The 118,186-nt window shown below is 42.3% G+C and overlaps 7 protein-coding genes across 9 annotated transcripts; 2 read left to right on the plus strand and 5 right to left on the minus strand.

The window, feature by feature from the left end:
• Window positions 1-24,389: 24,389 nt before the first annotated feature.
• Window positions 24,390-38,790, plus strand: hook2 (hook microtubule-tethering protein 2). The gene is made up of 22 exons (XM_084370700.1): window positions 24,390-24,609; window positions 25,394-25,476; window positions 26,620-26,692; window positions 26,772-26,822; window positions 26,924-27,056; window positions 27,400-27,467; window positions 27,784-27,849; window positions 28,011-28,091; window positions 30,482-30,648; window positions 30,823-30,963; window positions 32,619-32,820; window positions 32,972-33,082; window positions 34,221-34,308; window positions 35,104-35,170; window positions 35,520-35,657; window positions 36,333-36,420; window positions 37,128-37,162; window positions 37,248-37,330; window positions 37,414-37,517; window positions 38,049-38,153; window positions 38,245-38,316; window positions 38,526-38,790. Exons 1-22 carry the CDS (start codon window positions 24,565-24,567, stop codon window positions 38,652-38,654), a joined length of 2,130 nt encoding a protein of 709 aa, XP_084226826.1. The 5' UTR covers window positions 24,390-24,564; the 3' UTR covers window positions 38,655-38,790.
• Window positions 38,791-41,292: 2,502 nt separating this feature from the next.
• Window positions 41,293-43,089, plus strand: trir (telomerase RNA component interacting RNase). Its single transcript, XM_084372594.1, has 3 exons — window positions 41,293-42,128; window positions 42,490-42,561; window positions 42,641-43,089. The coding sequence occupies exons 1-3, from the start codon at window positions 41,838-41,840 to the stop codon at window positions 42,746-42,748; spliced, it is 471 nt and encodes a 156-aa protein (XP_084228720.1). The 5' UTR covers window positions 41,293-41,837; the 3' UTR covers window positions 42,749-43,089.
• Window positions 43,090-43,198: 109 nt separating this feature from the next.
• On the minus strand, window positions 43,199-54,243 carry ubn2b (ubinuclein 2b). Of its 2 annotated transcripts, XM_084372591.1 has the most exons (17): window positions 53,320-54,243; window positions 51,899-52,027; window positions 51,683-51,784; window positions 50,718-50,849; window positions 50,488-50,594; window positions 49,780-50,278; window positions 49,216-49,286; window positions 48,988-49,117; window positions 48,496-48,602; window positions 48,304-48,414; window positions 48,058-48,201; window positions 47,881-47,931; window positions 47,738-47,780; window positions 46,140-47,423; window positions 44,722-44,929; window positions 44,133-44,201; window positions 43,199-43,875 (listed from the first exon to the last, which is right to left on the minus strand). In XM_084372591.1, exons 1-17 carry the CDS (start codon window positions 53,632-53,634, stop codon window positions 43,829-43,831), a joined length of 3,549 nt encoding a protein of 1,182 aa, XP_084228717.1. In that variant the 5' UTR covers window positions 53,635-54,243; the 3' UTR covers window positions 43,199-43,828. The 2 variants fall into 2 exon arrangements, with proteins under 2 accessions (XP_084228717.1, XP_084228718.1); XM_084372592.1 differs by lacking the exon at window positions 44,133-44,201.
• Window positions 54,244-56,467: 2,224 nt separating this feature from the next.
• rpsa (ribosomal protein SA) lies at window positions 56,468-59,169 on the minus strand. Its single transcript, XM_084372593.1, has 8 exons — window positions 59,062-59,169; window positions 58,290-58,461; window positions 58,038-58,156; window positions 57,496-57,741; window positions 57,066-57,194; window positions 56,806-56,977; window positions 56,698-56,718; window positions 56,468-56,606 (listed from the first exon to the last, which is right to left on the minus strand). Exons 2-8 carry the CDS (start codon window positions 58,420-58,422, stop codon window positions 56,512-56,514), a joined length of 915 nt encoding a protein of 304 aa, XP_084228719.1. The 5' UTR covers window positions 58,423-58,461; window positions 59,062-59,169; the 3' UTR covers window positions 56,468-56,511.
• A 1,540-nt stretch (window positions 59,170-60,709) lies between these two features.
• LOC311267941 (mitochondrial glycine transporter A-like) lies at window positions 60,710-66,292 on the minus strand. Its single transcript, XM_084371211.1, has 8 exons — window positions 65,870-66,292; window positions 65,049-65,129; window positions 63,858-63,982; window positions 63,551-63,635; window positions 63,244-63,423; window positions 62,106-62,274; window positions 61,726-61,886; window positions 60,710-61,589 (listed from the first exon to the last, which is right to left on the minus strand). The coding sequence occupies exons 2-8, from the start codon at window positions 65,061-65,063 to the stop codon at window positions 61,467-61,469; spliced, it is 858 nt and encodes a 285-aa protein (XP_084227337.1). The 5' UTR covers window positions 65,064-65,129; window positions 65,870-66,292; the 3' UTR covers window positions 60,710-61,466.
• Window positions 66,293-67,346: 1,054 nt separating this feature from the next.
• LOC311268206 (myosin-9-like) lies at window positions 67,347-100,863 on the minus strand. 2 transcript variants are annotated; one of them, XM_084371678.1, is made up of 41 exons: window positions 100,592-100,863; window positions 87,992-88,323; window positions 85,947-86,103; window positions 84,701-84,728; window positions 84,468-84,561; window positions 83,753-83,773; window positions 82,277-82,369; window positions 82,100-82,163; window positions 80,729-80,827; window positions 80,453-80,596; window positions 80,255-80,350; window positions 79,843-80,114; window positions 79,539-79,712; window positions 79,220-79,393; window positions 78,961-79,075; window positions 77,641-77,828; window positions 76,867-76,988; window positions 76,709-76,778; window positions 76,460-76,620; window positions 76,039-76,147; window positions 75,797-75,928; window positions 75,390-75,596; window positions 75,129-75,266; window positions 74,841-74,964; window positions 74,516-74,687; window positions 74,139-74,351; window positions 73,889-74,033; window positions 73,549-73,755; window positions 73,205-73,309; window positions 72,094-72,246; window positions 71,742-71,990; window positions 71,384-71,596; window positions 71,081-71,293; window positions 70,544-70,705; window positions 70,334-70,462; window positions 70,155-70,243; window positions 69,940-70,063; window positions 69,639-69,847; window positions 69,434-69,542; window positions 69,113-69,285; window positions 67,347-68,952 (listed from the first exon to the last, which is right to left on the minus strand). In XM_084371678.1, the coding sequence occupies exons 2-41, from the start codon at window positions 88,316-88,318 to the stop codon at window positions 68,844-68,846; spliced, it is 5,883 nt and encodes a 1,960-aa protein (XP_084227804.1). In that variant the 5' UTR covers window positions 88,319-88,323; window positions 100,592-100,863; the 3' UTR covers window positions 67,347-68,843. The 2 variants fall into 2 exon arrangements, with proteins under 2 accessions (XP_084227804.1, XP_084227805.1); XM_084371679.1 differs by lacking the exon at window positions 83,753-83,773.
• Window positions 100,864-108,382: 7,519 nt separating this feature from the next.
• On the minus strand, window positions 108,383-113,581 carry txn2 (thioredoxin 2). The gene is made up of 4 exons (XM_084372244.1): window positions 113,494-113,581; window positions 111,911-112,188; window positions 109,462-109,585; window positions 108,383-109,272 (listed from the first exon to the last, which is right to left on the minus strand). Exons 2-4 carry the CDS (start codon window positions 112,186-112,188, stop codon window positions 109,156-109,158), a joined length of 519 nt encoding a protein of 172 aa, XP_084228370.1. The 5' UTR covers window positions 113,494-113,581; the 3' UTR covers window positions 108,383-109,155.
• Window positions 113,582-118,186: the final 4,605 nt, after the last annotated feature.

A 118,186-nucleotide genomic window follows, 5' to 3' on the forward strand; every position in this document is an offset into this window, starting at 1 on the left:
TGCGTGTTTTTGCAACAAAACAAACATGGATGGCAAACAGAAGCTTGGACTGTTTATTTGCAGTGACATTTGCACTGAAAAGGCCAAAAAAAATAGGAAGTTAACAGCACAGCGTTTGGCTGGGATCCTGGATGGACTGCTGTGGTCAACATGGACTGATTAGCCTACAGAGGAGACTGAAATCACCAATGTAACAGGTCACATAAGACTGAACAAAAGATGATCATGCTTTATTTCACAGCCACTTCCCCCAGACTAACGCTGTATCAAAAGAACTTTCTCCCAAATTTCAATCCTTTCTTTCCTGGTATTGAAACACTGCCCTTCACTACCTCAGCTGAATCACACAAGCATGCTTTAAAAGAAGTTGTTTTTGGTCGATGTCATGTCTGTGTCAAGGTCACAGAAGGTGCAATAAGGAGGATGGCGCTCAAGAAATCTCCCCCGAGCACCCACCTGTTTCAATTTAAACTGGTGTTTTTCGAGTTAGTTTAAATGGCAGTCCCTAAATAACGTGTTAGTTTTTTTGTTTTTTTCTCTGAATGTTTTGCCTGTAACTCCTCCACCGTCCCCTCCATCTCCTGATATTGAAGTCAGGTCGTAAACATGTAATGTGAACATGATGTACACATATTGTAAAGATGTCAGAATGACACACAGCCTATTACACATACAACTGTGAGCGTATCATTTGCAGTAACATTAACTGTGAACATTTATTCTGGCAATTGGGCTGCACCGACTCTCAATCTTGTTAAAAACTGAAATACACTTAAGCCGATCATAAGCCCATTCCCAAACACCAAAGGAGCTCAGTTGTTTAATTTAAACAGGGAGGGTAACACCACCATAGTTACTTACCAAGAGCAAGAAGAAACAAACACAGACAGACAGACGGGCAGAGATTCAGACAGACGGGCAGACGGACAGGCAGGCAGAGACCCAATGAGAGGAGGCCGACAGGAAGGATACAGGCCCACAATGGCTCGTCTTCCAGAGTGCCAGAATATCAGAGAAATAGGAAGAACTCCATGAAAAGAAAGGAAGAACAGGAGCCACAGGGTCAGACAGAACACAAACCTCAGACTGGAATACTTCACACAGTTTCCATTTATCCAGCCTTTATTTTTTTCCACTAGTGCCATTGTTACGGAGCGAGGCCTGAAACGCTGCAGACAGCCTCGGTCAAAACAGGACAAAGGTCACGTTTTTGTTTCTCACAGTGGTCCATTGAGTCAGAGGTGATTGTGTGGTGTTGCCCTCGGATGATACCAGAGGGTTTTACAGGAATGTCAAAAATGTCTGTTTTAATGTATCGCCATTTGTTTGTGCATTTTTCTGTATGTGTGTGTGTCTGCGTGTGTGAGTGTGCGTTCGTATTGCTTGTTTGTGTCATGGGGGAAAACGTGTGTGGGTGTACTCCAAGCCCTAGGAATAGCATTTGCGTCGTAAATGCTCTGTTTAAAACAATCAATATCCACTCTGGTTGATACACTATAAAAGAGCATGAAGTGTGTGGTTTGATGTGTGTGCGTGTGTGTGCGGCTGTGCACTTTCATGATGGGAGCCCTGATGCGGCAGGGTGAGTATGCGTGAGCGTGTGTGTGGGCTGCAGGGCCACCCTCTGATCGTCTCCTTGGCAGCCGCTGTGCTGAAGTGCTCTCTGGGTGCTGAAGAGGCCTCCCAGAACGAGAAGAAACACACACACACACACACACACACACACACACACACAGACACACACACACACACACACAGTCCAAACTCTTTATCAGAGCTGACAGCCTCTCTTTCTTCACTACACTTGGACGGGAGCAGCATCGCCTAGATACATCTCTGCAACTTTGTGCCATGTTATGATGCACACACACACACACACACACACACGCGGCCGCACGCACCCATGTTCGTGCACACAAATCCACACATGAACCCAGCCCAGCTCCCTCCCTCCCTCATTCGCCTCCCCTCGTGTTTGATGTGGTCTTTGGAGAGCCATGTTTAAAGAAATTCTTCTTCAGCTTTGAAGTCGCTCTGTGTTTCCCACTCTCTTTTCTGCTGTGTTTCCTCTTTTATCTTCTGACAGTTTGCGAGTTGGGAGGGAAACAAGCCGGTGTGGAACAAGATACTCGCCCCACATACGCTTGTTTGCCATGTGTTGTACCTGTGAACTTGAGAAGTTTCTCCAGTAGAAGCTATTGTTTCCTGTGAGATACGGGCATACCCCCACCCACCCACCCCCCCAACTCCTGCCAAAACACTGCGGTCGCTCTCGTCGAAGAGCTCCTCTTTAAACAAATGCCTCGGGAGCAAAGTTTTGATGTCATTCCAGGCATTTATCAAACACCTTTTGTGAGGGAAGCGGCGCTCAGCTACGTCTGGTATGCTTCGACAAATATGCCGAGTCTCATTATGGCTTCTTGCTCTACAAAGACACAGTTACTTCAAAGCATTCATCCGTAGCAAAAGACTCTAAGCCGCACTCGCTCACAGGAGCCGTTCACAGGTGGGGATGACAACACGAAACATGCAAGAACAAACGATCCACCGCTGCTGACGTGCCTTTTCAGAAATGAAAATTACGACACATGCATTGCGGGAATAGGTTAATGAGAAATTAAGTAAATCATGCGATGCAGATGTTGCAACACTGGGATGACTGTTTCCATTGAATTGGGTTGTTGTGCAAAATCCCAGCTGGCTAAAGACAACACAGCTGCAATTACGGTTTAAACTGTTCAACTCTCAGGCCGACTTCAAGTTGGGAAACGTGTGCTGAGTTGTTCTTTTTCAACGAACTGTGAACTTCCAATAAAATCAAATACTCGTGCAGGGTATTAAGCAACGTGCCGTTTTCATACATCATGCTTCATTATGCAAGTCTATATTATTAAATCCTGCACTCTGGTCCAGAGCACAGTAGTGCACATAGTAATTACAGGAAAGGCCTGTGCACTTACAGGGACTCTGGGGTTTAATTTGCTCCGGCTGACTTGCACTGACCTTCCTCACCACGATGAGCTAGTTCATCCCACAGGTCAGCAGCGCCCACAGCACCGTTTGCAGAGAATGAAGGCAGGCAAATGATTAATTGTGTTTTGAGAGGCTACATGAAACAATGACTACACTATTTGTACAACTCATTGCTCGTGGAATAATATTTACAGCGCATGCGGCAGGCTGGAAAACTGCACGGCAGTGATCCTGTTCTTTTTAATGAAAGGATGAATCTCAAATCCCTGTCCTGTAATTAGTCATCAGTTACAGAACGTTTTACAACCATAGGGTCAGGTGGGGCCGGCTGGATATATGTATGCTTAAAAAACATTACAGGGGATAAAAACAGCATCCTTTAACTGGGCCGTAGGAGCAGCTTTCAGGTTTGTGGAAACAAAAGTTAGCATGCACGGCTAGCTAGCTTCATATCTCCAGTAGTGGGCGATGGGGCATGTCATTAGCTATCTACAGTATACTGTTGTGTGAGGTTACAGCTTATGTTGGAAATATACCTGTTGAAGCACGACAGTAAGAGGCTTAGAAAATGTAAGTCGGACAGTAATTAACAGATAGTTACCCGAACAGCGAGGTCCCTGTCAGACTTTGCAGTAAAAGCAAAGACGAATCAGCTGAAAACATTCGAAGGTCAGCATGAGACGACGTTTTGAACCGACTCACTGACTTTTACCGTTGGCATGAACTTAACCACAGCTGATGAAACCTACAAGCGAGGCACACACACACCTGCTGCCCACTTCATGGCCACTTTATTATCATTAGTGAGCTGCCGCCGCTGCTGACACCACCAGCACCATCACCCCTACCCATGCTTCCTCAGTGACAAACAGGAAGCAGCTGTTGCCAGGGAAACAGCCAGAAGGTCTGCAGAGTGTGGCAGAGAGTGTGAGCGAGGTAAGAAAAAAGAGAGAAATGTGGAAGGAATAGGATTGCTGTGGTGGTGGAATCTAATTAGACTGTGACAGAGGATAAATAGGGATATTTCCAGCATCCAGCTTGCGTTGATGGAGTGAGAAAAATGTGTGTTTTGTGCGTGTGTGCGTGTGTGTGTGTGTATATATATATACTCTCATTTGCGCAAATACTGTACCTGCGTGTGAGCCTGGGAATAGGCTGACTGACGCACGGAATGACAGACAAGCTTTGGAGTCCTGGCAACCCGGCTATTTCTCTCTCCCATCGCCCTCCTCTCCCTCTCTATCTCCCCCCTCCTCCTCCTCCTCACACCCCCACACCTCCTCCTCATCTCTAATCCCTCTGTCTCCTCTCTGCCATCTCTCCTCCACGTCTGTCTTCTCCCTTGGCATAAAAAGTGATTGCATATGGATCGTCACATAATCCGATTCTGTCACTGAGAATAGCTTTGCCTCTTTGGATCACTTATAAATTAGCCGGTTGGACCCAGAATCATTACCTCAGTGTTCGCCCCTGCTATGCTGCAAAGGCTCACTGTGGGAATTAGTTTCATGGAGGCTGACACGGTTCTCACCTGTGAAATGGTGTTACGAAGTGGATAGTCTGGTTTTTGGATCAACATTAAAGAGCTCGCTCGCTCCTCCAGGTCTTTACTCAGCGGTGACATACAATGAAAATCCCTGCAAGCTAATTTTAAGGCCACCTGACTTTGATCTTGTGCCGTGAAAACAAAATGAATCTCTCAAGAGGCTTTAAAGTGGGCACACACACACACACGCACGCACGTGCACACACACACATTCCAGGAGAACAAACGATAGATGTGTGGAATCCGATAGCGCCAAAGACAATGTAGAAGTTTTTAATCTGATCTTCATATCGCCATGTCATGTTTAACTATCTGTCACTAACTCTATGAAATATTGTTACATGAAAGACTAACGGTTTGTTTTTTTGCCCTCAGGAGGCGAACACAATGCAGTGTTTCCAACTAAAACTGGACCTCAGCTGTTGGATTTTCCCCTTGTTGGCAAACAGCCTTTTCCTGTCTCTGTATTTTTCCATGTTTCCCTGAAACTGCAGCCGTCCATACTCTCACTTTTGCTCTGCGCCCCAAAGCTTTCACAATGGATTTATGAGAAAGGCCCTGCAAGCAGCTGCTCTTGTGGCAGGAAGCCGAGTCCAATACACTTTCTCTGCGCCTTCAGCAAAGGTAGTTGGAGTGTGCTCCGAGGCACAAGCAGCTCTGATGTGCATGAGTTGGGCAAAATAAATGAAGGAAGGTGCCAGTACAGTCTATACAGTATACTAGTGCTTGTCAGATGGTCAAACAGCTTCAGAAACCCACTCATCCCACACCCTTCCAATGTACGATGGAGGAGGCTGTATCCAACCATTTCTGTAAATTTCCATGATTGGCCAGCTGAGAAAGAAAGCTAGGTTTGAGCTCCTCTATTTGCTTTTGGGACACAACTATCTTTTGTCTTTTTTCAAGTTAACAACCGATTGCAGCATGTCTTCCTGCCTTCCTTCCTGAGACTGTCTGAAAATGTGATCCCTCATCCCATACTTAAAGAGTACTGCTTCACGTTGTTGTCAAAATGTAACCTGAGGAGGAAATTACAAATCAAAGGCGGAGGCATTACCCGCCCTACTCTTCTTCTGATTGACTTTGAGTTGCCTTCATTGGTTGGCTTGGGGAACACGAACGTCTTTACAAAAATTCACAGCAATTTCTCCAACAGTTGTTGAGTTATTTCAGTCTGGAAGAAAGGGGTGGACCGACTGACTGAATGCCATCACCACAGTGACCATTTTCCTCTGATGTCATCGTCAGGGTGGGAAGCTCAAATACTAGTTGTACTGTTTCTTTCCAGGTTTCAAGTCCAATAAACTTTGGGAATCTGACAAGTTGTTATAATTTGGCGTCTTTCTGATTGATCAGCAGCTGAAAAGTGAATGGGTCATGAAAATCTGGAGGGACATTGGGCCATATTTCAAGGTAAATAACATGTTTGATAACCAATTAGTTAACAGTAGCATTCAACCACTTCTAGCTACTGTTACAAATAACAATTAGTTACAGTTATTGCAGATCATTATACCGCGAAGGAGGTCACATTATCTCTTCCACCCTTTCTTCGTTTCATTTGCTGTGCATTTATCTGTTAGAGGTGTTTATCTGATGCCACACAGGCTACAGCAGTGTTGCGATTATCTGGAGTCAATTTACTTTCTAAGACACACGTATCACCAGGAGTTTTCAGAAGTCGAGTCATCAAGTTTGAGTTGTGTACGTCAATGAGCGATGTTGCTCAATCATCTAAGAAACCACAAATCAAGGAAGCTGTGATCTCACCAGCATTGAACTTTGTGCAAATTATCGCAGGATAAGAGCTGGTAGAGAAGAACGTAACCATTTTCCATGTAGAAATAGATGAATAAGAATAGCCTCCTAATGTGAGTCATAAGTCACTGATGTCTTTTTTTCCATTGGAAGAAGGCGGTGTTGAACATGTAGTTTTTATGCCCCAGTTCTTGACCAGACACTTATCAAATTTGTTGACTGACCTTAAAACCTAAGGACCCAAGAAATGACTCCAGTTTGTTTGTGTTTACTAGATACATGACGTGTGAGCTACCACATACTGTGTCATCATTTCTTCATCGGAATTCATTCATTCATACATTGTGTTTGTGTATAGCTTGATAAAGTCTGTTTACCAACCGGAGCCTTATGTCACCCTTAACCTAACCAGAGCGCAGAGGTCTGTCTGTGCCCAGTTGAGATGTGGTATCTTGCCTCTGGCGGTTGAAACGGGACGTTTCCATTCAATCCCAGAGGAGAATAGAAAGTGTCACCTGTGTGACCTGAGAGAGGTGGAAAATGAAATTCATTGTTTGTTTTACTGTCCTTTTTACCATAAATGTAGACATAAGCTCTTTCTTAAAATGACCCCGGAATGTCCTGATTTGTTTTCTGTGTCTGATGACTGTAGACTAACATACCTGTTTAGTAAAAAAGTGTTTTATTTAGCTCAATATGTGTTGAATGCTTACCAACAGGGCATGGGTGCGCTTTATGTTTGATTGTGGATTGTGCTTTCTGATGACTGTAGATCCCTGATTAATGTATGTGGTGATGTTCTTTTGTTTATTGTTCTTTATTTCTTATGGTGTGTCTTGTAAGCCCATGAGGGCTGGGCACCTCTTTGGTGTATGACACCGTGAAAATAAAATACATACATACATACATTCATTCATTCATTCATGCATTTAATCTCAACCAATCTTGATTTAAAAAAATAAACACGCAATGATGACATGAAATGATGATAAATCACTCACCATAGCGCTCCGCCTCTGTTTTACACACACTGTGTGTTACACCTCTTCAGCACGCAAACATCATGGGTGGATCTGACATAACTACGTTATTTTTGGCAAAATTTCATAACTAAGTCTAAAAATAAAGCTGAAAGGAAGTGATATTTTTCTGTTTTGAGCTCAGACGTCAAGTTCAGCTGTGACACGAGATCAGTGTCACGTACTAACCCCCCCCCCCCCTTTTTTAGGCGCAGTAATGTTCAGTACACACAAGTACTTGCATCTATAGTACCACCATACCTCTTTAAATTATCACTGTTTTCAATCTGCAGGGGTCTTTTAAGCAGGGCTTTTCCTCTCCACCATCAAAGTGACTCACACCAGGTGAAAACCCCTTTCTCTTTCTCTTTCTGTGTGTTCTCTGACCCGCTTAATGTCTGCGTTCCCTGTGTTGACCTGGAGGACCACACGGGTGTCAGACCACCTCAGTGATGATGTCGGACCACCACAGATGTGGAGAACAACAACATGAAGAAAAAGAGGTTAGAAGAAGAGCAAAGAGGTGAGGAGGGAGCTGCTCTTGGCGCGAACAACTGAAACTCGGCCATGCGGAAAGTGCAATTTTGGAGTGAGCATATGAAATCTAGATGCTGGCACAGGGACGGACCCAACTTTTCATATTGTACTTCACTGAACAATGCTGCTCACTTGGCCCCTCAACCACAAAGCAGTGGAGATTCTATCAGGTTCCTTATTCCTCTTCTGACCGCAGAACATGTTTCATTTAGAGTGATAATTATTCATATCACTACCCATGGTTAACCGTAAACATGAAGTGGTTTTAACCAAGCTACACCAGGAAGCTGAGTTAGCCGTGGAGCTAAGTGGTCCTATTAGCTGACAGGAGACCTTGACATCATGTCAACACTGATCCTTTACTCTCTGTTGAATAGCTGACAAATTTCCCCTCAAACTTTAAATGTTGACATTGAAAATGAAATTTGGCCGATCTAAAGCTGAAATGAAAAAAGAAATGTTGGCAGTCTACCACTGTTATTGGAAAAAAGTTTTATTGGCACTTTAAAAGTTCCACGGTTAATCACAGACCTTAAAAAAAACAAAGTTCTAGCGTGGTAAAGAGGAGCTTGAGGGTACAGAGTGTGATTAATGTATCTGCTTCTTAATGATGGCTGTTAGCCTCATCGAGAAATCTCCTATGAAGCATCAGAGGAAGTAATGTTTTCTCCCTCGCATGGTTGGAAATCACTCAACTACACTGCCCTGGCTTCCAAATACTGCCTATTAGTATTTACATCCATGTTTGATGTTTATATGTGTATATCTGGCTATCACATGCATCAGTACACACTATTTGCATATGTCAGAGTATGTGTTTGAGCCTTGGATGAGTCGCATGATGTGTATTCTTGTGAACCCAGTGGATGAGTCACGGGTGAAAACCCAGAGGCCCACTGTAGTCCACGTCTCATGTGAGAGGCCTCTCCATGGACATTCTGAACAGGATATAGGAGAGCTGGATCACTTCTGTGGAATCTGACTTCTTTCTGTTTATGGCAATCCGGTCTCACTTCCTCTGCATGACCCCAACCTGAAACTTGACTCATATGGATGCACCAGAAGATAGAGTTGCAACTGTACTGTAGACCAATCTCTCACTAGAATACAAGTGACTGAAAACAAAAGATGTCAATGTAACAGTGGATTTTGTCAACTAAGCTAATGCTAATGCTAAAAACCCCATGAGAATGAGTCATCCACCGACTTTTTTGGTTTCAAATGAACAATATGTATAGAGACTAAAGTATGCACTAATTTGGATCCAATTAGAAGACATGGAAATAAAGTAGCAGTGTTGGTCATGTATTGGAGGGTAGAGCCAGTTGGCCCACGACAGTACAGTGGCATAGGGAGCTGGCGTACCACCAGTGGTACTCGTTCCCCAGGGGTTCTACATTATTATTTATTTGTATTTTTAATCTTCAAGAGAAAAGGATTTGAGGATGACGGTTAAGTTTGGCAAATATAACGTGCATGTAAGTTTGGCTGGAGATGCTGTAGCCGCTCTTATTACTCTGAACTCTGATGTACTAGCACCTTAGCACCAGCAGGCGATGTTCCAGTCCTGAACAGGTATTTTTCTTCACCTCTAACTCCACATAATAAAGTAAGATGGGCCTACTTAAGTTAGCAAATGGGACGTCCCCTGCCTTTATTACTACTGTTGGCAATAAGGCCAGTTAGCCACACATGCTAACATTTTCAGCTTACTTTACAGCAGATAAATACATTGTTTATCCATTCCTCACATATGCTCTCCAACTTATTTATATGCCGAGTACCACTCTTATAAAAGCCCCATGCACAGGAGAGAGAGAAAGCTTGACAGGCCTGCTGTGCGATCGCCAAGCTATGATTGGACAATTGCTGTTTGGGGAGGGTTTATCTAACGGTCAGGTGTGTGAACCCAGCTGATTTTCCCAATTTCTCTCTTTAGAATCATCCTATAAGTAGTCACAGCACAGACTTGGCGAGTGTGTGTGTGTGTGTGTGTGTGTGTGTGTGTGTGTGTGTGTGTGTGTGGTATAAGCGCACTCACCAAGACAGGAAGGAAGCATGAAACAAACAGATAACAGATTAGACGGGACGGATAAACAGCCTGATAAGACTTTATTACTCTCTAGGGGAAATGCGGGCATCGAAGTTGTAAAGAGGAACGACGGCTTTTCAAAAAGGACTTCTTTTTTTTTACATTCTTCATGTTCCCTGCTGCTAAATCACAAGGCTCTGCATTAATGTCCTACACATGCACAGATATTAAATTCATTATGGCAATCATGTGTCGCATCCTCCCTCTCTCTTTCTTCCTCTCTCTGCTTCTCTGAATCAGCCACTCCAGGCAGCAGCTGCCAGCTTCTAATGGCTTCCAGATCTCCATCTCTTCCTCCCTCCGTTCCCCTTTCCCGTCTTGCTGTTTTTCTCTAGCGTTTTCAGATGAACAGGCCAAAGTGGAAGTGGAAATCCGCTGTACTTCAGCCAGTGAGTCAGCTAGCAAAGCACCCGTTTGAAGGAAAACCACAAGCAGGGGTTTGGAGAAGTAATGGATTTTGTTTTTCATAAATCACGGTGGAGGTTGTTGGGGGTTTTTTATATTTCAAACGGAAGGTCTTTGATGAGTGTATTAGTTAAATATGTGTGTTTATGCACAGGGGAAGACATTCAGAGAAATGTTGTTGAAGTTATTTACCTTTACTGGAAACTGAAAGAAGCTTGTGTGTAATTGCTGTGGGACAGGATTTAGGCTTTTAACTTAATACAGGCTTATAAATGTTAGCGTGTGAACAGGCCTGTGGACTGGCTGACACACTTAGAGAGCGAAAGAAAGTTATTTTAAGAATTTTCCACTGAAATATAAAAAATGTAATTTTTCACTTTCAGTGCTCAGAAAACTGATGTGTTTTAGATTCGATTAATCTTAAAAGGGGATTTTTTTTATGTCTGTTTATCATAAAATCAATGAGGCACACACGTTGTAGGAAGGAGGGGGGGTGAGCAGGGGCACCATGCAAGCTGTTGTTATGAATACAATGTATGTTTATGACTGATGATGGACAAACGCCTCCCGACAACAACTGGCACGTCTACAAATGGAGCCTGACAGGTGACGCAAAGCCAATAAGGCCTATATGTCACATCTGAAGTAGCCAGCGTGGAGCACACACATGCACACACGCACATTTCAAAGCCTATATTTTGACATGTATTGCTTTTAACTAACTGTGCGCAGACACAACACAAACAGGCTGACCGTCTACCACAGCTGACAAAAGCGAGAGACGCTTGTCCACAAGAGCAAACACTGCCTTATATCAAGTGCTCGATGACATTTTAATGGTAACAACCATCTTTGTGAAGCAGGCCTGTTTCTGCGACTGTTTTGATTACTCACTCTTACTCATCATCAGCAGCAGCAGCAGCAGCAGCAGCAGCGTCGAGCCCTCATGTGCCACATACCACGACGGCCGCACGGGCACAAAGAGCCCAGTAAGACTGAGGCCTATCAATCAAGTGAGGTCACCGCGGTCGGACTGAGAGGAGAGTGGGACGGCTGCCCTTTTGTTGTACGTTGTTGTGTTGCGGCCTGTGACATCACCCTTTGTAGAGCCTGTCATTAAGGAGTGATAAATATCCTGTGTGTTTTTGCGTGTGTGTAGCAACGGACAGTGGAGAGAGAGGCTCGACCCCCGGAGCTACACGGCCCCTAATAGACGGGTTGAGGGTGTTATTGTGCGGCGTGCAGGGGGCCCTCTGGGGAGAGTCCCTAACCACAAAATGATGTCGATCATCAGTTAGTAGGAACAGAGTGCTTTGGGATGAATGAGTGGTCACACAAAAGAGCTGACATAAAAATAGGAGAAGAAAGTACAGCAATAAAATCTGTGGTTTTCTCCAAGAGATTTTAAGCACTTTCCATTATGGGCTGCTCCTAAAACTGCTGTAAAAGCTCCTATATTTGAGCCCTGTCATCATTTTACAAGCATTCGTCAGCATGTTATTGTCACACAAGATGAAGTTAGCAAGTAATAAATTCTCAGCATTGGTAGCAGATATCCAGTGAGTCATCTCACCCACTGTATTTGACCTGATCGCAAAAACTGTTTAACACATGCACGCTCACAAGAACAAACCTGAGTGACAAACCGAGGCTCGGAGCCAGCAGCACTTCAAGTCATTGCATGCTTATTTTTTATTCATGCTGTAAGTCTTAACTTGTTATCTCCTCAGGTTTCAAAGTGTGCGCCAACAAAGAGAGCTTATGACGCTGACAGCCGCGCAGACAGCTGCGACTCTGGCAGCGGCGCTCAATGTGAGACACTTGTCAAGACTCAAGAGGGCCTTTTGAAAGCATGACGGGGCAATCTGCCGTGGAGGTATTCAAGCTCGGCGCTGCGATGCCAAAGGGGGGAGCGCCGGTAGAAAAGAAAAGTGATGACTCACCAAACTTCCCAAAAACCCCCTCCCTCCCCCTTACTGGTTTACGGGAAGTGGAATGCTGTTTTTTTTTTTCCCTCCAGTCTCAGACGTTCATCTTCTTGACAGGCTGCAGGGTCAGGCCCTGGGTTAATGTTTGTCTGTGGGATTGTTTCATCCCTCTCTGTGGGGGCCAATCCGGAGAACCGGTTTAATTATGCGAGGCGGACATTTGAAAGTTTGTTCGCAGCGTGGGGGAGGGCACGGACGGATGGAGCGCTCACTTGTGAAACAGATAAGCCTTTGTTCTGCATCATAATCAGACCTTTTATACCAGTGATTTACACTGGTGAGGCTGGGATTTACTAACTGCCAAATTAATTCACTGTTGATTTAAAAGGGATTAGAGGATCAATTCATATGAGCTGCTTAGTTGTATGTTTCCTGAAGAGATATTAATAGACCACACTGTTTTAAGCCACTTAAAGAATATCATAAGCTGTTTTCTTTGCTATTTCATGATATGTAAAGGAGTCCCCTGAGCCCTCAAGGCACAAACATGCCACTTACAAAGTAGTTCAATTCTGATTTCATGGCATTTAACCTACATGCAAACCAGTGTGTATGTTGCATCCAAATGTGGGACACAATATATGTGTTATAATAGGTCTGAGTGCATCTTGTTTTTTCATATAGTATGTGACAAATTAAGGTTTTTTCAGAGCTTTGAACCTCATCTGATGCTTTTAATAAGACAATGAAGCCGTGGTTGGATAAAGACGGTCTCTGGTGTCAGATGAAGATGGCTTTCTTGACCTTCCTCTAACTGTCCACTGACTCCTGATGACCTTTGACACCTCCATGTCTGGTGTTCATTCAGTCTCTTGTCGAGGCTCCTTGCTGTTTCACTGATGTTTTGTTTCCCACAGCTGATTCATGTGATGCCATAATGATGTCATACACACATTCAGTCTACCTCGGGCAGGGTGGGTCACGTCTTAATGTGAGCCAGCGGATCTTAAGGTGCTCAATGGTTTGTGGTCTGTATCTGTAGCTATTTGATAATGGCTTTTTTGACAATCACACCTTTATTTCATATCATTTTTTGTTTTGATGTCACTTTTCATGACAATGTCATCGCCCTTTCACCTTTCAGCCAATCACATGCTCCTTACATCTTATGCTAGCAAGCTCAGCAACTGTCACCAGATTTGGTCAGGTAGCTCTGTTAGCTAGAGCATCAGCGCTTCACTTTGATGCTGATAATCTGAGCTCACAACCTAGCCTGACTAGTTAGCTGGCTATGTAATCACCACGTATAACCACGTTTGCATTATTATATCAAAAGGGTAGAGGGAAAAAAGTGCAATTTTAAAATGAAAAACAATGTTATAAGAAGGGCATTAAGAAATAAAAGATTTACACCAATAGTCTAAAATTCTATTATTATAATAAGGAATGATGAAATAACATTAAATGATAAGGTTATTTTGCATTGAACTCTGTAATAAGTCTTTAGCTTTTACATTGAACTTTTGAACTTCTCTGAATTTCTCATGTCTGTAGCAAATTAAATTTTCAATACAGAAGAAATCCGGGATGATTACAGGCCTGTTATCACAAATAACAGTAACTGTGGCGTAACTGGGAGTGGGAGTGAGGTCAGCTCTCTGTGGTTAAGGAGAGCAGGGCTGCAGGCGCTGTGCATGGGGGGAATTCAGGCTGACCCTGCAGCGCGAGTTGAAAGGTCGTGGGAGTTATTGCTTCAACAAGGCTCTAATCCTCCATGACAACTCCCTTTCCCAACACCTTTCAAACTGAACCTTTATCCACTCTCCTGTAATTATCTCCCAGACCACAGGTGCTATCACTGCTTCTTTGTGTATACATCTCTTTGTAGTAGCAGTATGTGACAACTGTATACCTTTTAATGTGTGTTGACCTTGAGATAGCAATCAGCACTTCAAAGAGGCTTTGAATTGGTGCTCGGCGTCCAGCTCAGCTTCTCAGTCACCACTACACACAGATCAGAGACCTGACAGGCTCGGCGCGTGTTTACACTAGATGACGGATTCTTAAGAAATGAGACAACACGCGGGGTCAGCAGCTTTCACTCTCTCGGGTCATCAGCCGGCTGTGTCTCATGGCGTGTCAGTCAGCGGAGCAGCCCTTCCATCACTTGTGTGTGTGAGCCGAGGGGACAGTTAGTTCACCTGTGTCCACATCACTATTGGTGGTTGTCCAAATGGATCAGCCTCGGTTGGGCAGTCCACACTAGCTTTGTGCTGACAGTGCTAAAGACAGGTGGGCGAGCAACAAGTGTGCACGGTGTATGTGCATGCAGACAACACAACATTGGCCTATATGAGATATAATAACTTATGCATGGATATTTGATTTACATTTTTGTCCTAAATCGTGAGATCACAAAAAAATATATAAATGCAAATGAGCATTCAGTTTTATTTTTCTGCAGGGTTCAAGCTTTTCAGTGCAGTAAATTACATGCAGACCTAAATACATCTTTAATTTTTTTGTTTTAGCTCTGTCTGTATTTGTAATATTGAATTTTAATTTGGTTTGCTGTGCATTGTGTGCAGCCAGTAAAATGAAATGCAATTCAATTCAACATTCCCCGCAGGATAATATATGCAGCTCTGCAGAACTGTGTGTTTGCAGGATGAAGTGTTTCCACTGTGCGTGTGAGCCTAATCTGTTCCCCTGCGTGGACGACACTCTGATGTGAATGAGGAAGGACAAAGGAGGGAGGGAGATCAGCCTCCCCCCCTTCCCCCCGGTCTCCCCTCTCCCGGCAGCGATGAGGTTAACGGCGGAGTTACAGTCAGGCCAGATGCAGCCGTGTTGATTGCGGTGGACAGGTCCAGTAAACAGTGCCTGCGTGCTGCTGAGTCAGGTGGAGTGTCATTCTGGGTGAAGGGCCGCGGCTTCACTCAGGCCACACTTGTTGACAACCCGCTCTCTGCCCTCAAAGCCGGGCTGTGTAATTTAGGCTGTTAGGGAAGGGCATCAATTAAGCTAGGCTGGCTGCAGGAGGCTGAGCGAGGGATTGAAGGGTGAACATTGTTTGGGTGTGTTCGAGAGTGTGCGGACCGAAAGAATAGGGAAGTTGTGCAAGGTTGAAGGTGTGGTTGATTTTTTCTGGCACGTGTTTTGACAATTCTGGTTTCACACCCAGCCAACGGTCAAGAGTGGTGGAGTCTGAGGTCACTGCTATGAGTGGATATTAAAGAATCAGGCCACTTTTTTTCATGTTTTTTTTTTTTAATACAATACTCACATGCAAATATTTTCATTTAAAGAGTTATTGGTTGCTGTAGTCAGTGGTGGATTTTAACTAAAAACATTTACTCAGGTTCTGTACTTCAGTACAGATTTGTGGTACTTGTACTTTACTTGAGTATTTCCATTTTATGCAACTTTATACTTCTCATATATTGTACTTTTTACTCAACTTCATTTGTCGGACAGCTTAAGCTACTAGTTACTTTTCATTCCCTTCCTGTCCAGTGAAAATCATGTATCTCCTAATTTGGTGAAATTGATTTTGGCTAATGATGATGGATGAAGTGATTTAGGATGTTCCTCTATGGGTCAAGCTTGAAGCTCTACAGCAGTAAAATGCAACATACACATTAATGCGGCAGTAAGATGAATCCAGAAACATCGTCTGTAATAGTAAAACAATGACAGGGAGCATTTTACTCCATGAAACGAGGGTTTCCAGGCTGCCAGCCTGGGTGGCGATCTGGTCAGGCTGGCAGCCTGGCACCATTTCCATCAGTTTTCATGTCTCCATTGTCGACTAAATAAGCGAATTAACTCACGTTTTGTCCTTTGTTGTTGGTAGCTGCAACTCTGAGGAAAACATAACGTGAGCCGGTTGTCTTTGCAACAGCTGCACCAACATTAGTAACGATTGAAAAGTTTCCAGTTTAAGTAAGGTTTTGAATGCAAGACTTTTACTTGTAGTGAAGTATATTCACAGGGTAGTATAAGTACTTTAACTTCAGTAAAGGGTCTGAATACTTCTTCCCCCAGTGCCAATGACTCTTTCAGTGTATGTTTAGGGAAGTTCTGTTTTTAGACGGAACTTGAAGAAATGTGAACTGCTATCCTTTAATTCTGACCTCACATCAACAGACCAATACACAAACACACATAGGCAGAGAAACCTCACTGCTACCTTAACAATAACTTTCCTCATTCTCTGCAGTATTTACATCAGTGTAAATGGCCTATTTTACTGGGAAAACCAGCCTTCCAGCAGGCCCAGTCTTGTTTACCACACACCCCGTCAGCGTCAATCCAGCCAGCCACCACTAGCATGACCACGCCACCATGTCCTGTTGCACATGCAGCACCCCCATAGGTCATAATGTTCTGGTGAAGGGTGTGTGGAGTTATCTGAAATGGCAAACAGGGTGGAGGAAAGACGCACCTGGCTTGTGTCCGAGAGGTGGAGCGCACTGCACGCTCAGCTATTGTTACAGTTGATCGTGGGTGTATGAGGTGTGTTTGCTGGCTTGTGAACATGTGCTGGGAGGAGCAGGCTTAAGTACCGTGCCACAAACCTGTTATTAGTTCAGCGCAGTAATCATTGCATTCATGACCACTAAATAATAGCATATTCAAACACCTTTAAGTCACACTTCAAGAGGTGATATTTGTGGTTATTGTATAGTACTTGCCACCGATGACAGCGATATGAACTGCTTCCATTATATTGGAATAAAATAAACAAACACATATTAGCAGGGATTAACATGCTTGTACAATATAAACACTACAAGAGTGAGTAAAACAGCAGTCCCTGAGGTGAAAAATGCATGTTAATTTTGTAAATTCAATATGCACCAAACTGTACCCTTCTGTGTAATGTTTCATTAGACTATGTGACGCCGTAAATAACATTGTCATATCATTAATTTTTAGCCATGCTAGATCTGTGGATAGTAATGTCTTGGCACAAAAGTTGGCACAAGATTCATAGTTCATAGAGGATGAAGTCTAATGACTTCGGCCATCCCCTCATTTCTTTAAGCACCATCATGAGTTTCACACTTGTAATTTCAAGTCGATTATCTCAACAACTATTTGATGGATGAGCATAAAATTTGATACAGATATTTATGCATCCTGCAGAGTAAATTGTAATCAGTGTCCAGTACTTTGATTTATGTGTGACAAGTTACCTGCTAAACTAATCACATTCCCCTCAGCTAATTAGCTAATATTAGCATGCTAACACGCTGAACACAAGCTTAAGAGATTTTCACGTTTTGTACAATAACATAAAATATGGCAGTAAATACCCCACATTTGAATTTTAAAGAAGTTACATGTCTCCATAAAAGGTGATTGCTAACAAGTGGCTAAATGAGACCACAGAAGTTAAACACAATGAGACTCATCTACTCGCTATTCTGTCTTTTTCTGCAATAATCCAAAATCATATTGAAAAATCCCACAGGCCTTTTGTGAAGCACTCTATACCTGTCCAACTTTATCATGTTAGCATGCTAATGTCAGCATCTAGCTGAAAAAATCACTGTGCCCCAGCAGCCTAGGCCTCAGAGAACTGCTAGCATGGCTGTAGTCTGTTATTTTCACACTATGAATGACAGAGTTAGAAAGCGGCCAAGCGCGTTACATTGTTGCCGAAACACTGCTGAAAGTTGAGAATGGCTCAACTCTGATCTGTGATGCATCACGTCTGTCACATACAGACAAGTTTCAGGTGTTTTCACACTTTATATTACAGGTTTCCATTGAAAACGACTTATAGCCTGTTGTTTTCTCACTTAAAGTGTGAACACACCATTTGTCTTGTTGTAAAACAGCTACAACCAATTAAGTGTATTTTATGCATTAAGTATATCCTATAATAATTAGTAATCTGTGTAGGAATCTACCCTGGCTTTTTTGATAGTTTCTCTGTCTATCTCTTCATATTATATTGTGTGTAGCAGGCATAGCGCTCATTGCTTCTGGACAGGTTGATCCTCTCCGCTTAGGCCTACTGCGTGTGAAATATCCAAGTGATTGCATCCTCCAGAGACCTGGCGTCTCATAGAATACACTTCAATATTACTATTTTTAGACGCATGAGTGTCACACCGAAACTGTGCCAAGGCAACAAAAAGTAATGAAACAGTTTAAGATGATTGATAATCTCTGAAGGAGATTGTATCATCTGGCACAAGCTAACATTTACTGTGAACCTGGAGACAATGGAGGGAGTCTCACGTTGCCCAGAGGAGTGGTGCACCTGATACACTCGAGGGGATTGGCCCTAATCACACGGACGCATGGAGGGACTCTCCCTGAGAAGAGCCACTTGTTGCCAGACCACTGTGACTCACTTGCGCTGACCATGTGCTGCCTGTTTGTATGTTTGTGAGAGAGAGAGAGAGAAAGAGAGGGTGAGGCATCGAAACAGAAAGCGAGACTTGAGCGAGAGAGAGAGAGATTGAGGCTTATCAAAAACACAAACAAGTGCTGTGAGAGTAAAAGCAAGCAGATCACACCTGTTTTGACACTATTACAATGATGGATTGTGTTGGGGGGGCCTGCTCCCACATCACAGCTGATTCCTCCTCCTCCTCCTCTTCCGCCTCCTCGTCGTGGGCCTCTGGTGTGATGTTACAGTGGGTCGAGCCTGAAAAGACCAGAGCGGTGTTTGACTGTGACTCATGTTTAGATTTGGATCGATAAGTACGAGGGTCATATAGTTAGATACTGTCACGTAACACGAGTGAAACTTTGCTGTTCCTAAGTACCACAGACCCAACAATCACTGAGTCATCAGAGAAGGGCTGAACTCGCGGCTGTATATTCTGCTGGCTGTTCAACACGTGCTATAACTATACAGGGATTTCAGAACTGGTTTTTGGAGGCAAACACCCTTTCTGTAGGTCAACATGCTGTCTGCTTTCACATGTTCAAGTAGTTCAAAATGATCACTCCCTGTCAGGCACCAGGTGAGGTTATTGACTACTCGCCCTTACAAAAGACATAAATCCACGGTTTGAGAGCGAGGGAGGAGACGAGGTCATGAATCTCACTTTTTTTTCCTCGCCTCTGGTTTGCATGTCTTGACAGCACGTAGCTGTGTGTATGGGTGACCTCATGTCTAGAAAGGGGCTTTCTGATCAGACTCCTGGTGTTTGTCACCTACAGCCACACGCCCTCTTTTTTATTCTTGGCCTGTCCGTCTCTGCTCTGTGGTTTGGTTGTTTTCCTTTCCCTGTAACACCTGGGAAAGCTGTCGAGGGGAAGGAAAAAAAAAAAAAAACGCTGCCAGCTTCCCAACACATTCCAGCTCCAAATGCCTGGGCACAGCCGCACATTGTTGGCATTCTTTCATTTAAAGGTGCAGCAGTCCTTTGTCCCTCCACACCACATCATTCATTTATTTGCAGGCATGTGTGGAAATATTTAGGAATCATGTTTTCACACACTGTTGGTGAATTATATGGCTGAAATATCACCTGAAAATGAGGATATAGGGCACAGAAGTACTTCCTCTTCCAGACATAGGCCATAAAAAAGTACTCATAATAATTTGTCTCTGATATGATTTTTCCACAATTTAAAATCTGCACAGGTCCTGGAAACTTATTTTCCTCATCAGACCTCACTATAAGTGATGGGACTTGACATGATTATTTGTTATTTTCTGCCAACATTAGAGCAGTTTTTGTTCTTTTACACAGGAAAATGATTGTATTTGTTTTTCTCTGTGCTCACAGAGTCCTGAGCTCCGATCAGGATTTTAATTCAACATTTGAATTTGTTGTCATGAATCATATCCAATCGAACCACACCCACATCTTCCTTATGAAGCAGGTGATTTCATTTTTTTTTTTTTTATTTACATTTTTTAGTTTTAAAATCTTAAAAAAATATGGCTAATAATAAGCAACATTATTTGTGTCTTCTTTAGTCGTGAATATAAATATTACATATTTATATTGAATATTAATTTTCAGCAGTGCTGTACCCAAAGGTTATACTTTTAAAATATCACTGAGGTAAAAGTGAAGGTCACCTCAGTACCAAAAGTACGAGTAAAAGTAAATTATAGATATACGTATTGACATGATTACCAGAATCAGTGTCTTTTTATCCAACTGCCGATAAAATAAATCAATATAATGGGACAATATGCAAGAGTTGTAGTTAAAAATGTTTAAAAATAACTACAATAATCAACAGAATGTGAATAAATAGGATTTTTAACATTATGATGTCTATGTATGGTAGTGCAGTGATATCTTTTGAAGTTAGCGTGCTAACCAGCTAGCCCTGGCCCAGCACTCCCCCGAACTCCCAGTCTGGACCTTTAGCACAGCTAACTGAGCTAACTAGCTAAGTGCAGCTACAGTTAGCAGCAGTTAGCGGTTGCTCTGGTGATATCCTGCTCCTGATTTGTTTGGGGATATGTACTGATACTGATCTGCATATTGTACTCCTGTTTGTCGTCTGCTGCTCGTTGTTATGCCATGGTTGTTGTTTGTGTTTTGTCTTTTTTTTTACGCCAGAACTGCTTGAACTGAATTGCCCCCCGGGGACTAATAAAGTTGTCTGAATCTGAATCTGAATCTGTTTTGTGTATGAATTTGACAGGTGGCCAGTTCCTACATATTGCACCTTTAATAATGTGCTATCTTTGCTCTGATGCAGCAGAAAATCTGCAAAGTAATAAGTGACTAAACTTATCAAATTCATTTAGTGGAATAAAAAGTATAATATTTGCCTCCAAAATGTGATAAAGTGGCTCTGAAGACTCTGAAACGACATCCCTCATTGAAAAATCTATGAACATGCAGATTTTCATTTTATGCATTTTAACAGGTTGTCTTCTACTCTCACTTAGAAGCCCATTCTGTGCAAATGAGGCTCTGAGTTTCAACATCAACCTTGATTAATTTGCTTATTGGACCGTTATTGGCTTCCAAACTCGTTTTGATGCCATAAAACCCTGCTGATACATGCACATATTAAACTGTGGTTTGATGTGAGCACAGAGAAACATTCCCCCTCCAGCAGATAAATGTAAAAAAAAACTCAAGTCTTCTCATATTAAACTGCACATACGTCATTCTGCAGAGTCAAGCACATCATGCAGGTGAGGTAACAATAAGCAAAATGCAAAACTGCATGTTTGAGTGAAGTGGGGCTTTAATAAATCAAAGTAAAAATGTGAAACATGCAGTTTTCTACTATTCAGAAGAATTTCGCAATACTACATGTCCTTGTAGAGTGCAAAACACTAGATAGTTTGCACTTTGTACCAAAAGAATTTAAAAAAAAGGAACTATCCCCTTTTTTTTCCAAACAAGAAAACCACAAGCTTCAAAAAAAGGAATAATTACTCAATCTTAGCTGCTGGCCCTCCCACCTCCACCCTTCTAGTTCCCCCCAGAGGGATGCAAGTGCGTCAGTGTGGGGTTGGAAAAGAGGAGAAGTAAAGTCTTTTGACTTTCAGGAAGGAAACACATCTGGGGAATAAGGAAAGAGCGAACGGGTGAAAAGAGGAATTAGCGTGGAGGAAGAGGAGCTGGCCAAAAATAGTCAGCCTCCGCTCGAGCCCTGCCTCGCCAGAGCCCCTACACCACACCTCCTTCCACTCAAGCATTAGTCAGCCCTGACCGATCCCTCAGTGGGTGACTAACTTCTCTGCCCCCCGCCCCAATCATGAACCTCACTTCCTCCCAGGTGTCTTCATCCAGTCTGGGGTTACTCAACTTGAGACCCCCACTTCAGCTTTATCTTTAGTTAACTCATTTAAAAACAGTGTTTCCACTTGTATGCTGTGGCCCTTAACAGAGCAAGTCAGCCACACACAAACTCGCTAAATGGAATAAAAAACACATAAAGTTTGACTATGAACAACTGAGAGACAACAGGAGTTGTTAGTAAGTCAGGGGCCTGAACTATAATAACAGGCAGTAGAGGGTAATTGGTAAACATGTTCATTCCTCTGGCTAGGAAACCATCTAGAAAAACAGGAACTCTGACCAGACAAATATGGTAAAGCCAGATGTAAGGAGGTGTTGTGACCAAACTGGTTTTGAATGGGAAGGACCGGAAGAATAACAAATATGCCACCTAATGCAGGTGTTCAACCAGCACAGCGGACAGTGCTGCACAGCTAGTTGGGCTTGCCAAAGCAAACAGGAAGCAGTGGGCAGTGTTTTGTGATTGGCCGCCGCAGTTTGATTTGTGAGAGTGAGTGACAAAGAATGCAGGAAGGAGACGTGAGGACAGGGAGATATGCAGATTACTGAAGAAAGGGTGTACGTGTGTGACGGCATGTTAATAATATGAGAGAGAGGCTTCTGACAGAAATGTGTGAAAGTTTTTCTCAGACCAGTGTGAACTGGTGACCGCGTTTCCACTCTTGAGGCTTTTGGATCATACACGAGACAGGTAGTTCTTATGAGGAGACAAAAGACTAACTTTGGAGTATTATATCACAGAGGGTCACACATTAAATTACAAAGTGCCAACTGTAAACTATTATCCCTGCTGTTTTAAAACTCACACTTTGGCCTATCAGAGTCTTATTAGAAAGTCTGGACAAAACACCTGTCACGGGAAGTGTGGCTCACACTGGGGCAGCCAGTTGTGCATCAAGCTGTTTGTTAACTAGAGCCATCCAGTGGTGCTTTCAGGAACTTTGAGTAAAACAAAAGGGAAACAATAGGGCCTTCACTGATTCTATTGACCACCATTCGTTACTGGGATTGTAAAAATACAGCAATAATAACTGAATAGCAGCATACAGCTTCTTTTCTTTCTTTCTGCTTAGGTGAGAAAGTGACAGATTTTCTTAGAAACAATCACAGATATTAATCAAAATATATTCCTTTATAAAGTAGGATTTCCAGGTTTTTTCCTATTAATTCTGGTACAAGCAGGTCAGCAGCTAGACCAGCAGAACTTATCTGCCCCTGCCACCACCCAAACCTACCTCACCATACAGGAAGCTTCACTTTTGGTGACACTGCATATTGCACTAATAATGTATACTGCAGTGATATTGTACATTTGTATTCATACTGTATGATACTGTATATCTTCTGATACTTTATATTTACATATTACATTGCTCATCTTCTTCTGTAGGCCTTTACTTTTTTTATCTGACGGCTTTTTATCTTATCACTTATGTCTTATGTTCTTATATTTTTTTATCTTTAACCTTGTATTATGCTGAAAAATGGCAGAAGGCAAAGCGAGAATTGGTAACATTTTATAATAACATAATTAATTAATGGTAAATGTATAGTTACAGTTATGTAACTATGTAACAGTTATGTATGATTACTTTATAAACCATTTATCCAGCAGTTTATCCTAAAGATGCAGCTGATATTTATATTAGTTATGGTTAATAAATACTGTGTAGGTCATCTATAAATGTTATTTAGATAGTCATGTTGCAAATGATGTTCATGCATCTTTACAATTGTGTATTAAATGGTTTATAAAACATTTAATTGTTTGTTAACCAGGAAATTACTATTTAGCCTACTTAAAATAAACACTTTGACTTTCTACTTGTATTTCCACTTAGTGTTAGAAATTGATGCCCTGTCTGCTCACTGTTGATGTTTTGGGGGTATTTTCGATGCATTAGTCTAAATAAGATATATTGGTTTGGATTGGTCTCCAATATTTTAATGATTTTAGATAATCTTGGTTTGTTTTAAGGTATCATTTAGGAGGAAATTGTGTATTATTGTTATTATTATTGTTCTAAAAAATATTAGCCTATTTTCTGATTTTACTGTCGTATTTCTCTTTAATTCTGTTTTCGGGATTATTTGTGTTAGTAATTTTATGTTTGTCAATAATTGTTATTGCTGCCCTACTATTGTCATCTCAATCATGTTTTTTCTGTCCGCCAAATGAATTAAATAAAATGTATGAAATTCTTTTTAAGGCTTAAGTCGCCAGCGTTTAGGCAAACATGATTGTGGGAGCTTAAAAAGACAGCAGGCTATTATTATGACTATCATTACTGTGTTATTATTATTCACCATGACAGACGGGTTGACCCGCAGCTTAATCCGTTTCCATGGGAACGCTCTTAATACGGAAGCTCGCTTGGATAACAGGAGCTGAAACGCAAAGGGGGAAGGAGCAGCAGGAGGGCGGCCATGGCTGGACAATGACTGACGTGGAAAGTGTCAGGAGTGAGTAAAAAACTTCGGGAGAAAAAAAGTCTGGAGCGCAAAATCAATCTCCTCTCTGCACGCTGCTGTCGGGTTCACTGGACGCTGCACAATGAGTCTGGATAAAGCAAAGCTGTGTGACTCACTGTTAACCTGGGTAAGTTTGGTATTAGCGAGGTTTCCTAGCAAGGCTAACCGGAGGCTAACAGGTGACAGCAGGTGTTAGCAAAGTCAGAAAAACAACGTTACTTTTGTAAGTGACGGCCTTACATAAACGCTGAATAGCTACTTTGTTGAATGAGTACATTAACGTGTGAGCAGGTATGAAAGTTATGTGTTTTGAAGCCAAGTATCGCTAGCTAGCCAAGCTAACTAGCTTGGTAAACACAGTGGAAGTTTGCTCTCTCGGAGGTCTGTCTTACCTTGTTATCTGAAGCAGACTGACTGCGGTGTCAGCGAAAGCTGACTGCCAGAAAAACAAACCCAAAAAGCTTAGTGTAAGCTGATTTATGATGTAATGTTAGGCTATCCAAACTAATGACTTATCAAACCCAGGGAAAATCCACCTGTTTGGCACTTTTCCACACAGAGGCAAGTGTAGGACTAAAGTAAGAAACCAACAAGCTAATAATAGCATGCGAGGTAGGACTGTAATCCCTCATAACTGCCTAGTATCTGTCATTTAAGTAGTGTTTACAAAGACTGAATTTGTTTTCCAAAATTTGACATTTTTTTACGTACCTGTTCTATAATTAGCAACATTAAAGCTGTTTATTATTTTGGGCTTTTACACACATTAACAGATTAACACCCATGAGTAACACATTCATCAACATATTACAGTCTGGTTCAGTTAAATAAATTACATCTGTGCATCAAATATCTACATGTTTTTAAAGGTTATTGATTTAATGACTTATTTTTAATGTCTTCATTCTCAGTTGCAGACATTTCAGGTGCCATCATGCAACAGCAAGCACGACCTAACAAGCGGAGTGGCCATTGCACATGTACTGCACAGAATGTAAGGGCAGCCACATGCACAAGTGTTTGTTGTTTTGATTATGTGAATGCACAACATGAACTCATGAAAAGCCTGGTTGAAATTCATTCAGAACCTACGCACTGAGATTTGCTTATCTGTGTGATTTGCAGTCAATTGCCCTTTGAATTGGACATGGCTATTATCTATGCAAAACTGAAACCATTTAAAGAATATGGTCAGCTTTATTGAAAGACAGTTGTGGTTTCTGGGGGACGATTGTGTTCAAAGGTAATGATAGAAACACAGACATATTTATCTTTCCCATAACTGAATAAACAAGCTGCTCTCGGGAAGATACGGTCTGAAAAAATAGTTTGAATCTAGAAAAGTGGCAGGGTCTGGGTCTAAAAAAAGAGTATGAAATTGTGTTGTCCTTTTTAAGGTCAGGTTTGTTTATTCAGTCATGAAAAGGAAGAGAGTTTGTTTAGGCATAAAAATGTCTCCTCTGATTAAAATTTCTTCCAAACTACATAGTGCACCTTTTAACCAAACAATAAACAATAGTCGAATTCAAAATGAAGAGAACTATGTTTTAAGGTTTATAATGTCTGAAAATCGTTCTTGTGCATATGCAAGGAATGTAGGAGCAGGGCACAGGCTCACACACACAACATGCACAACAAATGTGTAAGATGTACGTAACATAAATCTACAGAAAATATGTTCAAGGGCTAATAATTATTCAAAGGCAACTACTACACACCCACTTGGTGTTGGTGTTTGTTAAAAATATTTTTTTAGGCTACATTTTTCAAGTTTTACACCAGTGTGACCAATGACAATGTTTGTTGCACTTGGTGGATGTTTTTTGCTCAAGTGCTACCAAAATAGTTACACCCTGGAGCTCTGACAGGTAAGAAGACAACATAGTTGTTCCTTTTTCCTTTTAAGGTTTCTTTAACCTTGAACCTGATGCTCAACTTCTACTTGAGTTATTTCATAACAAGAGCATTGTTCCCAAATGTGACATGTGACTTTAATGAACTGTTGTACTCGGATGTCATTGTGCTTTAGCAGAACAGAAGCACGGGGCTTCATTGCCCCGGGGCCTATGTGAATCTTGATGTCCAGAGATGTGTCGTCCTTGTCGTCACCAGAGTTTTCTTGTGCTCTCATTAACAGAGACCCCTCTTGGTTTAATGAGACATGGCTAGGCAGGATCAAGGAGGAGAGCGGGGCCAACTGGCGCCTCAAGGTAATTTGTGAAACAGCAGGATATGACAGTATACCCTACGGTGTCCACTTCTTTCCTCTGATTAGTTTTGTTCTTTCAGGTCAGCAACTTGAAAAAGATTCTCAAGAGCATGCTGGAATACTATCACGATGTAAGAAGATTTCTATTATTTCTACTAACTTTGCCACGTCTAGTCCACTTTTAAATTTGCTCAAAGCTCAATCCCGATCTCACCTTATTCTTAATGAACAGGTACTCGGTCACCAGGTGACAGATGAGCACTTGCCAGATGTGAACCTTATAGGAGAGATGGGAGATGTCACTGAGCTGGGGAAGCTGGTCCAGCTCGTGTTGGGTTGTGCTGTCAGTTGTGAGAAGAAACAAGGTACACTGTGTGCTGTAAAATGGAAAAAAAAAAAAAGAGAGAAAACCAAGTAGATGCAGCCATCCATAAAAATAACACACAGGATTAACTCAAAGTCTGATCACATGGTTCTTGCTTTGATCATCCCAAATTGATAAACCTACCACATGTTGTTTTTCTCCACACTAAAGACAAAAGAAAGAAAAATTGAAAAAAGAAAATGTATTTAAACATTAGCTTTATGATCACAGGCTCTCTGAAAATACTGGTAGATGCATTGCTGGTTTGGTTTTTAGAGAGTATTTGTGTTAATCTGTTTTTGGCTGCACCTTCACTGCTCTGTGTTGTCGTCTCCTAAACACAGAGCAAATCCAGCAGATAATGACACTTGAGGAATCTGTCCAGCACGTCGTGATGACAGCCATTCAGGAGGTGAGTGAGCCGCTTGCTTATCCCCCTGGTTCTCGCTACTTTGCATTAATCCCAGCTCTTAGTCATGGTTAATTCACAATCAAAGAAATCCGGATAAGCATAAGACTGATCGGAGTCCCAGAAACCTTACTCTGAGATATTTCAAGAATATGTTTTGTGTGTCATTGGCACCCATAGGACTGGAAAAAACCTAATAAATAACATACCATATAGAGACATTTAGAAACTCCTATAAACTTGCTTTTGGGAACAGATTCTTGAATTGTTCCCATAATGTAAGCTTTTCGCTGACTTTCTCATGACTGCTTTGTTTTAGCTCTTATCAAAGGAGCCTTCATCTGAACCGGGAAGCCCAGAGACCTACGGGGACTTTGATTACCAGGTGAATCCCACAGCACTTTCATTCTCCCTCTGTATATTGTTCTTGTTCCTTACTCAACAGATCTGTTACATCCTCCTTTTGTGTTTTCACGCTTTCATTCATGTTAACTCCCTCCTACTAGGACTAATGTGACATCTCATCTGTCTCTTCTGTGTTTGCAGTCCAGGAAGTATTATTTTCTAAGTGAAGAAGCAGGCGAGAAGGAGGACCTGAGCCAGCGCTGTCGAGACCTGGAACATCAGGTTAGTACACCAAATGAGGTCTACGTCTTACTTTGCAAACATTTCCCGAGGCCTTAAAGTTAGAATCCTTCAGATTTGGTCCCGGTTGGTTTGATGACACTTTTGGTTACTGGTGTAACATCAAATACATTTAATACAGGAGCCAAAATTCAAGGGACGTCAAACGCTCCTTTCACAAAAATACTGGACTATCTATCACAGTACAGCCAAACCGTTTGACATCAAAATTAGCATGTATATGCAGGATGTTTAAAAGCAGGTAAACGGGGTAAAAGCAGGTGAATGACTCCTTTTCAACTGCAAATGGGCGAGTTTGCCTTTCTCGTTTTTTTTTCTGGTGTGACATGTTTGACACCAGAGAACAGGGAAAAATAGAAGGCGGCAGATCATATACCTCATCACACTACACCCAGAGGACATTAAAACTTGTTTTACAAAAGTCTTAATCATTAACATTACGAATTCGACACATCTTTTCTACAGAGCTGATGATTGAAGTAGCTGAGAAGTGAGACATCTCGCATATTTCCCCTCTCTTGAGAGTTAAACATGTCCAGTACTGATCGGGCAGCTCGCAGGGATCTGGTACTGACATGGAGGACAGTGAAAATGTAGTCATGGTTACTTTTTTGATGTCTTTTACTTCAACCTCTCTTTCAAACACTGCCGACTGATCAAAGTCTGAGCGCTGGTCGAACGGAGAAGGATTGAAAAATATTTACGTGCTAACCATCTTAACTTTGCGTCCACCCAGGTGTTTTGTCTGTATCATAGCCGTCTTGGGAATGAATGTCAATTGTACCATTTCCCATAAGAGACAAAAGCCAGATGTTTATGGGTGTTAGTGTATTTTTTGTGCAGGGTGAAATGGGTATCATTGGGTTGTGTTGAGAACTAACTAAATACTCTCTGATACAGTGTATGTAGAGTGAACAGTCAGGCTGCTATTATTCAGATACACCTGCAAACAGTAAAGCAGGGATATATGCTGCATTGTTTCCTACGAAACCCTTGATCATTTAAACCCAGTGTGGGGATGGCAGACCTTGCCACTAAAAATGAAAACTACTGTATAGAGGTAGTTAGTGAAAATAAATACACTGAATGGCTATTTTTGATAAACTGCTCTACATAAATAATAATATGTTATCTGATAACATGAAAATCTTCAGGATTCTAAGTTTAAGATGGCATACTGGGGCTTGGGTTTGTTTTTTCTTCCATTTGTCTTACAGCTGTTGGAAATGTCTTCAAGGGCAAACTATTTTGTGGTTTTGGAGTAACATAAAACCGTTCCAACTGTTATGAACCTGATTCTCCGATACGTGGATGCCCAGTTTAGCTGTACTTTGGTTGCAGCATGTTGTTGAATGTGTGTGCCTGCTCCTTTTTGTGCTCTGGCCCTTATTGATTAGCCCGCCTGAGACTTTGTTTGTGTTCTCATGGCTTGTTTTTGCACCACTGACTGAGAGGGGACTAATTTAGTCTTTTTTCTTGTCAATAGTTGCATAACATCAAGATAAAACTGACACATTGCCTTGGGATGGAGCAGTAGCCAACAATAATTTGTACTGCTCTCTGCCCACCTGTTTGTTTACTTACTTAGCCCACGCACTAGGGATTAGTCATTTGTGTTGTTTTGAAAGCTATTTACTGTTACTGGTCCTGTGCTAAAGCATGCAATCTGTCCTTAAAGTTCAGTGTAGGGTTTTGCTGTATTCAAACCGCAAAGATGTCCAGCAGGTATATATACAGGTAAGTATACACCCCACTTTTTTAATATTGGAATGCGTCCAGCTTGTCTAACTGTAACTTGACTCAAATACAAACAACTTGTGAGCTATTTATCATAACTCTGCCCTGTTAAATACGTTTCTATACTATGACCCTATAACCAATAGTGTTAAAGGTCCTCAATGAGCTGTGCACAGTCTTCTACTTATATCATGAAGATCTGGTTTTGACCCTGAGGGCAATCCTAACAACTTCACTATTGAGAGTCCCATCTGCCTGAGACCATTACACATCAGCTGACTAACTAGCTTTTGACAACTGAGCATGTGAAATGAGAGCAAAGCATGTGTTTAGAGGTCCTGTAAGCATGAAAAGTGGTGAGTTTGTCGCTGTGCATCTGTGTTTTACTTCTGTCGTGTACCAGTACTGTGGCTTTCTCATGTTTATTTACAAAAGGATGTAAATTGTTCATGTCAGCGATCTCGATGTATCTTACTTTGAATCAGGACTTTTCTGACGCCTCTTCTATCTCTCCTTCGTTCCCTTTTCACTTTGTGCATCTTCACCACTTCTCTCTCAGCAGTCTCTTACCGACTCCCAGTCTTTTCCCCTCTTTTTACGGTGTTTGTCATCTGTTCCTCTCTCTTTCCTCACAGCTGTCGGTGGCTCTGGAGGAGAAGTCGTCCTTACAGGCAGAGACTCGCTTCCTGAAGGAGAAGCTGAGTCGCTTCGACTCTCAGGACGCCTCCACCACTGCCATCACCGGCAAGAAGCTGCTGCTGCTTCAGAGTCAGATGGAGCAGCTACAGGAGGAGAACTACAGGTAGGAGTCAGAGTTGTTGAGGAAAGACATTAATCTCATCTTTTAAATAACATTCATTAGTTATGTTAACATCATGTAGACTTACAGATCAAGGTTGATTTTGCTCCATTTAATGTCTCACAATGAGTCCATTCAGCTACACAAACCACTGCTCTGCTATCATGTATATCTCAGACTGGACAACAGCAGAGATGACATGCGTGTGCGGGGAGAGATACTGGAGCGTGAGGTGACCGAGCTGCAGCTACGTAATGAGGAGCTGACCAGCCTGGCGCAGGAAGCCCAGGCCCTCAAAGACGAGATGGACATTCTCAGGTGAGACCACCGATAGCATTGAACTTAGTGCAAAGCCAAAACAGTGCAGGCCTCCTCACAAGGCGTCGGAGGACGTTTTTTATAATTCTCAGGAACAAAGTGGGCGAAGAAGTGTTTTTGTCCAGTGCCGGTGTATTTAATATACAACAAGTTTGTGAGACAAGTTCTTGAATCAGAAATGTGCATTCAATAAATAATTTAATTACAAGGAACATTAAAAGAGTGTTGGGCAGATTCAAATTCGTCATCACAGGTGCTCCATGTGAAAGTATCTTTCGTCAAACGGATGTAACCTTTTACGTGCTTGTCCCTGAAATGTTGCCACACTCACAATACAGCCGTACCAAAATTGTCCCTGAAATGTTAGAAAGTCTGGAGATGGGAGAGTGGCGCTACAGATTTCAATCCCTGCTCTAATTCACACATGACCCCATGCAGGAACATTTTTGTGAAAGGGGCTAATGTTTGTACTCAGCCAAACTGCAGAACCGTCACGCTTGGTTTGCGTTAAATCACATGACACTGAGGGTTTTGTGCTCTCTGCTTTTGAAGCGTTCCAACAGAGCATTATAGTTTGTGCAGTGTCACACCAGGGAGGACTCAGGACATTAAGGGCTTCCTTAGATACAGATATATTCAGAGTAGAATGTGTGGAATTAATGTTGCGCCAATAGTTTGTCTTCTGGAAATGTTCCAACAACTAAATGCCTATTGTATAACTTAAATCAGCAAGTTATTTATTGAGAAGGTCAGTAAAGCATAATTTTGATTGAAAATTGTATAGGATTCCTCTGTCCCATAGAGCTCCATTGTTCAAAAATTATTAAAAACACATTAGTAAGTCCCGCTGTTGCACTGGGCGAGATGTTCCTTTATAACCAGTTTATTTTGAGTTAATCACACACATATATATATATAAAATTAAAATCACAATATGTCCAAGTGCAATATTCAAATCCCAAATGTAACAGTGTTCTGCTCAAGGTAAAAATGTGTCACAACAACAAATTGCATAAGTTTCATTTTTATAATTATTTCAGTGAAAATGAGAAACGCATACTATTCTCACTGTAATTAAGATTCATCGCAATATCTGTCAAAATCATCACAATATTACTTTTTTTGCGTGTTGTTCGGCCCTAATTAAAAACAGTCCCCAACAAATACACTATTACCTCCTGTATGAGTAAAGTTTGCTAAAACTACAGAACCAGTCTCAGATGTAAAACTACATATCAATGAACCCATTTTTAAAGAATGGCATCTTCAGTAGAAGTGAATGGTCGTGGAGCTGAGAGACACAGACAGGAAAGTTGAAAAGTATTGAGAGAAAGCAAACACATTGTTGGTTTTGATATTTTCAAGCGATTTACTGACAATCTCAAAAATGTCAAATATCACCAGCATTTTCCTTTAAGCTGGAGTTCATCTATTATCAATTTACACTCACAGAAACAACTCCCACACTGCCCACACACAGACGTCCATTCAGCTCCTCTCTCCGACATCTGTGAATTTCATGCATTGACACTGGCTTGCGTCAGAGTTGTTGGTTTTCAGTAGTTAAGTACACATCCACACGGATGTATTGTGTAAAAGTCATATTCCTGTTCTGGTACTCAACGCCTCCCACACTGTGCTCTCCTCCCCCTCAGGCACTCGTCTGACCGGGTGAACCAGCTTGAAGCTCTGGTGGAGACGTACAAGAGGAAGCTGGAGGATCTGGGAGACCTGCGCAGACAGGTGCGCCTCCTGGAGGAGCGCAACACGGTGTACATGCAGCGCACCTGCGAGCTGGAAGAGGAGCTCCGTAGGGCCAACGCTGTCCGCAGTCAGCTGGACACCTACAAGAGACAGGCAAGCTGTGGGTTGGAAGGAGAGAGGGAGGGTGTTACTTGTTCCTGTGTTGACGTCCAAGTGATGCTAAACACAGTCTGGCTCATGCACGTGTTTGGAAAAGCTTGCCGTTTTTATTGAGAGCTCTGTTGCTATGCTCTCTGACTTGCAGGCTCATGAGCTACACACCAAGCACTCGGCAGAGGCCATGAAAGCTGAGAAATGGCAGTTTGAGTACAAGAACCTTCACGACAAGTATGACGCACTGCTGAAGGAGAAAGAAGTGAGTTGGTGAACATAGTTGGGAAATAAAAGTTTGATTGTGGAGGGCAAAGAATGAGCTCTTTTATCAGTGCAGAGCATCCACTTATAGTGGCCCTGTCACATATCATAGTCGCACACTGAAGCCATTTAATATTACTATACAAGATGCAGTTATGTCGTTTTCATTTCAGTGAAGGCCGTCCTGTATTGATCAACATTTGTTGTGATTATTACCTCCCTGCAGGAAGAATTGTTGCCAAGCAAATATAGTACTATTCTTCAGTGGACTCCCACATCCTGTGTCAATTCTAGCACCTCCTGCAATTTGACAGGAGTGATTAATGTCCTCCGTTACTTGTGGGAGTAATTAAGAATTGCATACCATACTGACATAAAGCGTACATTTAGTTTGTGCTACTTCTAGGTCGTGTGTGGGTCAATATATAGGAAACGTGTAGGGTCGGGTTTAGGGATGCAGCATTGTGGTTTAAAGTGTCACAGTTGAGGCTCAGCTGTGTCTGTTCTCAGAAAAATAATGTACCAACGTACATTTCTTTGAAAATAAGTAGCAGTGAATTTTGAGTTGGGCTTTGAGTGCAATGTAAAGCAATGACAACAAAGACGAAAAAGGAGCATTGCATCATTACTTAACACTCACCAAAATGGCATGTAATTCCCTCAAGGGCATAGCACCTGCATAACAGATGGTAATGTTACAAATTATTGTACTGTATTATTTGGTTACTGTTTTATTTCTTTTTTTTGTTTTAAGCAGCAGCTGTTTAAAAAAGCCAACAAAGAAATGTTGTGTGGATGAAGTACAATCAAAACTTCTAATGGGATTTTACATTTTACATACATAATGTAGTGACATTAATTTGATTAATGTGTTATAATTGTGTAACCAGGATTTTACCTCAGACTATAACTCTATAATCATTGCTTCCCTAGTGTGGTTTGAGAGTCAAGTCCATTTCCATTTGCAGAGCTTGTCTAACGAAAACTAATTAAGCATTACTGTGTTCTAAATAATCTCTTGGCATTTTAGCCTTTACTTGACAGTCAGTGAAGATAAAACACATGAAACGTTTCTTTCCACACATTAAGCATTCTGAACTGAAGCTAAAGCCTGTGTTGCGTTTTGCTTTGTTCTGTAGCGTCTGATCTCTGAAAGAGACACGCTTCGCGAGACAAACGACGAGCTGAGGTGTGCACAAGTCCAACAGAGGTGTCTCAGTGGAGCTGGTGAGTTGTAATTGTTCTCAAATTACAAACACATAACTAAATGGCAAGAATGTAAAATAATCAAAAGCAAGATTCCACTTTCTGTTATGCAGCGTTTAAGGTTTACTGCTGCATAGGAGAATGTTAATGGACCACCAATGTCTGACCATTAATTAACCTCACACAGATATACTGATCAACCGCAACATTAAAACCACTGACTGGTGAAGTGAATAGCATTGATCATCTTGTTACAATGCAATGTTTTCCCTGGAAACCTTGGGTCCTGGCATTTGTGTGGATAGCACTTGACATGCACTACCCACCAAAACACAGATGTAGACCACGTTAACCACCTGACAACGCCACTCCTCAATGGCACTGCCCCCACAGTAGGACAGTGAGCCCTGTCACACCGTAAAAACTGGTCAGGAATGACCCAAGGAACGTGACAAAGAGCCCAAGGTGTTGACATGATCCCGAAATTCCCCCAGGCCCCAGCTCCCAACCCACAGTACTCGAAGGATCCAGTGCCAATGTCCCAATGCGAGACACCACAGGACACCCCCAGAGGCCTTGTGTCTCTGCCTTGATGTGTCTTTGGGAAATATATACACCGATCAGCCTTAACATTAAAACCACCTGCTTTATATTGAGCAGGTGGTTTTAATGTTAAGGCTGATCGGTGTATATACATATAAATATGTTCTGTCAGTGTGATTCTTTTTTCCCCCCAGATTAAAACAAAAATTAGCAAATTGGGCTATATAATAATGTTACCAGCTGACACTTAATCTCCTCTCTCTCTCTCTGCAGGAGGCTTGTGTGACAATGGTGCCACAGTGGGGAACCTGGCTGCAGAGATCATGCCTACTGAGCTCAAGTATGTCTATGTATTATGTTGTATCTGTTTGTATAAGCTGGGATGTGGTGGTTAACATGTAACCAAATATAAGCGTAACCGAAGAGATTTTCCTCCTAAACTTGTAACACACATGCATTGGTGTCACTATCAGAAGCCCACTTGTGCTCTATATTAGTCTTCTATAGTAAGAGGCAGAATCGGATCCTGAAATAGCAACACATGCCAGTGCTGCACATTTGGCCGGGGCGTTGTCAGGGTCGACTAGGCAGACCTTTTATGACTCTGTTGCTCTCTGAACCGCTTCATCTGTCCTCCTCTCGTGCCCCTGTTTCCCTCCACTCTTCTCATTGTTTGTCTCCTTCCACAGGGAGACGGTGGTGCGTCTACAGAGTGAAAACAAGATGTTGTGTGTCCAGGAGGAGACCTACAGGCAGAAAGTAGTGGAGGTGCAGGCAGAGCTGGAGGATGCTCAGCGCAGCAAGAACGTCCTGGAAACTCAGAACAGGTAGAGTGATATGTGTGTGAACAAGAAGCTGGACTGTATGTTAAGTTTCAAGTAATCAGTCCCCTTCTAGGCCACCATATTGTGTGTTCCCGGCCATTAAGCTGCTTGTTTGGCTGATGGTGGGAGTGATATCTGCCTAAATGTCAACGCACCCTCTGGACTGTGTGCTCAACTGAGCTGTGTGGGCTGGACTGGAGGACAGACAGCAGAAAGCCAGATTGTCCCTTGACTGTGTGTGTGTATGTGTGTGTTTACATGCCTGTGGGCATGTGGACATGTGGGTGGACTGTGTGTGTGTTTGTGTGTGTGTCCATGCAACACCAGGCCCAGGGTGTGGGAAGCATCCTCAGCAACAGTAACAGGAGGGGAGTGGAGTGAGCATGCTCAGTGGGAGCGAAGCAGTGAATGGCCAGGCAGGCAGGCAGGCAGGCAGCACACTTGGTCGAATGGATGAACACTCCCTGCAGCAGATGTACACAGATCCAACATCTTCCACCCACAGTATCAACTTAATAACCTTGTGTTTCATCTTCACCATCTGCCTCCCTTCTCTTTGTTACTCTCTCCCACAGTGTTCCGTAAACCTTTTCATTTTCTCTCCGTTTCTTGTGTCTTTTTCTTGCTCATTGTGTTCCTAACCTTTCCTTTTGTCCCCCGTCCTTGTCTCTATCCAAGGTTGAACCAGCAGCAGATCTCAGAGCTGCGTTCTCAGGTGGAGGAGCTGCAGAAAGCGCTCCAGGAACAAGACAGCAAGACGGAGGATGTGAGTGGAGAGAACTTCTTCCTTCTCCTCTGCCCACTTCTGTCACTATTGTTATAACTCCTCGCATCACAAACCAGTTTTCTACAATTGGCGTTGACAGATTGTGTGAATTAAAGCAACAAAATGTTTCTTTCCTGGAGATAGTTGGTTGATTGTCGAGTCTCGTCCCCAGTTTGTCAAATACTGACGCTTTGGGTTGGTAGCTCAGGTCCAACACCATGTTACGTTTTGTTGCTTTAAACTGATCAGCAAGGTGAAATCAAGAGATCAGCCTGTATTTTTCATGTTCAGTTTATCGTTTTCTGAAGTTTTCTGTAGATATGAAAACTCAATAATGTCCCCATGTGTTTGCATGGCACAGTGACTATGTTGAACCACTTGACTGTCAAGGACTGCAGTGTTTGTTCTACTTTGATACATGCTGTGTGGGAATTTAACCCATGTTTGTGGTGATTCACTGTTAACGCCTGCCCCTCTCTGTCTGTCTCTCTCTGCCTGCCCCCATCGATCAACCCTGCCAAAATCAGGCCATCGTAAGTACGGCCCACCCTCTGCCCAGCTGGCCCATGATTTAACTCTTTGACTGCTTGACTTCACAGCTTATATGTGTGTGTGTGTGCGTGTGTGTGTGTGTGTGTTAGTGTATGTGCCATTTAGAAAGCCTTGTGTGTTAGTTTTGAGTGTAATTCTTTTTTTCTTCTTTAAAGTCCTCCTTACTGAAGAAAAAGCTCGAGGAGCATTTGTAAGTATTCTAGTGCTTCTTACATTTGATTTAACCATGTGAGATCAAAACAAAAGTGAACTCGCGCGCTGTCGGTATGTTGCAGGGAGAAGCTCCATGAAGCTCACTCAGACCTCCAAAAGAAAAGAGAAGTCATCGATGACCTCGAGCCCAAAGTGGACGGCAACAGTAAGTCAGTTTTTGCTGCCTCTTTGAGCAGCCACCACTCCTTCTTCTTTTCTCAACACATGTTTTGTTTTTCTCCCTCTCAGTGGCGAAGAAGATCGATGAACTCCAGGAGATCCTGCGTAAGAAGGATGAGGACATGAAGCAGATGGAGGAGCGATACAAACGCTATGTGGAGAAGGCAAGAACGGTCAGTCCAACCGAACTGAACGTGTTGTCCTCATCATACAGCTCTAAAATAAAAGTGTGAAGGTTATTTTCGCTGGTTAAAGGGGAATTCCACCAATTTTACACATCATTCTGCTTACTGGTGTTGGGAGTACTACTGGATATGTGAAAGAAATTGTATAAGAGCTGTTTGAAGACTGATCATTTACCTCAAGTGATGTCATTTGGGTCTGAAGACTTTATGTTTGAAAATGAAAAATCTGGAGGTGTGGAGTTTGAAAAAAGTAAACTCATCAAACATCTGTAGCCCGCCACCCATTTAAGAGCTTGAAGATACATTAGCTGCTACTAGCATAACACACCTACATCTCTGACAGAACTGTCGGTGGCCGTGTTGCATTATGGGTAATGTAGGTATCTGGTTTTGACCAGGAAGAAAAATGTGTGGAATAATGAAGAAAATATTTTTTAGACTGTCCATCGTGAGTCCAACACTGTTTAAAGGAGTGCATTGATAAATCAGCAAAGTAAGAAATGTCCTTTTTGTGTGCAGGTGATCAAAACCCTCGATCCCAAACAGCCAGTGACTGCGAGTCCTGAAATTCAGGCACTGAAGAACCAGCTGACAGAAAAGGAGAGAAAAATCCAGCACCTGGAGGTATCAACGTTGTGACTTAATTATACAAATTCAGGTCATTGTGGCTCTTTGAATTCTCACTAATGCGTGATGATCTGTTCCTGCTGCGCAGTATGACTACGAGAAGAGCAGAGCCAGACATGACCAGGAGGAGAAACTCATCATTTCTGCATGGTACAACATGGTGAGTGAGTGTAGATCTGTGTAGAAGGCACTTCAATGTTTTCATGAGAATTTCATGTCGGTGAACTGACTCTCTCTAGTTAAACTGAGTTCTTTTGAGGCCAAACAAGGATTTTTACTCGACAAGACAAAAGTTCTTATTCTGTACATACTCTTTTACACCCACACCTGATTCTTCACTCCTCCTTTGTCTGTCTGTCTCTATCTCAGGGGATGGCGTTGCATCAGAAGGTTTCTGGCGAGCGAGTAGGTCCCTCCAACCAGGCCATGTCCTTCCTGGCCCAGCAGAGGCAGTCCACCAACGCCAAGAGAGGCCTGACACGACACCATCCGAGATAAAACATCCAGCCAGTGGAACAAACATGAAAGGAAGCACAGAGAAGATGAGGCGATCTACAGTAGACTTCTTCATCCGAACTCCCTGCACCTTTTTTGCCTTTATGCCTTCTTTACTGGATCGCTGCACCTCAGAGTATTCCTCATGCTGCTACTGCCCCCTGCTGGCTCTTAATGGTACGAGAATGTTTCTTTTCCCTGTGGAGCCCCAGAGGAGAGATTTGACTGTGTTGAACTCTGCTGTTGATTCAGAGTCAACCCATAAAAACAGAAATGATGGGAGTAGAAGGAGTTGTAGGGCCTAAAGAGATGCTGTCTCACCTTTTAAGGTGACTTTTATTTCCTCTGTAGCCTCTTGGACTCTATCCTGTTTGTTAAAGGTCTGTTTTATAGCTTATAGCTTTTATAGCTTTTTTTTTTTTATCTTTTATCTTATACAGTAGGATGAAATGTGAAGTAGTTTTGTCAAGGTTACAGTTAGAGGCGTTGTGAGGGGGTTTTACAACTGCTATTGAGGTGCTAAAGAAGCCCTAAAGCTACACAGGAAACAGACTTTCGCACTGAGCCGTTAGCACATCTCCTTGGTTTTGTTCATTTGTTTTGAATGTTGCAATTTTTTGAACCATGTGTTTTGAGGTGAGTTTGAGTCTCTAATTTTTATTCAAAAACATGTAAAGACCATGAAGTTGTGCTAACAGCTTGAATGGGTTTTCCCCTATGTACTCTGTCACTGGAATCATTTTCTCTAAAATTACAAATTTGCTCTAAGACACACCAAAGCACTTTCCTAGAAGGGTGGGTTTGCTCGGTGCCTCACAGAATACTTAAAATACTTCCTCTGCATGACACTGAAGTTTGACATATTCAGTGTCAACCTCTCTTCTCTGTCTCATTTGACACAAATAGATTTTACTTAAAGACTCACTGCATCATGCTCATGATCATGTGACTTCTGCATATAATTTTTTTAACATGTTCTCATTTGTTGTCTATGAATTTGATTATCACTTTACGATTATTTTTCTTCTTCTTCCCAAAGATTAAACAGGGTGTTGGTTGTGGGTAGGACCTAATTGCACTCAACCACTTTAGACTCCAAACCGATGTGAATATAGACAACTGAAGGCCTCCTATTTTATTAAGACTGGAAAACCAATACACAATGAGTCCATAATGATAAGAACACTAAAAATAATGACTCAGCTAATGGCTGTTTGCTGCTGCTTGACCACATTTACAGTTCAACTTAACTGGAAGGATTTATCGTTTCGCTGGAATTTTGCCTGTTAACAGGAAGTCGGAGGCGGGTAGAAAGGTTGAGCCGGTAATACAACACATTTATCAACACTACGTCCGTCTTTGTTCACTACTGGTTAGTTTTCCTTTTGAACAGATCTTGTCATTTTTGTCCATCCCATGTCAGAGCTGCTGTTTTGTGACCTGTACTTTGTCTCTGTGAATGTTTGTGCTATTGTCTACACAGACCAGGATCCTGCTGTTGTGTGCACATTTTTCTATTGTTTGAGTTCCATTATTTGAGTTTATTTATGGTGTTAAGTCAATATCTTTGCTACACATTTGCATGGTGTGAAGGGGTTAATTTAGGTTTTACAGTGTTTGTATCATACTACTGGTCTCGTAGATTATAGCATAGTGTACATCACACAGGGATCAGAGTCAAGTTAAATATTTGTAGTCCTGTCTGTTCTACTTTTGCACTACAAATAAATGGGATCTTAAGATAAGAGATGGTTGTCTGGTGTTGTCTTTGCCAACACATTTTACGTAAACTGAAGAACCCTTCACCAGTCCGTACTGACTCAACCATGTATGGAAACTTATACAGAAGGATCTGACTGAGAAGACCGACCCAGGTTTTATCACCTTGGTCCTTCTCGTGGGTGCACTTTAATCCTGTCATGATCTAAAGGCCAAACTGATTAGTCAGACTTCTCACATCCTTCAACAGCCTGACCACTCCATTAAAACGGTGAAAGCATTGTTTATCTATCACACCACTTTCTACAAGCATGTCTTGATGACAGTCTAAATCTTGCTGGTCAACAAATAATCACGAAACAAAATCATGTAAACAGCATGTTCCTTCAAAATGGCCTGTTGGAGACTGCAGATTGCTTGTTAAATTTTACAAATTGCAGTTAAGTTCTTCAGTTTTTCTCAAGGAGATGTCTCCTAGAATTAAACTAAGATGGAGCTGACTGTAGTTCAGTTTCACTTTCAATTACTTGAAATCCACTGTGATGAATATTATGCACTTCTATGTACACGCCTGCCTTACCTTTTTCTACCTCAAACTTATAATGACAACAAATATAAGGATAAATAATTTTGATTCCCAAGAATCAGCAACAGGTCATGTTTGGTAGAAACCAGCTGGAGAAATACAGATTTATGATGTCCCACATTATAGTGAAGGACTCAAGGTTTGTATTTTATTGTGGAGGTGGAAGTTTTAACACGGATTTATTTTGTGAGAATAAAAAAATACATTCATGCTTTTAACCCAGGCAGAGCAGCACAGCAACAGTGGTCCAAAGAGGCCAGAAAGAGCTTTGTTTTACTTTTTAAATATCAGTTTCACTTCCGGCACAGCAGGGGGCGCCACAGCCGCGACGTGACGTCACCAGTGGAAATTAAAGATGGCCGACAGCAAGTGATGGACAGCGAAAGTTAGCGATAAGCGTTGGTGAAATCGGCGAACCTCGTAGTCTGTGCCGCAAGTATTTGAACTTTGTTGTGCACCTTTACTGTATTAATGTATTGGGATATGTCCCACATGTGAACCGGAGGATTAAGTTGAGATTGTTCGACCGTAAAAGCCTCAAAAACCCGGGCATTAGCCCGCAGTATTAGCCACGCTAGCAGCCGAACCAGCGTCTGCTTTTGTTTTTGTCGAGGGTATGCGAGAGAGGGCCGACACTGAAGTATTTATATCCTTTTTTTTATTTAAACTTTTTCTTTGACATTTGCATTTTTTCTGAACCGGACGGTGCATCCGCTTAGTTGATTTCCGGGGCTTTTTTTTTACATTGAATTGCGGGTGGGGTCCAGCCCGTCTTGCAACGTGTTGACAGCGCTGTTCTTTAAAGGCGAACTTCACAAGAAAGCAACACTCCTCACTACACGGACACATACTCGCTTTGAGCCGCTGGACTTTGCCTGCTCATGAACATGGATTCAAAGCGGGCACACGGCAAACCTCAAACAAGCGGCGGCAGCAGCAGCGGCGACTCCAGCCCCGCGTCCCCCTCCGGCAGCCCCGCGCCCACGGCAAGCAAAGCCCCGGTGCCCGGGGGAAACGCGTTCGCTAACGACGGCAGCTTCATGGAGATGTTCAAGAAGAAGATGGAGGAGGAGAAGAGGAAAAAGGAGATGCAGGAAACAGGTGGAGAGACGAGAGCCACCGAACAAGGACAGGCATCAGTGGAAAAGAGGCCGCCTCCCGTGACGAGCTTTGTAAGGGGTTTGGTTGTAAGATGAGATAGCAGTAGTTAGACACATCCAAATTAAATGCACCATGATTGACAGTCTTACTCTAACTGGAATTTAAGTGATAACATCCTGATGTAATGGCCAACATTTAGCATTTCACACACATGCCAGTGCTTGTGTTATATATATTTTATCAACACGTTGTGGTAATGTGTAACATTTGTAGATCAGTGAAGACTAGGGGATGCTCCTCACTGACCATGGTTTCCCTGGTGGTGCGGCAAGAAACTAAATGTAGACCTTCTGCTCTGGTGTAGTCTCCTTCATTGGCAGTCCATCTGCAAGGGCTCCTATAACGGTTTCAGTCTTCTATCCCCTAACCCAGGTGGGGAAGCGCAGAGGCGGAGTGTTCCTAAAGACCGGCATGGTTGCGAAGAAGCAGAAAAACGACACAGACGTAAGTGGGGTTTGGTGTGGGGAGTCAGGAAGGAGTGTACTTTTACACTGGTCATCACCTTGTGCCTCATCTCCTGCAGGTCGAGCCAGGCAAGAGCGATGCTTGGACAAAGTACATGGCTGAGGTCAAAAAGTACAAAGCCCACCAGTGTGGTGACGACGATAAGACCAGGCCTCTGGTCAAATAGGTTCCAAAAAGCGGACATGAAGCGACAATGTTTTGAGGGGAAAACCATCTGGGAGAAGCTCCGGGTATTGCTGACCTTCTCATACTGCCAGTTCATGTTACCCTTCACGTTAAGTCTTTTACAAACTGCTTAGATTGACAGACCTTTTCCCTTTTTGTATTGTTTTTGTCTTGTTTGTTATTTGTTGGACTTTGATCTGGTGTCAAAAGGTGTTTGAAACGTTCATTATGATCATTATTGTTGAATATTTTGATTTGTCATGTCTGGGTTAAGTTAGGGTTGATTAAAATTGGATTTAATAGCCAAATCAAGGTGTCAATTAAATTTACACTGCCCTTTAACGTGTGGTGTTGTGCCTCAGTTTTGTTAGATTCTCACTGTAAGACATGTTGTAGGGAGTGCAGGGGAAACATGGTTGTTAGTATTTCAAGTTTACATAAAATGAATCCATTGTGAAGGGAAGGATTTTAATTAAAAGTAGGTTCGAGTTCCATACAGAAATGAATTCCTTTAGGAATTCAAGTACAATGAAAAAGTGTACAGCTCTCATTGAAAAAAAAAAAAAAGAAGCTCAAATTCAATTTGCAGTTTACATTTCTTACAGGTATCAGTGATAATTACATTATGATAAAAACAGCACCAAATAGACAAACTGACCATGCATCAGAGAGGGAGACATACAAAGGCACACTTGCAACTTTCAGACTCACCAAGCTCATTCAAACCCTCGCACATACACACAGGCACACACCTTGCACTCTTAAAAATCCCATTCGTCCTTTCTCCCTGTCCACAGTGATATAGGTCTATCTTGTAAACATTGACAAACTGAATTTGTCATTTGATTTAACAATTCTATGAAGAATAGTATTTAAAAGTTATCAAATTGTTTGAAAAGTTATATTTAACTGTGGTATTCATGAAAAGTATAGCTGATCTTCTCAGATCAAGTATCAGACGTGTAACCAGGTCCTCATCTCGGACCCCTACGTGAGTGGTCAGTCCATCTGTCTCGGTCCATCCTGATTTGTCCCAACACTTCAATAGACAACATGCGCTGGGCATTGAATTCCAGCTGTATCATAGAGTCTTCCTCTTAGCATCTCCTCCCTGGCTTTGACTGACATCTGGACAGGAATAATACAGTTCTTGAAAAGTTAGTGAAGAGCATTGAGAGACACATATTACAGAAGTTGGACTACAGATATAAATGAGTACATAAAAAGGCATGCGGTCACGAACAGACAAGCAGAAAACGGAGTGGGACCAAACGGAAAAAGACAACCCAAGACAAAGCACACCAGACACTTGAAAAGAGAAAAGGAGGGCAGGGGAGGGAGTAAATGGAGCAGGCTTTGAGGGTGGAGGGAGGGTCAGATTTTACCTGAGAAAGCGAGCTGCAAGTGAGGAGGCAGAGCAACCTGAGACCCTGACTGGAGACTCTTATACAGATCTGAGGAGACAGGACAGGGGAACAAGGAGGGAGGGACAGATTCCAACGAAACGGGGAGGGGAAAAAAGTGGAGAAGGAGCAAGATGGCGTAGAGGAAAAGGACAGGTGAAAACAGCCAAACAGAGGAGGGTAAAGATAGAGAGAGTGAGAGACAGGTGGGGACAATAATTTTGGTAGGAGTGCAGAAAAAGGGGAAAGGAGAAATTTGGGGAAACGAAGCAAACAAAATGGAACAATGTCAGACAGGAGAAAAATCACAATCTGACACACAATATGGTGATAAACAAATGAATCTGTAACACACAACACAAAACAAGGCCTATACAGGAACATTCAAACAGATAACCGCAAAGCAACCTACACAGTGCCTGCCTAAACTTATATTTTCTATCACATCAGAAACTTTCCTTGTTACATCATATTTATCACCTGCCACCAATTTTAGATATATGTGTGCTGCATGAGTTAAATTTCAGTAAAACATGAGTATCCGTGTTTCTGGCCTGCGTGCATCACTCACTCTGGGTCAGGGTAGAGAACGATGCATTGCTACTGGCTGCAGAGCCACTGGCTGCCGCACTGGAGCCTGCTGTTCCCAGTGGAGGCAGGTTGAGCAGCGGAGGGAACTGGAAAGGCAGGGACACGGGCACCAGGCCCCCCAGCATCCCAAAGCCCAGGGGAAGAGACGAGGCTGAGCCGAGCAGACCGCCACCGCCTGCCGTGGAGACCTGAGCAGAAACAGGCCGTTAATAATCTTAGAAGTTTAATACTTTAAAACTGCTAATTATACATGTTAGAGACAGCATTTAACATCATAACTGTGTTTATAAGTAAAGTGAGCAACACTTCTAAAATCATTTATTCTGGTAATCCAGTTTACTTCTTCTCAACCTCTTTTCCATATGTGACTTACAGTTCACCCAAATTACAAAAGAATATTTTCCTACCCAGAATAAACGCTCAGATCCATTCATTTTCTTTAATATTACTGCTACCGATAGCTGTTTGCAAGACAAATGGTCTCTTTAAGCTCTGCTATCCTCCGCTTAAGCATATGTGCAGTACTATAGTGTAAAAATGCATTAAAAACCTGACGCAAGTAGAGGTATGCGTATTAGCAAAACAAAATAAAAGGACATTTTCATTAATTTCTCAATTTCTCTGGCTGGTATCTATGAGTGAGTCTCAAAGGAGACTGAGGCACGCGCTCTTCTGGGTGCCATTCTACCTTCTGATGCATTAACATAAGCAGCAGAGAGAATTACGGATTACAGAGAACAATTTCTCAGAGTTATTTGGTTTGTCTAAGTATTCAAAACCAAAAGATATTGAGTCCATTATCAACTGATAAAAGCAGCGAATCCTCACAATTGAAAGTGTTTATTCAAATTAGCCGCCGATTAATTAACTAAATGCCAACTATTTCACATCTACAATAATAAATCATTATAAAAAAATGTCATTATTAGTGTACCATAGTGGTATGTAATCAAGCAGGTCCTTTTGCTGTATTTACTTAAGTTTGAGCCTTCTGCCTCCACCGATATATCTCAAACTGGGCATGAGTGAACGTCTCAAAACTTCAGCTAATAAAACTACATGTCTACATTCAAGTCAGGGTAAATTGAAAGTGGTTCGGGTGCATTGACTCCGTAAAGCAACAATTTGTAACTTTCTGGAGAACATTTGACTGTTAAATCTCATCCACAGGTCATCAAATACTGACACCTTGCGTTGGTAGCTCAAGTCTGACGCCAACCCCAAAGTGCCAGTATTTGATGACACTCACTGGAGACCATGTTTTCCTTTTCAATCAATGCTTTTTTCCTGAGTTATCAAAATTATATGGTGAGTGTAAATGTACTGAATATTAAGGCATTTTAACAACAGGAAGTACACACTACAGGTTACTAGTGTGGACATACTGGCAGAACAAACCTGTGGCAACTGAGAAGAGACCGATGACGATGGGACAGACGCGATTGGCTTGGCCCCCTGAGGTGTCCCGCCCCCGGGCCTCGGACGCTGCCCTGGATTGGCAGAGGCCACTGTGGGGGAGGCACTGGATCCTGAATGCTTGCTTATGGATATGGTGTTAATAAGGCTGGTGTTGGTGGTGCTGTTGTTGTTGGTGGTCTTCTGGCTGCCTGGAGGAGTGTAGCTGCCTTGCCCCGGCTTGGTTGCTCCTCCTTGGGCACCTGAGAACGGCGGGCGGAACCCTGCTGGGCTTTTGGGAGTGTACTGGTGTATGGTGGGGGTTGCCTGAGACCTGGGGGTTATGGAGATGGAGGGGGAGACTGAGGTGGTAGTGGTCACAGCAGGGATGGGGGTGCGGGGGGTGAGTTTGATGATGGGCGGGACGCTGCTGTGGGTGGACTTGGTGAGAGTGGCGTGCATAGGGGTGATGAAGTTAGACTGAGGCCGGGGCTGGGGCTGAACTCCAGGGAGCGTCTGAGAGAGGGTGGGGGAGGGGGAGGATTTACTCTGCGGGGTCTGGGGAAGGCGAGGCGTCTGGAAGGTTTTGGGGCTCATGTGTGAGGGGGATGTGAGGGTGTGTGGCCGAGACTGAGGCGATGTGATGATGAGAGTGTCACCACTGTTGGCTTTATTATTATTGCTGCCTTTGAGGAGGCCAGAGTGGGGAGTGGAGAGCCCCAACTTAGATCCTGGGGCCACAAGCGGGGATGCAGTGGGTGGTGGACGTGGTTTAGGTGGAGATGCTGAGGCAGGCATGTTGGCTTTAGCCACGCCCACACCCAAAGTTCTCTGAGTGTTCAATACCGAGTGTCTGTGTGCCTGCACTGTACCCTTAATCACCCCCATCCCATCCACCCTCACTGAGGGCAGAGGGGAGGACACGATGGAGGGAGGCCGAGACAGAGAGGTGGAGGAAGACGAAGAGGTAGAGATGTAGTGAGGTGCGCTGGAGCTGGGAGTATTGACAGAGTTCTTTTTCTGTTGCTGGATGACTGACGAGGAGTGGAGAGAGGGGGGGTTGGTGGTGGGCTTGGGTCTGTCCGGGGATGGGGGGCTGTCCCCGTGGGCCAGGCCCTTGGCTGCGTTGCCGAGGATGGCCAGGGCCTGGGAGATAGAGTCCAAGGAGGGAGCCGTCAGGTCCTCGTCGAGGGAATCGAGACATATGGGCTCAGCCGGTGACTGGGGCGGTCGCTTGGCAACCTGGGCTGCAGGGGAGGGTGTGGCCCTTTGAACCCACACAGCCTCCTGTAGGTACAGAAAATTACATTTACACATATTATATCATAACCTTACCACACATTTCACAGTCATATTAAAAGGACGGGGTCACAGTGTTTCAATATATCGCAATAAAGCCTAAAAATATTTTTACGGTGACATTTCCCAACCCTAATCTCTACATTTAAAGACTTTCTAATGATCTAATCATTCCTCCTAGCTTTATTTAATTTGAAAGCTGCATTCACATTACAAATACAAAATATTGGGCAGTCATGTAAACACAAACCACCATATTTTCAAAAAAGGTTTAAGGTTGATCTTAAAGTCAGAAGTCTGACCTTTGGCTTTGCCTTGGGAGTAGGGACCATCTTCTTCTTTGCTCTGGAGCAAAAAACAACAACAACACAAGTGAGTGAGAACAAGCTGGACAAGTCAGAGTCAATTATGAAGAAGTCAGTTCATACTAAGTCACATGACTCACGTGTAACCTGTGAGGTGACCGTGAGCCATGGTGCTCTCTTTGAACAGCATCCTGCCAACAGAAATAAACATGTTGGAAATATCAACACAGCAAATATTCATGTAGAGGGATTTCACTTCTCAGCCAGCAAGTTAACATCAGGTGGGCGATTGTTGAAGTAATACCGCAGACACACACCTGGCCTGCATCCAGCCTTTAGGCCAGAGAGGTTTCACTTCAGTCTCCATGAAGGCTTTGAGGTAGTCTTCTAGAGACAGCGAGTTCTTGCCCTCCAGCTCATAGCAGCCCAGCTTCACCCGGACCAGGTTGCACAGCAACAACCTGGAAATCAAACATCTACAGTAAGCCCTCCATCACTCCACGTTATGTACATTTACGGCCACCTGTGTGAAAAGTGTTGCTCCCTTCCTCTGTGAATCTGACCTGAGTTTGTCGTCCCAGAGAAACTTCTTCCGAGGGCCCATCACCCTCTTCCCTGGTTTCTCCTCGTCATCATCCTCTGAGCCGTTCTTCTCTCCCTCCTCAGACTGCTGCCTGTGAACACACAAACGGTCATCATATAGATGCAATGAGTGTGACAATCGAGGATTCAGGAGTCTGGAGTCGTGTCCTTACTTTGCCACTTTAGCGATGCAGTCCATGTTGTATCGAGCAATCTGCTCCGGCATCACACTGCACACTGCCAGTTTCAGCTTCAGCAGGGGCGTTCGAAGGCGGTCGTCCTGGGCGACGGGAATGAGCACAGTCAGAAATCACACTCGCATATGCTGGGCGGCACAACACTTGCTAAATATAGAATTGGATAACGGGCAGGTAGCCAGCAAACGCAGCACTGACACAACAATGACTTTGCTTTCACACAGTGACATTTAGACGCACCTGCCAGCTCACACTCTCAATAATGTTTATATCCTGTGAAATACCGTGTAACATAAGCCCTCATGTTACTACAGGTCCATGTGATGCATTACACAACATCAAGCTAATTAAATCATGCAGAGGACTGTTCATGTCTCCTTCCAAGGCGGAGACATAACGAGCAGACAATGTGTTCCAACTTGACGCAGCAACATTTTTTCGTCTAAGAATAATACCCCTCCCACACACCTGAATGTTGAGGCTGAGCTTCTTAAGGCGTTTGAGCAGAGCTTCTTTATTGCAGGGCACAAAGGCCTCCAGGTGAGAGTAGACAGCTGAACGCACCTCTGCAGGCTGCTCCTGAACCTGCAGCTCAATACTGAAACACACACACAAACAGAGGATGATGTCAGAGATTTCCCCACAGTCACATTTGGTTTTTATGCAAATCTAATGCAAATCTAAAAAGGTACTCACTCCAGCAGGATGTTGTTCATGTCCAACGTGAAGAATTTCTTCCTGCCCTCTTCATCAAATAGACGGGACGCCTGTGCCAAGAGACAAGTGTTAAACAGACTAAAAGGTCAGTCCTGAATCAAAATATTTAACGTCTTTGTCGGGATTGTTTTCTGCAGCAGTCACATCAGAACGTTATTTGTATCATAAATATTCCAAATAAGAGTTTCAACGATTATTCAATGAAATAATTAGCCGAGAAGAATATTAACCTTCCACTTTGATGATGGTTTAGCCATTTTTTAAGGCATGCTCTGGTACAATTGCAAGTTAATTTTTGCTTGTCATAGGCTAATAAATAATAAATCACAGATCCTTGGGTTTGCTTCGGTTGTTCAGATTGAACAAGTAATCTGAATCAGACATTTTGGCATCTAGAAAATAATATACACATTTTTCACTATTTTGGTGACATTTATAATGAGGTCAAAAAAAGAATCTGCAGATGAATCAGTAATAAACAAACAATTTTGGTTGCAGTCCTGATCTAAAACATGTGATCCAGTGGAACACTGAAGTTCGTACCGCTCTCAGGTCTTCGATGCGTTTTGCGAGTGGGCCTGGGAGTCCACTGGGCAGAGGAGGAGGAGGGGTCATCATGCTACTCTGCGACACTCTGCTGCCGCCTGCTTTATGTCCCATCCCGAACGAGCCGTTCTCGCCCTGCACCGGACTGGAGGGCTGAGGAGAGTCCAGCATCCCGAAGTCCAGGTCACCCATCATGTCCTGCAGTATGTCGTTATTGGCCGAGCCCAGCAGCGACATCACTGCTGGGTCGGCGGACAGGTCGGCCATGTTGCAGTCGTTGCTGCCGGCAGCCTTGGGGTGGGTGTTGAGGAGTGCACTGTTGGCGTTGGGCACTTTGGTGGTGGCTCGTGGCAGACCAGCTGCAGCGATGTTCTTCTTGCGCATCTCCTCTTTCTCCCTGGTGAAGCGACGCAGCATGTTGGCCAGGTGGATCGAATCCTTCATCAGCTTCTTCCTCTTTTTCTTTTCTGGCCGATGAACATTCAGAGCTGAAACTCTGCCAGGACAGGAGAGACAAACAGAAGAAAGACATTCAACTGACTAGCAGAGAACAGGTAGTGACTTTAGGAATTAATCTGTAGTGATTAACTTGTTGGGCGCGTACTGATGGGAAGCCCTGAGCCCTGAGGAAATATTCTATACATGGAAAATACTAGAGAAACAACAAACTTGATATGAAACACTGAAGAAAAATTAAAAGCTCACCCGGGCTTTGGTAGTTTATTCTTTCTGGGTTTCTTTTCCTCAAGAATTCCACCATCTTGCTTTTTGCGACGTTTCTTTATAACCCGCTCCTCACCGTCTTTCATCTTCTACACACAGGAGCAAAACATTTGGTTTATTAATACGGTACAGCAACAACAGTCAGCTTCAGACATATTTGATTATTTCATGTGTACAGTCTGCCTGTATGTATCTCAATATTGTGTTCTTACCTTGAAGTGATTATCTTCGGTGCCTGCATTTTCTCCCTCAGAGTCCGATGCTGGTCTGAACTGCAGCGTGCCCGTATTGATGTAGAAGCCTCCGTGTTTTGTGGTGAGTGAAGCCGGTACCAGCTCGTCGTACTGAGGCCAGGAGAGTATAATTACTGTTAGTTTTACTCTACTACTGCATGCCTGTAGGCAGTGCTTAGAAAAACAACAACAATTACACAGTTATTATCCCAATTTAGTCTACATCATAATTAACTTTATGCACTTTATATTCATCTTTGCCGAACACCGTTTCTGTAGTTAGTATACAAGATTTGTACTAACAGAAAATGATACGTGTGCCATAAAACTGCAACTTGGGAAAACCAAGCTGCAATTAACCTTAACAAAAAGCAACACAAGACTGAAAATTCTGTTTCCTAAAATCTTGCTCAAGAAGTTTAATCTCTTCTACTTAACTTTTTTAATTTTATTTTTTCCAAGCAGTAAGTATCTTATTTCCCATAACATTAAAAAACAAATAAATCAAGCAAAAAAGACAACTTAGTATTGTTCACTGGAGTGAACTTAATTTTGTTACCTTTGTTACATGCGTGATTAGTCGACTACTCAATTAAACATTGCTATCCTCACTCATCAGCGCCAGAAATACCAGTAGGTTGGGCAGTTTTAAACGCGTAGCATATTTGCCATAACTTGCACTGCAATGTCATGCTCTTGTTATCAAATGTTTACAAAAAACAAGCAACTGTTACTAATGTTACCAACACTGGTTAACTGTTGCGTCTAAGGTGTAATATACACAAGTTTTATTATGGACAATATTTAACCTTATAGATTGAATTGTAAGTGAAAGTATTGTAGAGGCTTTGGATTTTATTCATTTTCATTTTCACTTTGAAAACTCCACAGCAAGTGACCACATACAGTATGAGTAATACAGAAAGAGAAGTGTTTGTGCTTACAGCCTCTGAATTGTCTATGAAAGGGTCGGTCTCATCATAGCCGTAGCCGATGTCGATGAGATCCTGCATCCTGTCCTTTTTCTTCTTCTTTGGGGCAGCACCCTGCAAACAGAGGGAAAACACACAGACCACAAACATGTAAAAAATAAACATTCAACATCCACACAGTTACAGCTGTGATAACATATACACATATCTAGGGACAATAACACTCACATATTTGCTCTCAAATTTCCTGGCCAGCGCCTCCACCTCCTGTCTCTCCCTGTCATCGTCAGCGAAGGGGTCGGTGGGGTCCAGGGGAGGAGCGAGTCCTTTGGGGACTGTTGAACCTGGAAGCTTTACCTGAGGAGAACGAGGACAGTGTCAAAATCATCAGTCAGGGGCGCTCCACTAATTTTACACATCAAAATCAGTTTCACAAAGAGCATATGAAAATAGTTGTCCAAGTTCTGTTTATGATTACAAGATTACAACTTGTAGATAGAGTTCACGTCAACATCAAAGTTTTAATTTCAACTGGGAAACATATCACTTCTCTGAAAGCTCTGATATATCCAACGTGGAGCTTGGATATGGACACCTCACATCAGCCAGAATAAATGTAATGGTTATTATAGCGTTATACAGGATACTGAAGAGAAAATGTCTCCAATATTGCCTAACAGTGATCCAATACCACATAATTCTATTATTAAAATTAATAATTTTCTGAACAAGTAGCTAATATCAATAAACGGAATGCAACATAAATGAAGGTTAGACAACAGCTGTTTAAAAAAAGAAATCATTAACTGTATTTTTTTTTTTTTAACAATATCGGCTGATACATTAAGTTCAGGTATGGGTATTGGAGAGGAAATAATGGTTTCGGTACATCTCTAGTGTTATATCAACAATGCACAGCCTTTGTAACAGTCACTCGACTATCTCTAATCACACAACTGACTGCTTGCAAGGCGTAAACATGAGTTTTTCTACCAGCAATCCCACATGACATCTAGCAGCATTAACCACTAACTGAAAGGGGCACTCTGTAGTTTTTGTTCCAAATTTTAATATTTACAATATTAAAGAGGTAATATTACAAACTCAGATATATCTATTTTTTCCATAACTGAATAAACAAGCTGGAAAATGACATCACTTTACTGTAATGCAGCCTTTAAAACCAGAAAATACACATATCAGGATATAGCATATCATATATACGTTAACATAATATATCATGTTTCTGGAGTTTCTACATGGGACTAAAATGCAATATATAAGCATCTGCCTTACAAATCTTCTGTCTCTCCCAACTAAGTCACCAAATGTTTTGGAAACACAAAGCCAAAGTTGCTGCATTACCCCTTTAACATGAAACTCTTCATTATAAACTGATTCATCTCCTGTCTTACTCTTCTCTATCCAGACCTTTTGTTCGGGTCATAATAAATAAATATCGAGCATAATAACAGTAACTGTTGAGTGCAATATTAACTCCACATGTGCACTCTGAAGTAAATAACAACATGTCTCAGAGTGACATCTCAGCCTCACACACTAAACAGTGCAGCCCTCCTGAAGTGATGCCAGGTTAGGCCCCTCCTGTGCACACCATGGTGCCTCCTGTGTGTCCCCACTGTCCTAACCTGAGTGAGAGTTGAGTTGACCAGCTCGCCGTAGTTGAACTCCGCGGACGCCCGTTCATTTGGCTCGGTCAGAGGGAGGTTGAGGCGGACGGTAGGTTTCGCCTCCCGGGTCTCGGCATCGCCTCCTTTCGTGTTACCGAACGGACCTCCGCCACCTCCTGACCCAACCGCCGCGGCACTTCCACCTCCATCTTTCCCAAAAGTGATGTCGACGGCCTCATCTTCGCGGCGGCGTTTCTTGCTGGACTCCGGGGTCGGCGGCGAGGTGTTGAAGGACGAGATGGTGACGAACGGCACTTTCCTCGGCTCTGCCATTTGACGCTCCACGTCCGACGACCGGGCACGCAAAACGGGGAGCGCCGCACTCCTGTGAGCCGCCGCTGGCTGGAAAGCTAAACCTGGAGACGGTCGACAAGTAGAGCTAGCTAGTTGCTCTGCTAGCTAGCTTCCTCAGAATGAGTGCTGCAGGCAACACAATTACTTTTATCTCCTCTCAGCCCGTATTAATCCATATAGTAGTATCCCTGGCACCGACCCCGTCACCTACGAGGGACTTAAACAGTGGGAAATCGCAGTTTTGATTGCTTCCATGAAATCGGTTGTTAGCTACCGCAAGGAGGATTCTGTAGTAGCCATCTTGATCATTATTATCATTATTCAGTGGCTGGGCGTGCGTATGAAAAGAAAGCGGAAGCCGGGGAGGAAAGGGAACAGCGTTCGTCCAATGACAGAGCCGAAACACGCCCACCTGACAGACTAGCGCGAACGTGCAGGAGATGATTGTTCTGAACAGGCGGGATGTGCGGACCCTGAACGCCTCACGACTGTTTACTACAATGAGAAATTATACCGTTGTTTATGTTGGACGGGCTGTCTGCCCTGGTTGCTCTTGAAAGCAGAAAAAAGAACACTTCTAAGGAGGTTCATTTTAAAACGATGAGCTAAAATCGCGATTATTATGAGTTCACAACATAATTTGACCAAAACTGTATTATTTCAACGTGTGCAATACAGATGAAGTATTTGATCTCACTTAAAGGGGAACTGTGTAGTTTCAAAGAAGAAATTCAAACTCAGAATTGTAATATTTACAATAATAATGAGGTAATAATACAAACTCAGAAAAGTTTTTATTTTTTTCCATAACTGAATAAACAAGCGTTTCACAGAGGAAAATAAGGTTGCTAGAGCACTGAAGCTAGAGAGGCGGCAGGGTCTGCCAAATATAATCAAAATTAAAAAGTATGAAATTGTGTTGTCCTTTAAAGTGAGTTTGTTTTTTCAGTTTATTCAGCCATGAAAACAAAGAGAGTTTGTTTATTTAGTTTGTTGAGGCATAAAAAATCTGTCAGTGAAAATGTTTACCCCAAAACTACATAGTGCACTTTTAAATGTCTGAACTGATGATGCCCTTTACACTAGAATGCCTTCTTATAAAAATAAAGTTACCTCACCAATCAATCTTACAAAATAACTGGAGGTACTAACACAATATGATGTAATTTAATCCTGGTGAAGTGGAAGATTGGATATGCCATTGACCATATAAAATACTACACTGACAACACACAAAAAACTGTATTCTCTGTTGCAGATGCATTGTTTTAATAACACAATAAAGTTAAGTGAAACTTAAAACTCAAATAAGAATAGATACACACATTTAGTGTCACCGCTGCTGAAGTACAAGCACAGATGCAGTGTCTCCAGTAGTTCCCAACCTTTGGCTTGTGGCCCTGTAAAACTAACCCCTAATGACCCCTAAATAAAAGGTTCCAAGTTTCTATGATGAGATTACTTTATGGAAGAAATGAGCAAATTTGTAATTAAATTAAATTAAAATAACTTTTAACAAAAATTAATGACGCCCATTATTTTGGGGGGCCTTGAGAGAAAAAAGCAAAGACTTTACGATAGCAGTGATATAAGTAAACACAATCTTGAGAAGGAAAACTGTTTCCTTCACTCCGTATAGCCATTATTGCACTTCTAGTGAGAAATGTGTTTCTCTTAACGTAGGGATAGCGTTCGTAGTAGTGCGATTCATGAAATCATTGTATATCCCTAGGAAACATTGGAAGTGATTATTATTTAAGACCTTGCAAAACACCACCACACTACAGATTTTGTTTGTTTGGGCCGCATTCTTCTTGGTCTCAACAATGGATTTCACCTGTCCTCTTTTAATGCCTCACTCTTGTTTTTCTAAACATTTTTTTACAAGTCGACAGTAAAAAAAAAAAAAAAAAGTACAACTGTTACACCAAGAACATTTTTAAAGTTGCAGATCAAATCTACATTGATTCTTGCTGGGCTATGATAAGCCCTTTGGTCATTGTTTCCCCTTTTTATGTTTAATGTTTTCTAAAGTTGGCAGTGAAAGTTTTGGCTACAGCTTAAAAAAAAAAAATCACTAATAAAATTTTAAAAAATAAATCACACACCCACTTTGTCATTTCCACTAGTCTACAAATTAATGCTCATATTTTGATCCATCACATTCAGTGTGTATTAATGAAGGCTGAACTTGCTATATAGATACTATTGTGCAGACACGGTGGCTGTAACACTCCACTATTGTTTTATTATCTTTATCTCATAGTGTCAGCACTTCATTTATGCATTTCAAGTTAATCAATAGCTTGTAATCCTTCATTCTGCAGTGTGAGAGGAGCTTAGCCATTAAAGTCAGAGCCACAAACTTTCAAGGGCTTATATAACATTCAGGGCTAATTAAAATGTGTCAATACATCAGCTATTAAATCCATTCCTGCATTCATAATAGTGCTCAATAAGGAAAGCACAGGCGCAGCCTTGCCTCACATTTTGGGCTGACAGAACACCCTGGCCTACACCAATAGTCAGCAAATCATCTATTCAACTTATAAATGTAGCTTCATCTCTTCTAGTCACCTCCTTTTATTACAGCTCAAACAAAATACAGTAGGTCCACACTATAGCATTTCCCTTAAAAGCGTGTTTTATGGAGGGACCCAGCTCTCTACCATGCTAAATGCATTATTTGTTAAAGCCAGTGTCACAACTTCCACTGGCTTTAACAATTAGCATCCAACTGCATTTAATATTGAAAACATTGCAGTTTTAGTGACCTTCAGTAAATTTCAAATGAATTAACAGAGCAACAAAGTTCAAGTGTAAACAAACACTTTTATTGATGCCAGAGTTGATGATTTAAGACCAGTCAGAAGTGGCACCACCCCAGTCAGAGGCCTGAGCAGTGGGGGCAGTGGACCAATCCTCTGTGGCAGGCTGAGTGCTCCAATCCTCTGCAAGGAAAAAAAAAAAAGTTCATATTTAATTATTGGAATCAATATATAGATTTCAGATTCATTATAAACTAACCAGAAAATACTTCACCTGTCTTGACAGCTGGAGCCGCTGTAAGAAAGTAAAAGCAAAAGTTAAGTGACAAAAAAAGGTAAACATCAAATTGCAATTTTGGATAAAAAAATAAAGTTTACTCACGAGCAACTGTACCAGCAGGGAACTGCTGGATGGGTACAGATGGCACAGCAACACCTTCAGACCAGTCAGCCACCTCAGGCTGGGTGAACTCAGCTGCAGGAGCGCTCCATTCACCCTGGAACTCCTCCTTTCCAACAGCCTTCTCAGCTGCAGCCTGCTCCTCCTTCTCAATCTGTGTTTAAAATATGCATGTGTATTATTGAGTGCAAAAAAATAAATAAAAAATTTACATCTCCCAAGGTGCACTGCATGTGCCTTACCTCTTCAGGGTCCCTGTAGAAGTACAGATCAGGCATGACTTCCCATGGGTGCTCCCTGGAGATGGTTCCCCTCATTCTGAGCACCTCCCTGGCCAGCATCCACCACATCAGACCCACAGAGTGGTGACCCTGCAGCACAATCACAGATTAGCTATGGATAAACACGACATACAATATATACCTGCTGTGGTTACATCTTTTATACTTTATAATATACACAGAGGACATACAGTTTGACTTTGTGGCAGACATCTACACCCGTCCCAGAGTGGTTCAGAGAGGGCAAGTTAGAAGTCAGGCTTTTTCATTTTGCACACATCCTACACCCTGCACAGCACAGACAGGACAGCGCCGGGCTCTAGCTGTGTGCAAGGATTTACTGATACACAGCAAACATTTCAATGATTGATTTTTATTCAGCTCGTCTCACCTTGTTGTTACAGGGGATGGAAATGTCCACGTATCTCAGTGGGGAGTCGGTGTTGCACAGGGCAATGGTGGGGATGTTGACATAGGAAGCCTCAGTCAGTGGCTGATGGTCAGCACGGGGGTCTGTCACAATCAGGAGGCGGGGCTCTCTGAAAGCTGCCTGGATCTGATTGGTGAAGGTACCAGGGGTGAAGCGACCGTGGAAGGTGGTGGCACCGGTGGCAGAGGCAAACTTCAGCACTGCTCTCTTAAGTGGGTAGAAAGAACAAGTTGCGATCAGGATCCAAGTTAAATTCTGCTGGTTATTTACATTGGAGAAATTTAACTGTGGCTCAAGTTGCTATCAAACGCCAGTCATGGGACTGCAGTCCTCGTGGTGTCAGCGAAAACCCAGCCAGCTCACTCTCGCACACTTCCGACACCGGAACACCGACATCAGTGCCCGGCTTTAACAGAGTGCATATTACAGTTTGTGCCGACATTCCAGTGTCTAAACTGGCAGTCGGCAGACAATTAGGACAATTCAGATGTCAGATTGTTTACCTGGCCAGTGTTCCTGGAGGAGATGACACACACATCAGCTGGGTTTTCAATGGCAACAATAGCCCTGGCTGCCAGAAGCAGCTTCTCCCAGGTCTTCTTCAGGTTAATGATGTACACACCTGGTTATTGAAAGAAATTCTGTAAGTTATAACTCAGATGGAGAGCCCTGAAAACATCTTTATACTCCTTAATCTCATGCTCATGTCACATCACAGATCACACTAAAATCCTGTAACATCTACCACCACTCACCGTCACTTTTTCTCTTGTAGACATACTGATCCATCTGGAAGTCCAAGTTGGTGCCTCCCAGGTGGGTTCCTGCAGCCAGGAACTTCAGCACATCCTCCTCCTTCATTTGAAGGACATCCAGACCTCCGGACATCGTGACCACTTTCCCTGCGTTACGAGTTATATGGGAGAGCTGGGAAGAGAATGAACGGCATTGGTTAGTTCATGGCCAGTTTGTGACATCGTGGGTGTGTATGCAACAATATTAGACCAAAAACTAGAATTTTATGATCGGGCAAACTGTACAACAATTGATTTCTTGTTCAGGGAAGTCATGATGGTTGATTACTAGAAAAACTGAAGCTGATGATGCTTCACGGTCTTGCTAAAAAAGCGCACTCCAGACGGCTAAGAAGCATTAGCTTAAGGCATCCGGGTTACAGACAGGCATTAAAAGCGTAGACCTAGCTACAAAGCAAGTTTAAACTTATTTTAACTCATTGTTACATCCCTCATGGCAGATATGTACATTTATTTCAGGTGATACTACTAAGTGTAAACAGTATTTATACTCAGGCGTGAGAGGCACACTGCTGGATGAGCGCGTGTCAGATGCTAGCAAGTTAGCTTTCGTATTAGCATCATATACTTTGGGATAATTTAGGACGATAAAGACGCTAAATATACGATTTATCTAGCCTTGAAGTATGTTTAATATTCAACATATCATAATATCCCCTCCTAGACCTCATTTAAAGGCATATTACCAAAATATAACCGTTAGAGAACTCACCACGAAACAACGCCGTATGGAAGTCTGACCACACGGTGAAAAGAGGACGATGGGAGGAAATGACGTAGTATTTATACCAGATTTCCAAGTGTGTGATTGGTCGGTTAATGTGAATGGGGCGGGTGAGTAGTTCTGCCAGTTGGCCACCAGGTGGAGACTCGGGCCATGTGCTGTCATGACCGGAGCGGAGGTAACTAGAGGCCGGAGCGCGGGTCGGATGGGTATCCCATATTAAGACAATGGGGATGGAAAGACCATATTAAGACAATGCTGAGACGCTGACTTCTCGGTGAAAGACTGACCTTTGCTGCAACTATATTTGCAGGAGATAAGGAGTCCTAGGCCAAGGGGACATAATGTGTACATAATGACACAGTGAGTTGAGAAATAATTTCAGATGAAAAGTGTCTAACGTGCAGATAGTTGTGTATGATCCTGTAATCCTGGAAGGAACCATTAGCAGAGGCAGTTGTGTTGGGAGACTGAACAGACTCACAGGTAGATCAGTTGGTCCATTGGCAATGGTGTGATCTAAAAACTGGGTTTGGATGAATGTCAAGGACATTGAGCAGATGGGTCTTACAAATAAGGCCAAGGAGGAGTGGGGCGACGTGTCACATGGTGGAATAACATGTTTTGGAGTTCTTTTTTCTGGGAATAATCCAGGTTGGCAACACACAAAGAGCCGTTTTGTTCAGTCACCATGAAGTACCTCATAAATGATTTATGATGCTCACTCAGACATTTTTTTTATCAGCCTTTCACTCAATGAAACCTGGACCTGACACAAATGATCACACAATCATTTATCTGTAATGAATGAAAAAATATCACTGGATGTGACACAGTGTGTTGAAATATGGCACAAATGAGAGGCCCACTTTAAGTTTAAAAGAAAGATTACTGCTCCAAACCCTGCCATGATGAACTGCCAACACTTATTTAGAGACAAATCACATTAAACGTAAGAAGAACGAGTCTTTATGAAGCTTAGTTCTCTCTTTCTCTCTGACCTTTAATGAATAACTTTGTCTCAGCAGATATTAACCCTCAATAGCTTACTGTCTTACTTTATCCTGACAGTCCAACACTCCTTGTCCTTATTTCCAGCTTGATGTTATGTCACCACCCTCCCCCCTCTGCTGTTATCTCTGTCTGAGAGTGCCACGATCAGTCTTTGGCCCTCATGTTCTGGCAGTCTGCTGCAATATACTGAGCGATATGGCTTTTCTAATCTCTTGGAAGTGCCTGTGATAGTTTTACACCACGGCTGAACCAGATATTTCTACCGGCAGAATCAGTTTTATCTCCTGTCCGGTTAATGAGAAGAAAGAGGCAAAGTACAGATCATTCACTGCTAGTACTTGAAGTTGAGTTAGTAGAAGAGAGCTTTTATTTAAGTAAGTGGTTTAATCAGGATTTAATTCAGTTTCCGTCACTGCTATAAAGATAACCTGAAGTATCAAAATTAAAACGGAGATGAAATGCTTAGTTAAGTCTGCTGTGTAATAGTGTCACATGGCGATACAGCTGCAGTACCTTCACTACAGCATTTCAGAGGTCAGCCAGCCCTCAGGCACTAACCTGAGGCTGACACTTTCTGTTGAATCATTCACACTGAAAAAATGCTTCATGTTCCACATAGAAATACTGTGCAGTGTTTTATTTTTTTGAGCTTCTTTAAAAAAAGGCAAGAACACTTCAACAACATCTTTGCATGAAAATAAACATATCAAAACAAAAATCAGTACTTTTGAAGGCAGATGAAAGTACTACAAGCACGTATCAGAATATAAATATACACTGTGTTAAGCGAAAGGCATTCAACAGACTCAGGTTTTAAACTGTGCCGTGAGGGAAACGCTGGGGGTTAAAGTGCATTAAAGAAGTCTGAGCTATGTGGGCTATCTTTCAGATCACATGTACATGTTCCACAACTGTGGAAAAACCAGACACAGGAATTCCCACCGAGGCATTTCTAAAACATGGAAAATCTCAGTCCAACTACTCATTAAGGTGTAGGCATTTTTACAACTTGTAGTGCAATACAGAACATCATACCATACATCATTTAAAAATATTTTATCCAAAGTTAAGTCGCCAAGGCCCAAAAAAATAATAAAATAAAAAAATCAGGTTCCTGAAGTTCAGCAAAGCACATTTCATCAAACAAATGCACCACATCTCTCTTGAAGTCCTACTTGTCATTTAGGCAACAAGTGTACACTTTCTTCGCTCACCGGTCTGCACCTCCTGTTGCAGTGAAATATTCTAAGTCTTTGACACTCGTATGAGCGACACATCATCAGGCTCATCTGCACTTTCACGGTTCCATCTTGTCCACTCATCACTGTCTCGACTCTAGCTTTCTCTTTCCTTCACAAGCATCTCATCAATTCTCCACTTCAGGACTTCAGTCCGACACGAAACATCATCTGCTCATACACTGTCCACGCCATGGCGGCCATCATGGTCCTCCTCAGTGCCCGTGGGACTGCCCCTCTGAAGAAGCCCTGGAGTCTGTGTTCCTGAGGGAGAGGAAGGACAAAGACAGGTGTCAGATACAATCATAAATAGTATTGTGCAGCAATGGATATAGAGTTAAAACTTAATCTGTTCACAGACGGACCTGTTGTGACCTGACAAGAAGAGTGAGACGCTTACCATATAGATGTATCTGATAGCCTCTGCTGTCCTCAGCTGTGGATTGACTTGGACTTGTGTTTTGACCACATCAGCAGGCTGCGTGATCAGGGAGGCCAGTACACCGGCCAGGATCCCACAGCTGAAGTTTGCCAGGGGGGCAGAAGGAGACATGCTGATTTCTTAAAAAAGGACAGACAGCAGGTATTTAATTCAAGTGAACGTTAGAAACAATCACCTGTTTAATTTTAATAGTTAAAATGTAAAGACAAAATAACACAGAATAAATGGAGTCTAGACAAGACGGACAGCTACAGTTTTTGTGTACTTCAATCATGACTTTCTTTGACATAAAGACATGCTGCAGGTTAATACATAGTGACTTCAGGGTGGACACTTGCCTTTTGGCAGCGAGGCCTTGGTCTGGCTGTAGAACATGACGTAGATACCAGAGAAGGGAACATCTCTGAGGAGAGTGGCCATCAAGCCAGAGAACAGAGCTGCAGGACCTTCAGTCCGACACACACTGCGCAGAGCCCCGGTCACACTCGCGTAACTGTACTTTCCACACTGAAAGACGAAAACACAAAAACACGTTAAGTTAAGTTTAGTAGGCACATAACACAGTTATCCAATAACATAACTAAAACACATTGTACCATCATTCACATTACATTTTGATGTTTGGCTACTTAATACTAATTTGTACTGTGGAAAACTTTATTTTCAAACAAACTAATAGGAGCCTTTCACATGTGTGTTTATGGACATCAGCGGGGTCTGTTGTAGCTCTGCACAAAGTAAATACACCTTTAAGTTTCTTCAGTTATAGATTGCCATCTTTATTGAGATAGAAATGTAAGCATCTATTATACTGCATTGATAAAAACATATAATTTCATAATTAAATAAGAGTGAGACCATATAACAATTTGGGATCTTGTGGACATTCAGGAATCACGCTAAACTGGACTTAAAAAAATTGGCTGTTGGAACAAATGGCATTATAGTGGTGTGAAATACACACACTGTATTTATAATGTAGTTAAAAGGTGAAAAAAAATATTTCTCTTGAAAAACTTTATTCTGTATACATTTGACAGAACAATCAATCAGCTCTGTGGTCATTTTTTGCCTTGAGCCACACTATCCACTGGCAGAGAATAGTGCCAGTATAACAAACAAGACTGGGTTAAGTCAATTATTCTCATCCAAGGGTACTTTCACCCTAGGGATATTTCTGTGTTAAAGCAACATTATCTAGCTTTAAAAATGTAAACTAACAGCTCTAAAATGATGGTACAGTGTCTTGTAACAGGGTGAATGGTCTCTATTGGTCTCTATCACTTGTTTCTGATATATGTATCCTCAGTGAGAGGGTAGGATCACAGCGTTACATACATGTTTACTTCAAGATACAAGTTGTCAACACATAACAATGTTATGACTTAATGAGTCGTTTGTAGTTGGCACCTACGTTACGTCTGACTCATTGTTACAGACCTCGAATAAACATGAAATATGTCTGCCTGTGCTTACTTCAAAGCGTGTCTTGATGACAGTGACTGGCAGCATGAAGATCCCTGCCACGGTCCGCGCCCCGCCTCCAAGCAGCGCAGCCTCAATGGCCCTTGGGGTCCTGTCCTGGAAGAAGTGCTGCTTTAGAGAGTAGTAGGTGCTGAAGTAGAGCCCCACTCCCGGGATGGTGCGAGCAAAGGACTGGAGGAGCAGACGGATGAGAGAGAAGAGTCAGAAAAGGGAAAAATCTGAAGCTGGTGAATTTGTTATAAGTTTTCCAGACACACAGAAGACTTTTGGGATGGAAAAAGTGTAAAGATGTTCTAACCGGTGAAACTCCTTTCCACAGTCCCAGCAACTTCTCTGTCCGCACCACGCTCCGGAGCACAGTCACCATCCCCACTCTGTTCGCACTAGAAGAGAAACATTTGGATAAGCGGACAGAAAGGTTACTAATGCTGAATAATGAATACTGCTTTCATGTGATTGTGATTCAGGGTTTAGCTGAGGTCAAGCTTCTTGTGCTCAACCGGTCAATAAAGCGGTTTTGAAGGTCATAAGGCAAGAAAGCATGTGATGCAAGCCAGTCTTACTGATATTCATGTCTGTCTGTGCGTGCATGTACACAGACTCACCCAGGCTGCATGCCGCTCTGCAACGTCTGCAGGCGCGTTTTGACGAGGTCGAGAGGCTGGAAAAGCAGCGTGGAGCAGGTCCCACTGAAGGAGCCACACATGAAGGCTTTGATAGCTGGGTGAGCCTGGGGGGGTGGCAGAAAAAAGGAGAGAGGAGGTGAGGAAGTGGGAGTGAGGGAGGATACGATGAAAGATGAACACAAGGCAGCCAACAATCATTTGATTTAAAGCGTTAAAATTGCTCCTTGAAGCCTCTTTGATAAGTAAGTAAATTATTTTCAAACCAAACTAATTAGCTTAATAATCAAAGTATGTATAACATTTATTGCAATAATTATTTTGTTCTTGACGACCTGTGCCCCAAAGCTGTTGATAAGCAAGAAGACCTTCAACACTTTATCACTTTATAGGAGTTATATAAGCGACATTAGTCACGGTACAATTAGGTGCTAGATTAGTTAAATAATGTGTCAAAATAACGTGAATTCCTCAGATAATTTTGTCTTTGCAGGTGTTAACTCGTTGTTTCATCAATGATATATGTTTCTCTTTTATATCAAAGAGGATACTCTTTCGGTACTCCGAGTCTCAGTGAATTGGGTCAGGTCAGTTTTATTATCATCGCAGTTTGTTTAGGCCGCGCTAGACGCTGATAACTGAACTCTGCCATGTCTACCCTTTCTGATCATTCAGCTGTTATGTAACAACGCAGTTTAATCCAGAGAGTAAAATATGTCACGATTATGTCAGGATTCCCTGACCTTGAGGTAATTACTTAAGGCAATGACAAACATGCACAATCAATCAAAATCACAATATTGTCAAGTGTAATATCCAAAATCCCAGAGGCAGCAGGTTTTCTATAAATGCAAGATGTGTGACAAAACAGCATTATAATGAAGTACTGCAGTGCTACAGAGATACACTGGTTCATAAAATTTGTTCTACACATGTAAGAAAACGTGTTAGTTTGGTACAGACTCCACAAAATGTTACATTATAATGATCTTTAGCAGGGTTGTCAGTGATTTAAAAAGAATTCAAAAATAATCAATAATGTATGTATTTATTTTTTTAATATATTGTGCAGCCCTACGAATAAAGGTAGGAGAATAAAAATCTGGCCTCATCACTTTTCGCTATTATCAGATAAACAAAGATGTACTTAATTGTTCTGGCTGGAAAACTTACCAGGGACAGTTCCATAGTTATTCAGGGCGATGACTCTTTTTCCTCCTCTGGTCGATAATTCACTCCGAAACGTTTGCACACCTTGAAAAAAAAAAGAGGAAAAATCAGAAGTGGCCTTTCAGTAAATGGATCAGCCGTTTAAACAACACAGTCTCAGCCTCTGAAGCATCTCTTCCAGATGATGCTGGAGCATGTGCACAGTCCTGCCGTCTGTGTCAGGCTGCACACAGCAGACTATATAATATACAGATCACCAGACTGACACCATGTTTCCTATTTGTGACCACCGGACACACAGCCGTTCATTAACTCAACAAAGATCACTGCGCTGCATATTAGGATGGATCTGCAGGCTGCACGATTTCACATGTGAATGTGATCTGGTGCAATTTGTGTGTAGAGGCACGATGCATGTGAGTTATCTGGGTAAGCTTTGTTCAGCACAGGAGGTCTAAAGAGTCTTGGATTGTTGTCTCTAAATGGATTTTTGTGGGGTTAAAGTTTTGTTAATTAAATTAGTATGACACCATGTAGACACACTGTGTATTCTGCTTCAACCAAATAGGTACATTAAAGGAAATGAAAGCAGACAAGTCCATTACCTACCAACCTAATAACACATCATTTAACATGCACAACATGCAGCTGAACCTCTGATACAGACAGAAACCAGACACAGATCAGGTGTGCTGTATTCTCTCACTCATCACAATATGAACATTAATGTTCTTATGGGGCTTCTGACGTGATCTCATCATGTGATGCCAGAATGATCAATGCATATCAAATACACAGCATAAGAAACTTCAGGTGTTGCTTACCCTGTTTAGAGTCTGTCTGCTCAACTCTTCTGCAGTATGAGGAGTTTCACAGACTGGTGATACAAGTCTGAAGCCAGTAGTTAGCCACTAGCATAGTTCAATAAACAGCTATAGGACACGGTTAATAAAACACAAAAGGCCTGTCTGACAGACCTTTTGCGAGTTATATAATAATAAAAAAGGTATTCTCCCTCCTCTGATACGGCAGTAGCAGTTAGCTAACCACCTTGCGCAACTATTTTGTCGCAGTCAAAATTTCTCTCCGCTGAGAGCCCGAAAAATAACTCAGCGTGAATCCTCCTGACCGACTGTAATAACGGCAGCACAGACACAACTGGACCTCCGCCGCCTCAGGAGCTAACCCCAACTCTAACTCTGCAACATTAAACCTGACGGCTGGCCGCCTCATTCATAAAGTTAACCGGCCGGTTCCTGTTTTGAGGACGGCGCGTGTCGTCACTGCGAGAAAACCCCGCCCATGTGGGAGTTCCCGGCTCCTGATTGGCTCAGAAGCTGGCCGTGCCTTGAATACTAACCAATTAACTGAGGACTCGAGTGAATTTTGATTCCGCAACTTGTCTGCACTTTAAAAACTCAATTTAGGCAGAACGAAGGTTTTTTAAGGTAATTTAGTGGAATAAAAAAACTACACCCACAAAGTGAAGATACAATTATTGTATGAGGATATTTTTCCCCTGAAAGAAACAAATACCACACACTTACAACTGCACTTAGGAGCGACTTTATGCACTTATTCAGATTTTACCATTAAAATAATGGAAGCGTTATAATCAAAATGTTCTTAAAGTAAAACCGTAAAAGTGTCTCGTAATGCAGAAAGGACTTCTATCAGAGCGCTATACTGTCTTAAATATTGCATTACAAATATAGATGCTTTGGGTATTTTTTGTATTATTTTAAATGTTGATATTTAACTTGTAATTATTAAGCGAATATATGTAGTAGAGTAAAAGTAATATTCTCTCCCCTGAATCAAACAGGAGAAGTACATGTGTAAAGATATAGAAATACCTTAAGTGCCTCAAAAAAGAAAGGATAGGCATTGCTTTCATATCAGTCACAATGCAGTTCTAATACAAAATGTTTTACAGACAATAAAAACTATTATTCTTAAGTTATGTCATGAATGAACGTGTTACAGGCTGTTTTATGAACAGAATCGTGCATATAGAAAAACTACTAGTAAATAGAGTTCTCACCCAACTGCCTTGATCCTTGTTTACTATAATTGACTGTGGTGAAACCGGTTCTGACTTGCTTGTGCTCTGCTCTCATACAGAAACCCCTGACTGCCTCCTGCTGGTTACAACACATTATTTCATAAACAACTTGAGGTCTGAGGAGTGGAACTGAAACCTTACTTCACCCAGTTATCTCAAATTATTGACTTAAAAACCCACAAAAACAGCATCAGTATGAAGATAAAAAAACAAAAAACAAACACATGGTCAACATGTAGCAGTTTAGAAAGCATCTTTAATTGCAATAATACCAACATTTCACAATATGATTTCCACTCCAGAGGTGCAGACAGACAAACATTACAGAACAATTGTTGGAGGAGCATTTTTCTCTTTTTTGGATTTCCTTTGTATTTTTTTTTTTTTTTAAGTGCGCTGTGAGCTGTTATTTTTAAGTAACAACACGTTCCTCTCACTTCCCAGCAGTGTGAGCCAAAAGCCGCCCTGAGCACAGCCTGCGAGGGGTCGACATCATACTGACACAAATAGCTTGTATCTCATACATCTACTCTATACCTGGCTACATATCAACTCCCCATGTTTACATGATGCCCCATCAACCACAGTATAGCGTACATACAGTAGGCTAAAGACATGAAGTTCGTCCCTTCCCCCTGATTCTGCCTCAGCTTCTCCTCCCTCACCAGGCCGTGCTCTGAGAATACAGTGTGTGCTGTGAGTAATCAGCTACCCCACCACCCCCTTTAAACTTTACCTTGAACATTAACGAAAACACTGATAGTGATAAATGTAAAAATCAATGCATGTCAAGAGAAAAAGCCAACCACCCTGCCCAGTAGAACGCAGCTGTATTTAAGGCCTTAGTGTGTGTTGGCAGTCTGTGCACTCACTAAATGAGCATGTGCACTTTTTCCAAAACTTCCGAGCTTCTCCGTCAATGAAACACACGAATGCAGTGGTTTATAATATCTAGGCTTAAGTGTTTTTTGTCATCTCAGTGCAAAAATAAGGAATTTCAGCACAGTCACAATCAAATGCCTTCAGTATGCTTCAATGAGTCTCCAATTGTTTTTACTTCAAATCTGCCTCCAATTTTTCATTTTCACATGAAGTGTGTGTATATCAAATTATTAAGCTCAAAAGCGTAGTCACAAGTACTAACTGCAGCTAAATTGATAGAATACATGTCAGCATATAAACCTTCATTATAAACGGAGGCGAGAGCGCGAGCATAATAAACATGAAGAACTTCCATTCTTAACCATTATAAAAACTTCTGCATAAAATACAATTCTATAGATTGAGATATTACTTTGGTCCCCTTCCAGTAATCTGTCTTCATTTATGTATACTTCTTTCTTTGTTTTCTCTTTCTTCAATTAGAAAAATAGATCCTCAATCAGGACTATTATAATTGGAATGTTTCCTTATAAAAATATCATTATCTTTTTTATTTTTCCCAGAGAATCAAAAATGAAGCAGAACAAAACAATTTGGCCCAAAAATAACGTGTGTGTATTTGTCAGCATGGTGATTGTCCCAGTTTACTGGCTTCTGTATGTGTGTTAAGAATGCATAGATTGTCAGTGTTGAAGAGATCAGACTGTCACAGGACTAAACTTGAAGGAAGCAGACTGGATCTCTGTCTCTAGTTTCAATGTTTGTGTTCCTCTGTTCAGTAGATACAGTAATGTGTGCTCATATGTGAATTTTGGGTCTGTCTGGTAATGATGCAGTGGCACTGTGGCTGTTCATTCAGGCTTGGGCTCAGAGGTCTCGCTCTTGGGCTCGCTCTCCTCGTCGCTTTCTATGCCAGCGCGGGGAACAGTACGGCGCCCAAGGAAGGGGAGGTCGCCACGCCTAAAACAGAAAATGAATAAATAAAACATTGATTCACAAGAATTTCCACTATGTTACAAGCAGCAGGATCTAGTGATAATTCAAGAGTGCTCAAACTACCTGTCTGTAGAAATCTAGATAAAAATGAAAGTTACTGGGAATCTGCCGTCCATGTTCCTACCTGAGCTTGTTCTTGAGGGTGGTGACTTCACGGTTCATGGCGTCTGCGGACTCCGTGGCATCCTCCAGCTCCCTCTGCAGTTTCCTTCGGTTGGCATTGGCTCTCTGAGCCTCTTCCTCAGCCTCCTCCAGTTGACGCTTCAGCTGTTTCATGCGGGAGTTCAACTTGTCGACCTGTAATTCCACACAGGTGACGTTAGACATGCTGACCTTCATAATACATCTGATGTACTACAGAGGAGCTGCATACTCTTTTATTGTCACTTATATCATAGATCAGACGTTGTTATTAGTTTGACAATGGTGAGCGAAAACCACAGACCTGGTCCTTGTGCTGCTCCGTGTTGCGTCTCTCGTCATCCACCTGCAGGATGACTTCCTTCAGTTTCTTCTCTGTGCGTCTCACAAGCTTGGTGGCACCCTGCCTCTCCCTGAATCAAGAGCACAAAATCAGTCAGACAAAAAAACACAGCGCCAAATAATGTCAGCTAGTTTCACCTCAAGAGCAAAAGTTTGGAGGCCTTCACCTGGTCTCCATGTCCAGCTGTTCCTCCAGCTGAGCGATCTTCGCCTCTAGGGCGGCCATATTGGCCTTGTACTTGGACTTGACCGTTCCTTCCAGCTCCTGCAGCTTCAGTTTCAGCTCCTTGTTCTGACGCTCCAGCTGGGCACGAGCACCTTCCACACGCTGAGAGCTGCTGCGCTCAGCTGTCAGCTCCACGTTCATCTGGTCAGTCTAGGAAAAAAAAAAGGGTCATCACTGTCTCTTCTGGAATTAACCTTTAGGGTGAACTGTACTGATAAAACGTTGACCAACTGCTCACAAACCTGCAGCATTGCTTTCTTCAGCCTGTCGTTGGTCAGCTCAGTGTTGCACTGTTCCTCCTCCAGCTCTTCCTCCAGCTGAGCAATACGAGCCTCGAGCCGTCTCCTCTCCTCTGCAATCTGAGCACTGAGAGATGAAGACAGGTGAGAAGGTGATGAGAGATGATAAGGGATACAGAATAGTGGTCAATGTTGCTGCGGTTTAATAGCCGTCTTACTTCTTGGTGGCCTGGTTGTTCATCTCATCCTGCAGTTCATCTCTCTCCAGCTGGGCCTGTCTCTTTACTCGCTCTGCAGCTGCCAACTCCTGCCAGGGATGAATGAAAAGAGAAGTAAGTTTAAGTGTGAAACAAAGGCAAGGGAGTAGAATGGCAGTTGACAATGTGAGCTTGCCGACCTCTTGCATCTGGAGCATGTCAGCCTCCATGGCCTTCAGCTTCTTCTCTGACTCCTTGCTCTGAGCGAGGATCTCCTCTCTGGACATACGAGTATCCTCCAGCTCCCGGTACATCTCCTTCATCTGGGCCTGTTGGAACAAACAACATGGTTAGTATTTAAACATAACAGCATTTTTGTTGTATTGAAGAAATCCCAACAAGCGACTCACTTGGAGTTTCTTGAGCTGTTTCAGTGCCTCGTCGCGGTTCTTGTTGGCCATGTCGATGCCAGCCTCAAGTTCCTTCAGGTCTAGCTCCAGCTTCTTACGTGCGGCCACGGCTCCAGAACGCTGCTTCCTCTCATCCTCCAGCTCCATCTCCATCTCTCGCACCTGACAGGTGCACATTTGATTTAACCCCAACCCTTTAAAATCTTTGTATAAACTAATTTCTATTTAATGTGGTCTAATTTGATTAAGGTAATTATTAGTTTCAGCTATCAGAAAGCACCACCGTGTAAGAAATTCCCTAATTTATCTAAAAATATGGTAGCAGCCCATACATTTTAATTTCGTGCTCATTTTCAGTGGATTGTCAAGGTGGACAAACAGGAGCTGACTTGTGTCACCAAGAACACGAATACTGATGTAGGATAGTAAGCTGATGGTAAGACACTATACAGATTTACTGCAAGTCTAGGACCAGTTTCCCAGCAGAAAACACTTAATATAAGTATAAGAAAAATTCAGTCTATATCCTGTTGGTACCTGTTTGATCAGTGCCCTCTTCTTCTCCTCGCCCATCTCGTCACGTCCTGCCAGGTCTCTCTCATACTGGGCTTTCAGGGCCTGCATGTTGACCTCCAGACGCAGCTTAGCATCCTCTGTGGCCTGAAGCTCGTCCTCAAGCTCCTCCAGCTGAGTCCTCATCTCCTCCAGCTGCTGCTCCATCGCACGTTTGCCCTTCTCCAGCTCGTGGACCTGCAGGAATGAGGAAGAGGATGTGTGATGAGGACGATGGTATGTATAGGCTGAGAACAACACCACTGATGACACATTTTCCAGACTTACACTCTTGCCAACATCATCCTTGGAGGATACCAGGTCCTCCATTTCGGCCCGCAGCAGTTTGTTGTTGCGGTCCAGGTCTTCCTTGACTTCCATCAAAGTGTCCAACTCACGGGTCAAAGCCAGTGCCCGGGTCTCCTTCTCACGGGCCTCAGCTTCAGCACGGTCACGCTCCTCTGCATAGCGGGCAGATATGTTCTTCTCCTCAGCCAGCATCTACAGAAAGTAATGATGACCATGTCAAATCACAGAAGAAGACAATCACAAAGAATTCACTGCTAAAAAAAAAATCAAAAGGCATTAATAGCTTCTATCTTTGATGTATATCCATTTCACACATGCTATAAAAACACTCTCTCACCTGGTCAAACTTCTTCTGCTTCTTCTCCAGGTTGGAGACGATCTGTCGGAGGTGGTCCTGGTCTACCAGCAGGTCGTCCAACTCTTGCTGTAGACGAGTCTTTGTTTTGTCCAGCTTCTCAAAGGCAGCACATTTCTCCTCCAGGCGCTGGTTTGTTCCCTCCAGGTCCCTCTGAAGCCTCTTCTTCCCCTCCTCAGCGGTCTCCAGACAACCTGCATCCTGCTCAACCTTCTTCTTCATCTCAGTGAGCTGTGAGGAAAGATGTGGCGTCATTCAAACGTTCACTGCTGTGAGATCAACATGTGCTTTATAAAGTTGAAATGACACACTCTGACAATGCATTTGTTCTTACCTGAGCCTGCACCATCTGAAGCTGCTTCTCTACATTTTTCTTGGCTTCTTCTTCTTCCTCCAGTTGTTCTCTCAGGCTGTTGTGATCATCCTCCAGCTGCCGCAGACGTGTGCTCTGTGACAGTTTTTGACGTGTCTCCTCCTGGAGTAGCTCCTGTTATACACAACAATATGTAAAGCTGAATTATATGTAGCAGATCATTTAGTATGGTCAACAATTTTAATATCTAAAAGTGTTAGACAATTTCCAAATCATCTGACGCATATTTGTTAAATAATTAAAGTTTGGGTTACTTATTGTGATTTTCACATCACCATGCTCAACTCAAATATGAGTTTAATAGGTGAACATATGAGCAGGATTTCATGACCTCACAACTAGTTTGGAAGTCAATCATGGTTTAGTATGCAACTTTAAAAGTGTGATGTGGAAATTCTTAATGCATGCACACTGAGAACAGACTTAACAGTTAAGTAGGGGAACTTTACTTTACAACTGTTCAACTTCACACATTAAAGAGTTTTCAATGAGGAAGAAGGAGTAATCATCATTTTACATATTATTGATAAGGTTATTGAAACTTTTAGTGGAAAACTATTAGATCCAAATAGTCTTAGAGCGTTTACAACATAAAACAATTTCCTTAGTAAGAGCACCAATTTTCATTCCACCAAAAATGGCCATGTAAAAATTTACAAGATGAAACCAGCTAAAAAGCATTTTAAGAGGACATGCTATAGATAAAACTACAGCCCTTTTATTAAAAAAAAGGAAAAAAAATAAATTCCACTGCAGGCAAGGATGCATACTCTGATCATGGTAGGTTATAGTTCCATACACACAAAGTTTAATCAATTTGCACATTGTCAGTTAATATACTTTTGATTAATTATCAAATTCCCTTTTTTTTCTCTTTCAGATTTTTGAGGCATTTTTGCCTTTAATGGATAACTGAAGCCAGAGAGACAAAAGGGGAAACATTTGACAGATTATATTCTGGACAAAGCCAAATCAATTATTGATTAATCACCAACTACTCCAGTTTTGTTTAGTTTTAGACCATGGTAGTCCGATCTCTGCACATACAGGAGGGTAGAAACAGCATGCATACCTGAATATCCTGTAGCTGGGACTCCACTGCAGAGCAGTCTTTTGTTGCCTTGATGGACTTGCTCTCCACATCGTTCAAAACGCAGTTCACATTTTCCAGTTCAGACTGTGGACAAGAGGACAACATCTGAACCACTGAACAGAAACAACACATTATCTGCTTGGGGTTCAGTTCGGTGAACTAATACTCAGAATTAGCATTGTTATCACATAAAGGTCATCTTTTACTGAGCACAGATGTGATGAGGAGCACAGACGGCAGCAATCATGCATGTAATAGTTCTTGGTGCAAACAACACAGACAAAACAACAAGAAAACCCTCAAAGTGTTTTTAGGAATTGTACCTGCGTTTTTGCCAGTTTCTCAGCCAGCTCCATTCTCTGGCGCTCACTCTCTGTGTGTTTGAGCAGCAGCTCCTGGACCTGGGCTTCAGCCTTCTTCCTGCGATGCTCGGACTCCCCCTTACCCTGCGACAGCGACTGCAATTCGATGGAGAGCTCATTCCTCTCAGACTCCAGAGCCTGCTTGGCTTTCTCCATGGACACTTTGTTCTGCAGGGAAGGGCAAGTGTTAATTATATTTGTGACTGCAGAAACATTGTGTTATAAGGAGATAATAATTATTAGTTGGATAAAGGATCATAAATAAATTGTATTTTTAAAATAAAAAATACATTTTAATTACCCTTTTGGCCTGCTCCAGCTGCTCATTGAGCTCATCGAAGGCCTGACTGTGTTTCTGTCTCATCTCACCCAGCTGCTGCTCGTGAACTTTCGCTTCTTCATCCAGAGTCTTTTTCAGATGTGCCACCTCTGTCTCTCGCTTGGACCTGAACAGGGATAACAGAGGTTAAACTGCTTGTGTTGAGACTCAAAATAATGCCATGTAACGTAATGGGTGGCGGTTATAGTCAATCCTAGACCAGTATCACTACCTTAGTTCTTGCTGAGCAGCGGTGGAGTCCAGAGTGTCCTCCAGCTCTGTCTTGAGGGCCTCCAGCTCTTCTCCCAGATCCCTGCGGTGTTTCTCTGCCTTGGCTCGAGCCTGCCTCTCCAGCTCCAGATCCTCCTGCAGTTCAGAGAGCTGAGCCTCCAGCTCACGGATCTTTTTCTGGGCCATGTTCTTATGCGCAGCCTCCTCCTCGATCCTTAAGGGAGAAGCAGGTCAGCAAGAATGAGTACATGGAGCAGAAGGTGTGGAATATAATCTCAACCTATCATCCTTCCATCATCCATTTGATTCCAATAACCTATTGCCTGATGGACTATAGGAGTAAGGGGGTAACAATGACAATCAATTACACATACAGACCTGGCCAAGGCTGCCTGGAGTTCTTCCTCCTTCTTAGCTAGTTGGGCACGGAGCTCAGCGATCTGGGCTTGCAGCTCAGCGATCTGGTCGTGTATCTCAGTGAAGTCACCCTCCAGCTTGCGTCGGTTCTTTTCCACCTCCTGACGCCCCTTCTCCTCCCTGCGCAGGCGGTCTGACAGTAGAAAAAAGAACAAATTACGAAATTATAGGGAGGGGAAAAAATTATGAAAGTTGGAAACTGCAATGACACCTTGTCCTTTTTAGGACCACTGGGATCTATAGTGGCATTCAAATAAGTGACTTTGTCTTCGTTGTGTTCTCCTACCCTCCAGGTCTGTGATCATGGCCTCGTGTTTGGTCTTGAGTTTCTGCAGGCTCTTGGATTTCTCCTCCTCCTCCGCCAGGTTGGTGGTGAACTCAGAGATCCTCTCTTCCATCAACTTCTTCTCCTGTATTCACAAATTAAAACAAGTTTGCAGAAAGAGTTAAATCGAGCACAGTAGTAGTCACCATCTTAGTTAATTCTTATTACATCAAAAAGAACAAGCAATCACTGCTATATTTGATCCATCGCCATGTCAGTCCTGGTGATTAGAGTGGTTTTCATCCTAACCTTATTCAGTTTATTGTTCTGGTCATCTAGAACCATAACATCCTCTTCTATCTTCTTCATCTTGGCCTCCATGGTGACCTTCTCTAGCTGAAGCTTCTGTCTGGCTGCCTCCTCCTCATCCAGCTGCTGCTCCAAGTCCTGTGTACAGATAGAAGACATCAGGGTTGGTAGGTCAAATCAGTAGTAAATCCGTATAGTGTTTATACACCCACAGATTTAAATATGTATGCCTTGTATTGTGATTGAACCTTTCCTACTTACTCCAATATTTTGCTGCATCTTCTTTTTCTCTGTCAAGAGTTGAGCGGCACGCTCTTCCTCCTCCTCCACACGACCCTCCAGGTCATGGAGGAACTCCTCCAGCTCCTGCTTCTTGGCAGCCAGACGGGCTCTCATCTCCTCCGCCTCAGCACAGAGTTCTGTTTCTGCCTGAAGCTGCTCCTGCAGGGCCATCTTCTCGGCAGCCAGCTGCAAGCAGATGATGCAAAAAGGTGATTTTAATATCTTGCACAACTAACTAAAATAGAGGAGAAACAGTGCTTGCATGACATTAAGACCAAGCATCCTCCTCCATCCATCAATGAATTTGACATGAAGGACAAGGTGCCAATTTCCTGGCGTGGCACAGAAAATTTACTTAATTGAGACTGTGGTTTATGAAAGTTTACCTGCTGCTGTTTTTCCTCCATTTCCTGCAGTTGCTGCTCGGCATACAAATGCTTCTCCTTCACTTTATGTAGCTCTTCATCCTTAGCCAGCATTTCTTCCTCCTGCCTGCTGACTTGCAGCAAAGGCTTCACCTGAGGACAAAATGTTGGAAATAATGGGAATAAGAAAAGACGAAAAGGAAAAAGCAGGCATGGCTCTGAAATTAAATTAACTAAACTGTTAAGATATTTTAGGAGTTCACCTTGGTGAAGAGCCTCCACCACTGCCAGTTCCTGAGTTTAAGATAAGCGGCACAGTTCCTCTGGATCACCTTCATTGCAGTTAGTTGCTGCTGTCTCTTGGCAAAAGCCCTTCAAAGCAAGAACAGACAGACTCAGACGACTGTATTTCATATTACCATGAAATTCAATGCAACCAAGATAAACTGAAATAAGACACTTATGTTGGACATCAATGAAGTTATTGTGATATTTTGCTAAGCTGTACAATTAACCTGAGTCAATTTCTTATAATGGCACTAGGGAAAATAAAGGTTGAGATGCAGGAAAAGTCATGCTCGTGTCAAAGTTTTATCTCAAACTACGCTCCCATATATTTTTTCAGGAGCTACTAGGATCCTAATAACAGTGGAGTCACATAAAGCAGGGATCATCTCTTCTTACTTGCGAGCCACGTAGCCTCTGCACCAGGCCTGGAAACTGATGATGATGTCTGTGATCTTCATGTCCCTCTCCTCCTCCAGGTGAGCGAGGACTCCTGCTCTGAAGAACACTTTACTCTGACCGATCCGGTACAGGTTAGGATCCAGCTCCAGGCTTTTGATCTGACAGCACAGGAAACACACCGATCAGTCGCACTGCAGAGGGGCTGGATATTGTGGATCTTGGCTAGAATTCTGTAGACAAGCTTACCATGAGCACACAGGCCTGCTTTCCATCCATGAAGCCCTTGGGGATGGCGTTGGGAGTGAGGATTTCGTACCTTGAAGAGGGATATTTGATAGGATTTTATTTTTTCTGAAACAAACCAGACAGAGCAAGATGTAGTGGGAAAAATGTTATTCTGTTACCTCTGTCTGAACTCCTGGAAGACGATGCGATTGGGGAAGCCCTGTCTGCAGATACGGATCCCCTCCAAGACACCATTGCACCTCAGCTGATCCAGAACCAGGTGGGGGTCCAGTTTACCAGCCTAAAAGGGGAACGTTTACTGATCATTGTGGCAAAAAAGACAAAGACCAAAACATTCTATGATCTTCAGAACCAGAGCTGCAAGAACCTTCCCCAGAAACAGGGAACCTTTGAGGAACTCTGTAAACTTCCACCGCAGGTTTCTGGGGACATTATTTGATCACCCAAACAGTCCCTGCTCATGTGGTAGTACTTTCTAAAGAGGTGTGGCTTTCAGCAATGCACATTTCTGATTGGTTAAGTACTCACAGCATTTTATTTCAGCCAATATTTTTAAAAGTCTGCAGCTGCAAACCAGTTTGTTTTTTGTTGATTGTGCTTTGGCACATTGACATGGAGTTACAAAAGTAAGCAGATGGACCAAGGCCAATTGTTGTTGTACAGTCACATGCAAAAAAACTACTTTTAAAAACAGACGATTTTTCATGTCAGCGGACTGATATACCTAATCTTGCTAAGTCTTTAAACTGTGGTAGAAATGCAGACAACAACGGGCAGAAGGAACCATTTAATTCCCCAAACTATCATAAAGAAACTAAATTTTGTCCCTAGGTCTTTCAGTGCAAACACACGGGTTTAGCTCCTCAAAAAGGATTTTGGTCTGGTGGGAAAATTCCTGCAGTGGAAAGGCTAATGGATAATTTCTCCAATACCTTTTTCTCATGGTTGGGGATGATACAGCGAACAAAGTTAGGGTTTGTGTTCCTCAAAGTGGCCATGAGCTTGGACAGCTGCTCCTTGTACAGCTGGCCCACGGTGCGGAACATGCCCTTGCGGGTCTTAAAGGCACCGGGCATCTCGGACATGCCAGACACCTTGTCCAGACCCACAATGCGGTCCACTGAAAGAAGTGAGAAAAATAGAGAAGAGAGACATTAGGTACGAAGCCAGCGGGTTTTCATTTTATAATTTGAAAATTCAACCAGGTAAACTCAATCCAAATGCATGTCACAAGGAGTAATGAATATGACCATTGTCTCTCCACTTCCTCGTGGTTATTACACACCAGGAGAGGGTAGAGGCAATTCATACAACCAGGACCAGTGAAACACCACACAAACACCAAGTGAATGGGGAGGGAAACAGGAGTCGGTAGGATGACGGAGTGGAGTCACAAAAAGCCAGTGAAGCGTGGAGAGATTACACACCATTATGAAAAATAAAAAAATCTATGCAGTGAGTAGAGTCTATTAGCACTGCCAGTCTGTCGTTCTGAGTGGAAACTATGTGTGTAGGTTCAATTAAATATGTGTGTCAGGAAAGTGACAAACTTTGGCAGTTGCAGTGGGCATGTATTTCTGTGGTGATAAAAAAACCAAACCAAACCCATGCAGTATATACCCATTGCTGCAGTACCCATGACCAACACCAGGAGTCCCCAAACAACACTATTACACAGAGGGAAAGAAAGGAGAGTTCAATGACAGAGCATCAAGTGGTAAGACACCCAGGAGATTGTGTTACTGCACAAACAGCTGCTTAGACATAGATACAAGTGACAAAATCCTTATCTTTGGAAAGTTTAAACACAAGTTGGAACATTAGGAGAAATTGATGGACAGCAAAGAGGTTTCATGGTGAAAATAATGTGTGGACAGATGGTAGGAATGACAGGGAAAGGCTAAATGAAAAAAGAAACCTGTTCACCTGAGTCTGAGTGAAGAATAGGAAAACGCTGATAAAAATAGGCTCTCTGACAATTCTGTACCTCTGAGACCCAGTGAAAGAAAAAATAAGACAGAGAAAAAGGGGCCATACAGAGGAAGAAATGGATGGAAACAACAATTGGGTTTTGAGAAGGTAAAAACAAAGGTCCACACACCAGACAGTAAAAGAGAAAGAAAGAACTATGAAACGTAAAAAAGGAACAGGAAAGCCAACATGAAATATATTCGAACTTAAAGCACCGCCACTGGAGAAGCAGCAGTGATTCCTGGGTTAACACAACAAAGTTAACATCTGCCTCAACTCACCATCCTTCCACAGCTCAGAGACAAACTTGTCAGTGGACAGGTTGAGCAGTGTTGCCACGTTGTCATTCAAGGGGTCCATGTTCTTCATCAGCCACTCGTCAGCCTTGTAGTCCACCTGAGAAGAAACATCAGGCAGGCAGCGTTAAGTAACTTTCTTAGACTCGTACCTGTAGGAAATTATTATGAAGAGGAGAGCTACACAAACAGGCATCAGAAATGCTTCAAAGACATTGCATCATAATGAACTCGGCATTTTTACCTTGCCAGCATAATGGATGATACAGAAGTCTGCTTCATCCTTCAGTTTTTTAGGCTTGAAGAACTTTGGGTGAGTGCCCTGCTCCTGGAGCACCTTCTCCACAAAGCTCTTGTCTGTTGCTTTGGGGAACCAACACTCCTCATCCAGCAGAGCCAGGATACCAGGGGGACTGGCCTGCACACAGAAAGGAGAGTGCAAGTCTCAGTGCATGAAATACTACAGCTCTGCAGTAGTGGAAGAACAAGTTCAAGTCCAAAAATAACACTTAATGTTCGGTAATGCAGAGAAATTAACAGGTGAGTAAGATTTTCAAACTCACAGGTTTCTCAATGAGTTCGATGCAGGGCTGCAGATCCAGGCCGAAGTCAATGAAGCTCCACTCGATACCCTCCCTTTGGTACTCTTCCTGCTCCAGGATGAACATGGTGTGGTTGAAGAGCTGCTGCAGCTTCTCATTGGTGTAATTGATACACAGCTGCTCAAATGAGTTCAGCTGGGGGAAACAAGAGAAAAAATGGTGAAGAACACTGTTGATCAACAGCAGAAATAAAAACATGGAAGAGATTTTAAATGCTTTTTAATACGTATTTGTATGTACATACTACTTTTCTGATCTTATTTACCTCAAAGATCTCAAAGCCAGCGATATCTAGGATGCCGATGAAGGAGGCTCCCTGTCTCTTGGTCTTGTCCAGAGCTTTGTTGATCCTCATGACGAGCCAACGGAACATCCTTTCATATGTGGCCTTTGCCAGGGCCTCCACAGCAAACTCTGCCTGCTCCTGGGTCTGGGCCTTCTGGACGTAGTCTCTGCCCACTTTGATCCTGGGCGACAGGATAGCCCTGGTGAACTCTGTGACATTCATGCCCATAAGGTGGCACACCTTCTGGGCAGCTGTTGCAAAGGAGATAGGACAAAGTAAGTAAGCAACACAGGAATTTGTCAAGTTGTTAGTCAAAGAGGGGAGAAGGATATCAATGATACTTGAGATATAACTGAAGGATCATCAACGACTTGTGAAGGGTCTGACTTACCGGTGTTGTCAGGCATGGAGGCCTGGTCTGTGTGGCGCTCCTTCTTGAAGTTCATGTTCCCTAGCTGTAGCACAGAGGACACCACCTTCAACATGCCTGCACAAAAAGAACAAACCGGAAGATAAACATGGTCAATGTGGCACTGGCACTAGAAAGTAAGCAAAGGCAAAGATGTTTTAAAGTAATTTTCCGTTTTACCAATCTGCTCATCCTCTGGGATACTCATGATCTTCATGGCTTCCAAGGTCTCTGTAAAGAGGTCCTTGTCCTGCTGCCCAGGAATTGTGACATTCCCGTTGGAAAGGAAGCGGTAGTTGTTGTAATTTTCAAGGAGGAGTTCATCTGAGAGAAAAGAGAAATCAGGAGTTACAAATCTTCACAGGAAGCATCTCTGTAAGACTTCAGAATAAAATACAAATGATCATTAATATTCAGTCTGTCCTTAAACAGAGTGTTTTGTAATATGTTGCTTACTGCGCAGTTTATCCCCAGCTCCTGTGAGCATGTAGTAGAAGACATGAAAGGTCCTCTCATCTTTGGCCTGCCGAATGGCACGGGATTTCTCCAACAGGTCTAGTCATCAATCTGTTAAGGACAAGTTTTCTGATACTATCATGAATATATACACTCGTTTGTAGTGAGACACTGCCAAATTCCTTGAAATGTCTTCAAATTAAGGGTGCTACGATTGATCGAGCGCCAATCGTTATCGGCAGATATGCATTGTAAAAAGTTTTATCTGTGGTCTCTATAGAGCCCGATCAGATAAACATACGAGAGGGTTTCTTCTTTTCACTGCTAAAATGTCACACACACACACTCACACTATACAGCACTCTGCTGCTCACTGGGTGCTAGCAGTTCACTAGCTATCCTCCTGCCACTATCACTACAGATTTTCAATGCCCTCTTGGTTTAACCAGTGCAATATATTCGTGAGGACCGTGTCAGCCAGCTCTTTGTGACTGAGGGAATAGATGGACCAGTACTGTGAACAATTCTCGTAACATAAGGAGTCACACTGAGAGGCCAGCCAGTGTGTAACTAGCCTACTGCTGACACAGCACTGTGGAGAGAGATCACTATGGTAACAGCATGAGAAGACGTGCGCCGCTATAATCAGGGTAGTTAGAAGTAGTCAGTTTAATTTATCATTTGGGATTGTCTGTTTACATATTTGTCATCCCGAGTGGGGGGGACAGCGTAACGCTGGTTGTTTTGAGCCTGCGTTATGTATGAGCAGGCTCAAGTTCTTTTGGAGCATCCACTTTCAGTATGAGCGCTAATAGCAAATGCAGTGGTGCTAAACACAGCAGAACTGCTCAGAGGAACATGAAGAGTTAAACTGAACTGCAGTTAAATGTGACAACACAAGAAGTCACAGAAAATAAATTTACTGAAGTACCTTTCTAGTGTCTGTAAATCCAAACTCAAAGTACTTTCACCTACAAACTGCACTCAGGGAACCAAGTACAAGCAGGGACCAGGTGGTGGAGTAGTGGCTTCAGGGCACAAAGACCTCAGTGCCAAGACTGGAATCTTTCCTAAATTCTGTGTCCCATTTCATTTTTTAAATTCAGTTTTTTTTTTTTTTACAGTTTAGAGATAACTTTTCATTTCGTTTTGAACCCATTTCTTTGAGTCAATATCAATTAAATATAATCACTTCCTCAACATTTTAATGATGATTTTACTATGTCACTAATAACTAACAGCTATAGATGACAAAGTGAAAAAACATGATTGGTATCAGCCAAAACTGCTTCCACTGATTGGCCCCAAAAATCCTGATCGGAGCACCCTTACTACAAATCAAAAGAGAAGCAAAGACAGTGTGAAGGATACAAGTTTCGATATTGGCACCAACGATGTAACCATTGACGTCGAAGTTGATCCTGATGAATTTTCCCTAAAGGGGGAAATAAAAAACAGTTTTTAAGAAAAAGGTATGTGCCACATTCCAGTTGGAAAACAGGCTGGTAATAAGACATCTGAATCAGAAGATGTAGCACCAAGTCTTACAAATCTGGAAGAGTTGTCGTTTTTGACCGTCTTGGCATTTCCGAAGGCTTCTAGGATGGGGTTAGCCTGCAGCAGCTGCTTCTCCAGCTCTCCCTGGTGGAAATGAAGAGAACAGCAAGGCAACATATAAAGTACACTTTCCATTAAATCCAGATAGCTCTCAGCCATGGATTCAGATCTAACAAAACCTTAATTGCTGGAGAGTAATTCACTGTGATGGATCATGAGAACATCTTATCATGTTCTGCTATTCATTGACTTCATTGTAAGAAACATATTAGTTAGCTTCTTTTTTAATAAATATGCTGACATAGTGGTTCATCAGTTTTAATTTACCCATGGTATACTTACGTCTGAGGAGAAGAGAACATGGAGTGTACAAAACATTGAAACAAAAAGCGATTAAAAATAGGAGGGATACCATAAACACGCACCAGCAGTACACACAAACACACAAATCAAGCTTTTCCCCCACACATTATGTAATGTTAGTGCCCGAATATGCAAACACCCAGAGACCCTGTGACCCTCATCAGTAACCCATCACCTGTTACCCAGAGAAGAATTATACAGTGAATCCAGAGCACAAAAAGAAACAAACAGTCATCTCAGCTTCAATATAACTAAATTTCAACCTGTTCTGGCCTTCAGTGAAGTTTCTGCACTTACACAGTACACACACCATGTGGCCTATTCTTTTACCCATTTGGCTGACGATCACTCATATCCATCAAGCAAAAACATAGGACGACATCAGCTAAAATCCAAAAGCTACCGCTCCATTGATTAATAAATATAGTAGAAGTAACACGTTGGAGTGGGCAGAGAATTAAATCAAACAATGACATTATACTGTACAAATGTTTGTTAGAAGCCTATGAGCGGATTTCTGAGCAACAGTGTGGGCTCGCTGACTGGACTACTATTCTTTCACAGAACCTCTTAATAAAATACTGTCAAAAAAACAATTACATAATTATATGACATTTACTATACAGGAGATTTTAATGCGTCTGTCTGGAGCGTATTGAATTATGTCTGCAATTACAAATTGACTGGCCAAGCAAAATTTTAATGCAGAAAAAAAAAAAGCAGAAACTTAAGACTCGGGTGCACGCACAGAGTAGCGATACAAATTATGAAAAATTCAACCAGACAAATATATAAATAGATCTATCAGACCAAACAGTGCTGTGTTTTTCCAGCAAAGACCCCTCCCTCTTATCCTACCATTGTCTGGCTGAATTTTTCACAGGAACACATACGGCTGCCACTGATCTGCAAACAAACTTCCTCCACACTTCCTATTGGCTGGCAAGACATGTCACCTCTGCCCTTAATACAAAGTGACTCCCGCAACAGTGCGCTCCAGCGAGGGGAAAGGGAGGGGGGATGAGGGGGTGAGGGTGGACGAGGAAGGTGATGACAGAAGCAGGTGGGGGAGGAAGAGTGCATGGAGGGAGGGAGTTAACTCACATGTGACAGGATCGAGCTGTTCTGTTGATGGGAAGAGAGAAATACAACAACCTCAAAAAGGGATGATAGATGTGGTTTTCATCAAACCCCACCGTCACATCTATCATAGAGCTGGCAGACGAGATAACAGTAGTGCAGGTTTTCCAGCAGAGTCTGACGTAATGCTTGACTGCTAGATGATAGACTGAGTTTTATTTCTCATGAGGACATGCAGTAAAATCAGCAAATCCAAATACATCACAGATGAAGTAAGGCCTCTGGTCTATATAAATTGTCAGTGCCAGAATCCTTTAAATCTACAGTACTGTGTTTCTGTGCCTGTAGGGCCGTTATCTTGACTGCCACCCCTTTTCCTTTGGTGGCAGCTCTTTTCTGTGGCAGCTGTACCACAGAGGAACTTGTCTACTGCAGAAAAAAGCAGCTTGAATACAACAATGTGATGATGATGATTAATAGTCATGAATATGATCACAGTCAAAATAAAAAAGTAGTTGATCGAGTGTGCAAAGAGGGAAGGGATGTGTCGCTCCTGTAGGACAAAAGCACTGGAGGAATGAAGGTACTGTGTCTCACTTGAAAATGAATTAACAGCAGGAGTTGAAGTGAGAGATGGAGGGATGAAGTCAGAAGATACAGTGAATGACTTTGAGGATGTAGAAGAGTATTGGGAGAAAGGTTTGAAGGATGAACTGTGTGGATGAGGGGCAGGACTGACCTGATCTTTCTTGGTCTTGTGAGAGGAGGCCACATGAGCCAGATACTGGATCACTTTCTTGGTGTTCTCTGTCTTACCAGCACCAGACTCTCCTCTGAGACAAACAGAGAAAAATATAAAGAGTTTAGAGATAGACTGTCTAAATAGAGAGTATGACAAAATAAAAATAATCCAATTAATGTTAATTGCTAGTCTAGTGTGTTATGTGATGTCTATGTGGATTTGTAACTCACGTGCAAAGAATGGACTGGTCTTCACGATCTGCAAGAGAAGACATGCAAAAGTTACAGTACCTCTGCAGAACCACAATGCTCCATATTCTAAATGAGCATATGTTATCATCATAGTGCATACAGGAAGAACATTGGCCACAGACAGGAAGTCAATATCCGGCTTCCTGTGACGGGAATGAGGTGCTGCTGTGGGTTGCTGACTAACTGGCTAATCACCCATCGCCTCCCTCAATGTTGTCTGAACACTTTGCTATAGCCAAACATGGAGAAAAAGAGTACCAATGGGACAGGGGGAGTTGTTTGAGTGGTGTGCATGACAGACACCACAGCTCAGCACATGAAGAAAAAAGTGAGCTGGATTTCCAACCCAAGAGAACATACAGGAGGTGGGCTAAAGAAACACATTACAATACAATAGCCAAGCAGGAAATACCAAGTAGGTGCTCGTAATGTTCAAAAAACACCGCATATTTATGTAGTGTGGCAAGGGTAAAAGCCTGAAAAAAGGCAAGGTGACGTTTGCCAAACACAGGAAATCTGCATTAGCAAAGGAAGAAGAGCCCTTAAAAGGATGTTTTTCTGACAGTCACTGGAAACTAGATTCTTAAAAATTAATTGAGCTGCATCAGTCTCAAGAATAATTAAGAAATTTGAGCTTAACAAAACAAGTCTATTGCAGATTGTTCTACACATGTCCTGAATATCCTTCCAAAGAATGTGACAAATAAATTGTATACAAGACACACATGCCCCATTTAAAAAAAACAAACCCTTCTGAGCTAGAATTGAGAGCGTCCGGTATTTTCTGAGACCAGTGGGGAAAGTTACTTATATGAAATGCTCTGCTGGCAACAAAACCATTATTCTGCAGCAATTGGTCCCAACTGTGTTCTACTTGAAGGCCCAAACTCTGTATACAAGCGTCTCTCGTGCACCTCATTTATATTTTTACAGAGCGTAATGATACAAATAAACTTCCAGCATTACTGTATGTATGAGTACAACCTAGTCTCTTAGGAGCCTTATACTTTATAGCTCTGTGTGGCACCACTCGAGCACAGTAGCTTCATTGACAATAGATTCTTAAGGGACCCATGTTACAAGCTTGGGAATGCTAAAATAACTCTGGCAATGAAAAAACTTCATCATGTGGGCCAGCAAACTGTGGATTTCACTTTCTTATTTCCTTCTAATGTTCTCATGCAGCAGTAACAGTTTTAGTTTTACGGCATAGTCAGCGACTTACCCTGCATCATGCTTCTGTACGATGTGTCAGTGATGGCGTAGATGTGAGGCGGCATTTCATGCCTCTTCTTGCCCTTGTACATGTCAACAATCTCCTCTGAGTAGATGGGCAGGTTCTTGTAGGGGTTTATGACGACACAGAAGAGACCAGAGTATGTCTGCAGGACAGATAGGTGGTATTTAAAACAAGCTAAATTTGAACATGGAACGAGAAGAAGTGAAGGTACCAGTCGAGGAGGAGGGTTTTGGGTTGAAAAGGGATGGATTAAATGATTTTAGGCCAAATCCCAGAGACTGGACATAAGGGGTGGGCAATCAGACCAAAAAATAATAATAATCATTGGTCTCAACCGCTGTATAGGATATAATCTATCAATTGCTTTGTTGCTGGCTATAACTCACATTTCGTTATTTACAATATGTCACCCAAGGAAGAGCCATATAAAGAAATTTGCCTTATCAGCATAGTAATCTAGTTGGCTACATCAACATTGGTTATTTCCTGTAGTGCAGATCTGCCTGTTAATGAAGTTATGGTACGTTTGGAAACGGAAGTAAGAGGACGATACGATTCTGTCCACAATTTGCCAGAAAAGTAGATCTAGCACAATCTAAAATCATCAGATAGCCCACCCCTACATAAGGTGATTTGTTTGTCCCCATTCAATGTGCAGAGCAGAATTAGGATCATGGACTTGGGTACTGGTCATTTCATATACTAATGTGCAATAGTTTCCTCTTAAAATTAGCTTCTTTATAAAATAATGAAGTTGTACTCGGCACAAATTCATTTGATTAAGGCTTTCCCATCCCCCATCAACACTGAGCTGGATGTTTCTCAGGAACTTTCATTTGTTACCCTCCTATATTATGTAATCTGAACCCCGCCCTGCTGCAAGTTTAAGCTGATGATTGACCTTGGCAATGTAAAACTACAGCTACTTGACAGCTCAACTGAGTCATATCTCAGATCTACATGGGAGAATTATCTTGTCTGCTTTGAGGCCAACATTAAAATCCTTCTGCATTCTTTTCTATAAGCTCTACTAAATCACTTTGTGTATCTGGACTCAGTTCTCCTTCAACCGTAACTTCTGACTTTTCTCTGTGCTGCATTCCTGTGCTGCCCTCCAACATCTCTGTACTGGGCATATCTCCCTCTGTTGTACACCAGCTCTCCTTTGAGACAGGGTCAACATAATGACTACAGAGACCTGGAGGCACTCTAACCAACCGTAGCCTGGATCCCTGGAGGGAGCGGTTCCACTCTGTTGATGTGACCCGGTCACACCACAGAGTCAAAGACACCAAATCACTCCCAGCCCAGCACATGGGGATAAATAACATTAATTATGGCCGCAGTAATAGCAGTTACAGCACGATTTACATTCCATGTCCATCTGTGCAAAAACTGGACTCCCCTCCCTCCCTCCCTCCCTCCCTCCCTCCCTCCATCTCCCAACTCCCTTTCTTCACATCTCTCACACTCTGGACTGCATTGTTCCCTGGAGCGTCCTGTTTACAAGATAACTCCAAACACAGAGAGAACAGAGAGCAAACAAGACTGGAGAGACCGAGGGGAAGAGAGTGTAGAAAAAGACAACTTGCATACCATGAGTACTAGTTTGGGACTATGTTCACTTTCTTTGCAGTGACAATTTGCACACAATGGGTTGACTAAAACAATGGGGCTTGATGAGATAATTAGAGGGTTGGACAGGGAGATAAATTGGTTTGGAGACTGGCCATGGCAGATTGTTTTCTATAAGCCAGTGGGGATTTTAAAACAATTGAAAAGAAAAAAGCCTTAATCTTGCCAACTGGACCATGTTTTCCTGAAAATTGTTTGGAGGACAAGCACACCAATAAAACAGAAGCAACACAATGCCAGAAAGTGTGACAGATCCATTTTATATTTAAAATTTCAATAAAGACTCAAATAAACATCCCTTACTGAAACCATAACCGTGAATGAAACTAAAATTAGGCCCATTAAATTTCAGCATGATGAAAGGTACATTACATCTGTGACTGCATCATACTCACATATATGAGACCAGAGTAGTATCTCTCCTTCAGGTTGTGCAGCACAGAGGCCTCGTTCAGGCAGGTGAGCTCAGCCATGTCCTCGACCTTGCTGAACTTGGGCGGGTTCATCTTCTGGATGTCATCCTTGTTCACCCTGATCTTCTTCCCAGAGTCTGCCAGCTCGACCACACATTCGTCGCCGCGCTCCTCCTTCACGGAGCCGGCCTCGAAGCCCAGGCGCTCTGAGGGTACCCATACCAGCTTCTTGGTTGCCCAGTCAGCCTGTGCCAATGGGTTGTTGACCAGATTGCGGTCCACGTACAGGAACTTGTCTGCGGCGGACATGGTGGCTGTTTAAGAGAGAGAAGAAGATTGTTTGTGGTTAGTGATGCCAAACTGAAAAAACTATTGAGGTCAGTAACCCAAACATCATAGCAAATATAAACCCATACACATTAATCCCACTGAAATCAATTATAGTTAGTTAATTAGAATTACGTCTAAATAATATCTGGCAGAAAGAAAGGCAGGGGGTTGCGTAAAAAAGACTTCCTTTACAGGACCAGACCTTTGCTACCCTTCCTTCTTCACATGCAATCTCTGAGGAATGCAAAGGTCACCGCTGACGGGATGTACGACAGGAAGAGTCAGCTCCAGTTAGGTCGGCTTGACATAAAACACAACCATGTTTCTTGGCTAACTGCTGTGAATAGTCCATCCATAATACCATCTAGGTGACAGGGGAGAAACTTTTGCCTAAGATCACAGAGATTTAAGCTGATCTCCCAGCAGAGGTGCCTCCAGTTTGGCTATAGGGGTCCTACAAACACAACCGTCTGTCTGCTGGTGGGAAGCCTGTGGGGGAACATGTCCTTGTCGTCTTTCCTAGTGGTTGGTGTGAGAATCTGTTAAGAAGGAGGTGAAGGGGAGTTGCCTATGGATGATTCCATAGAGATATCTTAAATCTCTGCATGACTTATGGTTGTTACCATTCAGATAGTTCCAGAGAACAAACCTGGTGACCAAATCATGAAACAAAAGCCCCTTTTGTGAATTTTACAGATCATCTGAAGCAGAAAAAAAGCCACATAAGATAAGGAGCAAGTTTTGTTTGAGGACATTTTTTGTAGTTCAAGCCTTGACTTGAGTCGTCAAGTTCTTGTAGTAGTTTACTGTTTCTAGCATTGTCATTTTAGTGATGTCTCTAATGTTTCTTGGCAATTCATCCTGGCACCTTTGCATGTCTTGAAAAAGGCAATAAATGATTGACATCTTTTGCAGACCAAAAAATATAAGTTAGTAGCAAATTTGCAAACAGCTGTTAAGAAAGTCAACATGCTAGGCACTTAAAACGATTTAAGTAACGACTGCAGTTATTATGCACTTTGAGTACTGTCTTCAAACAATGTGTTTCTCATTGTTTTGTTGCAAGGAGTGATGAGCAGAACTAAGTGGGAGGATAATTGTCAAACTAGATGTAGCTTCCCATAAAATTTGTAGTAATCCAAAACAAATGTTTGTCATTAAGTGCTATGAGCAGAAGTTTAATATCAAATATGACCGTGTGAAGGCATATAGACAACAAGCTTTGCACAAGCTGCTCTTGCTTTACTACACCTCTGACATTTCATAAATAACATCTTCTTGCCAAGGAGTGCTGCGGTTTTAACCCATATAGAAAGTGACTATACAAGTATAACCAGTATCCAGGAAAGTCAACCTGCCCAGCGAAAGCGAGGGCAGAGAGTCTTGGCACTTAACTGAACATGATGTTCTCTCACTGATACAACGGCACCAGACTTTACCATCTCAATTATCATTCCAGCACAGCAGGACCACCACACCGTTTTCCCAGCACCACCAGGGTAGTTAGCCCCTCTCAATGCTCCCATACATCCAACAGCAACAGAGAGCTGCCCTATGGAGGCTTGTCTGCAAATGCTTTGTTGCTCATATGCAAACACTAGGGAAATCACAGCAGAGGACAAGTTCAGCCTGGTCCAGTATTTATCATCATGTCTGAATTATAATATTAGCTGGAAGTGTTTTATTAGTCCAAGAGGAGTTTTAGATTGGAATTTTATCCAGTGGGACGAGGTTCTGGTGCCAAGTTCTCACGCTCAAAATTATAAAACACTGCTCACACACAACACTGCAAAAAATACTTGCTTACTTAATGCAAGAATAATAGTTTTAAAAAAGGAACATGCATTATCCAGAAGCTTAGCTAAAACATTTTCTCTCCTAAATATATTTTGAGGATTTTTTACTACTTGTATTTTGATACCAATACGTGACCAATACAGGATTTTTGAGGCTGATACCAATATATGGCCATTTGAAAAACCTAAGATATATTGGGTACCAGGAAGTTACTTGCCCTACTATACATATCTTTATCAAATATATCTAGAATCTGTTTATATTGGCCAATATAGGCCTGGCCTAGCTCTGCTTCTGTTTATAAAAGGAATCATTAGACAATAACTTGCAAATTAACTGCACATCATTCCTCAACTGTACTTAAAAAGGTTACAGACCCTTGAGAGTCTTTAGAAAAAAAAAAAGTTTAACAGGGTTATGTCGGTCCTGTCCGTTCCAGCACATTAACCCTGATCCGAGAGAGAGAAAGCAGAGGGAGAGCCATTCTTCTCATGACCCCTGCCTCCCTCCATCCTCTATCAACGCTCTGTCAGGCTGTCCTACAGCCGACGTCCATCACTGCTCAACCCACCGCCAAACTCATCTCTTGTGCACTGAGTCGACCCCATCCCGTAACAGAACGTGGGGCTAATTAGTCATGCTACACCTCTCAGCTGGCTCCAAGCTTCCTCCTCTGCCTTCAGACACCCTCCTCTCCCTCTCCAGAGTCCTAACAGCCCCCTCCCCTTCCCTTCTGTTTATCCAGTCTTTTCAGGGTCGCATTCCTCTCATACTCACCCTTTATCAGGGAGAGACAGCGAGCAAAAGCATTCCACAAATTTCTGTCCTCTGTCCTCTATGCCCCCCCTTACATCTCTCTCAGACCTATTCTCTTGCTTTCTTTCCCTTTTCTGCCCTCCCCTTATTCCCATCACATTGGCAGGTCACATGCGCCTTCAGGGGTTTCATCACTCAGGGGACATCAGCATCAACTCACACTGGAAACAGACCCATAGCTGCATAAATCGAAGAGACCTGAGCACCCTCAGTCCCTTTGTGTATGTGTCAGTATGTTCCCATGCTTCCTTAAAACTCACTTGACCATTACTCACTCCAATACATTTGGATCGGTTGGCCCCACACAAGGCTTAATATGAGCCATGACTGATTATAATCCCTGTTGCTTTGTTGCTTGGCAAAAACAAGAAGTGAAACGGAACAGGCTGAACACACCCAACACTCGGCTGTTGCTTTAGCTTGCCATGTTGTACCATTATACTCAAGATGCAGGGAGACATGATGGCCACCATGAATTCAGCATCTCATACACTTCTAATAAATACAGACACCATCTGTTGCTGTGGTAAAATAGCTTGAGCATGTATTGCTTTAAAAAGTCAGTTCCTCAAGTAGTAATCAGTAATTGTAAACAAAGACCATTCACAAGTGACTGCAGAGCTCATATGTTGCAATACAGAGACAGCCTGATCACATTTTTCTGTGAGCTGCCGACTCAGTTGGACTAGCAAACCAATTATCTTCATTATCAATTAATTAATAATATTTTTTTAGATTCATTGTTTAGTCTACAAAATTTCAGAAAACAGTGAAAAATGCCCAAATAGTCACCCTCAAGATGATTTCAAATATGTTTTTGATAGTCAATTTACTACTTCAGTTCAAAGTTTTAAAAGCTGAAACTGGTAAAAGTTTGGTAACTCTGCTTAAAAAAAAAAACTACATCATTATCAAAATAGTTGCCCATTAATATCCCAATGATCAACAAAGCAGTTCAGCTCCAATTTGGACATTATAGTCAAGTCTGTTGATGTCTGCCTCAATCCCACTCACATGCTTGCCACAGATAACTCTCAGTGACACACTTCAAACTGCCTCTCCAGAGAGTGACATGAGACTAAAATTACTCCAACAGCTATTCTAGTTTGACAAGAGCTGTTCTATATAGAAAGTAGAAAAAAAGAGGAGGGAAAAAGAACTCCCATCAGACAATTTTAGATGAGACTGTTATAGCAAGACATGGATGTTGACTTGACTTTGAGATAAAACAGTGTGCATTAACACTCATCTCACCCCCTAACTTGGCTCAGGTTTCTGCCACTTCCCTGCCAAGTCCTTTGTAATCCTGTAAGAATCAAGGCTTCCCTGACTGCATGTCACTTTGCAACATCGCTCAGCTGTGAAAGCATTCACTATCTATTCTGTTGAGACCCATTTACAATGAGATTAGCTGGTTGAGATATTCACAACAAGGATTACTCATTAATTGAATACGTGACAGTCAGAAGAACACACATTTAACTTGAAACCAATCCTTGGCAAAAATCCCTGAACTTTATGAAGCCTGACTGAGCTACCATTACAGGATTATATTCTAAAAATTCCCAAATGAAATCAGAGTAAGCAGTGTCCTGACAAAGCAACAGCCTACTTGAAAAAGGAAGAGGAACCATAAAATAAATAACACAAGGAAGAGAACGGAGGCCTGTTTTAGAAACCGGCCTCATCACAGAGACCAGAATGTGGTAACAAAAAGGAAGTAAGGCAGCAGCCACGACTTTGAGAAAGAGGTGGAAGAGGGAGGAGGAGAGGAGAGGAAAAGGGAAGAGCTACAGAGCGTCCTTTTCAGTCCCGCTTGTCCTGCTTAGAAAGCAGGTCAACCTTGGTCTATAAAACTGAGGCTATCCATCCATCCATCCATCCATCCATCCATCCGTCAGACTTTCTCTCATTCCTTTCCACCTCACTGACTCTCCCGGAGTTACTGTAAAAACCAGGAGTCGTGACAGCCTCTACCACAGCATGACAAGACCATGTACATTCAAACCCTCCTCCTGCTCCAGCTAAAGGGAACTTATAAACCAGCTGTGCAGTGTTGACCGACACATTGACAGGAATATTATTAGAACATCAGCCAAGTCAATAACCCTCCAACTCCATCCCAGCTAGCTTAGGCCGGGCCAAATCTCCTCGTCCTCAGCTGTCCTGTTCATGCTGTGGATATTCTTTCACACTTTTGTCACTCTTGTCTGTTCGGCTTCAACTGTTTATATTTCCCTTTCCAACAAATACTCCAATGTCTATTTCTAGCGTCAGTCCCTCCTTGGCTTTACCACTTTGATCCCCCTCACAGTCCAGTGATCTACCGACTGCGAGGTTGCTCTCTCACGAAAGTGAGAGTGGGTGCCAAACCGGGACTAAAGAGGTACAGAGTCAGTTAAAATTCCTTATGGGCTCACACGTCGGCTCTCTCCCCCCTTCACCCTCTGTCTCTGAAAGTGGGAAGGGTGGGGCAAGGACATGAGAGGGGAGGAAAGAGGAAATGACAAACTGAGAAAACTATTTTGCCATTTGTGGAACTTGTTGAGTGCGAGTCTTTCAAGGAGGAGGGAAGGTGGTGTTCTCTTGAGCACATGCTGAGTGGCTCGGTGGACCAAGAAGTAAATTAAACCCTTGCTGGAAAATAACCGCACTGCATGACAGATCTACATCACTTTCCACATTACTTTTCACATTCCTGCCACAACCACGATCCAATTTCACTTTCAACAGTAAACTGGCCAATGCCATCTACCATTTACAGCTTGAGGCCCCTACTAGGTCTTACTAAAGCCCTCAGCAATCACCTACTGATGTGCTCCCACAGCCCCATAAAGAACTTAAGTACCTGTTCACCAACACTACCAGTCAAGTATCAAATGTGTACACATGAACTGATCTCAAACTGGATATTATTTAACTATTAATTATGTAAAAGTCAATATAATAGGATACGTTTTAATAATCTTATACGAATGAGGTATTTTTATACCCAACTAGTTGTATCCAGACCTTTGGACCTTCCAGTTTCATCCAAAACAAAATTACAGGTGTGAAACTCTAGACTGGAGCCAGACCTTGATTCATCAAAAAGAGGTGGTCCTGGCCCAGATAAAAGAGAACCTTAGCCCTGTTTGTTTCTATGAAAACATTTTTTGGAGGGTTCCAACTTTCAAACCAATTATAGGAAGTAATGGCAAGCTATCCTCAGCACTGGTATTAGGAAAAACAACACAACAAAAAAGAGCAGCAGAATTCAAACTAATCTCGAGATTGCCTGCCTACAAATTAATCGTTTGCAAGTAAAGAAAGACGCAGCTCTTGTAGATGATAGCTACAGAACATAGATATGGCATGTATAGTTCTTTAGTGCGCCAAATTTGTGTATGTAACAAAAACTTGAACCCTTGGTTTAACTTTCAGCCATGAAAAGGCCTGATGTTTAGGTCAAGTTTGCATACATGCTACTAGTGTCAAAAGCTCAAATTTCCAATAAATTATCCTTTACTTTTCGTTGTTTTATCTATTATTTCAACTGTTTAAACTTCCCTGCTAACTTGCCACCTCGTTCTCACATTCTTTGTATACTAGTATACAAAGTGGCTGAGGTAGCCCACAGCCATTCCACATACCCACTTGGGTGCACAGTACCCTTGTTTGGGAATCACTGGCTGACACAACTGCTTCAACTGACACTAAACCGTGAAAGTATCAAGTTTTTAGCTCGATGTTTGACAATCTTTATAATGACCGTTTAAGGCCTACCTACTGTATCAAGAAGTTAGACCCACTGAACAATTAACTTAAATGACAGGGAGGACAAATAAGTGGAAATAGGGCGTTGGTCTGATAAGCACATCATTTCAGGGTCATAGAACAAATTCCACATCTATCATTCAAACAGCTATCGGATTACAACAGTGAATGCACAATTGACTGGTTCTTTGACAAAACAGAGCAGTTGCTGCACCAGTTTGCCCTTTTACGAAAACACCCAGGCAGTATTGACCATTAGATAAATAGATAGGTGGTTACGTAAGCCTTTTAACTGACGGTGAAAGAATGTGGAGGGGAGTTAAGATACACATTTCAGTTCGTCAGCAATACTTTTTTCTGTGGAATGCTGCACTGGCACAGCCAAGTCTTTTATTTCAGACAGACCCAGTGAAGAAAAGCTGCTATTACTACTTCACTTTATCCTATCACCAGACAGCCCTCCCAAATTTAACCTTAAGGATTATCGTGTGGCTTGTTTCAGCTCTATCACTTGTTATCTCTGGTAAGGGCACTCCCTTCGAGTCCCTCACAGACAACACAAAGTTATCTTATTTAAACAATCATCTTGTCAAACAATGCAGTCACTGCTGAAAACTGGTGTGCAATACAAACTTAGACTGACATGACTAAAAAATGTCCAATGGGAGACAGAAGGTAGCTAATTTCAAAGTTCTCGGTGCAAAAGTGAGTTTGAAGTGTTGCACACTGCCTGAAGTACTAACCACTTCTCTATGGAGTCAGACACGCCAGGTGTCTAGCTCACACACACCCAGCCATGGACAATCTATTTGTTGACATGTACAATAATACAACTGTGCTTTAGAGTAAGTACATAGCTTAACTTGACATTTGCATAACCTGTTTTGAGTCAAATGCATTGCATGCATTGACTTTTAAGAACATCACTACAAAGACTGGCACCTAGAATAACCTTAAAAAAACTTTTCTACAAGGAAGTTGCATAGGAAAATGGACAGCCAAGTGCTGAGTATCACCTAATCATTAAACTGGCACTCTAAGAGAGGGCTGGAGTAGCTCAGTAATCTCTGATCCAGCATTACCTCATCATTTATGCCATAAAACAGAATGCAGTATTATGTACTGAGTCACAAGCAATAGTCCAAGTCAGAGCACAACCATTTCCTGGTATTGTTCTACTCTATTGAAACCTTACAGGTGCGTGCTGTGAGAGGGAGGATGAGGAAAGGACGGGGTAGTGGCAAAAAACACAAGAAGAGGAAAGGGGGCAGGGGAGGTAAAATGAAGGCAAACAGACAGGGAACAGAGATCACCAAGAAAGGTCTGATGAGAAGACTGACACAATGAGGGAATGTAAGAGAACAAAACAGCAGTGAAAGGAAACCCACAGCAGACACTACTGCAGTGCAGATATATCCTTGTGCCCAGTCTGTTCAACCATTCTGACTGAGGCAACTTAATTATGCCGTTCATGTCAACCAGAAGGAATATGTTTGGTCGGAACAAAAATAGACGAGACAGCCAAGAGAAAAAAAATGAAAGAACAGAATTAAAGGCCAGCATTAGTGATATATGGCACAATGTACAGACGGCACAAACAGTTTGTATGCAAGCTGAAGTCTGTTGAGTTTGATACAGTCTGCTTTATGAAATAAAGAAACACAAATTATGTCTGTTTCTGAAAGTGACTTTCTAGCAGTGCACTGCAGACTATGAGAAACCATATAACAACATACTGAGAAGTAGCATGATCAGCTCTGCCATGGTTAATGGAGAATCTGAACAGTCTCCTCTCAGACTGGAATGTTTTGCCTGCATGAATGAATATCAGCTGACTGTGTAGGAAAGTAGGATATGCATGAGACTTTTGTGCCCTACTGATCATCAACTAAATCTATTGTTGAACTATTACTAGAAAATACATGAGTAATGTACTAATAAACAAGAACTGGTTAAGTCCAGCTGACAACCTCCTTTTCAGCTCTTAAGACATGTGAACAAATTGTATATTAATCAAGGAGTTTGCTCAGACTATGGTTGCAATTAATGAGATTTTCTATTGTTGATCAAGTCTTCTAAATCTTTTCTTTTTAAAATTGATTTCTTAATACATAAACGCCACATACAAAATTGTGAAAAACATCCACAATTTATTATTTATTTACTAAATAATAATGTTTTTGCCCAACCAACAGTCAAAAACTCAAAGATATTTCATGAACAATCATTTAAAGACTAGGCAACCAGAAAACATTCACATTTGAGAAGCTGGAGGCAGTACATTTTTAACATCTTTGCTGAACAAAATGACCAACAGTTAATGGACTATCAAAACAGCTGCTGAATAATTAATAACAATAGCTGAATAAGCTTTTTGGAGCTGTTCCAGCCTGTTGTATCCTGCGTTTCCCCTTCTCTTAGCCTGACAATCTGAGTTCAAGGAAATAATTGAGCCTATTGATGCAGTTCAGGTCACGCACACAACAGATAAAGATTAGAAATACGTCACATTTGTTAACAAAACCGTGAGATAACTTTGGGTTGCAGTGTGCCAAACTGTGTCATACTGCCCTCCCCACGGTGCAATCTCATTTGCAACTAAAGCGGGGGGGCCTGCGAGTAATCTGTCTCAGCCAGGATGACCGTCCTTCAATGAAATCCAAACATCCACAGGCATGTTCACTCAGACTGTATCATTTTGAGAAGATTTGTGCACACAAGCTCCCTGTTCACTTTCTAAGATGTCTGTGTGTAATTTTGTCTACCCTACAGTACATAACTCTCCCAGGGGGCCACGAGCCTGGACATTGCTGACACAGAATGATGGAATGTAACGACCTCTGTAGGGGGGCTCCACAACAACACAGAAACTGGCAATAAGTGAGAAAAAATGGGCCTCTAGAGAATCTGTTGCACAATGCATTGCCAGAAATCATGACTCAAATGAAATAAGACAAAGTGACATACTAGACGTGTCATGATGTGCCCCTTTAGGGCTGCGTATTACATCTTTCACAAGCTGCAGAGAAAAATCACTGGCACTGCTCTGTGAAAGAGTAGGTGAGACTTCTTTAGAAACATCAGCATGACAGATGGCTTTGAATCAAGCTAAATAGGCCTACATGCACACACCTGTTTGTTTATTACATGCAACAACTGCGATTACCATTTATTCATGAGTTGCACAACCATTTCTGTGCTTGAGTATCAAAAATTATTAATGTGGTTAACTCACACTGTGGTTTAATAGCTTTTTGGCAGGAAACAGCTGAATACAAAGTATGGTTCTGATTACTACAAATGAGAGCAACGAGGTGCCGCTCTCACTCTCTCTGAGACCACTAACACTTTGAGCAACAAGAAGCAGGTTTGGGTGAAAGAACGTCAGAGTTTTTGGGGGCTTCGATGCCCACTCTGACTTGAGGTTAGTTTCATGCACAATTTCTTTGCAGATACTCAGCCAACTTGCCATACTTAAAATCAGTAGTGCGTGCAAGCATACCAGAGTGTGTTTGCTTCCCATAGTGCAAACACAATGATGTGCCATCTAACAGAGCAAACACAAATTGTACAGACAGAGCACAACACTAGTGTAAGTGCACAATGACACGACACAGTCAGGCCTAACGAGACAGTCGATCTGAAGACAGTCCAAAAATTTTGGTCTGAGATTTGCATGTGGGAATTTAAATATCAAGTGTGATGCTATGACATAGGCATTTGTATTCGGCTACAAACATACAAGTTATCTACCTAGATGTTACCTGACGTCTTTCTTAATCTATACACTTCACTCCATCTCCTAACTTATTAAACTCAACATTTACTCACTTTATTTACCTGATATTGTTATCATGTTTCTTCATATTGTAATTTTGCATTTGCTACTTGCATACTGCATATTACATATACAGCATTAGTTTATGCCTGTCCATTCTGGAAGAGGGATCCTCCTCTGCAGATCTTCATGAAGTTTCTCCTTGTTTACTCTGTTGAAGGTTTTTTGTGGAATTTAACTTTATCTGAATAGAGAGGCTAAGATTCAAGGGTGTCTTGTGTTTTATAGTTTATGAGGCCCACTGAGCCAAATGTTTTACTTTGGACTGTATAAATAAAATGTTCTTAACTTGGCTTGATATTGATATATCCCATAAAAACGCCATGGAAAATTCTCTTGTAGCCTCGCCGATGTTCATCACAGTACACTGCACTGTAATTAGAAGACAAACCTGGTCATTTTCAGCTTGCGTTCTTGTGTATTTCAGGAATCATTGCGGCTAAAATGAGGCTAATTGATATAACAACCAATGCCTATTTACCTCTTTAAAATGCTCTCTCCTCTTTCCGTTATCAGAATCTGTCAAAACTGTTTTTCTGTACAATACTCCCTGGGGTTGGAGTAAATTGCAAGCCAAACTTGAGCCATTCAAGTGCCAAATCCTAAATGTGTTGTGTGCAGAATAAAAATGTTTTAAATGGTCTCACCCTCTTCCTTTATATGTCTCAGGTCCTGTGTACTGAATATTAAACATTTTATGTGACTCTTATTTATTCCAGGGGTTCTAAAACTTTTCATGTCAATGATCCTCACAATGGATACACATTAGACCACAGATGCCCAGTTTCAGAAGAATCTGTCTTAAGTATTTCCCTCATTTCCTTTAAAGACTTCATAGCCATACAATGATCATACTAGAGTCACTATAAATTATAATGACGAACCTCAATTCTTTCCATGTTGTTTCAACTTCCCAAAAATGTGACACATAAAATATTCTATTCCTACTTGTGTTCGGGACCTCTTGCAGCTCAGTCAAGGACCCCTGTTGGTCCACACACCCCAGTTTGAAAATCACAGATATATGCTATACAATAATTTACCAGGTATCTTTTAAAAAGGAGATTTATCTGAAGTTACTTGATGGTGACTTAGTTAGGCATGTGTAATTAAATAAACGTTGCATGTTTAATATCCCATATTATAATTACTGATAAATACTGATGTACTGAACTTCTAATATCCATATAACTCAAACTCAAAATTTTGTCCCATCAAGGAGGCTCATCTACAGCAGGTCGGAGGAAAGCTATAGTGAAGATAATCGACTATGTCCTCCAGTGAACTAAATCACAGTCAAATGTATTCCTTGTTTGCCGGGGGCCCCTTGAAAAACCCTCAAGGGCCCCTGTGTGCCAGCAGCACGGCTATAAAGAAATACAGAACGAGTGCACATGCAGATGACATGGTTCAGTGAGGTTGAGCTGGTCGCGCGGCGGAAAAGCACAGCGCCGTTTTTCTTTTTTCTGTCCACCGGTGAACCGCTGACGTCATGCCGCCAGCCAGACATGACTGGCCACACACAGCGTCTGTTTCTGACCGCTACAAACCGAAAAGTTCAACCAAACCACAAATAAATGATACATTTCCAGGTGACCCGGACGGAGCCGGTGTTACATGTAGTCTGAAGTCACTTTTCTTGCATTTCCATCCCACTTGAGCTCAAACTCTTCACCGGCCTTTTTTCCTGCAACTCATTCAAGCGAATCACTTCCTGCCCCTACCGTTATGGCTTTTAGCTTCTCCGCCAACTGCCACAATGCTGATGCTGTATTTGACGGTCACGGTCCTACACATCACACACATGAACTAGTATTTAAAGTTTGAGAGCAGTAATATACGTACTGGGTTAATTTAACCTCGGTTTAAATCTGGTAATTAGCTCTCACTCCACCCACCGCGGTTGCTGAAGTTGCAGCCGTGAACTAGCGGCCGTGCTTCCTGGTTCAGTGCACTTGCTGGAGTGACGGGCGGATTGAATGAGTTATGAAAGGAGTACATAGAGAAAGCATGGCGGACAAAAGTGTACAAGATGGAAATATTACCTGCTCTTTGGGTGCAGTACGCCTTTCAGAGGGGTTGCTAACAATAACCGGGTGGCTCAGTCAGCGTCGCCGTGAGTCAAACTTCTTTTCCTGTCGACAGCAGCTTCGCAGAGACTTCGGGCTAAACTACAGCTCTCGCTTCCTCCCTCTCTTTCTCTAGTTCAGTCACTCTTTCTATCTGTTTTTTTCTCTCCCCTTCTTCCTTCTGCCCTCCCTCCTCCACTGGCTGCTCACTGGTTCGCGTAATTTCAGTCAGTGCGTAGCCAGCGGGAGCCGGGGTGCGGTCCAGGACGAGGCGGGTCCAGCCTGTATGTACCGCTTCTCTAAACCAATCCCAGCCGCGCTTTGATAATCCGCACACTTCGGACCAATCACGTTCTCCTAAAGATGTGCCTAACTGGAGGGGTGACGGCCACTGGGCAGGGCGAAACGCGCAGAAAGAACTGAACTTGAAAGAGTTGGGAGGAGGGAGGGAGGGGAGAGGGAGAGGGTGAGGGAGGGGGGCACAGATAAAGCTGTGTTTAATGAGAAAGGTATGTGCATACTAAGGATTTTTATGACCATATAAGTACTAGCCACTCTCAGGATGGACTGCATCATCCCGGGTCTCCCCATGTGTCAACAGGGTCTATGTCTGAACACTGTCTGCTTTGAGAACAAGTAGAAGTGACGTCCCAACTGTCTGATACTATTTCTGCCTTAAATATTGATACACATGAGACAAATCCCACTCACACATTCACACAACTGTTTTAACTTTTTTTTAAAAAAATTAATGAGAAACTATGGCAAAATTTTAACCATCTTGAAACTGTTCCCTTTTATATTGGAAATATATAGTTGTTGTATTAACATTACTGCACATTATTTATATATCCATGGCATTCTCTCCATCCAGAAGGAGGTCAGAGGTCAGCAGCAGAACAGGGCGAATAGAGCTCATAAGGATTTAGTGTCTGGCCCATGTACACTTTGGCAGGGTGGTTATTGACCAGTCTGGCCTTGAACTTCTCATCTTTGAACTATATAAAACTCTCAGGGATCATGTCACTGTTAAAAACAAATAATCCCACCCCCAGCTCCCTGTTTCCAGCAAGGGAATCCAAATATTTCATATAAACTACATCATATAAACAATTACTTCTTGCTTGCCAGAGTCCTTAGATGCAACTAACACAAACTGATTTGGGTGAAATTTTAGCACACTGTATAGGGATGATTAGAATCTATCATTTCTATAACAATAACTGCACTTTTCAGCTTAATCTGTCAGCGCTCGTGTACTTGAAATTTGCATTGCCTGACACAATATAAAGTGCAGTACAGTGATGCAGTTTACTCTCACAGGTTCCAGTCACTCAAACAGGTAAGCCTAGATTCATGACCCGACACGCCAACACTACATGGGAACTGCTGCAGGTGATGATCTAATTGATTTGAAGGAAACACTTGTTCAGTCTTTAAATCACTCTTGACATTTATTTTTCCCTGGCTCTTTTAAAAGGCCCGACTTTTTCTTAGGAAGTACGAGTATTAAAGATGACACAGAGGTATAAACAGAGAACAGGTTTATGTACTATATGTGAAATCAAATACAAAGCAACAGGTATCTGGAAAATTTGCATTTAATTTGATCTCAGAAATGAGGAATAAGAAGAGATGAGTAAGAGTAAGGGCTGGCGGGACAGTGCAAGAAAACTGAGCAAAAAAGAGTTGAGTGAAATGATGAATGTTGAGATGAAAGTTCTGCGGTGCCGTTGCCAAAGTCTACACAGAAGAATGGAACGGCACAAAGTGAACCTGTTTACTTCAAATACTCTCCTGGGATTCAGACTGGGTGATTTGAGCCCAGTTTGTCGAGTGGAACTGAAGGCACACAGCCAATGCACATGCCACAACCAGCAGGGAGACATTAGCAATGGAAAATAAATATTTTTTACTTTGTCAGTGTGAAGTATGGATTGCACAACTGCAGCTTTGATCAGTAACAAAAAACTGAGATGGAAAAGAGGACTGAATTCCATCCCAGGGGGATTTAACAAATTTAAAAAGAATTTCAATTCTGATTGAATTAAAAAATAAATGAGTCAGCTGTGACATTTGGACACCATGGGTTGCACATGGATCGCTAGAAATTAAAGTCAGCAAGAGAAAAGAGAGGTCTATACAGTTGTCTAAAAGTAATGGATAAATGGTTGAAATAGATACCCTGGTTAAAATTGATATAGTGGATTAATGGCGTCATGAGCAGAAAAAGGTGTCACACTCCCTCCATGTTTTTTGTTTTGGCAGCAGGGCTGGTTGAACACGTCTGTGAGCTACGAGCTACGAGCGGCTAAATGGCTCCAACGTGACTGGGAGTTGGCTTTATTTCTGTTTCTAATGTTGAAATCGCTAGATGGAGCTGAATGTCGTATACGGCACATATAAATAGTTAGTTAAAAGTAATGGATAAATGGTTAAGATAGCGAATGGATAAACAGTTTGACGTCATGGTCCTGTCATTTTGTTCATTGTTTGTGTGTTTTATGTCTTTTCTCGGTTTTTGTGGTGTATTTTGCCTTTTTCCAATGTTCTGTTTTACCTCCTGTTTTCTTGTGCTCCCCACCAGCCTAACTTCCCATCCACACTTGTCTTGTATCTGTTTTATTAGCCCAGCCATGTTACCTGAGTTCTTCCCCAGTCTGCTTTCCCTCCACACCTGCACTGCATCTCCTTTATTAGCTTTCCCTCTTCCCAGTGTTTCTGAAGCCCATTCCCTGTTTCTAATGTTTTTCCATTCATTACCCTCACCTGTGCTCCTCTGCCTCACTCCACCTGCACCTCACCCCTTCAATTAATTAAGTTTGTATTTAAGTCCAGTCTTTTGTTCAGTCATTGTCGGGTTGTGTTCCTGTGATCCTGCTGTTCTGGGTCCCCAATGTCCCTTTGCGTTTGCCTGGTCCTTGTACTGCAGTGATTCTGATTAATCCATCCATTGCACTTTATGTAAATAAATAGTTGAAGTATGAATAAGCAGTTGAAATAGTCACGAGGAATTAATAAATTGATATACTTGCTAACGGGTAAACTGTTGAAACAGTTAGCTAACAGTAATGGGTAAATAGTTAAAGGGTCGAGCTTCTGCCACAAGGACTACAAATACAAACTTGACCAAACCAACCTAAACACTGACAATTCAATTTCATGACAACAATATTTTAGTCATATCTGTGTAGTTCATATTGTTAAATAACTTCCTATTTAAAATATAAACTCATTTGGAGCATGACGGGTCGTGGTCATGTACAGGTACTTCAGTCTGAATCTGGCAGGGCTGTGGGGATACATCTGCAAAAAAGCTTAACCTCAGCTTAGAGGAATAATCAAGGTAATTCTACGCATACAAGCCAAAGATTGACCTTTTTATGTTTTATCTTCTCTCCTACTCTTGGGGAGTGATACCAGACAGAGGGAACACGAAACAGATGTTGCTGTTCTGAGGTCCAGGGATAAACAACTTTCAACAAGATCTGATGCAAATACTGCCTCTATAAGTGACAACAATGCACACCCCAAAAAGGCAACTCTTATGTCAATTTACCCCGAGAAGTAACAACATAACAGGTCGTCAGGCATGCCTGGCATCTCCTGAAAAACAGGAAAACGCACATTTTCTGTTCAACGTGTGATTTACGTTCGCTATGTGTCATTATGACAGGAATGTGTCTGTGTGTTTTCCTAAAGTTTTAGCAGCTGGGCATCACATGCATGTAGAGCAAAACACTGAACGTTCAGCATGCCTGCATGGAAAATTCAATAAATCTAACACTCTCTCTCTCTCTCTCCCTGGGATGGATGGGAAATATCCGAAAATTTCAGCAGAGAGGTCAAAGGTTGCCCTGTCACCCGTTACTTGAGCAGGACCAGATGCCGGTGGAGGAGAGAGGCCTAGAGGAGGAGAATGATGGGAAATGAAAAACAAAGGGACTTCTTGCGCAGGATAAAGTACTAAAATAAGCACATTTTAATCAAAAGCAAGTTTCAGCTTGACAAAAAGTTTGCATGTAACAAAAACCTTGTGTCAAAAAGACCCCGTGATTCACACAACAATGGCGTGAGACAAAACAAACAGACCTGGGCACCGACAGAAATGTGGGATTAAAACGCAGGCATGAATTACCAAATATGGACACTTCTGACCTCACTATCTCCCTCCCTCTCGCCGCCTCCTGCTCTCCTTCTCACTGTGACCTAGTCTCTCTCTCTTTTTCCTTCGGCTGGTTGTAATAGCGTCAGGGTGTGTCTGTAATTCAGGGTGTGTAAGGCCATTATATCATCCAGTCAGAGAGAAAGGGACCCATTCAGTGACAGCATGTTAAAAGAGTGGCATGTTAACTCATTGGCCACTCTTGCTGTGTAATTACTTGTGTGAGTTCATGTGTGCGGGCATTCACGCTTGAGTGTCTTGGTGAGAATGTGTGTGTCTGTGCCCTCATGCATGAGAGATGTATACATGTGTACACCAAGTAGCTCGGATCTGTGTCAAATTTCACAGTAAAGAGGTTGTTAAACGCTCCTATCTGACCCAGATTGTCTTACCTGGCATACACAGAGAAAGAAAGCTTGAGTGTGAGCCCAGCCTAAACACATTGCCCTTCATTCCTGCGACCAGCCCTTGTGTTTCCTCTAACATCATTCCCCAGTCATGTACTAACCCCCCGCCGAGACTATTTACGCAACTCGCTTCAGTTCACAAAGCCTCCTGACATTATAAAGCAAAGTGTTTGTTTGTGTGTGCCAAAAAAAAAGGCCAGAACCACAAAGAATAATTAAGAGCAACTCCAGCTTTTAAGATAAAACAATAATGGGATTATGGCACAGGGACTGGTTGTTTATTCTCTCTTCTGTCTTTTAGTCTGCCAAGTTTCCTCCTCCTTTCCTTCGTAATTAGTACACAGGAAGGAGCGATAAGACATATGTCGACTCACAAAACTCAGGAATGTGGAATGAAGGGACAATACGCATAGCATTCCCACTTTTGTCAGGATGCCTCTTTGCTCATTTATCATCTGCACTGATTTGACGACATCACTAATGGTATTGTAAGACACGTGTACGTTGCATGGGAAAGAGATGGTTTGATATAAACAGCAACAGTGGTTGCATTGTCTGTATGGGGTTGGTGTTTGTCTGGAACCGAATGGAGTCCTAACAAGGTGGAGGGCAGCATGTGTTTCATATATAAATACAGCTATGTATTTACTACAAACACAGAGCGCTCTCAGGCCGTGCCAAACATGGGTGTTGTTACATAGTTGCTCGCTCTCCCACACACACAAAACACACACATTTCGACACACATTGCAAAAGCATTTGGATCCATGACAAGCGATCTAATATCAAACAAACACACAGCAAACATTAACGGGTTTCAGGCTCCGAGAGAGGCGGGCAAACTGAGACGGAGTCACTAGAAGAAATCTGCAACCCGTTGGTTCAGCAGCAGCAGCAGCAGCAGCAGCCGCAGCAGCCGCTGGCTTCCCCTGTCTTTTTTTGCCTTATATGGTCACAAGAGTGGTGGAGTAAGAGAGAGAGACAGCGGAGGGAGGATGGAGGTGTGGTCTATTGTTTTTGGCGGAAGAGGTTTAGGGTTACGTGCTGCTCTTGAACCTTTGGAGCTTGTCGTCATCTATTCAGTCACCTCTTTCCTCTGTCTGAAGGCAGACAAAGAGGATGAGCAGACAACACTGGGGAGGTGTGTGTGTGTGTGTGTGTGTGTGTGTGTGTGAAGGGGGGCAGCTTGATTCATGAGTATGAATCCTGAGGCCTACAGAGCAGTCACTGATTGTCAAGGAGCAGAAACAGACAGAAGAGGCAGAAAGTGGTTTAAAATGGCAGATCATTATCTAAAGGTGGTGTCGTGCAGTCCCTGACATCTCAAAACTATGCAGGAATGTCTTTCATCCCGCACACAACAATTGCCTTTGTACATCTGGATCACTTGGTTCGCTCACACCTGCTTATGTAATGCCAGAGGAATTCCCCCTATTCAACAACCACCGGTTGCTACCGAGCAGCTCTGCGTGAATACATCCCTGGGCTTCGTCTGAGATGATCTAATCCAAGGCACGACCACTAAATGTGCAGATGGAACATGTCAAATGATGTGCATGTAATAAGCAGTCTGGAGGCCCTCGGCATGATTCTGTCAGCTGTGGGCTCTGTAATGACATGCCAGGTTGGGAAGGCAGGCAGGGGTGGGAATGTTTTTCAGTTAGCGAGTCGTGAGAGAAGAGGGGATGATGACATGATGACTGGAGGGACTCTGACTGCAGGTGTTCTCCTGTCTCCTTCAGCCTCACCTGACCTCATATACGTGAGTGTTTCTCATGGGCGATGACACAGAAATGCCTTAATCACGCACAAACACACGCACACTTTAAGTTCATAGGAAAGGGTTCTTGCACAGTAAGAGTCAAACAGGTGAAACACTGGAGAATCCCAACACTTTAAAGGGCTCCAAGGTCACTCCAGCATCATATCACCAGAGTAACCGCCAACTGCGGCTGACTGTAGCTGACATTAGCTAATTAGCTCAGTTAGCCCTGCAGGTAGCGATCCACACTGGGAGCTCAGAGACACTTCATATTGACAACTGCAGTTATGTGAAAGGGTAGTTTGTCAGTTCTGTGAGCAAACTAATATGCAAGACCAGCTCTACAATGTTTAAGTTACGTAACTAACATGACTGCTGGCTGTATAGTCTTTCTAATTACGTATTTTCAGTCTTATGTTTCATGCGACTCTCATGAGTTTTAAATTGACAAACAGTATGTGTAATTCATGGCACAATTAGTGTAAGTTCTTCTCAACCAATACATAACAAAAGTCTAGTCGTTTTTAATACTTTTGAATGAAATTCTTACACGTCTTTAACCAACAGTCTTACATGTTGCACCTTTAAATTTCCTTGTTAAAAGAGTGATACTAAAATAAACACACCTTTCCCTACTATTCCGATGTTAATGATTTAACAGGTCCAGTGATAACACACCATTTTATCACTTTTGCTTTCGTGCTGGCTCCACACTGTGTTGGTGTGTTTTAGGGCTGGCGTCCCACACATTTAGACTCGTTTGAGACAGGCAGGTAAAACTGAAAATGTGACGTTGAAGGGTGCAGTCTACTGCGTGCCATAGGCTCAAAGTCCATCTGACTTTAACATATGTTGACACCAAATTGCAATGGAGGGGAGAAAGGTGGTTTTGGTGGAGGACTTTTGGTCAGGTGCGAGAATCAAAACATTATTAAGTCAAGATTACAGAGAAAGAAGGCAGACACTGTTAATTTGGGAAGGAATTACAGAAGGGAGGTAATTTGAAGGGCAGCAATAAGTGGAGGGCGGTGTGTGGGTGTTTCAGTCACGCTGATGAGAGGGTTGTGACAGCATGAGTAACACCTACATGTTCAGACAGAAGGCAGAGAAATGGGGCTCAAAGAACACTATATACATCTAATAAACATGGGAATAATTAAAAGCTACTTCTAGTTTATCATTTTCACAATGCCTTTACACTGTGAAAACCTCCCATTTATTTCCCTGGTTAGAGAAACTTCACTTTGTGGACTTAAAACTCCCTTCTCCTCCCCTTAAAGTCCCACCAGCAGCTCATATCTGCATCCTTCCAGTGCAGTCAAACCACAAACCCAGGGAAAGTACATAACTTAAGTATTACATCAGTGTCATTAGGGGCAATAAAGCTAGGACTGTTGTCTTCTTTTTAACCACAGGCAAAAACACAATTCATATCCAGAACATCTTTAGACTCCTTTATTACTTCACTTGGTCATGTTTCCGGTACATAGAGTTCATTTCAGTAATAAACTAAATCAAACTCAATTTTGCAATTCCCACTTGACTTAAGTTTCACAGTCAGGAACCAGACACACCACGAACAGACAGAAACACACAGACACACAAACACACATCTTCCTTTCTCACATTATTAGGCATAATGGTGTAAAATGACCATGAGTGGCTTTGCGCTGTTAAAGAAATGCCACCATCATGTGGACAGAAGCAGGAACTACAGGTAACACTGTCACAAACCTCATTCAGTATTGTCAGGTTTAAAGTTAAATCCTCTTCAGCACTAAAGCTAAAAATGTTCATCCCTCATGTTATACAGTATAAGTGCAGTACAGCGGTGTATTTTCCATTCTACAGACGTTTACAGCAAACTGTTACACACCGGCTCAGCCATGGAGCCGTCACGTTATAAAAGAGAAATTGAACTTCTGCCAAATGGAGCTCAGCATGAACTAAAATGGTTAATGGAGGCACACACCCATCACTAGACAAAAGAAACAGCGGGAGACAGAGAGACAGATGCAATAATGCAAAGCTGAAGCGGTGTGTCTTGGGATGGGTGTGAGCAGTTGAGAGTTTGCCAGCTGGAATCGTGGCATTTGTCGGTTAGCTGTTGCTAAACAGGCTGTGGTGGCTAAGGGCTGCCTACCGTGCCAGAATCATAGAAAACAGCACCGTAATGGTGGTGAACGGCAGGGCGGGGACAGCTGGTTTATTGTCCAATGATTTTGCTGACAAATGAGTCCAGCTCATCATCATCTTTGATCCCCACAAAATGGTCGACGACGTCACCTCCTCGCATGGCGATTACTGTTGGAACGGCAGACACCTGGAGAGAGACCAAGTTGCAACTTGTAAGACAAGACTCATAATATCATGACTTAACAACATGCAATACATCAAGATCTGTCACTGCAAATTATGCCACTTGAGCAAAGTTCTACCAAAATTTTTAAAAATTAAAAACAAACAACAAAACTCAAAGTTAAGATAGCAAATAAAATGCAGTGCGTCTCACCCCATATTCAATAGCCAGGTCTGTGTGATCGTCAATGTCAACTTTTGCCATGGCAACACGGCCTTTCTGTTTTGCAACAGCCTTCTCCAACCTTGGCCCGAGGATCTTACAGGGACCACACCAACTAAAAAGACACAAACACAACCAACATCAATGTGTTCTTTAAACGACAGAAGTACCCAATTATGAGAAGTATGTGAACATCTGCTCCTGAAGATTTTAAAACACGGAGCAAATCAGATCGAATGCATGTCGAAATTCAATTAATCTTTAATAAAGCAGAATAATAAAGAATAAAAGCATGAATAGTTATGATATGTATTTGGAAATCAACAGGACTTTTTTGAACATAGAGGTTTACAAAGTGCGAAAAAAAAAGACAAAGGAATACGGACAGGCAAAAAAAAAAAAAAGAACAATAAAATGAAAGACCTTTTAACAGCAGAAATGTTGACCATTCAGCACTAATAGTGTTACTAATAAAATTAATGATGACTTTGTTTGATTCAAAAGGTCCCAGTCTGCCATGACAGTGAGCCAGCATGCACAATTCCAGAGGTGCTTTCCATTCAGCTAATTATGCTTCGTCCTGAGAATGCTCTAATCCCTTTATTGTGTTTTGGAGGAGTTAGTCTACAGCATGACTGTGATGCTGGAGATTTGGCCAGCTATCTGTGAGAAAAGGAATTACAGTGTTTAATCTGGATCATGAATTAATCATAAAAACAAATCCTTTTCTACTTTTTCTTCATCAGCCTAAAAGCTTAACTTTTTTATTCTTCTTCTTTTCTTAATTTGCTTTCCAAATGCATCTTGGCTCATTCAAGAAAAAGCAACCCAAACATTCCTTGTACTCGGCTAAACACCATCCTGAGCCTGAACATGACAGACTTGCTTTACCTGTACTGTCTCCTAAAGTAAATATAGTTTATTTAGAGCATTTTTTTAAATCACTTTATTGATCTTTTTGTTCTTCCAGTAATAAACTAAATCGAATCATCTATTGGATTTTTGCACCAGTCTCATTCACTGATGATATCATAATGATGACAGATTATAGCAATAGCCATCAGGTGTTTATTTAAACAGTTACTACATTGTCTCTTCACATAATGGCACAGTAAAGATGCTGTGTATCATGAGTAATTGTCTTCTCATCAAAATGACGCCGGAGTGTGTGAGGATGGCCTGTTTGATAAATACAATTCCTCCATCTTGCTATGACATGTCAAAACATCTTGTATAAAGAAAGGCTCAACAAAAAATAAAACGAATTAAAAAGTTAAAGTTGGCTTAATGCACAGAGGAATTAGCTACTTATTCCACCTTTTGGTTCAATTTTGAAATACTACAGGCTAAAACTGAAACAGGACCTGTACAACAGGTTGTGTGACTGAAATTGTAACTGTTCTTTGTTACCCTTAAATTGTAACTTTCTCACTAATTTCTCGGATACCTTTGAGCTAACACTAGATAGGAAGTAATGGTGACCAGATTCAATTTAAACCATTAATGTTGTTGGTTTTTTATTTGATCCACTTCATCTACCTGACCATTTATCATGGGACGCATGTGGCATGGATCCCAACTCTCTAGCTCCAGATGAGATGCACTGCAGTTTACACACACTCACGTCAGAATGCATCTCAAACTGAATTTGTGTCATATAATTGAAAATCTTGGGAGATGAAGACCTCTCTATAGGACACAGTATTTACAGTGCCTGTCTTTCAGTAGCTGTTGTGCAACCTCACATGACTTGTGAGAGGAATCCCCACGGCCAGTCTTGTACATGTGTATTTATTTTTAACAGCAAGACACACACACAAGACACATGCAACACTTACAGCCATTTAAAGAGACAGGACAGCTGTAAAATGAGGTCTTTTCCAAGGTCAGCACATAAACCTCATAACAAAAGTCACATAACATTTTCAATACAGATAAATAAATAAATGAAAAAATATTATAATATAACAGCCGAGAGAGATGAGCAGCATGAAAACTTTTCTGAGATTAGAAAAGATCCATGATGGAAGACAGATTCTCGAGCTGACTCAAAGAATGATTTTAAACTTAGCAATTATTAACATTCACGCTTCAATTTGTCATCTTTGAAATCGAACCTAAAGACCATCTACATGGGTTTTTATGTTGCTATTTGCACATTCTTCATTAGCTGTCTCTTTAACTGCTTCTTTACCTCCTCTACAGGATTGTAGCACTGCCATCAGTTAATCAGTCCCCCCGTTATTCATCAATAGGAAATGTGTAGATTCTAATTGTTATTTGTGATTAACTGCTTGAGTAATTCAAGTAAAAAACAAAATAATATGTTGCTTGTTGTGCTTGAATTCTTAATTTGATCATATTTTTTAAAATACATTTTAGAAACACAAAAAATAATCCAATCCCACATTACATTTGATGGTCTCCCTGGGGTACTCACTGTGCATGGAAATCAATTAGTACAGGCAGCTCGCTGTTGATGACCCGCTCCGTGAAGTCCTCGTGGTCCTGAACATTGAAGGAAACTTCCCGGCGGCTGGTGTGGGGAAGGGAGCGAGGCAGAGTGCGCGAGGGCGAAAGGAAGGAGACCCGCGGTGTGGCAGACTGCAGGGAGGTGGAAAATGAAGAGGACGCTGTGGCGGCAGTGGATTTTGGGAGGCAGCGGATATCTTTCGCCGAGAGCGACCAAATTCTGCGTACTAGCAGCCTGTGAGCCATCTGTGTCAAAGACATTAAAATAAAAGGACAGAAGAAGAGGGTGGATTAATAGAGTTCATTGTGATTTCAGGTCAGTTTGACACTAGTTGAGGTAAAAGCAGAGAGACTGCTCAGTGCTTTTACTGTACCACAAAAGAGGACACTTATGTAAGGAGGGCATGTTTACAGTTATTCTGTATATGGAGGGTGTACATTGGGTGGTTGTGTTTTCCTGTAGGATTTATGTGTGTTCTGCTGAAGTACAACCAAGGTTCAACTACATCCTTGCATGAACGTTATGTCATGGTAGCCAGAATTGAGTGAGCATGACCAGAACTAACATATCTATGAAAAACAGGACTCATCTGATTTAATATAAAAAGCCTGAACTAGTTGGCACCATTTATATGCCAGGACTAGGATTAGACAGAACATTACTGTGCAGTAAACAGTTTTAATAATAGCTTGATTTGGGTTATTTTATTCAGCAAAAATGCCAGAAATCCACTGGTTGCAGCATAACTAGGTAATTTCATTAAAACACAATTGAGACTCTGTTGTAAATCACTTCTTGTTGCAGCCCTGACTGAGACACTATCGCTGCCTGGAAATTAAAATAGTTTGCAGCCCTGGGGACCATTAAATTGGATCAGTAGCTCACCCACTGGAGCTGGCTGAAAAAAGTTAAGTTAACACATCACACCTTTTCTTCTGTTTTTCTAGTGTCCATATAGATTAGCTTCTGTTACAATCACGTTACTCATCACTCCAACAGCTAACTTGCACTTTGAAGCGTTAGTTTTGTATTTTGGGGACCTTTCTGTGACTGGTGAGTCAGCTAGTTGACTCCTCAAACACTTTAGCAGCAAAACAACATAATCAGCAGCTGTTGAACCTTTATGCTGACAGTCTTCAGGAGTTGAAGTAATCGAGGTTCGCATCATTAAGACTGTTTCTCTCTTATCACAGCCATGTTGCTCTGCGGTTATAACACACTCATGCAACAAAGATGGAAAAAAAAACAACCACGCTTTAAAACAGTCAAATTTGTCTTAATGAACATGTCCTTGATAACACCTAAACTTGGTCGGAGGTATCACCACAGCCCCTTATGCTTGCTGCGTATCTACCGGCGGCTCGTCTCCTCCATTAACCTACGTTACGTATGACTTTGCCCTCTTCGTCCTCCTCCTCCTCCTAACCTCCCCCGCCGTCGCCTTTTCTCGTTGTGAAACACACAAACACTCAAACCGGACAGTTTCGCATCACATTCCCGACATGTCACACAAAGCACAAACTAGTTAAAACAGTATTGTCCGTGTTTACCTTGCTGTTTAGCTAGCGTTGATCTTGGCCTCGCGCACCAATGAAGTGCTTCCGCTTTGGTGCCGCAGATAGAAAACAGACCGACGAGGTTTTATGACGTCTCATGAGTAGCGCCATCTGCTGGCCAGGCTGGGAAGCACACGGTGGCCTGCTTACTAAAAGCCATGCACAAGGGAGAAATTCATCTTTGAAAACAAGGAATACATGTATTATTTATGTAGTATTTGTTGTCAGGGGTGAATAGTTATTAACTGCATTTATTCAACTATTGTATAAATGCAGTTTTTACGTAGTTTATTCTTCTGCTCCACAATAATTCAGAGTTAAATGTTTGTAGCCTACTTTTCTTTGCTCCATTACATCTATCTGATAGATTGAGTCAGTACTGTACAGATGAAGAATTTTATAAAACACAGTAAATGACAAATTATACCAGTAGCTCAGGAGGTAGAGCAGGTTGTCTAGTAATCAGAAGATTGCTGGTTCAAATCCCCGGCTCCCCAAGGTGCATGTCGAAGTGTCCTCGAGCAAGATACCGAAACTGAATTGCTCCTGATGAGCAGTTGGCACCTTGCATGGAAGCCTCTGCCATCAGTGTGTGAATGTGACAAGTGTTGTAAAGCGCTTCGAGCGGTCAGGAGACTGGAAAAAGCGCTATAGAAATGCAAGTCCATTTAGCTCGTAATCCTCGTCACTAGATATCTTAGAGTCAAAACTTGTGGTTTTTCTAATGCAATTTTCAAATGGATTTAACACACAAGATTCATTATGTTATGTAGTGAGCTGAAGAGGTGCTGGTAGGTATAACGTTTGGACAGAGCCAGGTTAGCAGTCTTTACACTAAGCTAAGCTAACCTTGCCAGCTGCTGACAGTAGCTTCATGTACAACAAATAAATCTAAACCTATATAAAAAAAAACATGTTGTAAGTTGTCTGTATGATACTTTTACAAAAAGTAATGTAAAACTTCAAGCTGTATCTTGTATTTAATGTATTGTGATAAATATCTTGACGAAAGGTTAGCTTTATGCCTCACTAAGCTAATTGTCTCCTGCCTCTCGCTCCAACACAGGCATTAAAGCTGCTGTAAGTGATATTTTTTTTTTATTAAAATAAGTATCAAATTGCTTTATATTCCAACAGTAATCACTGTTACAGAGTTTTTGGTCAGGAGTAAGAGAGGAGGGAGGTGATTGCTAAATGCAAAACAGACAGGAAAATAGCTAAACCGACCACAACGCTTACAGCAGCTTTAACGCAAGTGGTAGGCTAACGATCTTCTCACCTGAATCTAGGTAAGAAAGCAAATAACAGTACTCAATGTCAAATTTAGACAACTGACATGTTGTTGTAAGACAGTCTGCCACTATCTGTGATCACATGACCAGAAGAGGCACTCAGGGTTTTCACATTTTCATTTGTGTTATAAACAATGTACATAATAAACAAATAATAAGTGGTGAGTGGACTCATTCTGTTTTGTAAATGCGTAACATCACCTGCTTTCTGCTCAGGTTTAATTCATAAATTATTGAGACGGAATCGTTGATGGACTCGTACCTTTCATGTCCAGGAGGGCAACAGGATGAAAGGGAGAGAAAAGGTGGGTGGGTTGTTTGGACTGGAGATGGGTGTCAGCCAAGGCTCGGTGCAAAAAGTCAGACTCAAAGAAGACTGAACCACACAGTGGACATAGAGGACTGAGGATGAGCTGTCAGACAGGGATCATTTTTTCGAGACTGGATTACTAAAGCAGTCGTTCTGGTAAATCAGGACCAGATGATGAAGCCGTATGGAAGATGTTGTTGTGGTCACTTCTATTGAGAGGCATCATCATGACAACCACAAACATGCTCTTGTGTGGCTGATATCACACCTCTGCTAATGTTAAACTACCTCCATATGCAGTTCTTATAGAGCTCTGAAGCAGACTGCTTTGATGAATTCAGTGCACAGTCTTTTTGATCACCCTCACTTTGGACTGTTGTGGATGTGCGTACAGGAAGTATCTGAACACTTTTGAACAGGATGCATAAAAGCATTGAGAGTAAAGTTGGAATTGGGAGACCCTCTTCATCCAGTCTTCGACCTCCCCCTCTGTTTCGCGGCATCGGACCGCCTGGGTCGTCTGCCAGCCTGCCCCCACACCGACGACTGCGCTCTTTATTCAGTAGGTCCAGAGCTGTGCTGCCGGCAAACACACACCCCACTGAGGTTTCAGATACGCACATTTTTACGAATATACAGGCTGACAACCATGCTCGTACAATTATGTGCCCACTGGGGTGCAGTGATGCACTCTCAGAGGATATGACAGTGTTGAATGAACTTCAGCCAGGAGTGGACTCAGATCTGCACAGGAGAGCTGTGTTTAGGTCAGGTTTGTTTGCAGACACACGGTCTACAGTGCAAGAAAGCCTTCAGGTGCAATGTGGTCAGCAGGACAGACAGCTGTTTTCTCACATCTGTCCATCTGCATGGTCCAGTGGGAAAAACAGAGGCAGACAGGGCAGACTGGTGACTCCACTACAGACATCAGAGGATCCAGCAGCGATCAAAGAAAAGCAGCAGCAGAAAAGGAGAAAGCGGAGCTACAAGGTGGACTGCGCAGGGAAACAGAAATATGTAGTGCCATCACACACCGAGAGAGAGGAGGATGCCAAGCTCTGTGAGTGGTTACAAAGTCTGGGTATTGCAGATAGCCGTGACAAGGACTCCATCACCACAAACAACCAACAGCGGCTGTTTGTATCCAGGTGCAGGAGGGTAACGGGGGAGCAAGAGACAGCGGCAAGCCACAGGAGAGACAGACGGCCCCATTTCCTCCCTCCCATCCATCAGTCCAACTCCCTCCTACATGTGCCCCTCCTGCTCCCTGAAAACTCCCCCCCACCCTCACCCTGCTCCTACCCAGACGCCCCAACCCTTTCGCTACCTATACCGCTGCTGCGGCCGTTCTCATCAAGAAGGAAGTCTAATGCTGTCGGTCAGCCAAAGAAGGGAGAGCGCTGACTTGCTCAGGTCTACAGACTGTGGCTGTGTGCTAACATTAGAGTTTCAGATTTATGTCTTGTGATGTTCTCACTGGCTCTTGAGTGATTTCTTTGAGCATATTAAAAACATTATGGATAAAGGATCTTTGTATGTTATTCTGAATTGCATCTTGATTGATCCCTTATACATTCACTTAATCTCTTTTTGATTAGATTAATCAACAGGTGGACACACTAACACAAACACTTGGCATTATTATGTCATGTCTTTTTCTCCTAACATTTTTCATAGACCTACAGGGGAACAAATAACACAAACACCTTGCAATATGTTCTTGAGCAGTGATTCCCAGCTTGGGGTGAATGTACCGCAGGGTGAACTTCTGCAGTTGCCAGGGGGTACGAGGAAAGATTGTAAAGTAAAAGGGAGCAATAATTTAATTTAAAATTCAAATTTGACATATTTAGTCTGCTGTGACACCTGAACATCACATGTTGTGGTGTTACAGATAGTTGGCAAGTGAGCAGAGCAGTCGAAAACAATTAGCTACAAGTAGGCTAGCCTCATAACTAAACACTTCAAATAAATAAATAAAAAGTACAAATAACAGATAAACAATTGCAATAGGCTAGATATCACAAATTAATGGATACATGTTTAGTCGCTAAAACTAACAGATAAATGGTTCAAATAGAAAGCTAACAGAAATAGTTAGCCTGCTTAAAAGTAGCCCAACTTTGATGGATAACTTTTGGAAAGACTAAAAGTAATAAATAATTAGTTCAATTAGACAGCTAAAAGTCACAAATAACAAATGAATTAAAAAAACAAAGCTTTAATGCTAAACATTTAGATAGCTAAAAGTAACAGATAAATGGTTAAATAGTATATAGCTAAAAGTAATTAATGGAATAAGCTAATGGATATATTTGTGACAAGGCTAAAATGTATGATTCAATTGCTGAGATAACTGAACATAAACAGTTCTAAAAAGTTAGCTAAAGGTAGGCTATATGGTTAAAACATCCCATTCTGCCAAGTTGTGTTGGCTGGGCTAGCAGGCTTAGGCCTAGCGTTAGCTTCTTATGCAAACGTGACCAAACAAACCTCAACATTGACAGTTCATCTGTATGGAAACATAAGTGTAACAGTAGCCACTTTAAAATGACTAACTGTTACTGTTACTAATACTAAAAGTATTCAGTTTAAAAATCAGTTTAAATGAACACATTCAGAACGTGATGGGTGGTGTGGATGGGTGGGGTACTGTGGGAAACAGTCAACAAAGGTTAGGAACCACTTTTGTAGAAATGTTTATGGTATTGCATCCATCCTGTTTATTGACTATGGTGCATGAAACAACTGAAGTTATTACAGAGTTGAGACAGATGTTTACTTCAGGCTCCGTGTGTGTCTGGTCTGTTGTTTTTCTGTGTCATGTCCTCAGCTCTCCAGCAGAGGGCGCTGTCCATGGAACAGACGGGAGGTGGCGGGGTGGATGTTTATTAGACTGTGGCGGTTGGGGCCTGAACAGAGCCGTACTCTGTGTCCCTGCTGAGGTGGGATCTGTGTGTCAGGACCAGAACACACGAGCCTCAGTCTTTCTTACCGCTCGCCTCACGTACCCCTCCTGCACATGTTTACCCTCAAACGCAGCCCAAACTGTTTGTGAGTGAGGCTCTTTTTTCATCGTTGCTCG

This window comes from Pagrus pagrus (genome assembly GCF_965226575.1).
Source record: "Pagrus pagrus genome assembly, chromosome: 13".
Classification (NCBI taxonomy): domain Eukaryota; kingdom Metazoa; phylum Chordata; class Actinopteri; order Spariformes; family Sparidae; genus Pagrus; species Pagrus pagrus.

What these genes read in the sequence shown, in the direction of transcription:
- trir (XM_084372594.1), top strand. Translation starts at nt 41,838, where the DNA reads ATGAACATGGATTCAAAGCGGGCACACGGCAAACCTCAAACAAGCGGC. An exon ending in CGCCTCCCGTGACGAGCTTT is followed by an intron (nt 42,129 to 42,489) that starts GTAAGGGGTTTG and finishes CCCCTAACCCAG; the next exon opens with GTGGGGAAGCGCAGAGGCGG. An exon ending in AGCAGAAAAACGACACAGAC is followed by an intron (nt 42,562 to 42,640) that starts GTAAGTGGGGTT and finishes CATCTCCTGCAG; the next exon opens with GTCGAGCCAGGCAAGAGCGA.
- LOC311268206 (XM_084371678.1), bottom strand. Translation starts at nt 88,318, where the DNA reads ATGTCCGCCGCAGACAAGTTCCTGTACGTGGACCGCAATCTGGTCAAC. An exon ending in GGTGGAGGCTCTTCACCAAG is followed by an intron (nt 75,929 to 76,038) that starts GTGAACTCCTAA and finishes TTTTGTCCTCAG; the next exon opens with GTGAAGCCTTTGCTGCAAGT. An exon ending in AGAAACTGGCAAAAACGCAG is followed by an intron (nt 73,310 to 73,548) that starts GTACAATTCCTA and finishes TCTTGTCCACAG; the next exon opens with TCTGAACTGGAAAATGTGAA.
- ubn2b (XM_084372591.1), bottom strand. Translation starts at nt 53,634, where the DNA reads ATGGCAGAGCCGAGGAAAGTGCCGTTCGTCACCATCTCGTCCTTCAAC. An exon ending in TCATAGACAATTCAGAGGCT is followed by an intron (nt 50,850 to 51,682) that starts GTAAGCACAAAC and finishes TCCTGGCCTCAG; the next exon opens with TACGACGAGCTGGTACCGGC. An exon ending in AGCTCAGCCTCAACATTCAG is followed by an intron (nt 48,603 to 48,987) that starts GTGTGTGGGAGG and finishes CCCGTCGCCCAG; the next exon opens with GACGACCGCCTTCGAACGCC.
- LOC311267941 (XM_084371211.1), bottom strand. An exon ending in TGTGGAAAGGAGTTTCACCG is followed by an intron (nt 63,424 to 63,550) that starts GTTAGAACATCT and finishes CTGCTCCTCCAG; the next exon opens with TCCTTTGCTCGCACCATCCC. An exon ending in CAAGGCCTCGCTGCCAAAAG is followed by an intron (nt 61,887 to 62,105) that starts GCAAGTGTCCAC and finishes TCCTTTTTTAAG; the next exon opens with AAATCAGCATGTCTCCTTCT.
- hook2 (XM_084370700.1), top strand. Translation starts at nt 24,565, where the DNA reads ATGAGTCTGGATAAAGCAAAGCTGTGTGACTCACTGTTAACCTGG. An exon ending in GACGAGATGGACATTCTCAG is followed by an intron (nt 30,964 to 32,618) that starts GTGAGACCACCG and finishes CCTCCCCCTCAG; the next exon opens with GCACTCGTCTGACCGGGTGA. An exon ending in GAGGTGTCTCAGTGGAGCTG is followed by an intron (nt 34,309 to 35,103) that starts GTGAGTTGTAAT and finishes CTCTCTCTGCAG; the next exon opens with GAGGCTTGTGTGACAATGGT.
- rpsa (XM_084372593.1), bottom strand. Translation starts at nt 58,422, where the DNA reads ATGTCCGGAGGTCTGGATGTCCTTCAAATGAAGGAGGAGGATGTGCTG. An exon ending in CCATCCCCTGTAACAACAAG is followed by an intron (nt 57,195 to 57,495) that starts GTGAGACGAGCT and finishes ATTGTGCTGCAG; the next exon opens with GGTCACCACTCTGTGGGTCT. An exon ending in CCCTGCTGGTACAGTTGCTC is followed by an intron (nt 56,719 to 56,805) that starts GTGAGTAAACTT and finishes ACTTTCTTACAG; the next exon opens with CGGCTCCAGCTGTCAAGACA.
- txn2 (XM_084372244.1), bottom strand. Translation starts at nt 112,188, where the DNA reads ATGGCTCACAGGCTGCTAGTACGCAGAATTTGGTCGCTCTCGGCGAAA. An exon ending in CTAATTGATTTCCATGCACA is followed by an intron (nt 109,586 to 111,910) that starts GTGAGTACCCCA and finishes GTGTCTTTTTAG; the next exon opens with TTGGTGTGGTCCCTGTAAGA. An exon ending in ACCTGGCTATTGAATATGGG is followed by an intron (nt 109,273 to 109,461) that starts GTGAGACGCACT and finishes GTCTCTCTCCAG; the next exon opens with GTGTCTGCCGTTCCAACAGT.